Source organism: Salvia splendens, chromosome 5, assembly GCF_004379255.2.
Source record: "Salvia splendens isolate huo1 chromosome 5, SspV2, whole genome shotgun sequence".
In the NCBI taxonomy this organism is placed as follows: Eukaryota; Viridiplantae; Streptophyta; class Magnoliopsida; order Lamiales; family Lamiaceae; genus Salvia; species Salvia splendens.
This window is the reverse complement of record NC_056036.1, coordinates 36,320,342-36,464,520: the sequence shown is the minus strand read 5'-3', so window position 1 is coordinate 36,464,520 and position 144,179 is coordinate 36,320,342. Positions and strand designations below refer to the sequence as shown.

The 144,179-nt window shown below is 37.4% G+C and overlaps 9 protein-coding genes and 4 pseudogenes across 10 annotated transcripts; 9 read left to right on the top strand and 4 right to left on the bottom strand.

Annotated features, from left to right (window-relative positions):
* Positions 1–524, bottom strand: part of LOC121805697 — a 620-nt pseudogene extending 96 nt beyond the window's left edge.
* Positions 525–2,816: 2,292 nt separating this feature from the next.
* LOC121804221 (dicarboxylate transporter 2.1, chloroplastic-like) lies at positions 2,817–5,636 on the top strand. Its single transcript, XM_042203744.1, is given in 7 exon segments — positions 2,817–3,198; positions 3,201–3,361; positions 3,363–3,614; positions 3,998–4,311; positions 4,632–4,899; positions 4,901–5,081; positions 5,259–5,636. Coding segments are annotated over 7 exon segments (1,674 nt in total). The 3' UTR covers positions 5,375–5,636.
* Positions 5,637–8,355: 2,719 nt separating this feature from the next.
* Positions 8,356–11,947, top strand: LOC121805684 (bifunctional riboflavin biosynthesis protein RIBA 1, chloroplastic-like). Its single transcript, XM_042205633.1, has 7 exons — positions 8,356–8,604; positions 8,953–9,334; positions 9,409–9,630; positions 9,921–10,243; positions 10,894–11,023; positions 11,132–11,428; positions 11,504–11,947. Exons 1-7 carry the CDS (start codon positions 8,555–8,557, stop codon positions 11,762–11,764), a joined length of 1,665 nt encoding a protein of 554 aa, XP_042061567.1. The 5' UTR covers positions 8,356–8,554; the 3' UTR covers positions 11,765–11,947.
* A 6,484-nt stretch (positions 11,948–18,431) lies between these two features.
* Positions 18,432–19,884, bottom strand: LOC121805695. 2 transcript variants are annotated; one of them, XM_042205646.1, is made up of 5 exons: positions 19,664–19,884; positions 19,509–19,574; positions 19,089–19,171; positions 18,767–18,970; positions 18,432–18,643 (listed from the first exon to the last, which is right to left on the bottom strand). In XM_042205646.1, exons 1-5 carry the CDS (start codon positions 19,852–19,854, stop codon positions 18,552–18,554), a joined length of 636 nt encoding a protein of 211 aa, XP_042061580.1. In that variant the 5' UTR covers positions 19,855–19,884; the 3' UTR covers positions 18,432–18,551. The 2 variants fall into 2 exon arrangements, with proteins under 2 accessions (XP_042061580.1, XP_042061581.1); XM_042205647.1 differs by having other exon boundaries at positions 19,673–19,884.
* A 25,288-nt stretch (positions 19,885–45,172) lies between these two features.
* LOC121805692 (E3 ubiquitin-protein ligase RING1-like) lies at positions 45,173–46,628 on the top strand. Its single transcript, XM_042205642.1, has one exon. The coding sequence runs from the start codon at positions 45,274–45,276 to the stop codon at positions 46,279–46,281; it is 1,008 nt and encodes a 335-aa protein (XP_042061576.1). The 5' UTR covers positions 45,173–45,273; the 3' UTR covers positions 46,282–46,628.
* A 2,423-nt stretch (positions 46,629–49,051) lies between these two features.
* On the top strand, positions 49,052–51,868 carry LOC121804220 (annotated as a pseudogene).
* A 16,288-nt stretch (positions 51,869–68,156) lies between these two features.
* Positions 68,157–70,482, top strand: LOC121804218 (2-oxoglutarate-dependent dioxygenase 19-like). The gene is made up of 4 exons (XM_042203743.1): positions 68,157–68,438; positions 68,736–68,977; positions 69,634–69,964; positions 70,209–70,482. The coding sequence occupies exons 1-4, from the start codon at positions 68,157–68,159 to the stop codon at positions 70,455–70,457; spliced, it is 1,104 nt and encodes a 367-aa protein (XP_042059677.1). The 3' UTR covers positions 70,458–70,482.
* Positions 70,483–72,167: 1,685 nt separating this feature from the next.
* Positions 72,168–73,401, bottom strand: LOC121804217. Its single transcript, XM_042203742.1, has 2 exons — positions 72,796–73,401; positions 72,168–72,707 (listed from the first exon to the last, which is right to left on the bottom strand). Exons 1-2 carry the CDS (start codon positions 73,399–73,401, stop codon positions 72,168–72,170), a joined length of 1,146 nt encoding a protein of 381 aa, XP_042059676.1.
* Positions 73,402–75,202: 1,801 nt separating this feature from the next.
* LOC121805691 (2-oxoglutarate-dependent dioxygenase 19-like) lies at positions 75,203–77,778 on the top strand. Its single transcript, XM_042205640.1, has 4 exons — positions 75,203–75,537; positions 75,620–75,855; positions 76,626–76,953; positions 77,421–77,778. The coding sequence occupies exons 1-4, from the start codon at positions 75,313–75,315 to the stop codon at positions 77,670–77,672; spliced, it is 1,041 nt and encodes a 346-aa protein (XP_042061574.1). The 5' UTR covers positions 75,203–75,312; the 3' UTR covers positions 77,673–77,778.
* A 1,340-nt stretch (positions 77,779–79,118) lies between these two features.
* On the bottom strand, positions 79,119–79,954 carry LOC121804216 (protein OCTOPUS-like). Its single transcript, XM_042203741.1, has 3 exons — positions 79,736–79,954; positions 79,355–79,678; positions 79,119–79,271 (listed from the first exon to the last, which is right to left on the bottom strand). Exons 1-3 carry the CDS (start codon positions 79,952–79,954, stop codon positions 79,119–79,121), a joined length of 696 nt encoding a protein of 231 aa, XP_042059675.1.
* A 6,654-nt stretch (positions 79,955–86,608) lies between these two features.
* LOC121805689 lies at positions 86,609–88,379 on the top strand (annotated as a pseudogene).
* Positions 88,380–93,777: 5,398 nt separating this feature from the next.
* On the top strand, positions 93,778–101,621 carry LOC121804215 (annotated as a pseudogene).
* Positions 101,622–121,972: 20,351 nt separating this feature from the next.
* LOC121805688 (2-oxoglutarate-dependent dioxygenase 19-like) lies at positions 121,973–123,633 on the top strand. Its single transcript, XM_042205638.1, has 4 exons — positions 121,973–122,260; positions 122,355–122,596; positions 122,855–123,185; positions 123,263–123,633. Exons 1-4 carry the CDS (start codon positions 122,003–122,005, stop codon positions 123,518–123,520), a joined length of 1,089 nt encoding a protein of 362 aa, XP_042061572.1. The 5' UTR covers positions 121,973–122,002; the 3' UTR covers positions 123,521–123,633.
* Positions 123,634–144,179: the final 20,546 nt, after the last annotated feature.

The window sequence follows — 144,179 nt, the reverse complement described above, 5'->3', positions numbered from 1 at the left end:
TAACTACTACCAGGAATTTAACGGTACGATTTCTGGAACCTAGCACGAGCACCACGACCACCGAATTTCTTTGGCTCGCAGCGCCTGGGATCGGCGACGAGAAGCGTCCTGTCGTACCTACCAAGGATGTCCTTAATCTCCTTCTTCGACTGCCTCATCAACGTACTTCTGGTAGAAGGCAACGAGCGCCTTGGCGATGGACTGACGGATGGCGTAGATCTGCGAGGTGTGACCTCCTCCTTTCACGCGGATGCGCATGTCCACTCCGGCGAAGCGGTGGCGGCCGAGGAGGAGTATCGGCTCGAAGGCCTTGTATCGGAGGATCTCCGGCTCTACCAGCTCGATCGGTTTTGCCGTTGATTTGATCAAACCACGGCCACGCTTGCAGTGAGTCACCGCCACTGCGGTTTTCTTGCGACCAAAGCACTGAACTGATTCCTTTGCGATGGGTGCCGCCATGACTGCTGTAGTTCTCTCTTCGTCTCTCTGCGGCTGCTACTGAATGGCTAAACAAATGAACCCTAGATGAGTTTTTAATAAAAAAAGGGAAAACTGAAACTATGTTATTATTTGGATTGGGCCTTTGCAGTTTGGGATTGGGCCTCACGGCCGTAGTAACGATTTATCGAACGAAGCAGCGTTTGGTAGGTACAGAATTGAATTTAAAATACTTGTAGTGCTGCTCTCCTCTATGAGTCAAGCCGTGGCGTGTGGTTTTGCTTCAACAAAATGAAGAGTTAATGCCTATTTATAAGCAAATACTCCCTCCATCCTACAAAAGATGTCACACTTGTGGGACGGCCACAAGATTTTAGGAGGTTTTTGATTCGTGTGTTAAATTGAGAAAAAAAATATAATTTTTATATTCATGTGAGAGAACTTTTTCCAAAAATAAAAATGTGACATCTTTTATAGGACAAACTAAAAAGAAAGTGTGACATCCTATCATGGGACGGATTGGAAGTACCACTTAAACTTTATATAGACTCAGTACGAATACATTTAAGGAATACATTTAAGGGCTTGCCAACAGTTAAATCAATCAAGTGACTTCAAATATTGCAATCAACCATCAACTATAATAGTTGCAACCCTTAAATGTGTTCAGAAGTCTACTCTAAAGTCTTCAAGTGGTTGGCTAAATTTGCTTATAAATAGACATCAACTTTCCATTTTGACACACCAAGGGCCACACTCCCAATCAAATTAATAGCTCATCGTCCACTTATATTTTCTCTCCATTCTCTACTTCTTATTTTGAGTTTTATTATCCTCGTAGAGAATTTGTCATAAGGCTACTTATCTTGTTAGTCCGGAGATAATATTTTGTACTCCCGTCAATATTATAGTGGAATTTTTGCCTCTCTCACCGATGGTTTTTTACCTCTATTTACGGAGGATTTTTCCACCTAAATATTTTGGTATCATTTTTACTATCGTTATTTAAAAAAAATTCTTTTGGTTGAATTTATCATGCTTCCGCTGTACCCCTACACTATTATTTAGATTAATTTAGCTTATAACAAAGACCAAAATTCATAATTTAAGACTAATTTTATGTAATACTGCTTCTTTCTTTACATTTGAACAAGGGTAAGTTCACCATTAAGCTCTTCAAGGTTCCTTCATTTAGTTCGTGGAGCCGCACAGCACATAGCTAGAAAGTTAGAGAGCCCATATTATATGCATATACATAGTTGGTTGATTATCATTGCCCTATGTATCATCATTGCTTTTTCTTCAATAGAAGTTCATGACCTTGTGAATTCTATGATCATATTTACATAATCGAACATGGAGTTGTCTGATTACGTGTGGAAGGAAGTTGTTACAATAATTGATAATCAAATAGTAACTAATTTTGCATTGAATAAGGTCTTGCTAAAAAATGCAAGAATGTAACTTTCGAACTAAGGAATCTTTCAAATCTTCATAATACCTTCAAATCTTCGACTTTCATTGATAAAAGTTGGAGATGAATTATTCATCTTGATCTATTATAATACTCCTATAAACAAAGATATATTAAATTTGAGTAATCAATTTGAATTAAAGATGATATTTGTATCATTATTTTAGGCTATTCCTCATATTCATTGTTATAACAATAAATATATTGGAATTTTGATAGGCCATTAATTTCTCAATTTTGTCTGATTGTCTTTGGCAGTGGTAAGCCATTAATGACAGATGACGGAAGAATGAGCAAAAGTGGAACTTAGAAGCTGGTATTAGGGAACCATATACAAAGGTATGGAATGAAAATTAGAAGAAGATTAATGAAATGTGGGGCTTGAAATAAAAAAAATCTAAAATGTACTATTTTAATTAAAAATTACAATCTGCCGGGCCAACCCGCTAATACGCCAACCCTAATGAGCTAACCCATTTAGCTAGCCCGTTTTTGTATTCGGGTTGTTAAATTAGAGTCCTAACCCACTAATCTTTATGAGGCTATTCGTACTGGCTTACGGATTTCGGATTAGATTGACAAGGGGTGGGTTTGAGTGTAGATCGCCTTAGTTATTTTTCTTACAATTACATAATGTTAAAATATTTTTACTATGTTATTAAAAATCAAATGTTACCGAGAAATATGGCAGATTTAGCAATTTCAGTGTTGTTAGATTTCATCTCATAGAATAACAGACACATAAAGCAGCTGCTTCATCAATTCCCTCGCACTCTGTGGTCTTCTGCCTTCGTAGATTCCGCCACTCTCTCCCTCCTTCCTTCTCTCCATCACACACAGAGAGAGACGCAATCTCAGCACTCACCCATCTTCATCTCAATTCTCTCTCTCTCTCCCTCTCGCGATGGAGAGCATGGCCATCTACTCTTCATCCTCCACCACAACCGCCACTTCCTTCTCCCGCTTCTCCCTCCCCCGCCCTCCGCCCCTCCGCCCATCTCCGCCCCCCTCAAATCTACCCCCCAAACTCCCCTTCATCCACACCCCCCACCCATTCCCCCCCTTTTCCACCCCATTCACAAAACCATTCCCAGAAGACTCTCCATCTTCTCCGGCTCCGCCGCCGCCGCCGCCGAATCGACACCCCGCATCTCCTCCTCTACAAGGCGCCAAACTCATCCCCTTAATAATCTCAGTCGCAATCGGTGTCGTCGTCCGCTTCTTCGTCCCCAAACCCCCCGAAGTGACCCCTCAGGCATGGCAACTGCTCTCAATTTTCCTCTCCACATCGCCGGCCTCGTCCTCAGCCCCCTACCCGTCGGCGCTTGGGCCTTCATCGGCCTCACCGCCTCAATTCTCACCAAAACACTCACCTTCACCTCCGCCTTCTCCGCCTTCACTAATGAGGTCATTTGGCTCATTGTCATCTCCTTCTTCTTCGCCCGCGGCTTTCGTCAAGACCGGATTGGGCGACCGGATTGCCACTTATTTCGTGAAATGGTTGGGGAAGAGTACTCTCGGATTGTCTTACGGCTTGACGCTTAGTGAAGCGCTGATTGCGCCGGCAATGCCTAGCACCACCGCCAGAGCCGGAGGCGTGTTCTTGCCCATCATTAAGTCGCTCTCCTTGTCGGCCGGGAGTAATCCCGGAGACCCCTCCAAGAAGAAGCTTGGATCATATTTAGTGCAATCACAGCTTCAGGTTTGTTTCTGCCATTTTCATCATTAGTTATTGTTTTATGTTTGTTTAAGAATTGGAATTCCTCAATTGGGTGGATAAGAACCATGTTCATATTGTAACTGCATTTAATCAATTGTTTGTGATTCTGTCATTAGTCCTATAAGAATGCTGCTTATTGTATTACTGCATTTCCTCATTTTGGCTATTTGCTAATGAAACTACTGAATTATATTCGAACCGAGTGAGAAAAATGGTAGTTATACTTCTTCCCAATTAGTGAAAATAAATCATATAATCTTGTGTAAGATATGAGTATCTGTGTTCCACACCGGAAATATTATTTTTGATAGTGTCCCTTACTTGTGTCCCAGTTACTCATGCATTCCTCTTTTGTTGTGTGACAGTCTGCTGGTAACTCTAGTGGTCTTTTCCTAACTGCTGCAGCTCAAAATCTGCTGTGTCTCAAACTCGCTGAGGAGCTAGGGGTTGTAATTTCGAGTCCATGGGTTTCTTGGTTCAAGGCAGCAAGTTTGCCTGCATTTATCTCTCTTTTGGCTACACCGTTCATCTTGTATAAGCTTTATCCTCCTGAAATCAAGGATACACCTGACGCCCCTGCAATGGCTGCAAAGAGATTGGAGCTTATGGGACCTGTCACGAAAAATGAATTGGTCATGATCGGTACAATGCTTCTTGCAGTTTCTTTGTGGATTTTCGGGTATGTATTACTTTCTTTTAGTCATGATTGGTACAATACTGATTCATTACTGTTATAGAGACATCTTCTGTTGGAATATGAAATCTGTATGTCACTAGACTGTATAAACTTTTCATTGATTCCATGCCAGAGTTGAGTCCCATAACATAATATATGCTTCAATTACCGTGGCCTCCTTCGAGAGTGCCAATTTTCTGTATTTGCATTGTTTGAAACTGATTACTCAGTACACGTACTTTAATGTGTTCCTTAGACTGAATTTTGTGGTTTCGTTCCCTGTTAACCATAGATTGTGATATGAGATTATGATATTCATGCAGAGACGCACTTGGCATTGCAAGTGTTGTTGCTGCAATGCTTGGTCTTTCGATCCTCTTGTTACTGGGAGTGCTTGATTGGAATGACTGCTTAAGTGAGAAATCAGCATGGGACACTTTGGCATGGTTTGCAGTTCTGGTGGGCATGGCTGGCCAATTGACAAATCTTGGCATCGTGAGCTGGATGTCTACTTGCGTAGCCAAAGCACTGCAGTCATTGTCGTTGAGTTGGCCTGCTGCTTTTGGCGTGCTTCAAGCTGCGTACTTTCTGTATCCATTACTTATTTGCAAGTCAAACTGGCCATGTCGGAGCGCTGTACTCTGCATTTCTTGCCATGCATTTGGCATCCGGAGTTCCAGGCGTTCTAGCAGCACTGGCTCTAGCTTACAATACCAATCTATTTGGTGCTTTGACACATTACAGCAGTGGTCAAGCTGCTGTTTATTTCGGAGGTACAGCTACTCTTCTCTTTCACGAGTTTTGCGTCGTCTCACTCAGAATTCTACCTTTTCCCCTTTCTAAATTTTATGCACAGATGAGATAATTGCTTGTAGCTCTCATTCTGGAGTGGTGTTGCTTGTTCTTAGATATTTTGACTTGACTAGCGTTTCTGCACCTTGTGTAAACAGCCGGTTATGTGGATCTTCCGGATGTGTTCAAGTACGGGTTCATCATGGCCCTTGTTAACGCGGTGATCTGGGGAGTCGTCGGGGGATTTTGGTGGAAGTTCTTGGGGCTCTATTGATTTGATCAGACATTGGTGTAAGCAAGTTTTTGGTATCTGATCCATGCTCTGATGGAACCTGAGAAAGTTTCAGCTGACAACTTAGGTTTGATCTCTTTCTTAGGCTTTGTCTAAACTCAAAAAGGAAATATTTATTTCTTCGAACAAACATGAAATGCATGGAGTTGATGAGCAAAAAAGAAGAGAAAAAAGAGCTCTTCTGGTTTCCTTTTTCTTTTTTTTGTTTTGTCAATGTAAAGTACTATCATGCAAGGTCTCACAATTTGCGGTTTTCAACCTAGAAGGAAATCGAATAGTGAATTAGGGTCCATTCTCTTTCGTTGCAAATTTATCATAAAAAAGGTGGGAGAAAAGAATATATTAATCATTATTACGGAGATAGATGAAGGCATTGGAACAATACTTTATCATTATTGTTACCCAATTAATTCAAATGATTCATTTTGTACCTGAATGTATGCGAAAATAGAAATTATCGCTATTACTATTACCATTACCGATCATAGCTTATCAATTCAAATAAAACAACTTGAAATCATTTAACTATAATTATATAATCTAAATTCTAAATTACATAAAGCTCTACTGCATCTTATACTACTTCTAAAGTTAAATGGGATTTGTGACTTTTGGCTACTTCTAAATTCTATCGCATCTTATACTACTACAATCTAAAATAAAGATATGCACGATGCATCGCAAAATTAGTAATTCTAAATTACATAAAATTGAATTGTAAGAATATTATCTATTTAGATAAATGAAACTCTGTACTTAATATCGAACAATGTTAAAACTCTTAAATCTTGTCTCACATCGACTTGGTGATGATTGTAGACTCATCTATATAAGTATAGATAATCCTCCCCCTTACAAGGCCTTTTAAGGGAGTGAGAGATCAATTTCTAATAAACAGTAATTAGAGATAATCTTCTTTATTACTCCCTCTGCTCCTTGTTAGTTAATAGAGATAGTTCTTTTGGACATAGAGTTTAAAAATAATGTATCTTTGGATTTTACATGGTTTTAGAGGGTAGTTTTACTTGTTTTGATCATATATTGTGTACTTTGAGACATGGTTATAGCTACTTCTCTATGATTTTGGTATTTTGACCATTTTGTGAAGAATGTATAGAAAAATGTACAAAATATGTGGATGTGCAGCAGCTTTGGTTCGAGACAGTTTTTCTGGAGATTTTGAAGTCTAATCAGTCCATATTGCATACCATTTCTCTTCGTCTTCAAAAGAGCTTCGCTTGGATATCTTAAACGTCTCAATCGGAGTTCGGTAAAAAAAAGTTATGGCTGTTTTACATAGACTGCGCGGAGCAGTGACATAGCTGGCGATCCGCCTGGTTCGCGTGCAAACGAACCTGGCGACCCGCCAGTAAAGCACAGGAAAAACGCCGTAGGTAGCTGGCTACTCGCCAGCTTTGACGCACAACGAACCTGGCGACCCGCCAGGTTCGACCGACAGTTTATTTCGCGCCCAAAGTCAACCCTAGGTATATATATATCTAGGGAACGCCTCCTACATCATTACACACACCTCCTACCCCAAAAATTTCAGTTTCCCACCTAGAAAGAAGAGAAGAACGAGCAGAGGACGAGTATTCATCGCAAGATTGAAGACCAGGCCTCCAATCCGCCCAATCTAATTCTAGGAGTTCATATTTTAGTTTATTTTTGTTCAAACAATGTTTTATAATATTGCTTTGACTTTTGTGATGAACATGAGTAGCTAAATCCTCCTTGGAGTTCTACGTGGGAGATACAATTATTCTTATGTTTAATTGATTTTCTTTTTCTATGACTTGACTCATATGGTTATTTTGACTTCTCTTGTGCTTATACATTTATTTGACCGATCACCTTATAAATGCATGTGGATTTTACTACAATACTCCGGAGATGAATATTTTAATTTGAAAGAAGAGAAGTTGACGTCTTTGCCAATATAATCGAGAGATTTGAGCCTTTGAATGAAACTAAGTATCTTAGGAGCTTTTAGGAGTTGTTGCCTTAGTTCTAAGAAGGACACTTCGGTTCCAGGTAACAATCTACAAATTGTATGATTCGGGAGAAGATATAGTTTTACTTTAGTGATAGCTTAATAACACTTGAGACTCTTTGTTGGCATAGTTTGGAAATTAGTTGAGCATATGATAGTTGCTATCGATCCCGTAGGATTATACCTTTCTCATCCTTGATCTACATATATTACCTTTTATTTGCTTTTAGCTCTCTAAGTTGTTTCCAATTGTTTCAGTTATTGTTTTTACTTTGCTTTCAAGTAACTTTAGAAAATCAAAACCTTCTGATTATTCCAGATACTCCCTTCGTCCGTGAGTAGGAGTCTCATTTTTTTTCGGCACGAGTTTTAAGAAATGTTAGGAAAAGTGGGTGGAATAAAGTTAGTGGAATAGAGGTCCCACTTGTGTATATTAGGTTTAAATGATATGTGAATGGAATGAGTTGATGGAATGTGAGGCCTCTTTACCATTTATGGTAATTATAAACCGGGACTCCTATTTGCGGACGGATCAAAATGGAAAAATGAGACTCCTATTCGCGGACGGATGGAGTAGTAGTTAAGATTGGTTCGTGGTACTTAGGTTAACACTCATTGTCTCCGTGGATACGATACACTTGCTTACTGTTTGCTACATTAGCCCCGTACACTTACGGGTATACTTGTGTTAAAAATAAGTTGAGTCAATCTTAGAACTTTATAAAATATAAAATATTCTGTTAATGTATTTTATAACTTTATAAAATAGAAAAATGATTCTATAAAAAAAATTGAGGGAGTACTGCATGCAATAACAAGAAGAAAAGAATAGCTATTATATCACCGGAAACATATTTCCAAAATCCTAAGTCGAAACATTTGATTAGCACACGGGGATGATTAACAAAAGAAGTACTACAATCCAAAAATAAAGTCTAATTCTTTGTCTTTTTATTTCTTTCTTCTAAGAAAAGTAGGTTTGTAGCCGGTATATATCAGCCACCGCCTCTCAGCCAAACTAGTGAAATCACCTTAATCCAGCTCTATCCAACTTGATTCCATCAACAGATCAGAATCTGCCTGATCCACACGCATACGCGGAATTCGTTCAGTCTTATTCTACATATTTATCAACTTCTTGGGAACCCTTTCAACCGTAGACGAAAACAATGGCTTCCATTAATTTTTCTTGCACATCGACTTCGCTTTCTCGCTCTGGGTTAGTGTTTCTCTGTATTCCGGTGCCGTTTATGCACTTAGTCTTTCTTTATGGATTAATTTCATCTGGATTCCTCTTTCTTCTGCTTCTTTTTTTGCTGCGTTGCATTCTTTGTGTTTTTAATTCATCCAATTGAATTGAATTGAATAGAAACCCGCACCGTCTCTTCTCTTCACTGTATTTATCGGCTTCTTAGATTTTTGGACTTTGTATGGTGATCATCATATTTGACAGAAGCAGAATCATATGTTGCCTTTGTTTGCTGTGACAGAAGATGTGCATCTGTCCAAGTTTTCCCCCTTATTAAGATTTTTTGGGCTAACTTTTATTTTCTGGGGATTTTAACAGTTCCAGACTGTTCAATGGTCAGCTACGAGGAAATATTCAGTATGTGAATGGTCATGGTGTAGAAGTCTTGAAACAGCCCAATGCCAAATTTGACAGTTTTAGAGTCAAGGCCAGTGGGAAAATTAGGTCAGCGCTGTTCTCATCAGAAAATGGTAATGTTCCACAATCGGCAGGTTCGGATGTTGCAAGTAATGCTCTCATCAGTGATTTATCTGGTGGAGTTGAGATACAATCTGATTCCGTAGCATTAGGAGCACTTGCAGCTGATATGGCTCCTACAGCTAGTGGGTTTCCTCTTGAAAGTGATGAATTTGACTTGGACATGCCATCAGAAGGTTTCTCTAGTATTCCTGAGGCTATTAAAGACATCCGTGAAGGAAAGGTTAGATTTTTGGATAGATCTTGTTATTGGTGGATGTGGATTTAGTAGTTTCTTACCGATGATTGGCAATGCAGATGGTTGTGGTCGTCGATGATGAAGACAGAGAGAACGAAGGAGATCTTATAATGGCTGCATCGAAAGTTACCCCAGAGGCTATGGCATTCTTTGTGAAGTACGGAACTGGAATAGTTTGTGTGAGCATGAAGGAGGAAGACTTGGAGAGGCTGCAGCTTCCCTTGATGGTAAATCACAAGGAAAACGAGGAGAAGCTCTGTACTGCATTCACTGTTTCAGTTGTAAGTTGTTTCTCTGTCATAATGTGATTGTAGCGTGTCCTACTTCTTCTTGTTTGCTTCTGTATTTACCCATTTCACTTGCTTAATATGCGATTCTTTCCAATATAAGTTTTTGGAGGCAGTGTATATGTGAAATTGTTGCTGCATTATAGGTTCATGTTTAATGTGTACAGTGTACACACACGTTTCTGTAACATTCAGAGACGGACACATGATATCTCAAAGCTTCTGTTTGATAAGATACTAGAGAAGATGTGTCCGAGATAGCATAAATAACTCTACTTTTGTAGGATGCAAAACATGGTACCACTACTGGTGTCTCAGCACGTGACCGTGCAACCACAATACTGGCTCTTGCATCAAAAGATTCAAAGCCTGAGGATTTCAATCGCCCAGGACACATATTTCCACTGAAGTACAGGGAGGGAGGTGTCCTAAAGAGAGCAGGACACACAGAAGCAGCTGTTGACCTTGCTATGTTAGCTGGGTCTGACCCTGCAGGAGTTTTATGTGAGATTGTAGATGATGATGGCTCCATGGCTCGATTACCTAGGCTGATGCAATTTGTACAGCAAGAGAACTTGAAAATCATATCCATTGCTGATTTGATAAGGTACTTGAAAAGCTTCTTTTCATAATTTTATGGTGCCCTTATGGCCTTATTTCTAAGTGAACCTAGTTTATCTTCACTAAACTTAAAGGGATGAATTAAGAGGATTATGATGATGTTGTTCTTCATATCTTTATTCATATTAGAACAGTGGCAGTATTACAATGCTATCTATTCATTTAGCTCAGCATTTCTTTGGTCTTATACTATCAAGGATTCAATAGAGATATTGCGACTTAATGTCTGACTCACTTGTTTGCAGTATTATGCAAACTGCGAAACTCATTAAATAAAAATGATTTCGAGATATCTTCTATTTCTCTCTGGGTAGGGTTCATCTATGTACTGCTTCTTTGGAGTTTGCAATTTGATTTTGACATTTTATTAGATCCTTAATACATTAAATTGACTTCCTCTCAAACGAAATGATGCAATCAGAACTAGAATACAGGCTATGATTCTGCTTAATTCTTCTTGTGATTGTATCTAGTAGACTGTATTTGTAGCCAACCATTGATAAATTGGGATATGGTTTAATTTTATTGAGCCAACATTGCTATTAATTCCCTCTCATTTCCATGCATCTGGTTATCTGAGTGGATAATTATTTTTTGAAGCTTTACTAAGAAGGCCCGACACTCTGTATTTTGCAGATATAGGAGAAAGAGGGATAGGTTAGTGGAGCGTGCTTCCGCTGCTCGTATACCAACTATGTGGGGTCCATTTACTGCCCATTGTTACAGGTCCGTTATAGATGGGATTGAACACATTGCAATGGTTAAGGTTAGTGCGATACAATACTTTGACGACATAATGCATATTTTCAGTCACAACACCACCCTGCTTTAAGCTTTATTCTTTTAGAATGTCACAATGTCATTATTACAACAGGGTGAAATTGGTGATGGTCAAGACATTCTTGTTAGAGTGCACTCAGAATGTCTTACTGGCGATATATTCGGTTCAGCCAGATGTGACTGTGGAAACCAGCTGTCACTTGCAATGCAACAGATTGAGGCAGCTGGGAGGGGTGTTCTAGTTTACCTCCGTGGTCATGAGGGGAGGGGAATTGGTTTAGGCCACAAACTCCGAGCTTACAATTTGCAAGATGCTGGGCGTGACACTGTGGAGGCAAACGAGGAGTTGGGTTTGCCTGTTGATTCAAGGGAGTACGGAATTGGTGCACAGGTAATGTCTTATTAAACATCATGCAGTACGAAATTGTTGCACAGTTGATGTCTCATTAGACATACTTATGTGCAGATACTGAGATATCTTGGGGTTAGAACTATGAAGCTGATGACAAACAATCCTGCAAAGTACATCGGGCTCAAGGGTTATGGTTTGGCTGTTGCAGGCAGGGTTCCCCTCGTGACCCCAATCACCAAGGATAACGAGAGATATATAGAGACAAAACGTGCCAAAATGGGCCACGATTATGGTCTAGACGCCAATGGCAATCCAGCGCTCATCAGCAACAAGAATGGACGAACAAGTGGTGAAACCGCAGCTGCATCAGACTAATAGTTGAAGAGATGCACCATCTGATGTTCTCCCTAAAGAGAAATTCTTGACCATCATTCTTTATTTTTTTTTTGCTTGGTTGTACACTACCTTATAAGTGGATGTATAATAGATATTAGCAAATGCAATATATACACCTAATAATAACAACTAGATTCGATTTCTTGTGCACACAAAATCTTATACATGGCCACCATCTCTATTTGCTCTTGATGTGTTACCGACTAAATATTCATCTAACATTTGATTAAAACTTACAAAATCAATTCAATACCTCTAACCTAAAATTTCCAAAATTTCTTTTTCCGAAATAAATGTGTGAGCCTTGAAGATCCTCAACAAGCTCAGCTTCATAATTCTATCTGCTACTATTTTTCTTTGTTATGCTGATCAAAAGTTAGTATCTGTTTTTCTGTTCTTTGTTGTGGTGATAAAAAAATAAAAAAAAGTTATATAAGCATATCAGCTATTAATACTATAAGCATATCAGCTATTAATACTTATCTTATTAAGTTTCAATTGTTATTCCCCTTCGATAGATTAATTTGATATCGATGGATTTGAAATAAAAAAATGATAAAATTTCTATTTTTATTCTCCCTCGAGGGATTATGAATCGGCATATTTACAACTTTTTAGGGAATCTGAATTTGGAAACAACGAGTATATATGGTGGTTGGGTCGAATTAAATTCCTTGGTGGATCTTACAATTTACAAGCTGTTGTTACGTGTCATTTATTTATGGCAAAAGTTTGTGTGTATTTGGATACGATTAATCTTGATTAAATTCATTAAAGGTTACCAATTATTAAAAGTATGAGTTTATTAATCTACAAATAAAGTTTATTTGAAATAAGACGAATTTAATTATGACAAATGCATCGTGCTTCTAAATTATTCGAATGTGCCTCTTCATTTATCTATATTCATTCCACAAATTTACATTTGAAATATTCTTGTAGGACCTTTTTTAGATGGATCAAATATTATAGCAAAGACTGATAATTTCTATTATACCATAGTTCCAATCACACTCTGCCCAAATTGAATATTGGTGCAGAAATGCATAGCAAATTCAAATTGCGAAAGAACTAAAAATCGAATAAAAATGCAGATCACAACAAAACAACATGCAAACCGAGTCACATAATCAAAAGAATTGAGCAAAAGAGCTGAATAGAAGAGGTTTAGTCTCGAATCATTATCGCCTCAATATGATCGGTGCAAATCAAATTCAACCAACAACAAATCGAATCAAACTATACTTAAATCAAACTATAGTGTAGAAAGTAGAAACCTTAACCATCATGGCCTTATTGATTAACTAGTACTCTCTTCGTCCATTAATAGATATCACACTTTCCTTTTTAGTTTGTACCACAAAAGATGTCACATTTTATTTTCTGAAAAAAAACTTTCTCTCACATTAATATAAATATATTATTTTCTCTCTCCACCTAACACACAAAATAATACTCCATCTGTCTCATTAAATATGCAATATTTGGGAATCGGCACGGGTTTTATGTAGTATTGTTTTGTAAGTTAATGAAGAGATAGTAAAGTAAAAGAGATGAAAAATTAGAGATAGAGATGTTTCCATTTTAGTAAACGTTTCATTTTTAATGGGACAATAAAAAAAGAAAAACGTTTCATTTTTAATGGGACAGATGGAGTATTTTCTAAAATCTCGTGTCATTCCCCGAGTATGCCGTCTATTATGAGCGGAGGGAGTAATTAATTAGTTTTTATTTGTTCACAATTAACTCTTGATTAAACCTTAATCAGAGTTTAATTAAACATTAATTGAATATTTGATGTACCACCCCGCGGCAAATGCAATAAATAAGTGTAATATTATCTATGCAATAAAAACTGTGAAACAAAACTTTTGCACCTAAACAATTTCCATCTTAATGAATTGTAGAAAAAAAATTCTTCATCCGTCTAAAATCATTACTTTTGATTTTTTATTTTAATTTATCTACAAAGATTAATCATGTTTTATTTTTGGTAATTTTTCTTATAAACAAAGAGGCCTTATTTTTATACAAAAGTATTTCAATCATTTTACTCTATTTCTCCCACTTAAATAATTTTGCATTAAAAGTTTTAAAATTATTGTTAATAGACAGAGTGAGTATATTTTCTCCCTTCAACAACAACTAGTACTTCAATTTTGCTAGGCGTACTTTGCATTTTACTTCCCTAAAAATAATCATTTTTGCTGTTTTGATCCACCCTAAAAAGTAAGTTCATACTCTCTCCGTCCCCAAAGAGTATGAACATTAGTTCGGCATGAGTTTTAATGCATAATTGGAAAAGTAAAAGAGAGGTAGAAAGAAAAAGTTTTAAAAGTATTGTTAGTGGAGAATGATTCCTACCTCATTAGAGAAAAATGAATTTCAAAATTAGAAAATTCATAATTTTTAGCCACGTACTAAAAAGGAACTAGTTAATACATTTCAGGCACAAAGAAAGAGGGAGAGGGAGTAGTATATTTTATTTTTAAAAATTTTCATTACACATTACACATTTTCATTATCTAACTTTTTCTCTCATATTTTTGATTTCATATTAAATCTGTGTTATATATATGTAATTATAAGTGTATAAGTAATAAATCCTTCCCTATAGAGTAAATAAACGCGTAGGTTTTATGTTGTTTTTATTTGTTTTAAATTAAATTCACATGCGTTTTTACACTTGTAATTTTGGAAAAAGTTTGATAAGAGCATCTCCAATGGCGGAGTCAGCGTAGGCACGCCGATTTTTCGCGGACGCCGGTGTTGACGTCGAACCTACGCCGATTCTTGGACTGAAGCCGATTCTGACGCCGACTCTCACGGCGCCATTGTAGGCCCCGAATCGGCGTCAGAATTTTATTTTTTTAAAAATTTTTTCGAAACACTATATATACGCGCTTTGGACGTCATTTTCATTCGCACCACTTGTATTAACGAGTACTCTCTCTATCTTAATTTCTGTACAAGATCAACAACGAGAAATGGAGAACAACTACGAAGGTATTCCAGTGACGACCGGGTATCAGACTCCCCTCGACTCCAGGGGGAGGGTCTCAGGCTCCCCCGGCTCCCGTGGGAGGTGGTTGGCCTCCGATGACCGAGTACTACAACATGTACCCGTGGCAGCAGATGATGCCACCGATGGTCGCCGGGAGTAGCGGCGGCGTTCGGGGCGACGGAGGCGGCGGCGGCGACGACGAAGGGTTGGGCGAGGACGACGGCGATGAGTGATTTTTTATGTATTTTTTTGTACTTTGTAATTTTTGTATTTTTTTAAAATTAATGTACTTTTTTATAAATTATTGTACTTTTTTATAAATTTTAATATTATTATTCAATTTTCCTGTATTTGTCTCGTAAATTAAATTCCGTATGTTGCTACGATTGTAAATTAAATTATATAATTGTTATTAGTGATGTGGATAGGCTATAGGAGGGCTATTGCATGTCCAGTTGCATGTCCAGATGATGTGGCAGGAAGATTTTAGTGCAAATGATGTGGCAGTGAGAAGGCTATGGGAGTGCTATTGCATGTCCAGAACCATTGAAGATGCTCTAAATTTCCAAAAACACAGTCGAGACGTTTCACTTCATATCTGCACCGTCAAACATTAGCTGTCAACACAAAAGCAACCATCAACGGTCACTTCCATCACAGAACAGAACCGCCAAACCCAAATCTCCACTATAAATAAAGCATCCATACCTCGTATTTCCATCACATCCCAAAATCTCATTTCTCTCTAATTAACATTTTTTCTCATCCAAAAATTTCAACACCAGCAATGGCGGTTACCAAAGTTTTATCCACGGTCATGTTTTCATTCCTGCTAGGCTTCGCCTTGGCGCAGTCCCTTTCCAGCGCACCGTCGCCTTCCAAATCCAGCGCTCCATCGCCGTCCGAAATTGTTAAATCGCCTAGCCCCGCCCCTACGATTTTCACGGCTCCTCCTCCTCCTCCGAAGGCATCGTCGCCTTCTCCTTCTCCAGCGGTAATCTTCTCACCGCCAGCTCCTCCGCCATCAACCACCTCTCCCTCGCCATCATTCACCTTGTCTCCATCCGATGGTGGCGCTCCAGCGCCCTCAAAAAATGGTGCCGTACTCAACGGAGCAGGATTCGCAGCCGCTGCAGTTGGTTTCTTCGCCCTCATTTTGGTTGTTTGAGCTCTCCCATTTTACCCTAATTTTATTATGTTTTTTTATATTCTTTTGTTCGATTTTATCGTTAAAATGTTGTGCGCTATTAGTTATTGATTCATGTGTTTATGATGATAAATTATTATATTTCATTTTTTTTGAAGATCTACTTTCTCTTGTTCAATTTTGTGTGTACCTCTATTTATATGAGTTTTGTTGATATTACAATTTAAAATCTATGATAAGATAAATTACATATATAAAATCGATATTAAAGCTATTCGGGTAATAGCACATCCTAAGATTTCATGCTTCCTTTATTAATTATTTGATCCTTTAAAATTTGGTTTGGCGGTGGAAATTTGAAATACTTTTCATACTCTTTTGTGTTTCTTTTATACTCGAAGGGGAAACATTTTTATGATTAAATTGATACATCTATATCTGTAACTTACCACATCAACACGTTTTTGTGTGAAAATCAAAGATTAAATAGACAGATTAAATGGACAGATAATAAAAATAAGAAACAGATAAAAGAAAATCAGATAAAAAAATAATTTTTTTGTCAAATTAAGTTGACTTAAACTAATTTGGGATTCCCCAAATAAAATTTCATATGCAAAGTTAGATTTATAGGTATTTTGTATTTAAAATAAATTATTTTATTATATTATATATTTATTGCTTTTGCAATTAAGTATTTTGAATAAGATTAATTTTTTCAAATAAAAATTTGGAGATTTTTGAAATAACTAACTTTTTCATTGGATATTGTAATTATATTCATATAAATTTTGAAATCATGTGTGAATTTATCATAAATAATTTTTAAGCCAATCCATTTTTAACGTTATGTTTAAACAGTGTTTTAAAAACCGTTTGAACCGGCTGGTTCGACCGGTCCGACCGCGAACCGGTAGGTAGTCCGGTCCGGTTTACCTATTTAGACCAGTGTGAGGTTGAGCCACCGAAAACCGTTTGAACCGGCCGGTTGGACCGGTCTCACCGGAAACCGGAAACCGGTTTTTGCTTTTGTGTTCAAAATTTTTAAAACTTGTTGTTGCAAAGGCTTGAACTCATGACCTCCACTCCAATTAACAAGAGCTTAACAACTCCACCACAAGCCCCACATGGAAAAATAAGAACATTAAACAATGTTATACATAGAATATTAATATTTTTATTTAAACCAACTAATAATTTATTTATTTTATATTTTTTATGTAATTATTTATTATGATACATATAATTATCATCCTCTAAATTTTATCTATACTTTCCTAGTTACTATATTATTACTATAACGCTTATTACTATCGTTATATTATACTCCCTCCGTCCCATGTTACTTGCACTGTTGCTTTTCGGCTCATCACAAACTTCTTACACTATTTATAGTTTAAGTTAGAATTAATGCATTCAATTAATATGTTAGTTTTAGTTAAGAGCTCCTTTATTAAGTGATGTCTCATTATACTTAAAATTCTAATTTAATTACACTAAAAAATCAATCCCAAATTTATGGCCTAAAATGAAAAGTGCGAACAACATGGGACGGAGGGAGTAAGATTCAATTTTTTTCAATATATTTATTTATTATAGTTTATTATTTACTAAATATATATTTTTATAGCATATATTAAATATATATTTAATTTATGTAGCCTAACTATTGATATTAAAGTATTCTTTTGTTTAAACTAACTAATAATTTGTATTCGATTATTCCACCACATATATTTTTTTTGAATTAACATAAATTTGGTTTATTTTTATATGTAAAATATTTAATCTTTATTCACACTAACTGACAATTTGTATATTTTATTATATTCACTAAATTTTAATGTTTTATATTTATATATATTCTAATTATTTGTAAGATTGAATGTTTTTGTGATACATTATTGATCATATTTTATTATTTATTATATTGGACACTATATTTTACATTATAAATTGAATTATACATATTTTTAACAGTAAAACGGTTCGACCAGTGATTAAACCGGCCCGACCGGTTGAACCATGAACAAGTAGCTTCACCGGTTTGCTTACCGGTCCGGTTTTTAAAACATTGTGTTTAAATGAACTTGTAATGTTCGATTTAAAATTTTAGATGCATTTACATATATCTATGTACATTTATTTTCCCCTGGCTTCAATTTTACTTCTCCAAATGTGGTTTGCCCAGAAAAGTGTAATATTGATTCTTGTGACTTAATTGATGAGTAGTATTAATACCGCACCTTGTCTTTTGAAGACACCCCACCCTATTCACTTAATTTGAGTTTTGAAAATTTGGACTACACTTAATAATTAAGATTCTAATTTGCATTTATAGCAAATTACGAACCTTCAATTTTCTGGGTCACCGAAATCCGTCTTGACATTCTCCATTTAATGAGATATGCTATGATGAACTCTATAGGAGTTTATTTAAAAAAAAAAGAAAAAAAGATATGGTATGATGAACATACACTTTTGATTTCAATTTCTTCACACTACAATAAAATACACTTTTTTATTTCAATTTCTTCAGGCTACAATAAAAATAAAATAAAATAAAAATAAAAATTGTAGGCTTTAAATTTTACAATTTTGGATTTTGTTCTCGACTAACTTTTTGTGTGCTTCCCATGAATAATCTTGTCAACAATTGGTTCAACAATGCTCTCCAGCTCTTCTATATCTTGTTTCACATCACTAACTTGTCTCCGATACAAAAAAAATGCTTAAGAAAGTAGTACTACTGCTACTACTACTACAAGTACAAGTTAAGTAGAAATAAAATAGCATAAAAATAAATTAAATAAATATAAGTATATAACAACCTTATTGATTATGTTCTTAATTTGTTGAGCATCTTGGGCAGCTACTCTGGAGACATGGTCCAATGCTTGAGCTGCTTCCTTGAGCTTACTATTATCTGGCAATTGATTTGCCACTTCTTCCAACGCCTTATCTGCGGTGGTCGCCTCCTTTTCCACCACCTCCGCTACCACCTCCACCTCCTCCACAACTCTCGCCACCTTTCCTGATCATATACATGCAATATTCAATCAATTACAACACTTCAAGATTAGGTCGGCGTTCGAGTCACCATGGTCGTAACGTAAACGAAAACCATTTACGGATCTCCAGAGGTATGTTACCTTCCAACATCAGCAAGTTATCCCATTTGGTCTTCCAAAATGGTAGCAAAAATGTCACTACATATCCCAGAAGCCATTTCACCCTTCACAAATTCAAGTGAAGTAATATTTATGGACAAATTTTAAAATAAGTTATCCTAAAACTATATCCAAATTTTGATCTCGTGATATAACCGTTTAATTCGAGTCTAAGATATTACCATTATATCTTTTAAACCAAAATTTTGTTCACACTTTATTTAGGCTCAATTAATGGACTTATGATTAATTAGGGCGTGATTCCTATCCTATTTAAATAATTTTATTTTCTTATATTCTGTATTTGAAAATCATCTAGTGAAAATCAAGGTTTGACATGTCTCTACTAACTAGGTATAAACAATGGAATGGAGTAAGAGTTTGTTTGAAAAGATATTGTACCAATTTGAGAAGCCAACCCTGGGCTGATCCGGCAATTGCGTTCTCTCTCCACTTTGATTCTTCTCCCTTGAACAAATTAATCCAATTTATTTTTCAGTAAATAAATGAAGCAATCACAAAAATAAGAAGTACTAATAATTCAAGCACAAACTAACGTTCCCAACTTGGAGCTGCTGCTTATCAACCTAAGCCCCTGATCAAGAGAACCACCACCACCTCCCACCTTATAAGGCGGAAGATCGCTGTGGCGCATAGGGTGGCTCCGCCATGAGCCACCCGATACGGCTCTATAGTGGCAGACAAAAGTGGCCAGCGCCTTGAGCTTGTACGAGGATGATGCAGCCATGCTGAACAAGACTCAATTAAAACTACAGATGTACAATTGCTAAAATGTGAAAGCATGCATTTGTAAGATACTTAATTTATTATAACATGCAATAAGAAATTTGATAAGCAAGCTTGATGATGCTAATGTGACTAAACACTTGCCAATTACGACAAGCAAAAAAATACTACAAAGATTCTTAGACGCCAAGAAATGACGTGGCCGAATTTGATTGGTTATTCTTGAAGCAAAATAATGTGTTTTAATTAGAAAGAAAGATAAATATTTAGATCAGCCACATGTTCCTTGCAAGTATATATTGCGCGTTTCTGGCTTTTTCCCTCTTTTAAAGTAATGAATTTCGTGGAGATTATACGTGAGTCTTTTCATCATGCTTTCGTTGCGAGATAATTTGGGAAATAAAATTGTGGAAGCAACTCAATCTCAAACTAATTTGGATGATTCTTCTGGCTAGACTTCCTAATTTTTATTTGTTGGATGTTAAAGGGAATCATGAGACGATCCAAGAGAAATATTTAAAATACTCCGGACATGTCCATAAAAATAGGTCTAAATAAATGCGACACAAGTTTTATAAAAGTGGTTATAATGTATTGTGAGTTGAGAAAGTAACTACATACTAGTATATTTGTTAGAAATATAAAATTCTCGAGCTATGTATATACGGTACTCTAACTTGTACTTCTCTCTGTTCCATAGTAATAGAGTCATTTTTCATTTTGGTACGTTCCATATATAGTAGTGGAGTTAATTCTCATTTTAGTAAAAGTCAACACTTTTATTCTCACTTACTTTACTCTCTTACTTTATTCTCTCTTTATCTCTCTACCTTTTTCATTTCTTACTTTATTCCCCCTTTACTAAACTCACTTAACACAAATTTTTTAAAATCGTATGCCGGAAATAAACATCTCCACTACAATGGAACGAATGGAGTACTAATATAATTGAATGAGAAAGAAAAATAGTGAATAAAATAGAAATTACAATGAAAGTAATAAAATAAACCGAAATAAGTCTAGTCGGCGAAATCCCTTTTTTTTTGCAAAACAAATTATGTCTCATCTAGTGCTCTTGGATTGACGTATTGTCCCCAAAGATAATATGACTTCCTTCTAACGTGTAGAAACACTTCAAACCTGCTAGACACTAATGAACTTGACGAAGTTTCGAAAATTGGACTAACAAGCCTGATTTTCCTTTAGGGACAAAAAGGCATGATTGCCCGGATAAGCATAACGTTTTTTTAAGAAAACATCAAGTGACATCGTTATGAGATTTTTATTAGAGTATCCACAATAAGGAGGATGATGAGGTTCGTTTCATGCATGTGTTCTATGGTAAAACTACATCAAATTCTGTAAACTAACAGCCATTTTTTAGCCAGGTGTGTGTGAAATCCGCCATTTTCAGAGAACTGAGTTGATCAACTGGGCGGATGAGTGGATCAGGAGAAGGAGCCAAATTGCTGCGCGAACGGATCAAGTTGGAAAAAATTACATGCTGCGGGAGCACCAATTCGAAGACTGATGTGCTGTACAAGAAAAACCCCCAAGAGAAAAGGGCAGAACAGACTTTTCAGAGATCAAATGCCCTAGGGATCCAGACCTCACGCCTTCCTATAAATGGACATAGAGAAGGAGGAGCTTCGAACGGTGACGCCCATTAGTCTTCAGCTCTCTTCTAAGCTGGAAGTGGGAGTTCTCAACGCTTCATCATCCTGTTTTCATCATACACACACTTGGTCTTGTTCTAGTTTAGTTTAGCTGGTAGTTTGGTGGTGGTTTCCTGCGTTTTTAATCGTTCTGTTCTTGCTATTCCACTTCGAGAAGAAGTGATGAAACAATTTCCTATTTTCGTAGTTTATTTCCAGTTTACCTTTGATGTTATTGACTTTAGATGTTTTTGATTTAGTAAATTTGAAGTTATGTTTCGTTTTCAGTTGATGTGCTCTGTTTTCCATGCATGATGTTTCTGATCTGTTTTCGGTTCCTTTTTTCTGTCGCATGTCTAAGCTCAAAAATGTTTTGTTTTGTTTTGATTTGGTCAGATCTGATGTTTTATGTTTGAGAGTTTTTAGGATGTTTAGATCTAGCAGTTTATGTTTCGTGTCTGCATGATTATGGGTTAGTCTTCTTGTTTACGTAGTTGTATCTTAGATTTTAGAAGTAGTTCCAAGTTTGCACGTTGTTATGATATTTTATTTTTCATAGCTTTTCAGATCTGTTCTTTGTTCTGTTTTCCATGTTGATTTGGTGAAGAAGATGAAGTTGTTAAAAAGTTTTTACTTTATTATACGCTTTGCTGGGGACTGACAGTCCCCCGTTTATTCTGTTTGTCCATTTATGGAAAGTCCAGTCGAGTTGATCAAGTAGATTAGTTAAGCTTTTATGAGTTGATCAGTTTAGTAGTTTAATTTTTCTTAAGTCAAGTAGTTAACTTAACCCACCCCTAGAAAGTGTGGCCGCATCTATTCCCAAGTCATGTCAAGCAAACAAATGTCAAACGCCTCATCTCTGTGGGATCGATCCTTATTTCCCTATACTAGTTAATAGTATTGTGGGTTAAGGTTTTGAAAACACACTTTTTAGATTATCGGTTCATCTCACTCAAGTCGAATCTAAGTCGAGTTGATCAGCCTGATCTTCCAGTGGATCCACTCACCGGCATTTTGCAGGTAGAAGGCACACATAAGCCGGCTGGATCAGTTTGATGATTTAACTTGAGCAAGCCACAACGATACCAAAAATGATGAGAAGAACATAGATTGAAAAGAGCGAGTTTCAGAGGACACTTTGGTGGACAAGTCACTTTTTTTTCCATAGCCACAAAAAAAGTGTCCACAGCAATAGTGGACACTCCCAAGCCATTTTTTTTATCAATTGTTTATATATTTTAATTCAATTAGAATTAAAATTATCGAACTGAAAATTACTAAAAAAATACATAATTTAATTAAAAAAAATTAAAACCAATGACCAAACTTGTTTATTAGCTTTTTAAATAGTACTAAATGGGTTAAACTAAATAATTTTAATTGGAGTAATTTGACCAAATTAATCAAAACCCATTTAAAAAGGCCCAATGCAATTCATATAAGCCCGATGCAATTGACCAAATTAATCATTTTAATTGGAGTCATCTTCTTCGTCGCAAGTATCTTCTTCCTCGCAGCTTCAGATCTGATCTGCATTTTTTCTTCTTCTTGCTTATTTACCGATGCAATTTTACTCTTTCTTCTTCTTCTCTCTTCTCAAAACACCACAAAAATTAAGTAATTAAATCCGAAAATGCAAAAAAAATAAAAAAAAAAGCTTCCGGAGCGCCGCGGCGCACGGCTCCTGCAATAGACCGCCGCGGGCACCGCCGCACCTCTCCACGCCACGTCGCGGGCAGGCCGACTAGTCGTCCGCCGCCCCCCGCCTCTTGTCAGCCGCCCCCCCGCCGTTTTTCAAGTGTCCTCCACTATAGGGAGGCGCGGCGCCGCTGCGGAGTCGGCGGCCGCCGTGTCTTCCCTATTGTGGTTACTCTTACACTTACGTTGAGAAATTACAATGTAATCCTCTTTATAGTACTATAACACCGTTCTACTCTCAACTGCTGATGTCTATACCTTTCCACCCAGTGATTTGTCCTTATAATTATATTCAGAATCCGTCATTAAAAAAAGTTCTTATGCTATGGGTAGTTTTAATAGTGATTAATATATGTTAGAGAAAATGATCAACAAAATATTTAGTAGAAATGATCAACAAAATATTTAGTAGAAATGATAAACAAATTGATATGTAGAATGAGGCTAATTTATAGCTATGTCATTAGATGCAATCTAAGATTCATAAGTAAGACTAATTTTTATGTGTTATGACATTAGGTGAAGCATTAGATCCGATTATTACTTAATAATAATAATAATAATAATAATAATAATTTTAAAAGATAGGTATATCTACTTACTTACCTACGTACAATTAATATATGTTTCTCCTATACTATCAATTGGCCTGAGTTCGACTCATCTAGATTAGAGTGTGTTAATATTTATAAGCATAGTTGTTAATAATAATCTTATTTTTTAAAAGGTTAGAATTTTCTACCTAAAAATAAAAATTCTCTAAAAACAATTTCGTCTATTACTTAAAAGTTGTTTTTAGAGCATCCACAATAGGGCGGACGATCGGACGTTTAGAGCATCCACAATGGGGCGGACGGTAGCGCGCCCGATCGTCCGCCACTGACGAAGCGCGGACGATAGGGCATCGTCCGCCCACTATGGGCGATGCGGACGATGCAACACGTTTTAGTTTTTTTTTTAAATTCGAAAATTTTGTTTATATAAATACCCCATCCTCAGATTTCATTTGTAACTTTTCGATTCACTTTTCAACTCTTACGCTATAAAATGGATTCCGGTGGATACTCAAGTCCTGGTTGCCCGATATTTGGAGATGGCGCACGGTGGCCGGGTACACAACCTGGCTAATATCGGTCGTTCAACGACAACACGCAGTACGACCCCGACTTTAGTACGGATTCGTACGGTCTCTCTGACATGGAGCCGTCTCCAACTCGCCCTGCCGCCCCTTCCCGTCGCGCCGCCGCCGCCCCCTCCGCCGACGAGCCCTCGGCCGCCGCTGCTGCCCTCACCAAAAGTAAGCGGACCAAGTAAACATGCCCACGGTTCACGAACCGGCGGTTCCGGTTCGGAACCGCTGGTTCCGGTTCGGTCGTCTTCGGAACCGGAACCGAACCGTGAGGCTATTTCACGGTTCCGGTTCCGGTTCGGAACCGCCGGTTTTCCGGCGGTTTTGGCGGTTCCAGTTTTCGAACCGGCGGAACCGCCGGTTCAATTTTTTTTTTTTTTTTTTTAAAAAAATTTTGAAATTTGGCTTTATACAATAAATCGAAACAAGACAATGCATAATTCAAGCACAAATAAGACGAATAAGGAGAAAATGAAATAAATTTTATTGATTTTGAGTTGTAACGGACAACGATACATCACAATTTACAATACATAAGTATACAATACAACAACATACAACAATATAATATAATTTACAAGTGTCGTCGCCTCGTGGGACTCGGAAGGTAAATAAAAAAAACATGAAATGGGGGGGAAAAAGGAAAAATTGAAAAGGGCTTGGGATCAACTTAAACTTTCAAAGTTAAACTTTTCAAATTTAAGTTGAGTTGCCTACGTATCCACAATTTTATTGAGGAATCAAAGCCCACGTAGTTCTCTTACCTTAGGATCAACCATTTTTTCTTGCAAAATGTTGCCCATTTTCTAAGCAAACACATATCAGCACGCCATATACACATTGCTGCATTTCTAATAGGGGCAATTTGATCTTCCAAAGCAATCAATGCATCTCGAACACACATAGTCAGAATATTATTCAAGCATGGAAAAAATTAGCACTAATAGATAGTTTGTTCTGATTTTTTCCATGATAGATGCTTGAATAATGTTCTGACTATGTGTGTTCGAGATGCATTGATTGCTTTGGAAGATCAAATTGCCCCTATTAGAAATGCAGCAATGTGTATATGGCGTGCTGATACGTGTTTGCTTAGAAAATGGGCAACATTTTGCAAGAAAAAATGGTTGATCCTAAGGTAAATTGTACTTGAAGATCATTAAAATATATTCCCCATTTGATAAATATCTTATTGGTGAAAAAGTGGGTGTCTTTGAGGCAGATGGTACTGGAACACAAATTTATATATGGAATCTGGATGATACTTCAAGATCATATATAAATTTGTGTTCCAGTACCATTTGCCCCAAAGATATCCACTTTTTCACCAATAAGATACATATCAAATGGAGAATATATTTTAATGATACATTACAATTACAAATAAAAAAACACGAAATGGGGGGGGGGGAAATTGAAAAGGGCTTGAGCTCAACTTAAACTTTCGAAGTTAAACTTTTCAAATTTAAGTTGAGGTGCCTACGTATCCACAATTTTATTGAGGAATCAAAGCCCACGTAGTTCTCTTACCTTGCTTACCTTTTTGGTCGGCTGTGCTCGCCGTTCACCGCCCCCCGTCGACTCATTGCTAATGTTGAGTGCTCTCGCTTCTGACCTCGTCATCGCCATCGGAAGAAAATTCTTCACCATCACTCTCTACACGGAAGTCGAAATCCGGCTCTTGTGCTCTCATGTCCGCCTTTGCCCAATCGTCAAGTAACATAGTGGCTTCCATGTTCTTGGCGGAGAGATTGCTCCTTTTGTCGTCTAGGACACAACCGCCGACACTAAAAGCTTGTTCAAACGGCGACGGTGGAAGCGGGAACGGCGAATATCTCCTTAGCCATGATGGAGAGTATCGGAAACTCTTTGTCATGTGTTCCCCACCAATTAAGGACGTCAATTTGTTGAGTAGGAGGACATGCATCTTGAAAAATAGAGCGCGATTCCAAATATATATCTAATTCACTAGTCGCTCTAGTCCTATTGGTTGTAGTACCGTATAGATCTTGCAATTGTGATACTACGTCGGGATCAATCATGATATTGGTAAAATCCCCTCCACCAAAATCAAATGTAGACGGACTAGGAGGAGCACGTACCTGGTGAGGCGGTGTTATACCGCATTTCATATTCCGCGTAGAGAGAACGAAGTGCACTATCTAACCTTAGTTTGATTTCATCAACATCCGTAATACTTAGTTCGAAGCATTCTCCTCTTGTCAAGCCCATTTCGCGGAGTTGAGAAAAATCCAAAGCGTGCAAACAACCATAGTACATGTCTAAAATTTTATAAACACCATGCAACTTCCACTTTGGATCCAAGCATTTTGCAATCAAAAACACATTTGGAATACGTGAAAAATATTTTAAACCATTTTTCAACCATGTAAAACAAAATAGCCTTCAACTCAATGAATTGAGTATTTTTCACACAAGTTTTAAAACCAATTGCCACATACATGCAATGCTCCAAAACGCGCACAGAAGTAGGATAATAAACTCCGGATAACTCAACAGTGACATTTTTGAAAGCGCGGAATAATCGAAATAAATCCATGCTGTGGTCCCAACAAGCGGGTATCAAAATCAAATCAGAAGGAACATGAGGACAACTTCTAAAAAAATCACATAAATACTCAATGTGGTTCAAAGTCGACTCCAACATATCATATTGTCGAGTTCCAACGAGTTGAAACATCCAAACGAAAGTTGGTGTACCTGCATTGCTTACCATGACAATATCTCTTCCAAGCTCTACCAATAGGAGCTTTGTTATGAATCAACTTCACAGCAGTTCTAATAGGATCAACATACTTTTGCCACAAATCGATCGCATCTTGAACACACACATTCAAAATATGGGCAATACATCGCACATGAAAATATTTACCATCAATAACAGGAGAACATGCACTGATTAGTTCATCTATGCTAGCAGTGTTAGCGCTAGCATTGTCAAACCAATAGAAAAAATTTTATTGATCAATTGAAATTCATTCAAAACTTGAATGATCAATTGAGCAATTGCTTGTGCAGTGTGTGGTGCGGGAAAATTCCCGAAATGCAATCAAACGTTTGTTTAAAGTCCAACTGTGATCAACGAAATGCACAGTGATGCCCATATACGAATTTTACAAAAACAATCAGTCCACACATCAGAACAAATAGAAACTTTATGCCCTAAGTTAATAATAAACGTACCTATTGCGCCTTCTTTTCCATGCATTGTCGAACAACGGCCCGAGTCATTGAAGTTCGACTCAATTTTTTTGCATGCGGCATTATAAACTTGCCGCATACTCGACTCAAAAGCAGCGTTATCAAAAGCATTGAATGGAAGATGTTTCATAACGGCAAATCTAGACATCACATTAAGAGCATTTTTGTGATCATATTTCAAAGAGTATTGGCTACACGTACCTGATGTTTGGGATGAACCCGTCCCACTACCGGTCCCCGACTCCATGTTGAAAGTTGAGTTGAGTTTGGGTTGGAGCGATACCAAACTCGACCGGATGCGCTTTCTCCACCCCTTCGGAATGTGTATTACGTTTTCTCGCAATAGTTGCAATAACACATTATAAGTGGTTAGGATCGGTACTATCTTGTACCTTCTTGAAGTGTTGTCATATCTCACCATGAGGTATGGAGGTTAAAGACTTTCAGCTGGCTAGGAGGTTGAGGAGGACGAGGTTGTCCACGACCTACGCCGACCGTCCTTGGTGGTGGTGGGGGTGGCATTTTCTTGAACCGCTTCTACCCGCTTCTAACCTTCTAACCTCCCTCCCCCTCCTCCTCACGTCGGTCATCAATCATCATCGTCTTCATCAACATTCACAGGGTTGGACTTTGTTGGGAATAGGCAACACGCGACCGGGAGCAACCACTACCGGTAGCCAACATAAGCATCGCCTTGGTATTGGGAGCGAGGAGAGAGCAATAGCATGTGCCACATCTTGCTCTTCTCGAGCCTACAAATAATATTTGTATTGTAATTACAAAATAAAAATTATGAACAATAATGTAAATGTAATTCAAAAATTAATTAAATTAGTAGATAATAATATTAACCTGCCACTCATCCATGTTCATTTGAGAAATTTCATCAATAACGGATCTCCGAGATGGCCTCTTTGGCCTTTCCCTTATCCCTTATCAACACGACCTTCTCGGGATGAGACAATATGTCTAAATGTAGAAGTAGAAATGTAGAAATATGGACTAAGATTTTTTTTTGTTTTAAGCAATTGAGAAAGGAAGACAACTTATAGATAGAACTACGGGAACAAGTATAAGTGTATAACAATGCGTAATAAGAGTAGCAATTGCGTAATTAAATGGAAGCACAATAGCACATATGAGAAATTGGAGACAAAGAGAGAGAATTGAGAGATTGAAGAGAGAAACTCTTATTAACACAAGAGTGGGGTGAATGTAAATGAGGATAGAGGGGGTATTTATAGATAAAAATGGGGGGAAAATGGAAGAATTTCGAATTTGAAATTTGAAAAAAAAAAAAATCCAATTTTTGCAAAAACCAGCGGTTTTGGCGGAAAACCGCCGGAACCGCTGGTTTTCCGGCCAAAACCGCCGGTTCCCGGTCCGGAACCGCCGGTTCAGTCAACGAAAACCGTCTGCAAAAGCTGCGTCATGTCGCCTCGTTTCTCGCGCCGCATCCGGAAGCCCTGAACCGGCGGTTAACCGCCGTTAATGGCCGGTTAACCGCCGGAACCGGCCGGTTTTTCAGCTGAAAAGCTGCCGCCGGTTCCCCCATCAAAATGCCTCGAAATTAGTACCCGAACCGGCGGTTTCGGCCGGTTAACCACCGGTTCCGAACCGTCCGGAACCGCCGGTTCGGTCACGGTTCCGGTTCGAAATATCTTGAACCGAACCGGACCGTAGTAGTCCGGTCCGGTTTTACCTATTAGACCAGGTGAGGTTGATCCACCGAAACCGTTGAAAAACCGGCCGTTGGTACCGTTCTCTTCGCGCCGGAACCAAACCGGAAACCGGTTTTTTTGCTTTTTGTTTTCAATAATTTTTAAACTTGTTAGTGCAAAGCTTAACTCATGACCTCGCACTCCAATTCACAATAGCTTAACAACTCCACCCAAAGCCCAACATTGGAAAAATAGAGAACATTAAACAATGTTATACATCTAATCTTAATATTTTTTTATTTAAACCCACGAATAATTTAATTTATTTGATTTTTTTTAATGTACTTATTTATTATGATACATATACTTATCATCCTCTAAATTGATCTATACTTTCCTAGTTACTATATTATTACTATAACGCTTATTACTATCGTTATATTTATACTCCCTCCCCTCCCATGTTACTTGCACTGTTGCTTTTCGGCTCATCACAAACTTCTTACACTATTTATAGTTTAAGTTAGAATCATGCATTCATTAATATGTTATAGTTTTAGTTAAGAGCCCTTTATTAAGTATGTCTCATTATACTTAAAATTCTAATTTAATGACACTAAAAAATCAATCCCAATTTATGGCCTAAAATGAAAAGTGGCGAACAACATGGGACGGAGGGAGTAAGATTCAATTTTTTTCAATATATTTATTTATTATAGTTTATATTACTAAATATATATTTTTATAGCATATATTAATATATATTTAATTTATGTAGCCTAACTATTGATATTAAAGTATTCTTTTGTTTAAACTAACTAATAATTTGTATTCGATTATTCCACCACAGTATATTTTTTTGAATTAACCATAAATTTGGTTTATTTTTATATGTAAAATATTTAATCTTTATTTCACACTAACTGACAATTTGGTATATTTTATTATATTCACTAAATTTTAATGTTTATATTTATATATATTCTAATTATTTGTAAGATTGAATGTTTTTGTGATACATTATTGATCATATTTTATTATTATTATATTGGAACACTATATTTTACATTATAAATTGAATTATACATATTTTTATAACAGTAAAAACGGTTCGACCAGTGATTAAACCGGCCCGACCGGTTGAACCATGAACAAGTAGCTTCACCGGTTTGCTTACCGGTCCGGTTTTTAAAACATTGTGTTTAAATGAACTTGTAATGTTCGATTTAAAATTTTAGATGCATTTACATATATCTATGTACATTTATTTTCCCCTGGCTTCAATTTTACTTCTCCAAATGTGGTTTGCCCAGAAAGTGTAATATTGATTCTTGTGACTTAATTGATGAGTAGTATTAATACCGCACCTTGTCTTTTGAAGACACCCACCCTATTCACTTAATTTGAGTTTTGAAAATTTGGACTACACTTAATAATTAAGATTCTAATTTGCATTTATAGCAAATTACGAACCTTCAATTTTCTGGGTCACCGAAATCCGTCTTGACATTCTCCATTTAATGAGATATGCTATGATGAACTCTATAGGAGTTTATTTTAAAAAAAAAGAAAAAAAGATATGGTATGATGAACATACACTTTTGATTTCAATTTCTTCACACTACAATAAAATACACTTTTTTATTTCAATTTCTTCAGGCTACAATAAAATAAAATAAAATAAAAATAAAAATTGTAGGCTTTAAATTTTACAATTTTGGATTTTGTTCTCGACTAATTTTTGTGTGCTTCCCATGAATAATCTTGTCAACAATTGGTTCAACAATGCTCTCCAGCTCTTCTATATCTTGTTTCACATCACTAACCTGTCTCCGATACAAAAAAAATGCTTAAGAAAGTAGTACTACTGCTACTACTACTACAAGTACAAGTTAAGTAGAAATAAATAGCATAAAATAAATTAAATAAATATAAGTATATAACAACCTTATTGATTATGTTCTTAATTTGTTGAGGCATCTTGGGCAGCTACTCTGGAGACATGGTCCAATGCTTGAAGGCTGCTTCCTTGAGCTTACTATTATCTGGCAATTGATTTGCCACTTCTTCCAACGCCTTATCTGCGGTGGTCGCCTCCTTTTCCACCACCTCCGCTACCACCTCCACCTCCTCCACACAACTCTCGCCACCTTTCCTGATCATATACATGCAATATTCAATCAATTACAACACTTCAAGATTAGGTCGGCGTTCGAGTCACCATGGTCGTAACGTAAACGAAAACCATTTACGGATCTCCAGAGGTATGTTACCTTCCAACATCAGCAAGTTATCCCATTTGGTCTTCCAAAATGGTAGCAAAAATGTCACTACATATCCCAGAAGCCATTTCACCCTTCACAAATTCAAGTGAAGTAATATTTATGGACAAATTTTAAAATAAGTTATCCTAAAACTATATCCAAATTTTGATCTCGTGATATAACCGTTTAATTCGAGTCTAAGATATTACCATTATATCTTTTAAACCAAAATTTTGTTCACACTTTATTTAGGCTCAATTAATGGACTTATGATTAATTAGGGCGTGATTCCTATCCTATTTAAATAATTTTATTTTCTTATATTCTGTATTTGAAAATCATCTAGTGAAAATCAAGGTTTGACATGTCTCCTACTAACTAGGTATAAACAATGGAATGGAGTAGAGGTTTGTTTGAAAAGATATTGTACCAATTTGAGAAGCCAACCCTGGGCTGATCCGGCAATTTGCGTTCTCTCTCCACTTTGATTCTTCTCCCTTGAACAAATTAATCCAATTTATTTTTCAGTAATAAATGAAGCAATCACAAAAATAAGAAGTACTAATAATTCAAGCACAACTAACGTTCCCAACTTGGAGCTGCTGCTTATCAACCTAAGCCCCTGATCAAGAGAACCACCACCACCTCCCACCTTATAAGGCGGAAGATCGATTGTGGCGCATAGGGTGGCTCCGCATGAGCCACCCGATACGGCTCTATAGTGGCAGACAAAAGTGGCCAGCGCCTTGAGCTTGTACGAGGATGATGCAGGCCCATGCTGAACAAGACTCAATTAAAACTACAGATGTACAATTGCTAAAATGAGAAAGCTTGCATTGGTAAGATACTTAATTTATTATAACATGCAATAAGAAAGTTTGATAAGCAAGCTTGATGATGCTAATGTGACTAAACACTTGCCAATTACGACAAGCAAAAAAATACTACAAAGATTCTTAGACGCCAAGAAATGACGTGGCCGAATTGATTGGGTTATTCTTGAAGCAAAATAATGTGTTTTAATTAGAAGAAAGATAAATATTTAGATCAGCCACATGTTCCTTGCAAGTATATATTGCGCGTTTCTTCTGGCTTTTCCTCTTTTAAAGTAATGAATTTCGTGGAGATTATACGTGAGTCTTTTCATCATGCTTTCGTTGCGAGATAATTTGGGAAATAAAATTGTGAAGCAACTCAATCTCAAACTAATTTGGATGATTCTTCTGGCTAGACTTCCTAATTTTTATTTGTGGATGTTAAAGGGAATCATGAGACGATCCAAGAGAAATATTTAAAATACTCCGGACATGTCCATAAAATAGGTCTAAATAAATGCGACACAAGTTTTATAAAAGTGGTTATAATGTATTGTGAGTTGAGAAAGTAACTACATACTAGTATATTTGTTAGAAATATAAAATTCTTCGAGCTATGTATATACGGTACTCTAACTTGTACTTCTCTCTGTTCCATAGTAATGGAGTCATTTTGCCATTTTGATACGTTCTATAATAGTAGAGTCATTTCCTTTTTTAGTAAAAGTCAACACATTTCTTCTCACTTACTTTATTCTCACTTACTTTACTCTCACTTACTTTATTCTCTCTTCACCTCTCTACATTTTTTCCTTTTCTACTTTATTCTTCATTTACTTAACTCACTTAACACAATTTTTTCTTAATATCCGTGCCAAAAAGAAATGTCTCCACTACAATGGAACGAATGGAGTACTAATATAATTGAATGAGAAAGAAAAATAGTGAATAAAATAGAAATTACAATGAAAGTAATAAAATAACCGAAATAAGTCTAGTCGGCGAAATCCCTTTTTTTTTGCAAAACAAATTATGTCTCATCTAGTGCTCTTGGATTGACGTATTGTCCCCAAAGATAATATGACTTCCTTCTAATGTGTAGAAACACTTCAAACCTGCTAGACACTAATGAACTTGACGAAGTTTCGAAAATTGGACTAACAAGCCTGATTTTCCTTTAGGGACAAAAAGGCATGATTGCCCGGATAAGCATAACGTTTTTTTAAGAAAACATCAAGTGACATCGTTATGAGATTTTTATTAGAGTATCCACAATAAGGAGGATGATGAGGTTCGTTTCATGCATGTGTTCTATGGTAAAACTACATCAAATTCTGTAAACTAACAGCCATTTTTTAGCCAGGTGTGTGTGAAATCCGCCATTTTCAGAGAACTGAGTTGATCAACTGGGCGGATGAGTGGATCAGGAGAAGGAGCCAAATTGCTGCGCGAACGGATCAAGTTGGAAAAAATTACATGCTGCGGGAGCACCAATTCGAAGACTGATGTGCTGTACAAGAAAAACCCCCAAGAGAAAAGGGCAGAACAGACTTTTCAGAGATCAAATGCCCTAGGGATCCAGACCTCACGCCTTCCTATAAATGGACATAGAGAAGGAGGAGCTTCGAACGGTGACGCCCATTAGTCTTCAGCTCTCTTCTAAGCTGGAAGTGGGAGTTCTCAACGCTTCATCATCCTGTTTTCATCATACACACACTTGGTCTTGTTCTAGTTTAGTTTAGCTGGTAGTTTGGTGGTGGTTTCCTGCGTTTTTAATCGTTCTGTTCTTGCTATTCCACTTCGAGAAGAAGTGATGAAACAATTTCCTATTTTCGTAGTTTATTTCCAGTTTACCTTTGATGTTATTGACTTTAGATGTTTTTGATTTAGTAAATTTGAAGTTATGTTTCGTTTTCAGTTGATGTGTTCTGTTTTCCATGCATGATGTTTCTGATCTGTTTTCGGTTCCTTTTTCTGTCGCATGTCTAAGCTCAAAAATGTTTTGTTTGTTTTGATTTGGTCAGATCTGATGTTTTATGTTTGAGAGTTTTTAGGATGTTTAGATCTAGCAGTTTATGTTTCGTGTCTGCATGATTATGGGTTAGTCTTCTTGTTTACGTAGTTGTATCTTAGATTTTAGAAGTAGTTCCAAGTTTGCACTTTGTTATGATATTTTTTTTTTCATAGCTTTTCAGATCTGTTCTTTGTTCTGTTTTCCATGTTGATTTGGTGAAGAAGATGAAGTTGTTAAAAGTTTTTACTTTATTATACACTTTGCTAGGGACTGACAGTCCCCCGTTTATTCTGTTTGTCCATTTATGGAAAGTCCAGTCGAGTTGATCAAGTAGATTAGTTAAGCTTTTATGAGTTGATCAGTTTAGTAGTTTAATTTTTCTTAAGTCAAGTAGTTAACTTAACCCACCCCTAGAAAGTGTGGCCGCATCTATTCCCAAGTCATGTCAAGCAAACAAATGTCAAACGCCTCATCTCTGTGGGATCGATCCTTATTTCCCTATACTAGTTAATAGTATTGTGGGTTAAGGTTTTGAAAACACACTTTTTAGATTATCGGTTCATCTCACTCAAGTCGAATCTAAGTCGAGTTGATCAGCCTGATCTTCCAGTGGATCCACTCACCGGCATTTTGCAGGTAGAAGGCACACATAAGCCGGCTGGATCAGTTTGATGATTTAACTTGAGCAAGCCACAACGATACCAAAAATGATGAGAAGAACATAGATTGAAAAGAGCGAGTTTCAGAGAACACTTTGGTGGACAAGTCACTTTTTTTTCCATAGCCACAAAAAAAGTGTCCACAGCAATAGTGGACACTCCCAAGCCATTTTTTTATCAATTGTTTATATATTTTAATTCAATTAGAATTAAAATTATCGAACTGAAAATTACTAAAAAAATACATAATTTAATTAAAAAAAATTAAAACCAATGACCAAACTTGTTTATTAGCTTTTTAAATAGTACTAAATGGGTTAAACTAAATAATTTTAATTGGAGTAATTTGACCAAATTAATCAAAACCCATTTAAAAAAGCCCAATGCAATTCATGTAAGCCCAATGCAATTGACCAAATTAATCATTTTAATTGAAGTCATCTTCTTCGTCGCAAGTATCTTCTTCCTCGCAGCTTCAGATCTGATCTACATTTTTTCTTCTTCTTGCTTATTTACCGATGCAATTTTACTCATTCTTCTTCTTCTCTCTTCTCAAAACACCACAAAAATTAAGTAATTAAATCCGAAAATGCAAAAAAATAAAAAAAAAAAGCTTCCGGAGCGCCGCGGCGCACGGCTCCTGCAATAGACCGCCGCGGGCACCGCCGCACCTCTCCACGCCACGTCGCGGGCAGGCCGACTAGTCGTCCGCCGCCCCCCGCCTCTTGTCAGCCGCCCCCCCGCCGTTTTTCAAGTGTCCTCCACTATAGGGAGGCGCGGCGCCGCTGCGGAGTCGGCGGCCGCCGTGTCTTCCCTATTGTGGTTACTCTTACACTTACGTTGAGAAATTACAATGTAATCCTCTTTATAGTACTATAACACCGTTCTACTCTCAACTGCTGATGTCTATACCTTTCCACCCAGTGATTTGTCCTTATAATTATATTCAGAATCCGTCATTAAAAAAAGTTCTTATGCTATGGGTAGTTTTAATAGTGATTAATATATGTTAGAGAAAATGATCAACAAAATATTTAGTAGAAATGATCAAACAAAATATTTAGTAGAAATGATAAACAAATTGATATGTAGAATGAGGCTAATTTATAGCTATGTCATTAGATGCAATCTAAGATTCTTAAGTAAGACTAATTTTTATGTGTTATGACATTAGGTGAAGCATTAGATCCTATTATTACTTAATAATAATAATAATAATAATTTTAAAAGATAGGTATATCTACTTACTTACCTACGTACAATTAATATATGTTTCTCCTATACTATCAATTGGCCTGAGTTCGACTCATCTAGATTAGAGTGTGTTAATATTTATAAGCATAGTTGTTAATAATAATCTTATTTTTTAAAAGGTTAGAATTTTCTACCTAAAAATAAAAATTCTCTAAAAACAATTTCGTCTATTACTTAAAAGTTGTTTTTAGAGCATCCACAATAGGGCGGACGATCGGACGTTTAGAGCATCCACAATGGGGCGGACGGTAGCGCGCCCGATCGTCCGCCACTGACGAAGCGCGGACAATAGGGCATCGTCCGCCCACTGTGGGCGACGCGGATGATGCAACACGTTTTAGTTTTTTTTTAAATTCGAAAATTTTGTTTATATAAATACCCCATCCTCAGATTTCATTTGTAACTTTTCGATTCACTTTTCAACTCTTACGCTATAAAATGGATTCCGGTGGATACTCAAGTCCTGGTTGCCCGATATTTGGAGATGGCGCACGGTGGCCGGGTACACAACCTGGCTAATATCGGTCGTTCAACGACAACACGCAGTACGACCCCGACTTTAGTACAGATTCGTACGGTCTCTCTGACATGGAGCCGTCTCCAACTCGCCCTGCCACCCCTTCCCGTCGCGCCGCCGCCGCCCCCCTCCGCCGACGTGCCCTCGGCCGCCGCTGCCGCCCTCACCAAAGTAAGCGGACCAAGTAAACATGCCCACGGTTCACGAACCGGCGGTTCCGGTTCGGAACCGCTGGTTCCGGTTCGGTCGTCTTCGGAACCGGAACCGAACCGTGAGGCTATTTCACGGTTCCGGTTCCGGTTCGGAACCGCCGGTTTTCCGGCGGTTTTGGCGGTTCCAGTTTTCGAACCGGCGGAACCGCCGGTTCAATTTTTTTTTTTTTTTTTTTTAAAAAAATTTTGAAATTTGGCTTTATACAATAAATCGAAACAAGACAATGCATAATTCAAGCACAAATAAGACGAATAAGGAGAAAATGAAATAAATTTTATTGATTTTGAGTTGTAACGGACAACGATACATTACAATTTACAATACATAAGTATACAATACAACAACATACAACAATATAATATAATTTACAAGTGTCGTCGCCTCGTGGGACTCGGAAGGTAAATAAAAAAACATGAAATGGGGGGGAAAAAGGAAAAAATTGAAAAGGGCTTGGGATCAACTTAAACTTTCAAAGTTAAACTTTTCAAATTTAAGTTGAGTTGCCTACGTATCCACAATTTTATTGAGGAATCAAAGCCCACGTAGTTCTCTTACCTTAGGATCAACCATTTTTTCTTGCAAAATGTTGCCCATTTCTAAGCAAACACATATCAGCACGCCATATACACATTGCTGCATTTCTAATAGGGGCAATTTGATCTTCCAAAGCAATCAATGCATCTCGAACACACATAGTCAGAATATTATTCAAGCATGGAAAAAATTAGCACTAATAGATAGTTTGTTCTGATTTTTTCCATGATAGATGCTTGAATAATGTTCTGACTATGTGTGTTCGAGATGCATTGATTGCTTTGGAAGATCAAATTGCCCCTATTAGAAATGCAGCAATGTGTATATGGCGTGCTGATACGTGTTTGCTTAGAAAATGGGCAACATTTTGCAAGAAAAAATGGTTGATCCTAAGGTAAATTGTACTTGAAGATCATTAAAATATATTCCCCATTTGATAAATATCTTATTGGTGAAAAAGTGGGTGTCTTTGAGGCAGATGGTACTGGAACACAAATTTATATATGGAATCTGGATGATACTTCAAGATCATATATAAATTTGTGTTCCAGTACCATTTGCCCCAAAGATATCCACTTTTCACCAATAAGATACATATCAAATGGAGAATATATTTTAATGATACATTACAATTACAAATAAAAAAACATGAAATGGGGGGGGGGGGAAATTGAAAGGGGCTTGAGCTCAACTTAAACTTTCGAAGTTAAACTTTTCAAATTTAAGTTGAGGTGCCTACGTATCCACAATTTTATTGAGGAATCAAAGCCCACGTAGTTCTCTTACCTTGCTTACCTTTTTGGTCGGCTGTGCTCGCCGTTCACCGCCCCCCGTCGACTCATTGCTAATGTTGAGTGCTCTCGCTTCTGACCTCGTCATCGCCATCGGAAGAAAATTCTTCACCATCACTCTCTACACGGAAGTCGAAATCCGGCTCTTGTGCTCTCATGTCCGCCTTTGCCCAATCGTCAAGTAACATAGTGGCTTCCATGTTCTTGGCGGAGAGATTGCTCCTTCTGTCGTCTAGGACACAACCGCCGACACTAAAAGCTTGTTCAACGGCGACGGTGGAAGCGGGAACGGCGAATATCTCCTTAGCCATGATGGAGAGTATCGGAAACTCTTTGTCATGTGTTCCCCACCAATTAAGGACGTCAATTTGTTGAGTAGGAGGACATGCATCTTGAAAAATAGAGCGCGATTCCAAATATATATCTAATTCACTAGTCGCTCTAGTCCTATTGGTTGTAGTACCGTATAGATCTTGCAATTGTGATACTACGTCGGGATCAATCATGATATTGGTAAAATCCCCTCCACCAAAATCAAATGTAGACGGACTAGGAGGAGCACGTACCTGGTGAGCGGTGTTATACCGCATTTCATATTCCGCGTAGAGAGAACGAAGTGCACTATCTAACCTTAGTTTGATTTCATCAACATCCGTAATACTTAGTTCGAAGCATTCTCCTCTTGTCAAGCCCATTTCGCGGAGTTGAGAAAAATCCAAAGCGTGCAAACAACCATAGTACATGTCTAAAATTTTATAAACACCATGCAACTTCCACTTTGGATCCAAGCATTTTGCAATCAAAAACACATTTGGAATACGTGAAAAATATTTTAACCATTTTTCAACCATGTAAAACAAAATAGCCTTCAACTCAATGAATTGAGTATTTTTCACACAAGTTTTAAAACCAATTGCCACATACATGCAATGCTCCAAAACGCGCACAGAAGTAGGATAATAAACACCGGATAACTCAACAGTGACATTTTTGAAAGCGCGGAATAATCGAAATAAATCCATGTTGTGGTCCCAACAAGCGGGTATCAAAATCAAATCAGAAGGAACATGAGGACAACTTCTAAAAAAATCACATAAATACTCAATGTGGTTCAAAGTCGACTCCAACATATCATATGTCGAGTTCCAACGAGTTGAAACATCCAAACGAAAGTTGGTGTACCTGCATTGCTTACCATGACAATATCTCTTCCAAGCTCTACCAATAGGAGCTTTGTTATGAATCAACTTCACAGCAGTTCTAATAGGATCAACATACTTTTGCCACAAATCGATCGCATCTTGAACACACAAATTCAAAATATGGGCAATACATCGCACATGAAAATATTTACCATCAATAACAGGAGAACATGCACTGATTAGTTCATCTATGCTAGCAGTGTTAGCGCTAGCATTGTCAAAACCAATAGAAAAAATTTTATTGATCAATTGAAATTCATTCAAAACTTGAATGATCAATTGAGCAATTGCTTGTGCAGTGTGTGGTGCGGGAAATTCCCGAAATGCAATCAAACGTTTGTTTAAAGTCCAACTGTGATCAACGAAATGCACAGTGATGCCCATATACGAATTTTTACAAAAACAATCAGTCCACACATCAGAACAAATAGAAACTTTATGCCCTAAGTTAATAATAAACGTACCTAATTGCGCCTTCTTTTCCATGCATTGTCGAACAACGGCCCGAGTCATTGAAGTTCGACTCAATTTTTTTGCAGCGGCATTATAAACTTGCCGCATACTCGACTCAAAAGCATCGTTATCAAAAGCATTGAATGGAAGATGTTTCATAACGGCAAATCTAGACATCACATTAAGAGCATTTTTGTGATCATATTTCAAAAGAGTATTGCTACACGTACCTGATGTTTGGGATGAACCCGTCCCACTACCGGTCCCGACTCCATGTTGAAAGTTGAGTTGAGTTTGGGTTGGAGCGATACCAAACTCGACCGGATGCGCTTTCTCCACCCCTTCGGAATGTGTATACGTTTTCGCAATAGTTGCAATACACATTATAAGTGTTAGGATCGTTACTATCTTGTACCTTCTTGAAGTGTTTCACCATGATGTTGGAGGTTAAAGACCTTTCAGCTGGTCTAGGAGGTTGAGGAGGACGAGGTTGTCCACGACCACGCCGACTCCTTGGTGGTGGTGGGGGTGGCATTTCTTGAACCTCTTCTACCTCCTCCCCCTCCTCCTCGTCGTCATCATCATCATCGTCTTCATCAACATTCACAGGGGTTGGACTTTGTTGGGAATAGGCACCGCGACCGGGAGCACCACTACCGGTACCAACATAAGCATCGCCTTGGTATTGAGAGCGAGAGAGAGCAATAGCATGTGCCACATCTTGCTCTTCTCGAGCCTACAAAATAATATTTGTATTGTAATTACAAATAAAATTATGAACAATAATGTAATGTAATTCAAAATTAATTAAATTAGTAGATAATAAATATTAACCTGCCACTCATCCATGTTCATTTGAGAAATTTCATCAATAACGGATCTCCGAGATGGCCTCTTGGCCTTTCCCTTTCCCTTATCAACACGACCTTCTCGGGATGAAGACATATTGCTATGTAGAAGTAGAAATGTAGAAATATGGAATAATATTTTTTTTTGTTTTAGCAATTGAGAAAGGAAGACAACTTATAGATAGAACTACGGGAACAAGTATAAGTGTATAACAATGCGTAATAAGAGTAGCACTTGCGTAATTAAATGGAAGCACAATAGCACATATGAGAAATTGGAGACAAAGAGAGAGAATTGAGAGATTGAAGAGAGAAACTCTTATTAACACAAGAGTGGGGTGAATGTAAATGAGGATAGAGGGGGTATTTATAGATAAAAATGGGGGGAAAATGGAAGAATTTCGAATTTGAAATTTGAAAAAAAAAAAAAATCCAATTTTTGCAAAAACCAGCGGTTTTTGGCGGAAAACCGCCGGAACCGCTGGTTTTCCGGCCAAAAACCGCCGGTTCCCGGTCCGGAACCGCCGGTTCAGTCAACGAAACCGTCTGCAAAAGCTGCGTCATGTCGCCTCGTTTCTCGCGCCGCATCCGGAAGCCCTGAACCGGCGGTTAACCGCCGGTTAATGGCCGGTTAACCGCCGGAACCGGCCGGTTTTTCAGCTGAAAAGCTGCCGCCGGTTCCCCCATCAAAATGCCTCGAAATTAGTACCCGAACCGGCGGTTCGGCCGGTTAACCACCGGTTCCGAACCGTCCGGAACCGCCGGTTCGGTCACGGTTCCGGTTCGAAATATCTTGAACCGGAACCGGACCGCAACCCGAATTCCGACGGTTCCGGTTCGGGAAAAAGGCCACGGTTCCGGTTCGGAACCGGAACCGGCGGTTCCGGTTCGGCGGTTAACCGCCGGAACCGGAACCGGTGGGCATGTTTAGGACCAAGCACCGCCCGTACAAGTTGCCACCTCCGACAACGAATGATGAGTACGCCCCCGGCCGTACGAACTACCAGACGGATGAAACCCTCGTCTTGGCGAGGTGTTGGGTGGATATATCGGAGGACCCAATATTCACGAACAACCAAAAGCAGCTCGCGTACTGAGAGCGTATCGCCGAGCGCTACAATGAGGCGAAGCCACCGAGCGCGTACAAGTGCCAAAGGGAGTGATAAGTCGCATTCTAGACCATGGTTACTGGTCAGTATACGTGCATAATTGGATTATATCTGCAAAACAATTGCTAAAGTGTGCAGGGAAAGGGTTCCAGTCAGAAGGAAGGGTTTCAGATAACTCAGGTGAAAAGAGCGCCAGAAGGGTGCAATACTGATTAGGATGTATGCCAGAAAAGGCTCGAGATGGAGAAGAAGGATTGCTGGGAATGATCTACCACAAACAAGGGAAAAAGAGTCATTTCACGAAGAGAGTCTACCCTAAAAATCAAGGGCAGACCTCCCTATAAAAGGAAGCCACTTGGGGAGAAAAAGAGAGCATCAAAAGGATCAACACATTCACACTTAGTTATAGTATTCTCTCTCGGTAGATCAGTTCCTTCAGCATAATCCAAGATCTTCTCATTCCTCGCCACATCCATGGTCACCTGAAGTTCCACCGGAGATTCGCCTTCCACCGTTCCAGCTAGTTCATTTCGTAGTTATAGCAGCTTCATCGCCCGGAGTGGCAAAACAATCTTTATTCGCTTTCTAGTTAATGTTTACTTGTTTTCCCTTTCGTTGGATCTGTTGCATAACTTAGTTATAGTTTATCTTTTGAAGTATTTCGTCGAGATCCAAACGCTTTATGCAATGAAGTTGTTTTTATGCATCTCTTTCGGGTTGAATATGTTTCATTCTGCCTAGGTAGCTTAGATCTAGTATTTTGTGGTTGTTTCTAAGTGTTGAAGCATGATTTCATTTAGAGTTGCTCGATCTGTGATTGTTAGTTCAGTTGCTGTTTAGATCTAATTCCCGAAGTGTTTAAGTGCGAAATCTGAGTTTACGTTATTCTGCCACCTTGCATGTCGTCCAGTATGTGTAGTTCTCGATTTCACTTGTTTAATCTTCCTATTTTAGTGTGTTAAATCTTAGATCTGGATTGTGAAGTTGTTAATCTGAAAAATGTTATTAATGGAATCTGAGTTTGTTTGATTTTGTTCATGTTTGTTGGAGAAGACAACATCCACATTCAAGTTTGTGACCACTTTGCTTTTTAGTTACTTTTTGCTTTTGTCCTTTGCTTTTTATGTTGGTACCCTATAGATCTGACATAGTAGCCACCTAACTGTCTCTTATTCTCTGATATTCCGTTTAGCCTATTATAGTAACCATCTACTTTCCACATGTCCCTGAAACACCTTGTCCCCCACTCTCACGTACACAGTCACATGTCGTTCACTTTCACACCACCCAGTCAGTAGAGTGTACCCTTTAATTCTTGTCTAGGTAGAATCTCAACCCAAGCTTGGTAGCTAACCAAACCCTTCCAGAATATAACCACAATTACCCAAATGCATCGACCCTTACCTCCACTATACTAATCAGTAGAAGTGGGTTGAGGAATTTCTTTGATAGCCAGGTTCAGACTTAACTGGGGTTTCTATCCTGATCAGTAGGATACACCTTTGCTTTACACAACACCTGCACACCTGCATTGCTTCATCAGGGAGCAGCTCCGCAAGCACTGGGATCAGCTGAAGAAGCAAGTCAACCTGTTCGTGGCGGAGTACGAGAAGTGCTCGAGGGATCAGGGAAGCGGCGGGAGCTTGAGTGACATGCGCGATATAGCGCTGTTGTCGTACCAGTCCATGTACGGCGACTTCAAGCATTTCAGCATCTGGGCGTTCTTGAGGGATAAGCACAAGTTCCAAGGCTGGATTCTGCACACCGGTGCGACAAAGAGGACGAAGACCACCGACACTGGTGGTTACACGACCAGCGAAAGCGGAACTCGTCCGGTGGACCTCAACCGGACGTGCACGGAGGAATAGAGTTCCGGCACACCGATGTCCTCCCGGCGGCGTCCCATAGGCGGCAAGGCTGTGAAGAACAAGGGGAAGACGAAGGCGACATCCTCCTCGGCCGCCGCCCCCATCGCCGATCCCAACCCCTGCGACAATTGCCTACTCAGATTTGGCAACGACCTCGATGGCGCGGAAGTTGTTGGATACGCACAACGCCCTTATGAAGTGTACGGATCCGACCAGAGCCGAATACCTCCAGAGGTTGATCGATGAGTTGCGCTGGAAGTTGAGACTTTTGTAGAATAGTCAATTTTTTTATTTATAACCATTGTAACTTTTTTTTAATCAATGTATTATTTGCCGTTTCTATTTAATCGTTGTGTTTTTTAATTAGTTTGCATTTATATATTTGAAAACATTTAAATTAATTAACAAAACAATAGTAAAACCTATAGGCGCGCCCTAGGGCGATCCACTGCAGGTGGAAGGGCAGGAGGATAAAATGCTGACGTGGCGGTGCATAGGACGGGTTTTACGGCGCCCCTTAGGGTGCCCCACTGTGAATATGCCCTTATTGCTCGTAGGATAGTAGGTGACATGTATATATAGAAGATTTCGATTAGACTTTATAAAACAATTATCTAAATCACATATGGTCCATTTCCACTATGGTGAGTGTAAAGAATTGTGATTTCGCCAAATGGCTGTACTTGAAGATTATTATTATTTTTTGGTAAGAAAAGCGGGTAGAGCCCGATTACACATTAACGATCATAAGAAACACCTAATCTATCATGCATTAAAAAAATACTAACACCCGAAGGAGGGGACTCTAAAACATGGACACCTTTATGAAAGTTATATGCGTAATCTCAGATAAGTAAGCTGCCAAATTTCCTTCCCATCGCATATTATAATGCTAAACATTTTTGGATAAAGGGGTATTAGCCGGTGTTGGATATTATAATGCTAGATAATTTACCCCGCTAATTTTATTTTTTGAATTACTTAATTAGTTTTGTATGGAGTAGTATTTATCCAAAAGTACGATTACGTATGAAAACTAATCATTCAAGTTCGTTTCTAGGTGGTATGAAAAAAAAAAAAAAAAGTTCGTTTCTAGGTGACCAACTAGATTTGCTTACACGCATGCTCTGTCTCACAATCTTTCCCACTAAAATAATTTCATTCAAATCTATATTATCATTTATAACACAAATTTTAGATTTTTAATCTCCCATTATTTTAGACTAATCAATCAAAACTAAAATATTCCAAAATTATGATTCTAATTATGTCTTATAAAAATATTACGTATTATACTCTTCAGAGACTAGGCTTATTGCACAAATAATTTAGAGACCATTAAAAAGTTATTAAAAAAAAACGTAATCGGGACAAATAAAATCGGGTCGACTATATCTCCTTTAAACCACAGAGTGAAGTCAACACAACAGCAAGAGAATCAACGCTGCAATAATCCTCTATCTCTCTATGAATTCCTTGGCTATGATTCTCTCTCTCTAATAATCCCATCTATGGTGATGGCCTTCCTTCACAGGAAACTGCTGGATGAATGGTTTTGCCAAACCTTTTGTGTTGACCCTGAGAATATCAACGCCTGCCAGGATAGCTGCAAACAATCACCCCTTCAATCCCCACCTCCGCCTCCGCCGCCGCCCCTCATCGCTCCACACAAACCCCCGCTCTCCCCCGCCCTCACCGCCTCCCTCGTCGTCCTCTCCACCGCCTTCTTCCTCTTCACCTGCTACACCATCTACAAATTCTACACCGCCTACACCAACTCTCCGCCGCGGCGGCGGCAGAGCGATCCCGAAGAAGACGGCGGCGGCGGCGGAGATTTTGTCGATGAAGAAGACGTGGTTGACCACCCCATCTGGTACATCCGCACGATCGGGCTGCAGCAGTCGGTGATCAACGCGATCACGATCGTGAAATACAAGAGAGCCGACGGCCTCGTGGAGGGAACCGACTGCGCCGTCTGTCTCAGCGAGTTTCAGGAGGATGAGACGCTCCGATTGCTCCCAAAGTGCAGCCACGCCTTCCACATCCCCTGCATCGACACGTGGCTCGCCTCCCACACCAATTGCCCCATGTGTCGGGCCGGAATCGTCTCCAGCCACGACCCGATCGCTCATCAATCAGGCCGGGCCGAGGAAGCGCTAGATGTTTCAAACGAAATCGAGGGCGATGGGGCGGCCCGGTCTCAAATTGGGATCGAATTGGGGGAAACCGTTGAAGAAGGGGCGTGCAAAATTGAGTTGGGCGGGGCGCAGCCGGTTAGAAGGTCGGTGTCGATGGACTCTTTGTCGGCGTCGATGATCAGCGCCGCTGTTGCTAACGCATTTCCGCGGCAGTGTGATAAGAATTTAAAAGCGAAGGCTGGAGAAGTGGGGATCCGGACGGGATCGTCGTCGTCGGTGAAGAGGTCGGCTTCGTGTAATGCCAAAGTGTTTCTGTCGAGGTACAGCAGTAGCCGGAGATGGGAAGTTTTGAGAAGAGAGAGAGGTGTAGTTGAAGAGTAGGCCTCTCTTTACAAATGTAAGTACTCCACTCTTGGCAAAAATAATTCTCTCCTCATCCCTCCTACTTTTTTCACCATCAATTTAACGCACTATTCTTAAACTCCGTGCCGAAAAAAATATCTCTGTTAAGAACGAAGGGAGTAAAAGTTTTGGATTTTATTTTGTCATTTAAAATGGATTACATCGTTTGTTTATATCGTCTTAATGCTCTGTTTATTTAGATTCTGATTGAGATTTTTACATTTGATATACCAAGATTGAAAATGTCGTGGCTATGATACGTTTTGACTAGGTTTATCTTAATTTTATTTTGCGTTTGGTAGTGAATAAAATTGTGAGTTATCCTATTTATTTATGTTTTTGATAGTTAAATAAAATTGTAAGTTCTTTGGTACCATAAGGCCATCTCCAACCATTTACACCAAACTTAAATCCATTTTTGAGTATATGTTAAATTAAAAAGATTTTTGAGTATATGTTACATTAAAAAGTAGTTTTACTCAAATAATTTACACCAAATTCAAAATTTACACAATTTTTAAGTTTTTGTCTCACAAAATTTGTGCAGTAACACCATATTTAGTGTTATTTCAAAAAAACATTAAAAATGAGTTTGAGTTTGGTGTATGATAAGAGAAGATTTTTACACAAAAACTCATTTTTGGGTATAGTTGGAGATGGTCTAAATCACACATAAAAAAATAGTTATGATAATTTAAAGAGGGAACATTTGCCTAAGTAAATAAATAGAAACATTCAAACATGATAACCCATTTATCTCTACATAGCTACTGATATCATGTAAAGCATACCCAAGGGAAATACTTGGACGACAACAGCACATCTATCTAAAACCATCAAGTAGAGGAATGACTTACACCCAATCTGCTCTGCTCTGCTCTGCCTCAAACATGAGTAGGTCGAGTGGAATTTCTTGAAATTGTGCGGCAAGTTGTTGGTCTTCAAGAGACAGGCCCATAGAAAAAAAAGGCTTGATAGAAGCATTTCCAGTTCTAAATTCAGTATCAATGGTCAAATTAACTTCTCCAGAATAGAACTCATGGATCAAATTACTTCTCAAAATATGATTCAGAATTTTACTAATCACTTCTCATGATATTTTTTTCCAAGAATTGCAAACATCAAAGCTATATACTCACTCCTCCGTCCACCATTTAAAGAGTCATTTTGACTTCCTGTCGGGTTTTAAAAAAATGTTTGACTTCGTGAAAAAAATGAAGGAAAACAATTAGTGGAATGTGAGTCCCAATTTTAATACTCTTGTTTTATAATGGATTGTGAGTGAAAATAAGTTAGTGGAATGTGAGGTTTGCTAACCAAAAGACAGAATAAAGTAAATGATTCTTTAAATTGTGAACATCCCAAAATGACAAAATGGTTCTTTAAGTTGTGGATTCACTCTTATAATTTATGTTAAATTAGATGAGAAATAATTAAATATACTCCATCCGTCCATAATTTAAAGTCCCACTTTGACTGGTTTTAACAAATGTGAAGGAAAATCCGTGAAAAAAATTAATTGAATGTGGATCCCACTTTTATATACTTCCTCTGTCCTAAAGTACGTTATTTGAGTCACTTATTTTTTGCACTCATTTTGAAAAAATTATATAAATTGATAAATTGTTAAAACGGAGAGAGAGTAATGTAAGAGAGAGAATTCTCTATATTATTCTCTCTTTTAATTTACAAGTTCTCCACTTTAATTATTTATTACTCCATCATTTTTCCATAACGATTGCAAAAAAGAAATGCCTCAAGTAACTTGGAACTAAAGTAGTTTTAGTTTTATATTCCATCCGTCCCATTACATGTGACACATTTCTTTTGGGCACAAGTTTTTTGATAGTGATATTTAGTGGTTAAATGAAGAGAGAATAAAGTAGGAGTGAGAAAATATGAGTGTAATGAGTTAATAGAAAGTGTAGTCCATTATTCAAAAATGGAATAAAGCAAGTGTGGACATTATTTCGTGGGCGGACCGAAATGATAAATATGAACATTATTCATGGATGGAGGGAGTATTAATAGTTGCTGGCCTTATTTATACAGGTCCTAAAACTGGATTTGAAAAGTGGATCAATTGAAATCAGCTTTTACCAATGAGCCCTAGCCAAGTCCATTTCTTTTCACAGATGGGCCGGGCTTAGATCTTCACATGCATACCGAGTCTGGGTCATGCTCGGTTGGATTGGCTCGGCCCAATTAAAATTTCATCCCAGAGCCAGAGTCAACAGATATGTTCTATAACCAATGTACAACTCTACGAGATTCTATCTTAAACCGTGACAGAAATATATGAGCCCATAACTTATCTTCTAGCTAGTTTTGTAATTACACCTTGTTTGTTTTCATTTGCCAAGATATCAGTCAGATGCTTCCCACCTCACTGTATTATTAAAGTGAACACACGAGTTTGAGACCTTGTTTGTTTTCATTTGCCAAGATATTAATCAGATCCTTCCCCCCTCACTGTATTATTAAAGTGAACACACGAGTTTAATTGAGAGTTGAGACAGTTGCTGAAAAACAGTAAATCAAGTAGGCAACTACCATGACAATTGACAAATAGACAATAACTCCAAATGATAAAAAAATAGTAATTTAATGATAGTATAGTAGCCAAACTTGACCCGTATTTAATATATTGTCGCAATCATCCAACTTGCATAAACGACATGTTAGTTGTATGCATCTTAGTTGCTTACTATAAAAAGACATAAAAATATGTGTGCATGGATAAACCAAAATGGCACCAACAGTCACAAGCGTGAGACATCTAGCAAATCTTAGCTCTATCCCTTCCAACTACGCCCATAATGCCGAAACCAAAGCCTAGGATGCCGGTGATTCAATCCCGGTCGTCGATCTCTCGCTTCTCGCCACCGGCAACGCTGAAGCCATCCGTGATCTAGACAAAGCCTGCCGGGAGTGGGGCTTCTTCATGATAGTAAATCATGGCTAACCACTGGAGCTGGTGGACGGTGTGCTGGAGGCCACGCGCGAATTCTTCGACCTCCCGGAGGAGGAAAAGCCGGAATTCCAGCCTAAAGACGTGCTGACTCCGGTGAGGTACGGCACGGGCTTCAACACTGAGAAAGAGGACGTCTTCTGCTGGTGAGATTTCTTGAAGGTGTTTGTTCATCCCCAATTCAATTGTCCCAACAAACCCGAATCTCTCAGGTCAGTTTAAATTAAACCTTCTTGTTTTAGTTAATCATAAGTGTAACATTATACTCTATCTATCCACTATTTTAAAGAGTCATTTTCAGTTGTCCACAATTTATAAAACCATTTACAGTACTTTATTCCATTTTTAGTATGCAGACCATATATTTCACTAACTTTTTACACTCACAACTAATTATAAAACTAATTCTACTAAAAATGAATTCACGTTCCACTCGCTTTCAACATTTACTTTTGTTCAAAAAATAACCAATTTTTTAAAATCCGTGACGAGTCAAAAAAGCTCTTTAAATGATTGACAGAGGGACCAGTAAAACACATTTTAATAGCATTAAATGCTAAGCAAATAAGTCCAAATATCAAATGCAAGTATAATCAAGGAGTATCTTTTTTTAAAAAAATTATGAAATTAATAGTGTCGTTTTAATTATAGAGAGCAGTTAGTAGAATATTGCGAGAGATGTCGGGAGATGTTGAGAGCTTTGCTGAGGGCGGTGTCGAGGAGCCTAGGGCTTGAAGAAGGCGAGCCGGAGGCGGCGCTAGGCATGGCCTCGACTCTGCAGATTTTCATCGCGAATTTGTATCCGCGGTATCCGGATGCTGGCGCAGCGATGGGGATGCCGGCGCATTCCGACCACGGCCTCTTCACGCTTCTCGTAGAGAACGGTGTAGGCGGGCTGCAGATACAGCACGATGGAAGGTGGATTAATGTTAAAGCTCGCCCCGGATCTATCTTGGTTAAAATAAAAGTTACTCCATATAGTATCAAGAGTTTAAAATAAAAGTTACTCCATATAGTATCAAGGTAAAAATAAAATATAAATAGGTAAAATTAGAATTTCACAACATCATCGTCAGAACTCCGGGAAATATTGTGGACTTCAATTTGGGCTTATTATTAATCATCTGGGCTGATTTAATTGGTTGGCCCGTTCTATATATTGGTGACCCAATTTGGGTTGACCCAACACTTAAATGGGACGCTCCGATGGCTGCCACGTGGCCATCTCACACGGATCATGGACGTGGACCGTTGGATCTAGGATGTTTTTTGGGAGAGTTAAACTCTCAATATCCCTTCTCGGTGCCTCATTCTGTTCAATGCTCTCTCTCTCTACATGCTTCGTCTCCGGCTTCTCTCTAGAACTTTTCTCTCTCTCTCTCTCACAGAAATGTCCTCCGATCTTCTTCTCCGGTGACTCTCTTCTCTGTTTTAGTGAGAACTGAGTGTTCATCTCTCAACTCCTGTGTTGATTCGGAGATTTCCTTTGGTTTCGAACAGTTGAGTTCGAATCTGGTTGTTTGGCTGAAGATCTTCGTTTGATTTCTTAGATCCGTGAGATTCTGTTGTTCTTGAAGCCTTGTGGTTGTGGTTGTGAGACAGTTGACGTATGAGGTGGCTACTGTGTTGTAGTAATCGGAGTATCCCTAGGGTTTGGGGTCCGATTGTTTCACTGTGCTCCCTTGAGACTTGTTGGTAAAGATTGAGGAGGTCCTTGGCCCTGTGCAGTCGTGTGTGCGACCTGAGCCATATCCTAAATCTTCTGTCTCATTTTGTTCTTGTATTCTTTTCGATTTAGATCCGAAAGGATCATTTGTCTTGTGTTACTAATCTGTGTGCTTAAGTGTGCAGGAGGTTTTCACAGAGTGTAGCTTGCTATATCTGGTTGGTTCCAGATCCGATATAGGCTAGAGTTTCTCTGTAATCTTGTACTTAGTCACAAATTGTTCTAGTTGTAACACATCTATTGTAATTGACTTGTTCCTTGCTGAGATTAGTCATTCAAGTGTTAATCCAATAACAAAGAGGTCCCGGTAATTGGTAAATCCCGAGTGATCTAATCCCTACAAACTCTATAATTGAAAATTAGGCCCATGGCCAGCTGCAGCAGGTGGTTATGAATTAATTTATCTGAATAGCAATTGTTTTGTCTTTATTATAAATCATATGCGTCAGCGTCACTGCGTTGTGTATTTATATATATATTCAGATATTCAGCAATGGGATATACAAGAGCGTGTTGCACCGGGCTGTTGTGAACGGTGAGAAGACGAGGATCTCGGTGGCGATGGCGAACGGGCCGTCACGAGATGTGGTGGTTGAATCTCGAGGATGCGCGCGACCGGCGTATTGATAGGGACATGATATTCTATTTTATTCCGGAAGGGAGCTGATATTCTCTCCGTATATTTTATTTAGTTTATTTATGCTTTACTATTAGTTAGTTGTTATGATTTTATTTACTTTGTATACTGGTTAGGATTTGATTTGCTTTTGATTTACTTTCCTAGTTTATAGGAGATTTTTTTGTACCACACATATTATAAATATGTGTGGAGTCTTTTATTATTATCAAACAGAATGAAATTAAATTATTAATCTCGTTCTCTCCTTCGGTTTTCCCTCTAGGAGAAACCGCCAATCTACGCTATTTTCCTCCCTTTGTGCTCTCTTTTCATATAATAAATTCAATAGGAATTAATTTCATATCAATTCCTATCAAATTGGTGTTTTTATTATGTTCTCATCCTCCTATTGATTTCTACCACCATGTCCGTCTTGCTGTCAAACTCTCCTCCAGACTCTCTTCCTCGGTTTTCTGGTGTTAACCCCGTGAGGTGGATTTTGGATATTCAGGAATATTTTGACTATCACTTGTTCTCTGATGTTGATCTATGTTTTTTGTGAGGTTGTTTTTTGACCATCCAGCATCTGTATGACTCCATGAGTATCGACACTTGAATCCTAATTGCTCATGGCAAGAATTTCTGGATGTTGTTTATCATTACTTTGATGAGGATGTCATTTACTTCGCCGAGACGAATAAACTTCTCAACAAAATTATGGAAGCGGTTGCATATCTAGCAAAAAAAGAGGTCACATCTGATTCTATCATCGAGCCCGTTGCAAAAATGACGATGAGCCAACAACAAATGTCGAGTCTGATCCCTTCATTGAAGAGACGATAAAAAATGATGACGAATTGGCCCAAGCGTTAGACGAGGCAATGAATTTGGTGGAAACCAAATTTCCTCCAAATTCTCATAGCCTAAAAATTAATGTTGTCGTCATTGGTTATGTCAGTGAAGTTGCTAAAGAGATCTCATGCCCAAAGATGATTGCTAAAGAGATCTCATGCCCAAAGATGATTTCTCCATCACTTGTTGCGGACCCAAAGGATACAATTTTATTTGCAGATGAAGATTCAAAGAAAGACATCGACAATGAGATGGAAGATTATTTTGCTGACTTCCACCTTGATGGCAAGGTGGTTTTCAACGGTGGGAGAGTTGATAGGAACATGATATTCTATTTTATTCCGGAAGGGAGCTCATATTCTCTCCGTATATTTATTTAGTTTATTTATGTTTTAGTATTATTTAGTTGTTATGATTTTATGTACTTTCTATAGTGGTTAGGATTTGATTTGCTTTTGATTTACTTTCCTAGTTTATAGGAGATCTTTTTGTACCACACATATTATAAATATGTGTGGAGTTTTTTATTATTATCAAGTAGAATGAAGAATTAAATTATTAATCTCGTTCTCTCCTTCGGTTCTTCCTCTTGGAGAAACCGTCAATCTACGCTATTTTCCTCCCTTTGTGCTCTCTTTTCATATAATATATTTAATAGGAATCTCATATTAATTCCTATCACGTGCTCCGGTCAAGTACGGGGATTATATACTAGCACAACAGAGTAACCAGCTCAATGGGAAATCCATTCTCAAAAGTTTTAGTATTGAAGATTAGTGATAATCAATTTCCCTTGAGGCTCATCCAAAATCTGAAAATTTTAACTAATAAACCGTTACTATGTTTTCTTACTGTCTCTGAATTGGATTATTTACTCAAATTGGATAGATAGGAGCAATAGCAGTCCTATAACTCAGTCCATCTTCATTTTTCCTTTGCTTCATCAAGTATTTTATTTTTAAGCCCAATTACTTGCAATAGTGCTCTAAATTATGCCCTTTAAATCCACATATCCCTATTTTCACCACTATTTTTACTTAAAAAATTTGTTTTAACAAATTAAATAAAATGGAAAAATAAAATAGATATAAGAACACAATATGAAAAAACTACAACGAGAAATAAACTAAAAAAGGTACAACGAGAACAAACTAAAAAATGTACAAATAAGCTTCAACGGTTACGTGACCAAATTTCTTCAATCATATCTATGCATGAAGAACGTGATTGAAGCTAGCCGATAAACCCCGATTTTGGGGTTCATGGGCTACACCGGGGCTAGGTCCAACTTCCTATTCGTCCCAATTGGTGATTCCTCCACCTTCATCCTCAATTATCATGTTATGCATGATGAGGCATGTATACATGACATTAGCGATACAAGATGAAGAAAAGCGTCAAGCCTTTTACTATGCGCGATTGCAGCACACCAAATGCCCATTCGACATCCTTCTGCACAGCCTGCTGGCTTTGAGCAAATAAAGCTCTCCTCTCATCCGTTGGGAAAGTGATTAACTTCGGAAATGCTGGCCACTTCAAGTATATGTCATCAGCCAAGTTGTACCCCTTACGATACGGTTGGCTATTGACAGTGAAGTCGATGGTCGGGCCTCTACCATGGCATAGTTCAACTTTCGTTGAAGAGAGGCGATGAGTTCAAGACATTGATTTCATTGTTTGACCTGGCCACACCAAAGTAAGCACGTCATATCTAAAGTCTTTGGTTTGATTGGGATTATGCAGCGGAAGAGTGCAGAAACACACGGATCCTTAAGGATTTATTTAGGGATTAAGTGATTAAACCAATTTTCTAGCAATTTATGACGGTCAGACCGTCCCACAACAAACGGATCCTTAAGGACCTATTTAGGCGATTAAGTGATTAAATCAATTTTCATACAATTTATGACGGTCAGGCCATCCCATAGCTCCTTGATGTTGCGTACTGAAAGACGTCATTAACAAGATCAACTTCGGTGTTGTTAATGATCTAGTTGAAGACGCAAATACTAATTATAATTATCATTATTGAAATATAATTTATGTAACGGTACTCTTTCGAAATGAATGGGTGATACTATACGCCCTGATTAAATACTGAAATCCTCAATTATATAAACCATTTAATTAGATGCTAATTAGTGATTTAACACTAATTAATAGTTTAAGTAAGTTCAAAGTCTTAATTAATAGCTACTCGCCTACTCTTGTTGTCGTCGCCTATATATATACACGTAGGATCACTAGCGAAGCCATAACTTTAACATTGGGGGCCCACATTATTGTTAGTAGTTGTGTATATTTTTGATATTGTCGTTCCGCTATAGAAAAGTGGCGACATACATTGTAGGTGCTATAAAAAAGAGATGAATGATGAGAGATATAATTACAACATGATCTAGATACTAAATATGTAATGGAAAATATAATTACAGTGTCATCAAAATTGTGTAGTTTATTTTTTTATTATAAATTTAATTTTTATATGAATTTACGGAAACAACGAAAGTTAAATTGGGAATAAAATACAGAATTTTCCCCTATTAAAATTAAAAAATATATTAAAATAACAAAAGTAAACAAAATAAAGTAGTAAAAAAGTATGAATAGAATAGAGAATTATTTAATGGTAAAATAGAAAATTCAAAGCCATGGTAAAATAGAAAATTCCTAATGTGGCTTCTAGATTAAGCTACTAGTTATGACCACATCTGATGTTTGATGAAGTAATTACTAGTAGTATATAATTTACTAGTAGTATATAATTTCTTTCTACAATAGTTCAGAGCTTGTTCTAGATTTTATAAAATTCAAAGTCCCCTATGGCCACATCCCCCACCCCTCCTCTAACGTGTTTCCACAATATCACAGTAGTATTTTTAATATTTTAACAATATTTATTACTGTAAAATAAAAATGTATCCTCAATCGGCGGCCGGTCAAAGTGATACCAACCAATGTTTTCTATGTAAGATACACTGTTGCAGTAACAATTTCGTTGAAGACGGCAGTCTTCAGTTTTTACATCTCTACTTTATTAGAAAAATGAGATATATCCAGGGTTAGTAAAATATTCATACCCGTTTATTTTATTTTAAAATAGACCATTAATTCATTAACAATATTGTACTTTTATATGCAACGACTAAAATATATCTAGGTTTTATATTTATCCAAACTAAGAACAGGCTGAAGAGGAAGTGACCTAAATATTGGTGAGAAATGGACATCGTTTCCAATCTGTCGATCATGAAGCTTTTATGTGTACATTTAATTATTTGGTTATATTCTCAATGAAATACTTCCTCCGCGAGTATTAATGTTCCATTCGTAAATATTTATTTTATTTATCTTTTATTAATTTTAATAAATAAACCTTATATTTAACTGACTTTTTACTTATATTTTATTAAAACTTAATACTTATATAAAAAAAGAATCACAATGCATTAATTTTTTCTACCACATTCCTTTACGTTTCTTAAATTTAATCCGAATCAAAGTAATATAATAACAAATGGAGAAAGTATTACACTGTTATTATTGGACTTATTGTAGTCCTTTTTTCTTTTTTCTCACGTAAAATCAAAAGACACACTAGTCTTACCCAATAAGAATGCGTATATATTGTATCCAAAATTCTTCGAGTATTTATTTAGATTTCGCACACGCACACGCACAAATATATATACCCCCGGCCATCCTTTTAGGGGTGAGAAAAAAATATCGAAATATCGGCCTTATCTTATAAAAAAACAACTGAAAATATCAAATTTTTGGTATACCTCGACAAACAGAATTATCTGGACAACATACATTTTCGTTGCCAATGGACAACCTTGGAGAATTTTAAAGATAAAAGAGATCTAATTAAGAGCATAAAAAACGCACACCCCTCTCATGCACGCGATGGTGCACGTGCAGCTCACGCGGCTATATTGGTCAATCACGTACTTGGCCTACTTTGACAAAAAATTGAGAGAGTAAGAAAGATTTTAGTGCTAGCTTAGAGATAAAGCTTTTAAATAACTACTATAAAGGGAAAACACTGTAAAAAGTGGAGGTGAAGAGAAAATTTTAGTGCATGCATGAGTTGTTGATAACCTAAAGTCCGAGGTCTTTCTTCTTTTGTGCTAAGAGAGTAATGGAATTCCAATTTAATGAAGGAGAATAGATTCATTCTAATTGAGGGAGTGACGCATAATGATTGTGCGTCGTTCTTAATGAAACGCATAACCATTATGCGTCGTTAAGTAATGACGCATAAGGATTATGCGTCGCTTAACGACGCATAAGGGTTGTGCGTCGCTCATGAACGACGCACATTGGTTATGCGTCGTTAAGGCGGCTTTTATCTGCCTCCAGTCACACGCAGATCACAGAACGCACCTTCATACACTTTCAATTCCTCTATCTCGGCGATTTCCGGCGTTTTCTGGCAATTTCCGGCGATTTCTCCATAAGATCCGGTAATTTGTTCATCAATTTAGCTACATTCATCATTATTCATGTTTATTGTGCTTTCATTTGTTAGTTTTACCCAATTTATACAAATTAGGGCTTGTAGGAAAATGTCCATAATTGTCGTTGGTTTATATGTTTTTGATGCAGAAATCATGCAAGTATTTGTGAGTTTGTATTGGGGTAGTAGAGTAGTTCAACTACCACATATGGGTATTGGTTATGACCCACCTCGTGCGAGGAGCTCCATTATATTAAATTCATGTGTTTCCTATTATGAGTTGGTAGCAATGATTTGTGATGCGATGGGAATAGATATGAACCAACACACAATTGAATTATTATGGAGACAATGTATAGTCTATGGTTCCGGTATGAGTTATACATGTTCTGTGATTCGCAATGATGATAGTGTAATGTTTATGTTCAACAATGCTCAAAATTCAAGTGGGTGTATTGAATTATTTGTTGAGTATTCACCTGTGAGGAGTGAAGAAATCCCACCAGTTGTTGATTATGGTATTGGAGCATCTACGAGGTTTGAACAAATGAGTTTTGAGTGTGGTATTGGATCATCTGCGAGGGTGGACCAAATGAATGAGCAGAGAGATGTTGTAGATGTTGTAGATGTTGCTGATGTTGGTGTTGGATTGAATGATGAGGTAGATGATGCAGATGATCTTGATGAGCCAAGGCCACTATCCGAGACAGAGCCAGACCCCGATCTCAGTGATGGTGATGGTGCTGATGATGTCGGTGCTAGTTCTGATGATGAGATAGTACCATGTAAACCTGTTATGCAAGGTGAACAACCACTTCCGGAATACAATCCTAATGGGTTTAGATTCTTTCGTGAATTACCAAGTCGTCCTTCTGGAGTATCAGATGATGTGGGAGGTAATGAACACAGCCTTTTGTATTGGAATGAGAATGAGCCGCATCGGATTATGTTGGGAACAAAATTTGATTCCAAGCTACACGTGAAAACTGCTATAACTATGTGGAGTTTATGGAATGAAAAACAGTTTAAGGTTGTCGAGAGCAAATTAAGAAGGTGGCATGCTGTATGCAAATTTCCAGCAGGAACGACAGTCACAGGGGCAGGCATCATCAGCACCACCGACGCTGAAAAGGCGAGGGAATGTAAGTGGGAGGTTTCAGTTACACAAAGGTCGCATGACGATATGTGGGAAGTTAGGAAGTGGAAGAATCGACATACCTGTATAGGCCATCGTGCTAATAGAGATCATGCTAACTTTTCAGCCCCAATGATAGCTCTGTTGATTCGACATCATGTGCGACAATGTGCCGATTTCAAGGTCTTCTCAATAATAGCTGATATTCAAGACAGATTTGGTGTGTTAATCAGTTATAAGAAGGCGTGGTATGCAAAGAGAAAGGCTATAGAGTTTGTATACGGTGGATGGGAGGAGTCGTTTAGGCAGTTGCCAAGCTACATGTTTGAACTCCAGTCATAGAATATGGGCACAATTGTTGAGTGGAAGCATAACGATCTGTTGAGTCAGAGGCGTACAATGGTGTTCAACTATGTTTTCTGGGCATTTGGGCCTGCAATACATGCGTTCCAGAAGGCCGCACCGGTGTTAACAGTGGACGGGACTCACCTTCGAGGAAGATTTAAAGGTAAGTTGCTTGTTGCTTGTGGTTTTGATGCTAACAAGACATGCTTGCCTATTGCATATGCTGTGGTGGATGAAGAAACCAATGACAGTTGGTCGTGGTTTTTGGATCATGTCAGAACTCATGTAGTGAAATACGAGAGGGAGGTGTGCATTATATCAGATAGGCATAAAGGAATCTTGAATGCAATGGAGTCTGAAATCATGACAAGGGCCCCGCAGATACACCACAAATTTTGTTTGCTTCATGTGAGTGCAAATGTGTTGAAGAAGCACAATGGCCCCAATGTGAAGGCCATTATATGGAAGTTGGGGGTCAGTTCTCAGGAACATAAATTTGCCAGAAGACGTCTAGCACTACATGATGTAAACAGTGGTGCGGTTCGAATGCTCAATAGGATTACAAAAGAATGTTGGTCACTGTGCTACGATAGTGGACTTAGGTGGGGGGTGGCCACAACAAACATGTCGGAGTGCTACAATAACGTCTTGAGGGGTGTGAGAGAGTTGCCGATTAGAGCGTTGGTTGATTTGACATTTTGGAGGACGGTAAAATGGTGGGCGGAGAAGAAGACAACAATAGAACACACCGAAGGTGAATTAACCCCATGGGCGAGGGACAGACTTGCTAAGAATGACTCAAAGGGGCGAAAACATTACATCACTGTCATTGACCGAGATCTAGGGAAGTACCATGTCCGAACTCGAGGAAGAATCGTACAAGGAGTGTCAAAGGGCAACAATGTTCAAATAGTCAGGTATTTGGAATCGAGTTGCAGTTGTGGTAAGTGGCAGATGTGGAGAATCCCTTGTTCGCATGCTTGTGCGGTTGCTAGAGACAGAGGTCATGTTATGATTGACCTCATAGATGAGAAGTACTACCTAGGTACATGGAGATCACAGTACTATAGTGAAGTTTCATTTGATGCACCAAGACATGAAGAGTATTGGGTTGCACCTTCATGGAAATTGTGCATCACCCCTCAGCAGTTGATTCCTAGAACGCGTGGCCGAGTTAGAAGAAGGAGGATACTTAATCAAATGGATGTCCAGGAGGAGGATGAACCGAGAGCTCCCCGTCGTTGCAGAAATTGCGGGATAGAGGGGCATGACCGAAGAAATTGCTCAGCCGGTGCCGTTCAGTAAAGTCATGGTAGCCATTTGCATCTGAACTTGTGTATTTGAGATGTTATGTATGTATCAACATTTGTGAGATGTTGTCGACATTTATGATGTGTTTTATTATGTCTAGACTAAAAATTTTGTAACATTATGTGTTTCAAAAAGCCACACACAACCCGGAAAAAATGTTCAAAAATGTGAATTCAGTGCAGAAACGAAATTCACTTGGTGACGCATAAGCATTATGCGTCACCAATAAACGACGCATAACACTTATGCGTTACCAAGTAACGACGCATAAGAGTTATGCGTCACCAAATAGAGACGCATAATAGTTATGCGTCACAAAAGCAATTTCGTTCAGCACTGTTTAGTCCAGAAACTTCGCCCGGTCGGGCGATTTACGTGCCTAAAACGCCCGATCGGGCGATTTTATGTTTCAAAATTTTATATTTGTTTCATAATACGGTTTATATTTGGTATTCGTTTATATTTGTAACCGAATTTTATATCAAAATCATACACACCTCCAAAGAATGAATCACATGACGCGCGTGCTCCCCATTGCGAGGGCTCAATGCTTGCACCACTCAACTGAGACCATCCTGGGGGATCGTACTCCGGACTCAAGGGCTCTGGTACCGCATACTCAGGTTGCGGTTGCTGCTGCTGCGCCAACCTATGTTGTCGTGTAATCCCGTGCCCACCCGTCCGGACACCCGGCAGTCCATGACGAAGAGAAGTTGGTGGGCGTGGCGGCACGACCACATTTTGCCGTTGAGAAGATGGATACTCCATCGCATCAGTAACTCCGTGCCACCTATACATAATATTAATGTCAAAAGTTATCAACAAAACACATAATTATGTGAGTTAATTTAAACAAAAACATTACTTGGCTCCGCACGGGGTATACGGCGTGTGCATAGGCGATATCAAGAAGGCTGGCCTCAATGTAGGCATTCTTTCCCAGGCCCACAGCTGCAAGAGAACCATAGGTCCACCGACATCTCTTCTCTGTCTGCCTACAGAAGGCTCGCACAAATAATGATACAGGTATGCTAACGCAGCACTACCCCAACTGATATTAGCCACATCTTCCGGATCGTCTAAGGCATTTAACCACATAAAGGGGACCTTGCACCCTGTGGTGTCCGGTAAAATAAGCCCCCCTAACAGGATCAGAGCATGTATGCGTGCTCTTTGAATGTATGCATACACAGGCAGCCCATCACCCAACGGCATCGTCGCTTGGTGGATCAGAGACGTCATCAACAAACCACCGTGCTTCGTTTCGGTTTCTGAGTCAGGTATCCATCCCAACAAATCTCTACACTTGCTGGACCAATCTTCAAATCCAACAGGGTAGTCACGGCCAGTGAAAGCACGACCGTCTGCTCTCAAACCCCACAGGCTTTGCACATCCTGTAAGGTAACAGTAACTTCCCCAACTGGAAGGTGGAAACAGTGTGTCTCAGGCCTCCAGCGCTCGATCAAGGCAGTTATTAGCTCATTGTCCATCCTCATCGGTCTTCCACATTCAACCACGCCTCTGAACCCCCATACACCTAGCCAATACATCACATTTTCATGTATAGGCAATGCCCACACCTTACTCTCCGTCCTACGACTTCTCAACACATTTGTTGTGCCATTCGCCAACAACGAGCTTGAAATGTGTTCGCTCTGATGAAACAGTAGTGATGGATCCTCAGGTCCATAGCATAACTGTTGTTCGGAACTTGCAGATGCCATCTACTTCAAAACATTCACCCATGCTTCAAATTTTTTTCATAACAACTCAACAATCAACAAGCTAACTAAATTGCAACTTAGGGGCACAATATATGCATAAAATCGCCCACCAAAAGGGGCACAATTACAAAAACTTAATCAATTGCTTCTACCCATTCAATTATATGCATATGAAATACCCAAATTACGGAAAATCGACCAACAAATCCAACAATTTCATCATAAACGCTAATTTTGCTAAATTAAATCCATATGAAATACACAAATTACGGAAAGTCGTCCAAAAATTCCATCAATTTCATCATAACCCATAATTTCATCATAATCGCTACTTATATGCAACAAAACAACAAAAATATACCAAAAATCCATCAATTTAATAAAAAACCCTACTTTTACTAAATAACGGAAAACCTGCCCAAATTAAACATTAAAGGATGTATTTAGCCAAATTGAAGAACAATTACCGAAAAATGGTTGCAAAATGGTGGTAATTCGCCGGATTTTGCTCGGATTCGTCGGAAATCGCCTACCTCGCCTGCTTCGCCTCTTTCGTCGCGTTTCTGCCTGATTCTGCCTTCTGCCCGTTTTAAAACTCAACTAACGACGCATAAGTATTATGCGTCGATAACTAAAGACGCATAAGAGTTATGCGTCGCTATTAAACGACGCATAAGTATTATGCGTCTCTAATAAACGACGCATAAGTGTTATGCGTCTCTAATAAACGACGCACAATGGTTATGCGTCATTTGTTGAGAAAACCGGGTAATTTTCTCTCAAATAGTGAAATGAACCGATTCAGTAATTTCAGAGTTAACCCAATGGGGTCTACTCGATAAAATTACTTCTCCAAATAAATTCTTTGGAAAGACTGGCGAGGACACTGTCCCTCTTAAATACCAGATTCCTAACAGAACTTATCAGTCGGTGTATTTATCACAATATAAAAACACCCAAAAGAACCATACAAAACACTACTACCAAACCCGCAAATAATATTGAATACAATACTACTACAGAAAAATAAACCCAGAAATAAATGCGGAACAAAATAAATAATAAAGAAAGAACACACCCGAAACTTTGATAACGGAGTTCGGCCAAATTGCCTACGTCTCCGAGCACCCTCTGCAGAGCCCGCTTATATTTAAACGGAGAAGAGATTACAAATTTGGGATGTCTTACAAAATGGGGGGTGAGTTCCTTTTATAAGGCAACTTACCCCCAACCTATTCCTAACCCACCGATGTGGGATAAAAAAATTTGTCAAATTTCAATAAATCTCCACCTTGACAAAATTTCAAATCCCACCGAACACAAATCTTCTCCACCCATATAGACGCTCGCGGTGCTTTCATATTGGCGCAGTCAAGCGCCAACTCCAAATCGCACAATATTAACCAAGTCCAAACAATGTTCAAACTTGGCTCTCGTCACCACCTTGGTCAACATATCTGCAGGATTCTCCAAAGTTGGAACCTTTCGGATGACAATTTCCTCTTCTTCGAGAATTTCCCGCACAAAATGATAGCGAACATCAATGTGCTTCGTCCTTGCATGAAAGACCTGATTCTTTGCTAAATGAATAGCACTCTGGCTGTCAGAATATACTTCAAGTTGTTTCTGACCAACACCTAATTCTTTCAGCAACCCATGAAGCCAAATTGCCTCCTTCACAGCTTCAGTAATGGCCATGTACTCTGCCTCTGTCGTAGACAAAGCTACCGTTGACTGCAAGGTAGACTTCCAACTAACTGGCGCACTCGCTAAAGTGAACAAATAGCCAGTAGTAGATCTTCGCTTATCCAAATCGCCAGCATAGTCGGAATCACAATATCCAACTGCAAAATGACCAAGTGATTTATCCTGCTCAAACAACAAACCAATATCTACAGTATCTTTGATATACCGCAGAATCCATTTCACAGCTTGCCAATGACCCTTGCCTGGATCATGCATGTATCTGCTCACAGTACCAACGGCCTGTGAAATGTCTGGTCTTGTACACACCATTGCATACATCAAGCTTCCAACTGCGTTAGCATAGGGAACTTTCGCCATATATCCTCGCTCATCTTCCGTATTTGGAGATAACTGAGAACTAAGTTTCAAATGAGGAGCAAGCGGGGTACTTACAGTTTTGGAATCATCACTTATACCAAAACGTTGTAGTACTTTGGTCAAATACTGCTTCTGTGTCAGCCAAAGCTTACCTCCTTCTCTATCCCTTGTAATCTCCATGCCGAGAATCTTCTTGGCTTCCCCCAAATCCTTCATCTCAAACTCTTTACTCAACTGAGTCTTCAATCTGTCAATTTCAACTTGGCTCTTTGATGCTATCAGCATATCATCAACGTATAAGAGTAGGTAGATGTAGGAACCATCTTGAAGTCTGCGCAAATACACACAGTGGTCGTATTTGCTTCTTGTGTACATCTGATCCTTCATAAACTTGTCAAATCGTTTGTACCACTGTCTTGAAGACTGCTTCAATCCGTACAATGATTTGTTCAACTTGCAAACCCAATTTTCTTTACCAGCAACCTTGAATCCCTCCGGTTGGGTCATATAGATTTCCTCCTTCAGATCACCGTGTAAAAACGCGGTCTTCACATCAAGTTGAGCTAGCTCCAAATTCAACTGCGCTACCAAAGCCAACAAAATTCTAATTGAGGAATGTTTTACAACAGGAGAAAATACCTCATTGTAATCAACTCCCTCCTTCTGGGCGTAGCCTTTAGCTACCAATCTTGCTTTGTAGCGAACATCATCTCTGTCAGGAAATCCCTCTTTCTTTGCAAACACCCATTTACATCCAATTGCCTTCCTGCCTTTCGGCAATGGCATCAGCTTCCACGTCTTGTTCTTCTGAAGAGATTGCATCTCTTCTTCCAAAGCACCTTTCCAACTATCGCTTTCTGAACTTTCAATAGCTTTCGAAAAGATACATGGAACGTCATCAACAACTGGAAGCGCATATGCTACCATATCCGCAAATCGAGCAGGTTTCTTATTTTCCCGCCTCGTTCGCCTGACTGCAATTGGCTCTGATTGCTGCGAAGGTTCTTGGGGTGGAACCTCTTCATCATCTGACTCTACTTCTTCCATAGGAGAGTCATTTGTGGTGTTCGTAGTTGGGATCACAACTGCTTCTTCGAACTCCACCTGCTTCGGTGTATACTCCACCTGCTGCGAAGTATCACCACTATTTGGATTTACCTTATTCAACATGGAAGATTCATCAAAGGTAACATCCCTACTTACAATCGTCTTCTTAGAATTCAAACACCATAACCGATATCCTTTAACACCAGCACTGAAACCCATAAACAAAGCCTTCTTTGCACGTGGATCCAACTTTGATTCAGTCACATGATAATATGCAATAGAACCAAAAATACGCAAAGAATCATAATCAGTTGCAGGTTTACCGGACCATACCTCTAAAGGAGTCTTGCCATCAATGGCAGAACATGGCAAACGATTGACAATGTGTTGTGCGTATGTGATGGCCTCAGCCCAAAATGTCCTGTCTAGCCCAGCATTAGACAGCATACAACGAACTTTCTCCACTAGTGTTCGATTCATACGCTCTGACACTCCATTCTGCTGTGGTGTATTTCTCACTGTGAAGTGCCGAACTATGCCACACTCCTGGCATGCATCTTGGAAAGGATCACTCTTGTATTCTCCACCGTTGTCTGATCGGAGAACCTTGATCTTCTTCCCCATCTGATTTTCAACTTGAGCTTTCCATTTCAGAAAAATCCCAAGGACTTCATTTTTGCTCTTCATAGTGTACACCCAAACTCTCCTGGAAAAATCATCAACAAAAGTGACAAAATAGTGTCTACCTCCAAGTGACGGAGTCTTGGCAGGTCCCCACACATCTGAGTGCACGTAATCCAGAATTCCCTTCGTATTATGGATTGCAGTGCCAAATTTCACTCTTCGTTGTTTTCCCAGAACACAATGCTCGCAAAACTCTAATTTGCAAGACTTTGAACCTTTCAATAATCCTTGCTTGACGAGAATTTGCAATGATCTCTCACCAGCATGTCCCAATCGCAAATGCCAAAGCTTCGTCGCATCTGCATCCTTCTTGTTACTCGAAGTTGCAGTTGCTACTGTCCCAACAACTGTACTACCTTGATAGTAATACAAATTGTTCTTCCTCACGCCTTTCAACATCACCAATGCTCCTGAAGTTGCTTTAAGAATTCCATCTCGCATCATCACAACTAGGCCTTTAGATTCTAAGGCCCCCAATGAGATGAGATTCTTCTTCAATTGGGGCACGTACCGCACATCCTTCAAAATTCTGGTGGATCCATCCTGATTCCGTAGCTTGATTGAGCCTATCCCGGCTGTCTTACATGGACTGTCGTTTCCCATGTAAACAAGTCCGCCATTGAGTTCTTCAAAATCAAAGAACCACTCCCTGATGGGACACATATGATAGGTACAACCTGAATCCAATATCCACTCTTCTGGATGCGATGTTGAAGGTGAAACCGTCAAAGAACAATCTGACTCAGCATCATTTTTGCATTCAGCAACATTTGCATCTTGCGGAGCCTTTTCTTTCTTCTTCAACTTTGGGCAGTCTTTCTTCCAATGTCCTTTCTCATAACAGAAAGCACACTCATCTTTGGCAACTCGCCTTTTCGATTTGGACCTTCCTCTTCTCTCCTTTGATCGGCCTTGTTGACGACCTCTTGCCACTAATGCTTCATCTGTAACTGCTTTGCCTTTCATTTTATCTGCCTTTCGCAATTCATGACTATACAAAGCAGAACATACAGTATCTAAAGACACATTCTCTTTACCATGGAGTAATGTGGTCTCCAGATGTTCAAATTCATCAGGTAGAGACGACAACAACATCAATGCCAGATCCTCATCCTCAAATTTCACATCTAAATTTAGCAGGTCTGCTACTAATTGGTTAAACAAAGTAATGTGTTCATTCATAGTGGTACCTGGTCGGTATTCAAATCGGAACAACCTTTTCTTCATAAGGAGCTTATTCTGACCACTCTTCTTCAGAAATTTATCCTCCAGTGTCTTCCACAATCTATGTGCAGAAGTCTCACTCTTGACAGCATACTTCTGCTCCCTGGACAGACACGACCGAATTGTTCCACAAGCTAACCGATTTATGGTACTCCAATCTTTATCATCTATATCTTCTGGTTTATTTTCTTCAATGGCAATGTCAAGACCCTGATGGAAAAGAGAGTCTAGAACCTCCCCCTGCCACATACCAAAATGGCCAGTACCGTCAAATATCTCCACCGTCAATTTCATGTTTGACAGTGGAAACCTCGACCACGATGACGAAGAACTAGCCTTGACTTCTTGATCATTACCCGCCATTACTGACTCAAAATAAAGTATTCAATATTACAAACAAACAGAACCAAGGACGAACCTTTGGCTCTGATACCACTTGTTGAGAAAACCGGGTAATTTTCTCTCAAATAGTGAAATGAACCGATTCAGTAATTTCAGAGTTAACCCAATGGGGTCTACTCGATAAAATTACTTCTCCAAATAAATTCTTTGGAAAGACTGGCGAGGACACTGTCCCTCTTAAATACCAGATTCCTAACAGAACTTATCAGTCGGTGTATTTATCACAATATAAAAACACCCAAAAGAACCATACAAAACACTACTACCAAACCCGCAAATAATATTGAATACAATACTACTACAGAAAAATAAACCCAGAAATAAATGCGGAACAAAATATATAATAAAGAAAGAACACACCCGAAACTTTGATAACGGAGTTCGGCCAAACTGCCTACGTCTCCGAGCACCCTCTGCAGAGCCCGCTTATATTTAAACGGAGAAGAGATTACAAATTTGGGATGTCTTACAAAATGGGGGGTGAGTTCCTTTTATAAGGCAACTTACCCCCAACCTATTCCTAACCCACCGATGTGGGATAAAAAAATTTGTCAAATTTCAATATCATTAACTAACGACGCACAATGATTATGCGTCGTTTAATAGCGACGCATAAGGATTATGCGTCTTTTTGTTAGTGACGCATAAGAGTTATGCGTCACTCCCTGAGGCGGAATACGACTAATGCTCTTCATTAAAATGGAATTCCATTAAAATCCTTTACCAAAAAAAGAATTGATCCCCTAAAGTCCTGAAAAGAACAATAAGTTAACTACATTCAGATAAGAGGACAAATATATATAGAAAAAGTCTCATTCGTCTCCGTTCCGAAATTTCTAATTCAATATATACTTAGAATATAATTTCTTCCACTTTATTCCCCTTTGGTATTAGAGAACGTCATCAATTACATGCATATCAAACTGCCCGGCCAGCCACATTCCTTGAAAACACTTCTTATCTATACAATATATATTGCCTCTAGCACAATGATTTTGACTCATATATGCGTATATGTTATTTTCTGTGGTTACGTTCAACTAAAAACTTTACCGTATATCGACCATGACTCTTTCTACTGGATTTTTCAGTTAAATACAACAGTTAAACTTGATTAAATTCAACAAAATTACAAGCTTTTCATTGTTGAAATTCGCATACAATGAATGCAATTAGCCACCCTCTTTCTATATATATGTTAATTAACTTAGGATTAATGAACTACCTACCTACTATAAGCTGAGATTAATCGATTAATCAATTTAGCAAACCCTAAACTTCAAAAACATGGCACCAGCTGCAGTTTCTACAAACTCCTCAGCTGATGATACTCGTCGCCATCAGCCCTTTGAGTTCAACGAATCGGTCCAATCCTTGGTAGATGCTTCCGACAATCTAGAAGCTCTCCCGACCAAATATAACCTCGGAGACACCAACGACACTAGGGCTTCGAGCTGTGAGTCACTCCCCGTCATTGATTACTCTGCCCTCACCTCCTCCGATCCCCATCAACGCTCCAAAGCCATCGCTGAACTTGCGGAAGCATGCGCAGATTGGGGTTTTTTTGTCGTAAGTAAATCTCACTTTTTTTTGGTAACTGCAACATTAAATTTGAACCAATGATAGACTCAAACCTACGACCAGCTTGGCCTTGTTGACAAATGAAACAATCAAATATCTCGCATCAGTGTAAGAGCGAACTTGAACCAATTGGTTTTAAGATGGAATCAGATGGAATTCAATTATTGTATCAATGGAGCTAGTCCAACTCAATCAGAAAAATGTCTAACCCTGATTTTAAAAATTGGAACTTAATTTAAGAAGTTCTATAAGACATGCATTAACCAATATCGTTTGTGAGTGCAGCTGGTGAATCATGGGGTACCGAAGGAGTTGATTGAATCAATGTTTGCAACGGTGAGAGAATTTTTCAGGTTGCCGGACGACGAGAAAAAGCAGTACGAGGCGAAAAGCACTTCGTCTCCAATCGCCTGTGGAAATTTCAACTTGAAGAGTACTTCCAATGAAACCTTCACTTTGTGGAGAGATTTCCTCAAGCTCTACGTGCACCCCGATTTCCACTGCCCCACCAAACCCCAACCCTTAAGGTACCTCACAAACTTTCATCTTTCCTTCTAATATTGTGATGCATGGCTTGTTAATATATATCTAGAGAGTTGACATAAAATAAAAACCTAAACTATGTACAAATTACAAGCTTAGCAATGCCATGCATTGAATCTATAAAATAACTGCAATACACCTATAACTAATGAAGAGTATTATTGGTTCAATATATACGGAGTATAAAATATACTCCCTTTGTCCCATAAAAATAGAAACTTTAGGGATGACTCAGATTTTAATGCGTAGCTGGTAAAGTATGATAGAACAAAAAAGTGATAAATGTATCATTAGTGGAGAATGCGGCTCACCTTATTAGAGATAAAGACTTTCCATGAATGGATGTGAACTATTTTTATGACGGACAAAAATAGAAATAATGTCTATTTTTAAGGAACATAATAGAGTATATAAGAAGCATCATGTACTATTAGATAATTCTCATTTGATCCACTTCACATATAATATATTTACTCCTTTAAGTCTATATTGAGATATTTACACGTGAGTTATATTGAAAATGTGAAGTAAAAAGATATCAATTCAAATGCCAAATATGTCACTAATTAATTTTAGGATGAAATCTCATTTTGGTTAATCTGGTTGATCCATTTTTAACCAACTTGTTGTTGGCATGCAGGGAAATTCTGGCTGAATACACTGAAAGAACCCGGAAAATGGCACGAGAACTGGTGGGAGCAGTAGCAGAATCCATGGAGCTCGACCGTCAGTACGTGGAGGAAGCTTTGGAGCTGGATTCAAGTTTTCAAAAATTTGGAGGAAATTTCTATCCACCATGCCCTCAGCCAGATCAAACAATAGGGCTGCCACCACATAACGATCCGGGCCTCTTTACGATATTGCTCATCCACAACGGACTAGCTGGCTTACAGATCGAGCGACAATCCCACTGGTTTGAAGTCAATCCTCCCCCCAATTCTATGATTGTCAATGTTGGTGACCACCTTGAGGTAACTACCTAGCTTGACAACGTCAAAATTAATAAAGTTACTACATGAAAATATAATTACATATATTTTTTACCCCTCAATCTAGATACCGGATATCATTTGTTATTAATTTATTTTTCAAAAAGTAAATGTTTTGGACCAAATTCGTATTTTGGTCATATGTTTAGAATTAAAATTGATCTTTACTCTTGAATTTATAAGAACGTACTAATATTGATATAAGTACATTGTTTAATTGGGGCAGATATTTAGCAACGGGAGATGCAAGAGCTCGCGGCACAGAGCTGTGGTGAACAAGGAAAGGGAGAGGCTGTCGATCGCGGTGGGGAACGGTCCCGGGAAAGATGTTGTGGTGGGGCCGGCGGCACTGCTGGTGGAAAGGGACGGCGGCGCTTTGTATCGGTCAATGAAGTATCAAGAATATGTGGAGTCTCAGCTCAGCCGCACTTTCAATGGCATATCAATTCTCGATGAGCAAAGGATATCGACTTAATTAATAAATTATGGACGAGGTCAAGATGGATGACATGTGTGTAATAAAATTGTGTGTGTGTGTGTGTGTGTGTGTTTTCTATTGAGAAGATTGGTGCATTATATATTTATGTGTAGCTTACCATTGTTATTTATGTTTGAAAATTGTTTCTTTTTTTGAGAGGAAGATATAATGTTGTCTTTTCAAAATTCGTAATTAAATAATTTATTTATATTTTTATTATATTGGAATATCTCGTATACAACTGTTGCCGGTAAGTTTTGCAAACATGATGAGCGGCAATAATGTCACTAATAATATTAAAGCAATTATTTTAAAGCAAATTTAAAATATATATGTATAATTATACACAAATGAGAATGTTAATTACTCCATTTCACAAGACCAAATGTGAGTTTTTAAAATATTCCTATACAAATATGGTGACAGTCATGTGGTAGTAGATTTAAGTAACTAGATTATTTTTACTTCATTTTAGTTATGCGATACAAAAGTTTAATTTATTAACTAGTAATTAGTTGTGTAAATTACTTTCTCTCTTCTGAAATATAGTGAAACATTATATATAGTACTATAATTTTTTAAATTTAAACTATTCTTTCACAAAACATAGTATAAAATTAAATTTAATTCTAATGAGATCATATTTGCACACGTTCATGTAAAAACATTTGCAACTATTGTATTACTACTATAAAATAGATGATATAGAATTAATGATAAAAATATCAATGTTTAATAGACTACATATGAGTTGAAGGGTGAAATAAGGAGACAATATATATAGCACTTAGTTAAATTTAATCATTTTCTCTCTCCTATATTTTTTTTCAAAACTTAAATTCATGTAATTCTTTTGATTTTAGTTAAAGGTATTTTTTATGAGGAATCTAACAACTTCTTACATGCATGTGTGCAGCTCGAGATATTTGACTTATGTTCAAAAATCACTCCCAACATTAATGTACGTTATAAGAGTTTTTTTGTGCCACACATCATATACATTGTACTATATCAGTCTATGTTACACTTAATATCAATATATGTATTGATGATTTTGTTCCCTAACTCCAGGATATATCAGAACTACTTTAGTTTAACTTAGACAATTATACTATTTTTATATTAAAATAATTAAAATTGATATCAATAAATTATCGCGATTAATGAATGTCTTTAGACTAAAAAATCTAAAAAATAGTAGTAATATTTATTCTTAGTTTTTATTTTGAAAATTGTTATTAGTTTTTATTTTTAAAAAATGTTATTAAAAATGTTAATTATGTAGTACTCCTAACTTATAAACTTAGTAGAGAACAAGTTTAAGATAAATATGGACCCAATTCAGCAGTCAAAAAAACCCTATAGACAACATGATCAAACAAAAATATCACAGAAGTGAAAAACAATACTCATACAAAATGACACATGTTCATTTAAATATTAAAACTAAAATAAAAGTTCTGAAAATAGTGACAGACCGATTCTAGACCATTTATTTTAAAATAAAGATGATAAGAGTAGTCCAAAATTTGTACAGATACTATATTGGAAAATTCTAGGTGACATGACTGCATCAAACTTTACGAGACCACAATAAAATATCATACTAGTGATGGAACTAGAAAATTGAACAAGCCAAGACTGAAATTAAAAAAATATATACATATACTAAAATATTTAATTTTACATGTAATGTCTATTCAACTTTTAAGACACACTAGATGATAACTGTTTTCGACGATTCTTCATGTCTTGAAATCGCCGCAGAATAGTCTCATTTCCAATTTTTTTAAAAATTCCCCTCTCAATGTGTACCACCATGATATCATTCATCCATTCGTCTCCCATTCTATTGCGCAAATCTGTCTTAATAAGTTTCATGGAAAAAAATACTCTCTCGACAGAAGCTGTTACAACCGGGAGGATCAGTGTCAACTCAATCAAACGGTACACCAATGGGAAAGCTTTATCTCTTGAGGTAGAAACCAAAATCTTTGCTAAATTTCCCAAATCTTCAATGTTGGAGAACTCAACTTTATCAACTATATCATTGATATAAGTTTTAAGTTGATATGGAAGAGACATGCATTCAATAGATGAGAAGTCAGCCGGACAAAGTTCTGCAAGACGAACCGACTTGTCCACATTGAAGCTAGCAAATGAGTTTTGGCAATTCATGCAAGTAAGCAATTCTATGTTTATTTCCGGAAAACGATTCTCCATCTCTTGAGTAAGTAAATCAAGAACCTAATAATACAAAAAATTAAACTTAAGTATTTAATTATAAATGATAATTAATTGCAATCATAATTGAGAAATAAAATGTGAAGCTTACTTGACAGTAAATCTCTAGTTTGTAATGATGATAATTAGTAACGCGCCCATCCCGCTTCATACGCACACGATGATTGATGGCATCATTCATACTAATGACGTCAATGGAGTTAGCCACACAAAACTCTTCGACTTGTCCCAAGAATTCATTCCACCCATTCTCTCTCAAATCTCGCAAAGTCCTTTTGGTGGTATCAATCAAAGATGTAGCTTGAACAATATTTTGATCCCCAAATTGTAGAATTGTTGACAAATCATTCGTTGTCCCAAGCAACTCTATCATCAAGTGTAAAATAAAAACAAAGTCATAGCTCACCATCCTCATGACCAATGTTTTTGATATACCTCTATTATCAGGATTAGAACCATCTTCAAGCACATTTTCAAGCACTTCAATTATCGACAACCACTTGCTTTTTAAACGAAGCAAAGTAGTGAAGTGTGACCCCCATCGAGTGTCGCCTGGTCGCTTTAAACACGTCTCTTGATTTAAACCTCTTCCACTTTTAATTTCTCCACTTTCTATACCTTCGACAAGTTTTTCATGCTCAAGCTGCCGTAGCTTGTCTTTTCTTTTACAAGATGATCCACATGTGGTGACAATCATAGTAACAATGGTAAAAAAATCACTTACAGCACCATGTCCTTTTGTAACATTTACCACTACTAATTGAAGCTGATGGGCAAAACAATGAACATGTGTGCTATTAACTGAACCCTCATGTTCAACACTTTGTCTTTGATTTTTAAATCCTTCAAAAAGTATTCTGACCTGATCATATGTGTTATAAACTGAACCCTCATGTTCTCTAAAAATAGCAAGAGCCTTTTTTCCAATTTTTACACCCCGCGCTCACAAATGCATCATTGCCAAACCGATTGTCATTAATAGGCCTAAAAAGATAACAACAAAAACAAAATGCTGCATATACTCCAACCAAGCATGTCTTTCAAACCATTTACATTGGAAACTCCATTTTTCCTTACCAAATGAGCTTTTCTTAAAGACATGGCCTTTTGGTTGGAAAGGTCCCTTCGAGATGTATTCTCTTCGAATGCGGTCCCTATCTTGGACTTCATACTCAACAATAGGTCTCCGCTTTCCCGGGTCACGATCTATGTTTTTCCGCACTAGATTCAACACATGCAACATTAATTCTCTCTTGGTTCATGATCGGATTCGGAATTGAAATACTACTATCATTTGGAGCACTTGTAGTTGTTCAATCGTTCCTTGCTCTTTTAGAAAAATACCAATGCATAGCTACAATCAATAAGAATAAGATTTCTTAGTGTTATATAATATATATTTCATACAATAATAAAGATACAATGATACTATTTGCACAAATCATAATATAAATAATTTTTTCCTAATTCTTCTAACCTACTGCAATCTGGATTATGTAGACAAATTGAACTTAAAAGCATTGAGGTAAAAAAATATTATATAGAAACATCAAACGTGTCAACATGAGACTACTACTACAAAGTTTAATTATATTTTAGGCAAATAAAACATTAAACATGAGAATTGAAAATTGAATCTTGAAATCTGAAATGAGATGAGCTGCTGCACTAAGCCACTGCCACTAAGCCCTAAATTTCATACCAAGTCTATATACATCGCCCGTTGATCATCAAATGATCAATTCTTACCTGAAATTCTGAATCTCGAAAAGCACGGCTGAACGAAACCGCTAAACGGCTGAAGAACTCTAGCAGCGACGTCAAGCTGCTGCGTGTTGTCCTCTGAGATGAGAATATTTGGGCCAATTGACTAATTGAGTAAGGGCTTGGGCTAGGGCTGATATTATCACTACTTAGTTTATTAAGTTAAAAGTCCAAAAGAAAAAGAGGCACAAAAGAAAAAGGTAGCCCAAAAGGTAAAATAAGTAGCCCAAAAGGTAAAATAAGTAGCCCAAAACTAATAACCCACGTCTTCTTCTTCTTCTTCTTCTTCTTCTTCTTCTTCTTCTTCTTCTTCTTCTTCTTCTTCTTCTTCTTCCCCAATCCCCAATTTCAATTTTAGGATTTACAGGCGAGAGACGGAGTCAGGGCTCGCTCCGCGGCGCCGGGGCGGAAATCGGTCGGAGCACGGCGGTATAAGGGTGATTTGAGGTCTGGTGCCGGGTAAGCCCCCGCAGGCGCGGGGGCTTGGCACTGTGTGGTTCCGTCACTGCTACTAGCATTAATAGAATGTTCTCCCTCGATCCATCAAAGAGCCATTTTGATATTTTGAATTGTTTATAATTTATAAAATTATTTTATTTATTTCATTTTTAGTATACGAACCCCGATTATATCGATTTGTTATATTTATAATCTAATACTATAAAATTAATATTTTAAATGGATTTCACATTTCACTCATTTTCTCTATTTCATTTTTTTCACGGAGTTAAACAATTTCTTAAAACTCGTGTCAAGTCAAAAGAACTCTTTAAACGGTGGGCGGAGGGATAGTTGTGTACAAACTCTCTCTTTGTAGTTCTATCCATCTCTCTACAGCTGAAAGATGGCAGCAGCGCGAAGCATTAGTTGCGTGAAACATCTTGCAGAATCACCTAATCTCTCTTCTATCCCAACCAATTACATCTACCACACCGATCCTGCTGAAACTGAAGTCGAAGCTTCAATTCCGGTTATCGATTTTTCGCTTCTCACCTCTCACAACCCTCTTCACAAGGCCAAAGCCATCCACGATCTCGACCAAGCTTGTCAAGATTGGGGCTTCTTCATCGTAATTAATTCATCATATACTATAAATTAATTTGTTTCTTCTTTATAATGGTTTTTTCATTTGTATACTATTTTGGGTGTAGCTGGTAAATCACGGCATGCCGGAAGAGTTGAGGCAGGGCGTGCTTGAAGCTGCGGCTGAATTTTTCAATCTGCCGGAAGCGGAGAAACCGGAATTCGAACCCGAAAATGTATTGAGCCCGATTAGGTATGGCACCAGCTTTAATGCTGCAACTGACAACGTCTTTTGCTGGAGGGATTTTTTGAAGGTTTTTGTGCATCCTCACTTCACCTCTCCTCACAAACCCCAATCTCTAAGGTAAATTAATTACTACCAAATTATTTACTACCACTACTATCTTTTCTTTGGGAATGATTTAATAGTTCTAATTTACTATAAGATTTAAAACTAAACCAATTTAACCAACTGTTTCGATTTAACTATGCATCATTAATGAAATATATATTCCACAATAATAATAATAATAATAATAATAATAATAATAATAATAATATATGAGGTGGGTCCAATATTGAAGGTAATATTGACGATTATAATTAAGTGGTTTGTGTGTTCATAATTACTAAAATAGAATAGGACACTAGGTTGACGGGTCTAATTAAATGTGCATAATTACATTAATTTTTTCCTTAACTTTGTTTAGTGCCATTTATTTATCAGTAAAGAAGGAAATGTAACAATAATAAGAATTGGATCACACTAGAAGAAAAGAAAGCGACTAGTGCCGCCTACACTTAATGATTTTATTTTTTGGTGTTTGGATAGTAACATCGACAGCATCTGGTTATGTTTGTCGGGAATATTTTGAAGTGGGGCAAAGAAGATAATGCACAAAATAACATGGACACGCTATGTTGATTGACCTATTTTGTACACTAATGAATATTTATATAACAACTACTCATCTATATACATTTGGTTGGATAATGCCTATCAAATTTATAATAAGTATACCATACCATGAAAAATAATTTTGAAGGCACGAAAACAATGAAATTAAAGAAAAGGTTATACTCCGTACTTCTTTATTAAAATTTATTGTTCTTGTACATAAAATGCATATGTAGACAATTGCTACCGGAATATTGTGAACGAAGCCGCGATGTGGTATCGAAATTGTCGAAAGCTATATCACAAAGCCTAGGGTTGGAGGAAACGGAAATGGAGACGGAGTTGGAATTGAGGTCATCGTTACAAATTTTCGTCGCAAATTACTACCCACGCTGCCCTAATCCAGAGGCGGCAATGGGGATCCTACCACATTCCGACCACGGTCTTTTCACACTTCTCATACAAAACGACGTCGGTGGCCTTCAGATTCAGCATCACCAAAGATGGTTTAATGTAAACCCTCCTCCCAACTCCATACTAGTCAACACCGGCGATCATCTTGAGGTACGTACAATCTAATCTTATTAGGGGGTGTTCGGTTGGCAAGATTAAATCTCATAATTAAATATGTATCATGTTTGGTTCATAAGATTGAACCCTTCAACTTAATCCTAGATGGATAGTCTCATGATAATTAGTCATAGCCTCCCCCTCCAACTAAAATAAACCCACAACTTAATCCTAGATGGATAGTCTCATGATATTAATCATGGCAACCGAACGCCACCTTATAAGATTCAGTTAGCGTGTTCTTTTTTAATTTGTTGTAAATTTATCATAAGAAAAGAAAGGGAAAAATAATCACATCAACGTCTTATTATAATTTTATCTTAAATTAAAGTAGACTGAAAAATAAGAAGATATATAGCTCGATTTTTTTCCATCCCACTAGTGAAAAATTATCATTCCTACAAATGAGTGATATTCCATCAAAATTAGTTACAACTCATTAATTAAGCGTATTTATATAGATATTTAGCAATGGAAAGTACAAGAGCGTATTGCACAGGGCCGTTGTGAACGATAAAACGGCGAGGATTTCCATTGCAATGGCAAACGGGCCGTCTCTAGACGCAGTCGTAGCCCCTGCTCGTCGGCTTGTGGAAGGCGAAGGCGTGGTGGCGGCCTATGCTGCGATGAAATATAAGGATTATCTATTGGAACAACAGAGTGGCCAGCTTGATGGGAAAACTATGTTGAAACGAGTTCGGATTCAAGACTAGTAAACTTCTAGAAGCTTCTGGAAATATCATGCTATTTTTTTTCCTCGTTGATCATTCTATGAATGGTATATCATCAAATAAATCAAGATTGTGAGGATCAGCTTAATAGTGTTTAACTTTACATTTTTTTTTTGATAACTTTACATTTTTTAACTTCGTTAAGGTAAGGAAAATTAGTAGTAGTACTAGTTTATATGCCGAGGCCTTTTCGTAATGAAACAAATTAATTAATGTTTCTCACAGCCCAATCCCATGAGCCCAATAACTAACTATATACATAGGTCTTCAAGGAAATTCGTTTCTGGCCAGGCCTAGCCCGGCCCAAACGACTGAATGCAATTATTCCTAAAAGGCTAATTCCAATTTTGGTCTCTTACATTTATCCTAAAATTCTTTTTGATCTCATACATTAAGTTAGTGACCTTTTGATCACTAACATATTGTTTTGGTACATTTTGGTCACAAACTTAATGTATGAGACCCGAAAAGAATTTTATGGAAAATGTACGAGACTAAAATTGGACTGTAGTCCTAAATTATAATTAAGTTATTAAATTGACCAAACAGTTTGACTGTTAATTTCAGAAAATGGTTATTTTGGACCAAAACAATATGGTTGGGACCAAAAGGTACAAAAATAATATGTTAGGGACAAAAAAATCACAAACTTAATGTATGAGACCAAAAAGAATTTTAGAGCAAATGTAAGGGACCAAAATTAGACTTTAATCTTCCTAAAATATAATTATAAATACATTTTCATATATAATTACACATTCATATGTCATGAAAATAACTACACCTTTACAAATCACAAAAACGTTACAACCTTAAATGTCACTAAATTTTAATTTTATGACTACTCTTTTACATTTGCGTCACGTACAATAACTATCCACCCATAAATTTTGAAAACTATAGTTAGTGATACACTGATATTTATAAATTATAGACTAAAGTCTCAATTTGGTCCTTAACATATTGCATTTTTTTTATTTTGGTCCAAAACATTATCTTTTGAATTATTCGGTCCCTCACATTTGAAATCGGATCACATTTGGTCCATTTTGGACGGTTCCGTCAAATTTTTGACGGTTTTAATTACCGGGTCACTAATCCGTCACCAACTGGGATAAACTGATCCGTCATTAATCCGTCACAAATTCGTCACTAATCCGTCACTACGTACACATGCATAAAATTAGTATTTGTAAAGTATATAAATATAGGTATTTACTTTATTAGACTTTATAATTAAATGAAAGTGTATGTAATTGTGTACTTATAGAAAAAGAGCCAAATTTTATTAGGCTATATATAGAAACATGTAAATACGTGTCCGTCGATTTTCAACAATAAAATGTAGAAGTACTACTTTTTGGTACCACTTAATATATTACTCCCTCCGTCCCCAATTAAGAGTCACTCTTTGACCGGGCGCGGGTTTTAAGGAAGTATTTGAAGGTGTGGTGTAATAAATGGAGTTAGGTAGTGCAATGTGGGATTGTTTTCCTTCTTCATCTTCTGCTTTCGCCGCCACTTGTGCCATTTCTTGCTGAAAACAGAGGCCGCCACCCAAAACCCGCCTCCGTCGAGCTCCTCTTCTCTTGGTTGTGGAGATCAATATGCTTCTTTATATTCTTCACATTACTCTCTTCTTCAACTATTTTTCCTTCATTTACCTCGAATTCAACTTCGTTTCTTGAATTCTCCAAATGGGATTCTTCAATTTCATCAATTTCTACATTTTCTGGGTCACGGAAATCGTCGTCGTTCTCGGTCTCCTTGAAAACGGGCCTCTCCGCCGCTAAAGATCCGATTTTTTTGCCGTTTGCGGGATTTTGGCCGGAGGAGGCGCCGCCGTCGTCGAGGGAGAAGAGAGACCAGAGAGTGTTTCTCCCTCTAACATCGTAAGATTTCCTCTGAGGCTCGAAGAATTGGCTCAAAGCTTCGTTATTGGACGTCGAGAATGACTTTGTGCGGCGGAGCTCGGGGAAAAATGAAGTCTTCGAGGGCTTCTGAGGTGGGAAGAAGCTGCTGCTGCTGGTGGCGGCGGGTTTCGCAGCGGAGGAGGAGGAGGAGAAGAGGGCTTTCATGGCGGCGGAGACAGATGAGGGGGTGTTGGAGGAGGAGTTGCCGTCGAGAGTGGTGAGGCGCTCGCAGAGGCAGATGGGGCAGAAGCCGGTGAAGTTCTCGGTAGGGTGGCGGTCGCAGCTGAAAGAGGATCGCGGTGGCTGCGGCGGCGGCGGCGCTGTTGGGTCTACGGAACTGGGCTGATTCATAACCGTTGGAAGCATGTGTCCCCGCCAATTAACAACATTGCGCTCCGCAATGTGAAGCTTTCTTCATCGGTGACTCTGTGTGTGTGAAAGAGAGAGAGAAATTGAGGAGACAGGAATTAAGAGTGTCCACTATAATGTGGACACTCCAATAGCCCCGCCCCAAAATTTGTCCATAGCCCCAAATTTTTTGTCCACAGCCCCAAAATTTTATTTCCGCCACTATGGTGGACACTTCTAGTAGCCCCCAAATTTTATAATCAATTTTCATTTTAACATTGTTTTTTATTTCAATCAAGTAGAATTAAAATCACCGCTGTGTAAATAATAAAAACCGAGATAATTGGGACCGAATACTCATTGTATTGAAAAGGGTAAAATTGTACAACGAATATTTAAAATACAATACAAATACAAATAAAATACAAATAAAAACTCCGCCACCGTCTACTCGGTGTCGGAGTCGGCTTCCTCGTCTTCTTCTCCGCCTCTCTCGCTGCTGCCGGTTGTCTTTGCCCCAGTTGCCTCATCAGCCAACCCTAGACGCCGCTGAAGCCGAGTTATGAGCTTCAAGTATATATTCTTGATAAACGGGTCAGTCTCCGCTCCGTATTTGCCGCAGACTTCCTGCAGTTGTTGCATCAACTGCGTATCGAGGTTCTCCCTCAAGACCTCGGCAGGACCAGGAACCATCGGCGGTGGGATTGGGGCGGGCTGGGTGAAACGCGATCCAGACGGCGCCGACGATAGGCGGGAGGCACTTCTAGCCCATCTGGCGCTGCGGATAGAGGCCTATTGTCCCGGGGGCCGTCCTCGCCTAGTGTTTATAGGGGCGGGCTCTTCGACTCGCTCGTCGCTCTGCTCGCACGAGTGCGAGCCGCTTCTACTGCTGTAGTCCCTGGCAAGGTTGTGTCTTGTACGCTTCGGCGTAGGAGCTCCACTGACCTCTTGCACGCAGATGGCCTTGAATTTCGGATAATACGTGAGGACTTGATACTCCTCCCACATTGTGAACTTCGGCCAGCCCTCCGTGTTGTATTGGCCCATTGACAGGGCCCTCACGTCTGCTTAGCTTCGGCCACTCTCAGCGTGCATAAGGTTGTTCTGGTATATGCACGCGAACCGCTTGGTAGGCGGGAGAATCCGAGACCACTTTTTGCGGATCTGTTCTGGGTCGCGCTCTCGAGCGCCCCACGGCTTGAACTCGTCGTACGCCATCAGGACGCACCTCCAAAAGCTCCCATCGGTCTAATTGGTGCCCACTATGGGGTCCGATGTGATGGCATCCCAAGCCCTCGCCACGACAATGGACTCTGCTTTCGTGTAGAGCTTGCCCCGTTTGTTCTCCGAGCCACGGCCACTGCCGACGCCGCTTCTCTAGCCACCGCCGCTGCCGACGCCACTGCCCGAGCCGCCACCGACGCTTCCTGATCCACCGCCACCGCCACCGCGTCCGCCGCTCCTTCATCCCCCGCCCCCTGCGCTGCTTCGGGTCGGAATGGGCGTTTCCACCCGTGCAACCGGCGTATCCGGGACGTCGAAACTGAGCAGCCCCATCATGGTATCCAGTGCGTCTTGATCTGCTTCGGTGTAAGGAGAGTGACTGGATGGGAAAGGGGACTCCGGATGTGGCTGGTTAAGCCCGTCGAGGTTGGGTCTGTAATCTCCAAACGCCGACCGACTCAGATTCCGCTGAAAAGGTGGGGGCGTTGGAGAAGACCTCCACGATTGAGATGGATGAAGGTTTGGACTCGATGCCCACGGCGGGGGGGTTTGACTCCAACTCCACGGCTGGGACGGAGACCTGCCATAGCCTGACGGCTGAGAAGGATGGCCGCCATATCCCGACGGCTGAGTACGATAGCCGCCATATCCCTGTGAAGGATTGCCGCCATTGCCCGATTTCTGCAAGTCGGGTGATTCATCGTCTCCACTATGCATTTTTAGATATTGAAAGTGTAGATAGTGAATGAAGGGAGAGTGTGTGAAAATGGTGAAAATGGGGGGTGGGGGAGTGGTATTTATAGAGTGATTTTTGAAAAAAAAAAGAAAATTTTGAGGACCGCCGGTGCGCCTATAGGCGCGGCAAAAGGCCGCCCGGAGCGTCCTCGCCCAGGTTTCGCCGAATGCCGGTCCGCCCCAAAATTTTCGTCCGCCCCGGGGCGGACGTCGCCTACACTATGGTTCGCCCCACGCTCGCCCCAACCCGCGGCTATCCATAGTGGATACCCTAAAGAAGACGAAGGGAAGGAGAAATGTTTTTTACTTATCTTTCTTTTTAATGTAAATAATGACATTTTTTTTTGCAAAAATTTTGCCAACAATGAGGGTAATTTTGATGTCCAAATATGATAAGTAGGAAGAGTGACTCTTAATGGGGGACGGACCGAAATGGAAAAGAGTGACTCTTAATCGGGGACGGAGGGATTATTTAATTATGATTATTCTAATAGTACATTCATGCCTCAATTTCCTCCTAATTTATGTAACTTACACGTAAATGACTAAAATGATAATTAGTGACGGATTAGTGACTAATCAGTTTCTCCCTGTTAGTGACAGATTTGTGACCCGGTAATTAAAACCGTCAAAAATTTGATGGAACCGTCCAAAATGGACCAAATGTGATCCGATTTCAAATGTGAGGGACCGAATAATTCAAAAGTTAATGTTTTGGACCAAAATAAAAAAAAACGCAATATGTTAAGGACCAAATTGGGAATTTAGTCTAAATTATAAGTCTCACAATACTTTAAAATATTATGCTGGTTTATATTATAGTTTAGAGTTTAGGGTTTAGGGAAAAGACGCCGGTACTAGCGATTCGTTATTCAACCTGACAACTACGAGACGAAAAAGACGCCGGTACTAGCGATTCGTGCCCCATTTACTAGCATTAATTACATTTATTTAATATTAATTATGATATTTAACCTTTGATATTTACGTAATTAGCCCCATTTACTAACATTAATTATAACTATTTACATATTAATTTAATAATTAACCTATGATTATGTAATTAGACCCATGTACTAGCATTAATTATAATTATTTAAATATAATTATGATAATTAACTTTTTATTATGTAATTAAGTGTTAATTAAAGTAACTAATTACTGGTTATCAGCCCTCATGAGAGAAATACCAAGCTTGCTCACTATAAATACATTGTTCTTGTTTCTTAGTGTTCTCATCATTCTTTTGATTCATTATCTGAACAGGAAATTAGAAAACGGAAAAAAGTGGAAAACTTTTGAAGTTAGATTTTCAAAAAAGAACATTTTTCTAAAGAAGAATTATAAAAAGAAAGGTTAATTAATTCGAACATTGCACGATTCCGCAAAATTGGTCAAGTATCCTTCATCTAGATGCAAATTTATATATGGAGTAGTAAATGAACTATCCTTCATCTAGATGCAAAGTTGGTCAAGTTGATCAACCAAACTATGATAATATAGGCAGGAACATACTGAAATTTGATTATGGGTTTTGAAGTCTTCGTAGCATTTAGTTGAAAATCTTGCTTTTCGATTTGAACGACGTGCCAAAAAAATTGGAACACTACGAATTTTTTAGGACAAAAATGTAGGTGAACTATAAATTATACTCCCTCTGTCCCAGTTTAAGAGTCATGTTTTGTCATTTCCGTCCGTCCCAATTTAAGAGTCACATTTAGAATTTATCATATTTGGACATAAAATTTAACCTCATTGTTGATGAAATTTACATTCAAATGCCATTACTTTTATAAAAATAAAACAAAACAAAATTCTAAACATACAAAAAGTCAAAAGGGTCCCACTTTTCACTATCACACTTCAATTATTACACACTCCAACAACCACTACCGCACTTCAATTATTACACACTCCAACAATTTCTTAAAATTCGTGCCCTAACTAAATTGCACTCCTAAATTGGGATGGAGGGAGTAGTCAATTCCAAGAAGAGTATTGTTCTTTTTGTAAAATACTAAGAGTAAACCTCATTTAAAATTTAAATCCTAACTGGCTTTAAAACAAATTCCCACACTTCAATAAATATTTAAAAAATTTAAACCATTATTTTTGAAAAAAATTATCAAACGACACTGTTTTTTATGGACACAAAAATTAAGACCCAATTACTTGCGTTGAATTTTTTTTAAAAAAATACTCATTCCGTCCTACAATAAGAGTCACATTTTGTCATTTGGGTTCGTTTCACAATAAGAGTCACATTTCACTTTTACCATAGATGGTAAGTATGCCCAAAATTCCACTAACTCACTTCACTCACATTTTATTATAAAATCAATATTAAAAAGAGGGTCGCAAAAGACAACGTTTCAAAATTAAGGACAAATTAACTTAATTTTTTGTTTTTTAAGGACGCTTTCATTCGCGTCCTATAATTTAAGTTTAAGCACCAACAATAAGAATACTTTTTGAAGCGTTGGTGGTATATTTAGAAACACAAACTAACATCCATAATTATATTAAATACTATGTCTTTAATGGTTTTTTTATTGAGGGACTTTTTCAACATCTAAACCATTGGAGGTTGTTTAGTTTGTTTGATATAATATAAAAAAATGAAGTTGTATATGTTTTATAATTATTTTTTGAATTCATAAGTAATTTTTTCCTTAATAAAACTAAATAAATCCTTAATATAATTGCTCAGATGTAATGTTACTTTCAAGTATTAGGCATCATTTGGTGAGCATATCTTGTTTCTAATAAAAATAATAATATTATAATTTCGACTAGTTAATTTATCTTAATTTTGTATTTGGTAGCTAAAATAATTTTATATTAATGGTGTTTTGTTAGTAGGAATGTGGTGCAGGAATACATCCAAATGACAGAGGGAGTAATATATGTTCAGAGATATACTTTGGGCAACATATACCATGTTGAATAATGTGATTGAGATCCAAATAAAATTGTCAACCTTTTAAAATTTATGATAGAACTGTCAGTGTAAGAATAACAAAAGTGCAAATATAATTTTCAACAACAAAAATTCTGTAAATTGACAAAACTTAAATGAAATTAGGACTGTGGATGTGATATCCCATTTTAAAATTTGGTTATAATACCATAATTAACTACTGTAATTATTAGACATGCAATTATGTGATTATAATTGTGGTGTCTCTCGTGGGGTTGTGTTGTCTAGATTAGTTCTCCTTTTCTCTTATTGATTTTGGATTTGGTGTTTTTGTGTTTGAGCTTTTGGATAGCATTTTGGTTAATATTGTTTTGGTTGTTTTTCATGTTTTTTATTTGATGTTTTGGCAGTCGAACTTTAGCTCAACGCAGCTGCAAGCTGGAGCATTTGTTGTTTCATTAGGAAAAGAGTAAAAGTCAATTTTGGTCCAAAATATTTATTTTTTAAAAAACAGGTCCATAACAAATAAAATCCTTGTCGGAGTGATCATTTTTGGACAGTTCCGTCAAAAAACTAACGGTCAACACTAATTGCACAGTAGCATTACCGTTATATTTTTTATGGAACCGTAAAAAAAGGACCATTCTAAGAAAGATTTTATTTGTTATAGACCTGTTTTTCAAAAAGTTAATGTTTTGGACAAAATTCGTATTTTAGTCATATGTTTAAGACCAAAATTAATTAATCTTTGAAAAAATGTACTCCTCACTCTTTATTTTCAGAAACATTTGTTAAATGAAACATCTTAAACGATTCTATTATTTAAAACAAAAAAGTTACAAATATAACCTTAAAAAATCATTATGTAATTAAGTTTTTATCATATATATATATACTTTCCTATCCCTGAAAAATATGAACTATTTCCGTTTTAGTCCGTCTTTTAAATTATGAACTTTCTAAATTAGTTCAACTAAGTATTAGAAATAATGTGAATCCAATTATATACTAACACTACTTCCATTTTCTTTTCTCTTTCTCTATTTTAATGTATTAATTGTGTATTAAAACATATGCTCCTTCAAAAGTTCATATTTGTAAGGGGCGAATGGAGTAGTATGCATAATCAATTTCCTGTGCTAGTACCAATCTATTAAAATATTATATTTCCTTCGTACCAAAAAGTAGTAATTTCATTTTGCTATTTTAATTCGTTTCACAAAATTAATCAAATTCACCGTTTTTAGAAATCTTTTCACTATACATTACACTAATAATAAAGTGGATCCATTAATACTCCATCTGTCCCTTGGTAAGTGATTCACATTCTATTTTGGGACGTCCGAAGATAACTGAATCATTTTCTTTTTTGGCATTCTCTCTCTACCATGTTTCATCTTTTACTTTATTCACTCTCCAATTTACTAATAAAACTTAATTTTCTTAAATTTCATGCCGGAAAAAATGTCTCTTGTAGCAAGGAACGGACGGAGTAGTATTTTAATTATTTTTCTCATTTTTTTTATTTCATCAACTTCATATTAAATCTATATTATATCAAAAGTCTCCATTTATAGGAAACGGAAAAAATATTTAATTTTCTATATTGGACGGCTTGGAAACGAAGACCGAGATACAACTTAATTCCATTAATATGAGTTGAAAAATATATACTGCATTGTCTGATTTATGTACTACCCAATTACATCTTGACATGTGTTGACTAGCTAGCTCATTAGCTCTCTATATATAGTTACTTCACGTCCAACACTTGAGCATAATAGAAGCGAAGAGAGAAATGGCATCTGAGTGTGATTCATTTAAGCCCTTTGAATTTGATTCCACTCTGAAATTATTATCAGATTCTTCCACTTTGAAAGCCGTCCCTTCCAAATTCAACCTCACCAATGACCGCACCGCATTCACTTCTGATTCACTCCCCACCATCGATTTCTCAGCCCTTGTTGGCTGCGATCCTCATCAACGCTCCAAAGCTGTCCACCACCTCGCCACAGCATGTCAGGATTGGGGTTTCTTCATTGTAAGATTGATACTATTACTTAAATATTATTGTTGATTTCTTCGTAGTAACACCAATATATTGGTGTGTGTTATAATGCTAACTTTTCTTAAATTGATAACTTACTAACTCATCAACGCAGTGTATTAAAAATATCGTCACGATCACATTACAATGTCAACACAAATTTGGGTTGACATTTTAAATATCAATATCAACACAGTGTATTAAAATATCAACAAAGTTTATGTTGATATTTCAATACACTGCGTTGATGAGTTAGCAACAGATCACACATTTATATAGATTCTAACTTTAGCGCATGCGTGTACCGTGCAGCTTGTGAATCATGGGGTGCCAGAGAGATTGATGAGTGAAATGTTTAGGGAAATGGTAGAATTTTTCAGTTTGGCTGATTCGGAGAAGAAGCAGTATGAAGCCAAGAGTGCTTCAGATCCAATCAAATGTGGAAATTTCAACGTCGCCAACACTTCAAACCAAAGCTTTACATTATGGAGGGAATACCTGAAGCTCTACGTCCATCCCGACTTCCATTGTCCTCACCAACCTCAACTCTTGAGGTAAACAATAAAGTGGTAAAAATATAGTTAATGAAAATGAGACTCACCTTATCAAAGAGAAAAGGTTATCGAAAATAAATAGTGACTAATTTTGGTGGATCTCGAAAAATAGAAAAATGAAAGTTTGGAATTTATATTAATGGTGTTATATATGTTGGTAGGGATGTGGTGCAGGAATACACCCAAATGATAAGAGTATTAACTAGGAAGCTAATCGAAGCTGTATGCGAAGCCCTAGAACTGAATCAACGTCGTTACGTGGATGAAATATTGAAGATGGAATCGAGTTTCAATTGTTTGCGACAAATTACTATCCGCGTTGCCCTCAGCCGGATCAAGCCATCGGCATTCCGCCGCATACGGATCATGGTTTGTTCACTTTTCTCATACATAACGGCGTCGCCGGTCTTCAAATTGAGCACGACGGAAAGTGGTTCAACGCTGATTCTCCTAAGAATTCTATTTTGGTCAATGCAGCTGACCAACTTGAGGTATAATTAAATATATCACTCAATTCTTCATTGAAAATTTTCATTAGGCAATTCACATTGTTTTTGTATGTATAGATATTCACCAATGGAAGGTGCAAGAGTGTGAAACATAGAGCGGTGGTGAATGAGGAGAAAGATAGAATCTCGATCGTGGTGGCGAATGGTCCCTCAGGGGAGGCGGTGATCGGACCGGCGGCTGCGCTGGTGGAGAAAGATGGGCGAGCAAAGTATCGTGCAATGAAGTATGAAGAGTATGTGGAGTCGCAGCTCACCAAATCACGTATCGGTGGGAAATCCATTTTGGAACAACAAATCATTTTCCCTGCCAATTAAATTATAATACTCCATGATTCGTCCAATAATTTCAGTTTAATGTTGATCTATATCACCATTATACTCGACTTCTGTTTTGTACTTGAGTTGATTATATATGATATATGTCTTTTCATTAATATCATATCCTTTGAGTGGTCAATGGTTTTATTATTCTGATATTCGCGGGATAATTACACTATACATATAATACAAAATGTTTCACATATGTTTCAATTTGATACAAAAACTTTTAGTTAGCATGCATGAATCATACAAAATCATCCAACATATCATTAGTAAAAGAAATAGAACTTACCTTCAAGAAGATGAACAGACAATTACCTAGCTTTTCTCTAATGATCGCCCCAAAAAAATCAGATAACTTCTCTCTCTGGAAAACTGGTAAACAAATGTTTTGAAACTAGCATTCAATGATTTTTGCATAAAATTTTCTCCGCTTTCAATAATTGGTAACTAGTGCATGGGGATAAATTTTGTGGTTGGTTCAAGTGTTTTATACTTCTGAATGTTTATTAATTGTGGAATTTTGATTCATAGTTTTGATTGAAGAGTTCCAAAGTTTAAGAATATTTCAACTCAAAATTTTGGCTTTTTGTTTATTTTGTAGACTTCAAAAATCCAAGTGCAGCTGGTTAAATAACTACAAGTTTGATTGTTTATTGCTGGTTTTTAAGATTGGGTTTCAAAGTCTTCTCATGAAGGAGCTGTGATCACATTAATATATATTGCATATTAATCAAGTATTGTGATACATAGATGTATTAATGGAGCTTTGAACATTAAAATATATTGGAGTGTGGTGATACATATCTTAATGGAGCTTTGAACATTTAAGAATTTCACAGAAATGTATAATTTTAAACTCTTATGAAACTATTGTATGATTCATATTAATCTAAAATTTTTGTAGCATTTTAAAACATTGATAAAATATTTTATATGTATGACGTAATTATCCCGATATTAGCTGACAGAGGTTAAGTCCAATGACATTATTCATTTTTTTTGTTCTATAACAAACCGCAGAGTGAAGTGGCCAATATATATCTATTTTCTTTGGCATAAACAGACTAATTAAGAAAAATAGCTACCAAAATGAATGTATATTAAAGTGTCTAATTTGAATATTGCAAAGTTTTAAAATAGCTATTTGGTTATATTTTAATTTTTCAAACAGGAGTAATAACTTGAACTGTCAATAAAGTTCCGATTTACATTAAAAGTAGGAGTGGTAACAATTGAGGTCCCATGTCCATTCTTTCAAACCAGAAATTTGATAGTCTATCAACTGATAGCTCAATAATCTCACCTGCTAGGCTGCTTAAAAGTAGGACTGTAGGAGTAGTAACAATTGTGGTCCCATGTCCATTATTTCAAACCAGAAATTTGATAAGTCGTAGTTAGAGTGTCGAAGTCGTAGTTAGATTGTCGACTGTAAGGCGGACCACTTCAATAGCCCCGCCCTTTTTTTGTCCACAACCCCAGTTTTTTTTTCAGCACCCAAAAAAAAAGGTTTCCGTCACTATAGGCGGACACTTCCAATAGCCTCAATTTTTTTTTCGTTTATTTTAATTCAATTATAATGAAAATTATCGGACTATAAGCAATTAGAAAAAAACGGCTATAAGTGAAGAAATTAAAATTAAACACTACATTTTCGTCGTATTAAAGTATTGGAAAAATTATACAATGAAATATTAATCTATTGAACATCACGATGGTGTTCACACTGCGCCGCCACCTCCCCTACGTGCCCAAACTTCTTCAATCAAATCGGCCTGGAGTGCGGTATGTGCTGTGCTCCTGCGCATATTAGTGAAACGTTGGAGCAAATATTCAGTGAAACGTTGAATCAAAGAATTCCACGTCTCGTTCCACAAATCGTCCATTTTAAATACCAATGGAATCCACAAATTTTAGTGAGAGAAAGTATGAATGAAGAATTGGAATGGTGTAAAAATAATGAGTGAAATGTGGTGTATTTATAGGTAAATTAAATTGAATTTAAAAAAACAAAAAATAAAAATCGTACGCCCCGCCGCAAACCGCCCCCATTATAGGCCGGCGCGTCCTCGCACATTTATTGGCGGAAGGCCTTCCGCCCCTTTTTTTTGTCCGCTTCGGGGCGGACGTCCCGCCCACTATAGACTGCCCTGCCTTCGCCCCCGCCGGGTCGGCCGGCACGCCTATACTATAGTGGACACTCTTAGATTTTTATTTCAGTTAAAATAGGAAAAAAAAGTATGGTTGAATTGAAGGGGTTGGCAGCGGAAGCGTAAGTTTCTAACGGATCACATAAAACTGATCTATTTAGCAGATTACTTAGATAAACTCTATTCGCGCAATTATCACATGTATCATGCTCATAACTTGAATTCTAAACATGCTTTAGCACAAATAATCCCTAAAACATGCTTGCTACGGAGTTAGCCAATTTACCTCGTTGATTCACTTAAGAATCGAAGATGGCTTGCGTCTTCTCCACGTGAAGATCTTGAGTACTCGACCTCGGATCTTCTGACTGGTGTCCCGGACTGTAAACTGATATTTGTGTGGGCAAATCTCACCAGTGTACTAGGACTTAAATAAAGAAGACAGAATTCTGCTCACGGAAGGAGAGCAAATTTCGTTTCTCTCTCTAGGATGAGGGGGACGAAAATTTTGTGTATGCACAAGTGTGTTTTCTGTCTCTTTTATTCTCCTATTTATATTAAGTCACATATTGGGCTCAGTCAGGGATCTAAGGAAGAATTTGGATATGGCCTCACCTAATTAGCTTTTTACTAATTAAATTGAACCTACAATTTAATACAAGTTTATATTGGAATATTACAAGCAGTCACTACAGAAGTAATATTGCATTGTCTTTCCAAATCCGAAATTACAAGTATTTCGGGTTTCCTTTTTGTGTGTGTAATTTATTTCCCGCGCTTAAGACAGAAACATCCATTAGTTAATCAATGTCTGCTATGGACTTAATTAATTAACATATTTTAATCTCCAAGAGTGTACTTAGTAAGAAAATCTTATTTATTATTCATAGAGTAATCAAACTCCAACTAGCTAGGTTCCGAATAGTAAAACCTTGTTTCGATCTCCTCTTGTGGATGTTATCAAACGAGACTCACCTCGCGCACGATTCAACATAATAGCAATCCTAGCACCGCTTGATATTGATCGCCACTACCCAATATACCAGGATCGTTGGGTGACGAAAAACCCGCACCTATTGGTAAGTCAAAGTAGTAGATACTCAATATCGTATGCTCAATGCTAACATACATTGGTTAAGAAATAAGGCTTAGAAATAAAGACTCGTCTTGCTGTTTAGATCCAATTCAGTGTTATACCACACCAACGTCATCTTTTTTCAATAAGGCTTAGAAATAATCACATTGCAACCTTTCACGATAGGTAGTCTAGGCCTATCTAAGTTGTGAAATTCTTATTTTTCTTTGTTTAGAACTGACCGTGTTACCTTAAATTGGACGACGCCCACAACCGGTGTACTAAAACAAAGACTTAGACTTTGTTACGTTTGTTTATACATTTAAATATGCAATAAACACCCATTAAATGTAAAACGTAACAACATTATGACAAAAATAATCTGTTGCATTCATTGGAAAATAATAATTAGAGTTTTACAGTATTCAATCACTCGAATGATGATTTCTAGTATACAAACCCTAACATGAATTTCATAACTCTCATATTTTTTTCGGAATTCGACTAATCTCTAATCCTGTTTGATCGGATTTGTGGATTATAAGACCGAAAATCTCCCAGCGGGTGGCGGGGTTTGAACCTGTGACCTCAAGGTCACCACAGCTCCGTGTTGCCAAAAAATAGATAAAATTGTAAATGACACAGATTGGTAAAGTTAGAGAGAGGGAAGAAAATGTAGTGGAAATAGTGTTAGTGGATTGTGAGGTCCATATTTAAAATGATGTGTAAGGTTTGTATTTGTTTAAAATTTTTCATATTAAGAATTGATCTAATTTTGGTGGACGACCCAAAATGGAAAAATTAGTCTATTTTTTATGGATAAATGTAGTATAAAATTCATAGTTCCTGACATTATATACTCTCTCTGTCTTATAATAGATGTCACACTTTCCTTTTTAGTTTGTCCCACAAAAAATATGACATTTCCTATTTTGGAAAAAGTTCTTTCTCACATTAATATAAATATACAAATTTCTCTCTCCACCTAACACCCAAAACAACAACACCTAAAATCACTTGCCATTCTCCAACTATGCCATTTATTATGGGACGGAGGGAATAATTTATAATTCTGATTTTTGTAGTGCCATAAAGTCTTAAACATTTATATAACTAGTACTCCCTCCATTCGCGAATAGGAGTCCCATTTTTCTATTTTGGTTCGTCCGCGAATAGGAGTCCCGTTTTTCTATTTTGGTTCATCAAGCTAAACAGAAATGAAAAAACTGATCAAGCTGAATAGACATGAAAAAACTGATCAAGTTGAACTAAAACCAGAAACTAAGTCGATGAATCCTCTTTTTGCAAGACAAGATATACTCTAGTAGTGCTCTCTTTTCCACCTTGGAGGAAATGGACCCGACCAGTGGTCCGTTGAGATGAAGTCAGTGGCCTCCGATCAATTCGGCGATCGATTAGAAGCCAACGTTCCATCTCGAAATTTGTGCCTACATAGAAGTTACTATAGGTGATTTCCGGCATGGGTCCACGGTCCACCGAGTTCCGACCGACATTTAACTTCTTACAAAGAAGCATGATATCAGCAACATTGTGTGGTATGCATATTTCAACAATGTTGTATTCGCTGAATACAAAGGTCAGAGAGATGAAACCAAGAATCATCAACTATGCACCTGTAATGATCGTCTTTTTTGTACCTTTGAAATTTTAAGATGTCTTGAATTAAGTGAAACAGTAGTGTGATGTTCTTACTTTTGTGATTTCTTTGTTAAAATATTTAAGTGTGATTTCTTTGTTAAAATATTTAAGTACATTGTTTTTGCGTGTGAAAGGCTTTGTGTTAAATCATACCTCGTCGTGGATCGTAATATCTCTATTGAAGTATTAATATCTTTATATGCTCGAACGAATAAAACTAAATTGATCTTTAAGTGCTTGGAAGAACACCAAGACACTATTTAATTCTTTGTACTAGTTCGAGTTCGTAATATGGAAGTTACAAATTTTAATCCGATAATCTTTATGATTAAAGATTATTTAATCAACTCATTTCCGTGGAGCATAATAAGTTAATATTTTTACAAGGTAGGCCAATTGAATAAAAAATATTAAAGCCCAATTAATTTGGGTACAAGTTTTGAGCATAGACAAATTAACTTCAAATTTCAAATATTGGGCTTGTTACAAAAAAAAAGAGACTAAATTAATTCTTGAAGCGAATTTTTTTTTTCAACATCAGAAATCGATTTTGTTCTACTCCTCTTCACGCCAATCTGCGTTCAAATTTTGGTCAATCAACAATGAATTGGCAATCAATCACTCCAAAAAACATGGTTACACGTTAATCCCCTGTCCAAAATCCTCCTCAGCCGCCACACTCGTACTCAATTCACAAACTAAAATTGTAATAAGATTCATCCATCTTGAAAGCCATCCCTTCCAAATTCAACTTCCCCAATGACCGCACGGCTTTCACTACTGATTCAATCCCCATCATCGATTTCTCAGCCATTGTTGGCGGCGATCCTCATCATTTTCTTCATCGCCACAGCATGTCAGGATTGGAGTTTCTTCATCGTAAGATTGATACTATATAATACTTCCTCCGTCTCACCATAAACTACTCATATTCCATTTTGAAACTCACCCAAAATGAGTGTTTTATTTTGTTGGCAAAATGTAAAACAATTCCTATCTCTGATTTTATTATATCTCCACTTAATTAACTTAAACATCATTTTTTAAATTTTGTGCCAAATGAAACGTCTCACCTGTAGTGGGACGGAAAGAGTAATATTGTTGTTTCTGGTTTACTAAATAATTACCACTAATTTTTCAAACGACTGTGTTTCTATGTGAATCATGGGGTGCCAGAGAGATTGATAGAGTGAAATGTTTAGGGAAATGATAGAATTTTTCAAATTGCCTGATTCGGAGAAGAAGCAATATGAAGGCAAGTAGTGTTGCCCACGGTTCGGAACCGGACGGTTCCAGTTCGGAACTGCCGGTTCCGGTTTGGTCGAAGGCGGAACCGGAACCGGACCGTGAGGCTATTTCACGGTTCCGGTTCCGGTTCTGGTTCCGGTTCGGAACCGCCGGTTTTTCCTGCGGTTTAGGCGGTTCCGGTTCGGAACCGGCGGTTTCGCGGTTCGATTTTTTTTTTTTTTAATTTGAAATTTGGATTTATACAACAATTTGGAACAAGAGTACAAGACAATGTATAATTCAAATAGAAATACGACGAATAAGGAGAAAATGATATCAATTTTATTGAGTTTGAGTTGTAACGGACAACGATACATTACAATTTACAATACATATACATCTACAACTACAACTACAAGTATACAACATACAACAATGTAATATAATTTACAAGTGTCGTCGGACTCGTGAACGTAAATAAAAAAACATGAAATGGGGGGGAAAAAAATTGAAAAGGGGCTTGAGCTCAACTTAAACTTTCAAAGTTAAACTTTTCAAATTTAAGTTGAGTTGCCTACGTATCCACAATTTTATTGAGGAATCAAAGCCCACGTAGTTCTCTTACCTTGCTCGCCGTTCACCGCCCCCCGTCATTGCTATTGTTGAGTGCTCTCGCTTCTGACCTCGTCATCGCCATCAGAGGAAAATTCTTCACCATCACTCTCTACACGGAAGTCGAAATCCGGCTCTTGTGCTCTCATGTCCACCTTTGCCCAATCATCAAGTAGCATAGTGGCTTACATGTTCTTGGCGGAGAGATTGCTCCTTTTGTCGTCTAGGACACAACCGACGACACTAAAAGCTTGCTCAACGGCGACGGTGGAAGCGGGAACGGCGAAAATCTCCTTAGGCATGATGGATAGTATCGGAAACTCTTTGTCATGTGTTCCCCACCAATTAAGGACGTCAATTTGTTGAGTAGGAGGACCTGCATCTTGAAAAATAGAGCGCGATTCCAAATATATATCTAACTCACTAGTCGCTCTAGTCCTATTGGTTGTAGTACCGTATAGATCTTGCAATTGTGATACTACGTCTGGGTCAATCATGACATTGCTAAACTCCCCGCCACCAAAATCAAATGTGGAAGGACTAGGAGGAGCACGTACCTGGTGAGCGGTGTTATAGCGCATTTCATATTCCGCATAGAGAGCACGAAGTGCACTATCTAACCTTAGTTTGATTTCATCAACATCCGGAATACTTAGTTCGAAGCATTCTCCTCTTGTCAAGCCCATTTTGCGGAGTTGAGAAAAATCCAAATTGTGCAAACAACCATAGTACATGTCTAAAATTTTATAAACGCCATGCAACTTCCACTTTGGATCCAAGCATTTTGCAATCAAAAACATATTTGGAATACGGGCAAAATATTTTAACCACTTTTCAACCATATAAAACAAAATTGCCCTCAAGTCAATGAATTGAGTATTTTTCACACATGTTTTAAAACCAATTGCCACATACATGCAATGCTCCAAAACGCGCACAGAAGTAGGATAATAAACACCGGATAACTCAACAGTGGCATTTTTGAAAGCGCGGAATAATCGAAACAAATCCATGCTGTAGTCCCAACAAGCGGGTATCAAAACCAAATCAGAAGGAACATGCGAGCAAGTTCTAAAAAATCACATAAATATTCAATGTGGTTCAAGGTCGACTCCAACATATCGTACGTCGAGTTCCAACGAGTTGAAACATCCAAACGAAAATTGGTGTACCTGCATTGCTTACTATGACAATATCCCTTCCAAGCTCTACCAATAGGAGCTTTGTTATGAATCAACTTCACAGCAGTTCTAATAGGATCAACATACTTTTGCCACAAATCGATCGCATCTTGAACACACAAATTCAAAATATGGGCAATACATCGCATATGAAAATATTTGCCATCAATAACAGGAGAACATGCACTGATTAGTTCATCTATGCTAGCAGTGTTAGCGCTAGCATTGTCAAAACCAATGGAAAAAATTTTATTGATCAATTGAAATTCATTCAAAACTTGAATGATCAATTGAGCAATTGCTTGTGCAGTGTGTGGTGCGGGAAATTCCCGAAATGCAATCAAACGTTTGTTTAAAGTCCAACTGTGATCAACGAAATGCACAGTGATGCCCATATACGAATTTTTGCAAAAACAATCAGTCCACACATCAGAACAAATAGAAACTTTATGCCCTAAGTTAATAATAAACGTACCTAATTGCGCCTTCTTTTCCATGCATTGTCGAACAACGGCTCGAGTCATTGAAGTTCGACTCAATTTTCTTGCAGCGGCATTATAAACTTGCCGCATACTCGACTCAAAAGCATCGTTATCAAAAGCATTGAATGGAAAATATTTCATAACGGCAAATCTAGACATCACATTAAGAGCATTTTTGTGATCATATTTCAAAAGAGTATTGCTACACATACCTGATGTTTGAGATGAACCCGTCCCACTCCCGGTCCCGACTCCATGTTGAAAGTTGAGTTGAGTTTGGGTTGGAGCGATACCAAACTCGACCGGATGCGCTTTCTCCATGTGACGGGTAAATGTACCGTATCCTCCATCCCTTCGGAATGTGTATACGTTTTCGCAATAATTGCAATACACATTATAAGTGTCAGGATCGTTACTATCTTGTACCTTCTTGAAATATTTCGCCATGATGTTTGAGGTTAAAGACCTTTCAGCTGGTCTAGGAGGTTGAGGAGGGTGTCCACGACCACGACTACGACCACGGCGACTCCTTGGTGGTGGTGGGGGTGGCATTTCTTGAACCTCTTCTACCTCCTCCCCCTCCTCGTCGTCATCATCATCATCGTTGTCTTCATCAACATTCACAGGGGTTGGAATTTGTTGAGAATAGGCACCGCAACCGGGAGCACCACTACCGGTACCAACATAAGCATCGCCTTGGGATTGAGAGCGAGAGAGAGCAATAGCATGTGCCACATCTTGCTCTTCTCGAGTCTACAAAATAATATTTGTATTGTAAATTTCAAATAAAATTATGAACAATAATGTAATGTAATTCAAAATTAATTAAATTAGTAGATAATAAATATTAACCTGCCACGCATCCATGTTCATTTGAGAAATTTCATCAATAACGGATCTCCGAGATGGCCTCTTGGACTTTCCCTTTCCCTTATCAACACGACCTTCTCGGGATGAAGACATATTGCTATGTAGAAATGTAGAAATATGGAATAATATATTTTTTTTGTTTTAGCAATTGAGAAAGAAAGACAACTTATAGAACTACGGGAACAAGTATAAGTGTATAACAATGCGTAATAAGAGTAGCACTTGCATAATTAAATGGAAGCACAATAGCACAAATGAGAAATTGGAGACAAAGAGAGAGAATTGAGAGGTTGAAGAGAGAAACTCTTATTAACACAAGAGTGGGGTGAATGTAAATGAGGATAGAGGGGAGTATTTATAGATAAAAATGGGGGGGGGGGGAATGGAAGAATTCGAATTTGAAATTTGAAAAAAAAAAATTTGAATTTTCGGAAAAACCGGCGGTTTTGGCGGAAAATCGCCGGAACCGCCAGTTTCCGGGCAAAACCGCCGGTTCCAGGGACAAAACCGTCTGCAAAAGCTGCGCCTTGTCTCCTCGTGTCTCGCGCCGCCACCGGAAACCACTGAACCGGCGGTTAACCGCCGGTTTTCACGGTTAACCGCCGGTTAACCGCTAAAAAAACCGCCGAAACCGGCCAGTTTTGCAGCTGAAAAGCTACCGCCGTCGGCCCCATCCCCGATGCCTTGATATACGCACCTGAACCGGCGGTTCCGCGGTTAACCGGCGGTTCTGAACCGTCCCGAACCGCCGGTTCAGTGACGGTTCCGGTTCGAAATATCTTGAACCTGAACCGGACCGCGACCCGAATTGCGACGGTTTTGGTTCGGGAAAATTGCCACGGTTCCGGTTCGGAACCGGTGGGCATCTCTAATGCCAAGAGTGCCTCAGATCCGATCAAATGTGGAAATTTCAACGTCTCCAACACTTCAAACCAAAGCTTTACATTATGGAGGGAACACCTTAAGCTCTATGTCCATCCCAACTTCCATTGTCCTAACCAACCTCAACTCTTGAGGTATATATATTTCACCCTAAACCTTTACGACAAATTACTGTACACATAATGGATGATAGTACAAGCTTTGATACAATATTAATACAGCCAAAAGGAAGATGATAGAAAAGCTGGATGATATATTATTCCCTTCGTCCCATAAGAATATATATTCTTTTCTTTTAATCTGTCCCACAAGAATATGCACTTCCCAATTTTGGAAACTCTTTTCTCTCTGACCAATTCACCATTAACAATACTTTAATTAATATTTCTCTCTATCTCTCTTGCTTTACCATTTTTGCATTAAAACCTGTGCCGAACCCAAAATTCATATTCTTTGGGCACGGAGGGGGTATTCCTGAAAAATACTCCATTCATCCCATAAAAATATGTGCACTTTCCATTTTCGTCCGTTTCACAAAAATATGTGCATTCCATTTTTGGAAAGTTATATTAATTTAATAAGGTAGGTCTATCAATCCACTAACTCTACTTTAACTATCATTCTCCTCATTTCTCTTACTTTACCATACCATTTTCCTCATCTCTTTTACTTTAGAGCATCCACTATAGGCTCAAAGGGGGCGGACGGAAAATCGGGGCGAGGAGGGGGCGGTCTATAGTGGACCGGACGTCCGCCCCGGGGCGGACAGAAAAAAGGGGGGCGGGGCTGGGGCGGTAGAGGCTTCAGCGACTAGGGAGCGAGGACGGGGCGATGGTGGTGGCGGCGGGGCGAGTCCGGGGCGATGGCGGGCGATCCTATAGTGGGGCGACGGGCGATGGGCGTCACCACATTTGAAATATATATTTTTTTATTTCGAAAATCACCCTATAAATACTACTCCTCCACCATCTATTTTTACACACTTTCACACCCTTCATTTTCACACACTTTCCCTTCATTCACTATCTACACTTTCACTCTAAAAAAATGCACGGTCGAGACGACGAATTCCCCGGCTAGCACCAATCGGGATATGGCGGCAATCCTTCCCAGCCGTCGGGATATGGCGGTTATCCTTCTCAGCCGTCGGGATATGGCGGCTCTCCGTCCCAGTCATGGAGTTTTTATTTGTATTTTATTTTGATGTTCGTTGTATAATTTTACCTTTGCCAATACAACGAATATTCAGTCTCAATTACCTCGTTTTATAATTATTTCAATTCAGCCGATTTAAAAACGAAACGAAAAAATTAAAATGAAAATTGGTTATTAAATTTCGGGGCTATTGGAAGTGTCCGCCTATAGTGTGGCAGTGGAGGAAAAAATTGGGGCTATGGACAAAAAATTGGGGCTGTGGACAAAAAAAAGGGGGCGGGGCTATTAGGGAAGGCCTCCTATAGTAGATGCTCTTATCAATTTTGTCTTAATTCCCGTGTCACGTCCATTGTACATATTTTTATGGGACAGAGGGAGTATGACATATAGAGATAGAAAACTTATCAAAAATAAATACTCCATGAACTAATTTGGGTAGACGACTAGAAATGGAAAAGGTGGTATGATGGTACTCCCTCCTGCCATGATTTATAGTTCCATTTTGCTATTTTGGATTGTCTATGATTTAAAAGCTCATTTATTTCATTTCATTTCATTTCATTTCATTTCAGATAAGTGGACCAATCATTCAACTAAATAGTCACATTTTGTCATTTTGGATGTCCATGAAAAATAGTCTTATTTCAAAAATGAAAACTTTTTCTTCCACTTTACCTACTTTTTTTTCATTTTCTATTACTTTTACTCTTATTTCTCATATTTTACCTACTTTTTCTCATCATCTCTCCTACTTTACCAATTTATCATTAAAACTCGTACTGTCCCAAATGAGACTTTTTTTTATGAATGGAGGGAGTATATAAAAGTGTAATCCACATTCCACTATCTTAATTTTCTATTTTTCGTTACAAAGTCAAACAATTTCGTAAAATCCGTGTCTAGTCAAAATGGGGTGAACCGAGGGAGTATAACACATCCAAATAGAGACAAATGGCGTATTTGTCCAAATATAAAATTGGTTAAATATTGTGAAATTTTGGAAATCATATTAATGGTGTTATATATGTTGATAGGGATGTGGTGCAGAAATACACCCAAATGATAAGAGTATTAGCTAGGAAGCTAATCGAAGCCCCTAGAACTGAAGCAACGTTGTTACGTGGATGAAATATTGAAGATGGAGTCGAGTTTTCAATTACTTGCGACAAATTACTATCCACGATGCCCTCAGCCGGATCAAGCCATCGGCCTTCCGCCGCACACAGATGGAGTCTCTTCAAATTGAGCACGACGGAAAGTGGTTCAATGTCGATTCTCCAAAGAATTCTATTTATGTTAATGTAGCTGACCAACTTGAGGTATAATTAAATTAAATACTTCCTCCAGTGGCGGACGCAGAAATAATTATCGATAGGGGCTGAGACTTCTAAATTTTATTTTGATGTATATTTTTGAGTAATTTAAATTATTTGTAGGGGCTTTTATATTATAACTTACACTAAATTTGACTAAAATTTTAAAAAAATTAATAGAAAAAATTAAAAAAAAATATTTCATTGAGGGCTTAAGCCCCACCCCCTTACACCTTGGGTCCGCCCATGACTTCCTCCATTCCGCGGTAGTTGGGTCATTTCATTTTCTGCACTCGTTTTGAAAAAATAATAATAAATAGTTAAAAATGAAGATAAAGTAAAGTAAGTGACAAAATAAGGTAAATAAGAGTCTTATCTACATTATTATGTCTCTTACTTTACCTTTTCTCCACTTTAACTATTTATTATCATTTTTCCAAAACGAGTGCAGAAAATGAAATGACTCAACTACCGCAAAACGGAGGGAGTTGTAGGACTACTCAATTAATATGATTCTAATTATGTGTTTGTTTTGTTTGTATAGATATTCATCAACGAGGGGTGTAAGAGTTTGAAACACAGAGCGGTGTTGAATGAAGAGAGAGATAGAATCTCGATTGTGCTGGCGGAGAAAGATGGGGGGCCAAAGTTTTATGCAATGAAGTACGAAGAGTACATGGAGTCGCAACTCACCAAATCATGTATCGATGGAAAATCCAGGTTGGAAAAACAGATGATATTAGCTGCCAATTAAATTATACTCCTCCTTATACAAAAGATGCCACACTTATAGAATAATATAGAATTTTAGAAGATTTAAATGAAGGAAGAAGATATAATAGGAAAGTGAGACATGATCTTTTATAAGACGAAGGGAGTATAACTGCATACAGAAAAAATTATTTGATAAAGGATAGCACAATCATAAGGGTGTAAGAAGAGGAGCGGTGAATAGGGGAAACAAGATCAAACATCAAATGTAATTGTAAATTTTATGAAAGTTGACCGAAAATACTTAGAATATGATATATTCAATCATGAAGACTCACGTAAGAGAATATTATTTTGTAAGTTAATGAAAAGATAATAAAGTAAGAGACATAAAAAAGTAGAGATAATGTTATTACCTTTATATTTAATAGTGTTAGTGTTTGTATGCTAGAAATCACCTTTCGAGTGATTGAATACTGTAAAACTCTAATTATTATTTTCCAATGAATGCAACAGATTATTTTTGTCATAATGTTGTTATATTTTACATTTAATGGATGTTTATTGCATATTTAAATCTATAAGCAAACGTAACAAAGTCTAAGTTTTTATTTTAGTAGACCGGTTGTGGGCGTCGTCCAATTTAAGGTAACACGGTCAGTTCTGAACAAAGAAAAATAAGAATTTCACAACCTAGATAGGCCTAGACTACCCATCGTGAAAGGTTGCAATGTCAGTCCGATTATTTCTAAGCCTTATTGAAATAAGATGACGCTGGTGTGGTATAGCACTGAATTGGATTTAAACAGCAAGACGAGTCTTTATGCTATCTACTGAAAGACGAGGTCTTGATAATTAATTTCTTAATCAATGTACGTTAGCATTGAGCATACGATATTCAGTATTTACTACTTTGAATTACCAATAGGTGCGGGTTTTTCGTCACCCAACGATCCTGGTATATTGGGTAGTGGCGATCAATATCTAGCGATGCTAGGATTGCTATTTTGTTGAATCGTGCGCGAGGTGAGTCTCGTTTGATAACATCCACAGGAGGAGCTCGAAACAAGGTTTTATTATTCGGAACCTAGCTAGTTGGAGTTTGATTACTCTATGAATAATAAATAAGAGTTTCTTGCTAAGTCCACTCTTGGAGATTAAAATATGTTAATTAATTAAGTTCATAGCAGACATTAATTAATTAATGGATGTTTCTATCTTAAGCACGGGAAATAAATTACACATATAAAAAGGAAACCCGGAATACTTGTAATTTCAGATTTGGAAAGGCAGTGCAATATTACTTCTGTAGTGGCTACTTGTAATATTCCAATATAAGCTTATATTAAATTGTGGGTTCAATTTAATTAGTAAAATGCTAATTGTGTGAGGTCATATCCAAATTCTTCCTTAGATCCCTGACTGGGCACAATGTGTGACTTAATATAAATAGGAGAATAAAGGAGACAGAAAATACACTTGTGCACATACACAACTTTCGCCCCCCTCATCCTAGAGAGAGAAACGAAATTTGTTCTCCTTCCGTGAGCAGGATTCTGTCTTCTTTATTCAAGTCCTAGTATTCTGGTGAGATTTTCCCACACAAATATCAATTTACAGTCTGGGAAACTAGTCAGAAGATCCGAGGTCGAGCTCTCAAGATCTTCACGTGGAGAAGACGCAAGCCATCTTCGATTCTTAAGTGAATCAACAAGGAAAATTGGCTAACTCCGTAGCAAGCATGCTTTAGGGATTATTTGTGCTAAAGCATGATTAAAATTCAAGTGATGAGCATGATACATGTGATAATTATGCGAATAGAGTTTATCTAAGTAATCTGCTAAATAGATCAGTTTTATGTGATCCGTTAGAAACGCACGCTTCTGCTACCAACCCCTTCAAATAAGACAATCTAAGAAGGAAAATTTTTAATTTTTAATGGGACAAAATGATACTTCAATAGAGATATCACAACTCACAACGAGGTATGATTCTACACAAAGCCTTTCACGCAAAAACAACACACTTAAATATTTTAACATATAAATAAAAAAAGTAAGAACATCACACGACTGTTTCACTTACTTCAGGACATCTCAAATTTCAAAGGTACGAAAAAGACTGGTATTAGTTCGTACAAATTTCAAGATATCGGAGTCATAAGTTATAAAAGATAAAGGCTCTTTGAAATGCACAGCGAAACAAATGAAGCCATGCACATCAGTGAGTCTTTTGATTTTTAAAATTTCCATATGTTACACTTAACTCTATCATTTAATTGTTCAACATGCGTATTTAGAAATATATGTGGGACTAAGTATAAAGGTATTAGTGAATATATGCCAAAGATGGAGTAACAAAAGTTTTGAAAATATTGTCAAATTTTAAACTCTATCATTTTATTGTTCAACATGCGTATTTAGAAATATATGTGGGACTGAGTATAAAGGTATTAGTGAATATATGCCAAAAGATGGAGTAATAAAAGTTTTGAAAATATTGTCAAATTTTAAATTAATTAATTATAAATCAATTTTTAATGTAAAATAATAATTAAAAATTTGATTATAAATATTGTATATTTTCAACTACATCTGATACACACTGGACATGAAACTAAGTGTTTTACTATTTCTTTTTGTTAGGCAAAACACATTCCTAACTCTTTATACTTTGATTGTTTATTTCAATAGGTCCTTGTATAATTTTTTCATTTTACCAAGTTCCTATACTTTTATATTTGATATATTCCAATCCTTATTTAACGGAACTGTTAACTATTCTGTTATAAAATAACACATCATATATCAATTATTTAAATATATTTCACATAATATCCTAGTTGGAAAAAAACATAGAGATAAAAAAGGAAACTTGATAAAGAAATTCAGATTGAATTTTTTAGATTTATATCACTACAACCAAACAATCAGTAATATTCAAACTACTCTACCTTCAACTAACCTACAATTATCAATCTTCTTCAATGATTTTTAGCTCATATAATCAAACAAAAAATTTCTTCTTCTCTCTGCGTGTTGAAGACAAGCAAGAACAATGCCCCAAAAATTATACACACAAGATAAGGAGGAGACTTGCTAGAAGCTCAATATTTCTTTCATTTTGTTGTGCCATTTTTGGTTTCTGAAAAATAGAAGATGAGGAAGGAGCCTTGTAATTGCAGAATTGCGAAGAATTGATTGCAGATTGCAATCAAAATGCAACCAATGAGAATGTACTCAACGTGTTCGACGAAATTTCTAAATGAGATTTGGGATACTGTTCTTGCTTCAAAACAGTTGTTCCTACTTCTAAATGAGATTGGAGGCGTCATTCCAGATTCAACTACTAAAAGTTCAAATATATGAAAGCATTCCAATAGGTTTGATCCTTTAAACTTTTCTCTTAATATAGTTATTAACAAGTATTCCAATATGTTTGATTCAACTACTAGAATGTTTAGTTCATTGACAAGTTCATTGATTCCAATAAGTATGATTCAACTACTAGAATGTTTAGTTCATTGACAAGTATTAGCAATGATATAAGAAATCTACAGGCTAAACCTTCTTTTCTTCTCCCCACTTGCAACTTGAACAATTTTACTAACAAGATATACTGCAATAATTCAATAATCTCATCAATCAATCCATAAACAATGATAAAAGTTGATTTTCCTCTCATAAGAAACTAAGTGGTTATACACATGTTACATTCAAAATCTTACTCTAAAAATAGATGATGATCAAGCAATTAATTCCCAAGAAATGAAAATACCACATATAATCTGCTATCATTAGAATGAAAATTCATTTATCTTCAGTAGGAATAGGAAAAAAAAGAGATTCATATAATTCTTTAAGAAAAAATCAAACTTACTAAGTGCAAAAGCAATAAATTTCGTTTAATAATGGAAACAATTGTCTTATCTATTATTTATAAACTTAATTCAAGATACACATCATTTCCTCTGCTTTGCTTGAGTTGTAAATGTGGTTATTTTGCGTTGTGCCGCAACCTGCAGTTGTCTTGTTGTCATCGATGTATTTCCTTTCCATTTTAAACATGAAGTTGCCTGGTTCTTGCTGCCTCGAACATCTTTATTTGCATCTTCAGATGATCGTGAAAACATTGTTTCTTGATGTGTCTTCACATATTTATTAGACCTTATTCCTGGCTGATCAAAGCAAACCAACAATGTAATTATTTTGAAATATTGAGCATGAGGTAACTTAAATTGAATATAAATAGTAATATAATGCTTACATAAAGAATTGTTTGACCAGTATTCTCATTGATATATAATCCATAACCAGTTGAATGATTTGTCGAACCTTTCGTCATCCTTGATTTTGTGGCTCTGCTTCTTTTACCTAGTTGGACTGAGCCATTATGCCTTTCTGATGATTGCACATCCCTCATTTCACTTCTGCTTTGAGAGAGTGACTTATTTGTTGCATATTGCTCTAGACTTCTAACATTATCTTCTTCGGGCTACATTAAAATTAACAAGAAAAGCATTGTTAAGAAACCACAATTTTATGAGAGCACTTTTTTGTAAAAAGGGCTAAGTAATAGTAACATATTCATCTTTTGAGGACATCTTTTAGTATTATGTCCAGGCTGCTTATATATTTTGCAAGTCATGATTCTTCCTTTTCTGGATAGTTTGTCTGCCTTCTGAATCTCATTTTTATCTTTATTTCTTATAACTTTAGGCCTCCCTGGTAACTTCCTGTGAGCCGGTGGTGCAATTTCTTCTTTACCAGTTTCAGTCCACAAGATCTTTCCTCTCACAGGTTGTATCATGAACTGATAGGCCTTCAAATATGTAGATTCTGCATACCAATGAGCAACGAAATTTTATGGCTCCAACTCTTCACTGTGCAGGACACAAACTGCATGTTGGCATGGGATACCGGTAAGTTCCCACTCTCTACATGTACAACTTGACGACTTTAAATTAACGATATGCCTGTTATCTTAGCCATATACATTAGAAACCTCATATCCTTCATCTCCATTTCAAATCATTTGCCACTTAAATGAGAGCTCTTTGTTTCTTTATAATTTTTACATAGGTCTTGGTCCAACAGCACATATCCAAGTTGAACAAAACTTCCTTTTAGTGTATAATCTTCTCATTACTTGAACTCTTATATCTTCAAACATAGAAATAATTGGCTTACACCTTGCATCTAGACATCTAGTATCCAACCATTGAATGTTTCAGCCATATTTTTATCCACGGAATCGCACTTTGGAGTTGTCCTAAAGTATGCTTTTGAAAAGGATTCAACATTGTATCGCATAAAATCTTCCAAAATCCCATTTCCCAATAGATTCATTTCTCTTAACTTTGACTTTAAATCATTTTCAAAAGTACTCCTAGCACACGTCCAAAATGCGCTCTCTCTCTCTCTTCATGATGCACTTTTTATTAGCGCTTAATAAACCTGCAAGTATACAGAGTATATATAGTATAGCTAAAGATCAGTACCGGATATCAATCACAAGGGAAACAATCATAGATTGGATACCTTCTACTAAGCTTCTTCTATTATTTGGAAAACCGAAAGATTTTGGGAAATTTTGAAAATAAAAACAAGTAAAAGCAAGTAAACAACTAATTGCAAGTAATTCACAGAGATAAAATATAGAGATAAGAGAATTCCAGGGATGTGCGTTCACAGTTATGGTTATATGAATTCCAACTACAATACCCTAGCACAGTTAATACTTCGATAGAACGAGTCACTTAAGTTATGCTCATGCGATACAAACGTAAATTACTAACACTAGGGGCGTCAATCCTAGATCCATAACTCCTTAAAGCTCCTAAGACCCTTGAAAAGTCCTCACTCTCAATTAACAATGTCGTTTTAAGGGAAACTAATTGTAGTGTCTACTAAGTGGATCTAACTCGCCAACCTCCTCTCACGATTATGTAGCAAGTTATATTAAATCATTACAAAATGTGTCACTCAAACGTGAAGCATTATCCAATTACTTAGGGAAGAAACGAAGTAAAAACAAAATGGATATTAAATAGAAAATGAAATTATATAACCAAAGTCGTACTAACACATCCGTAGAATCCTATGAGTTTAGTTACACATGATAGAATAAGCTAAAAACATAGTTTGTAGGGAAAACAAAGTGAACATAAGACCTAAAACAATTAAAACCCAAAGGTTGAATCCTTGTAGCCTTGATCTTCTCTTGATTCCTTCTTCAAACCCTTGCACTATGAAGTACTCTCAAATTTATGCTCTGAAATTATTTAGCAAAAAAAGATCCTTTGTGAAGAGGTTTGAGTGGGTATTTATAGCCTCCAATTCGTGTACCATGAATATGGTAAATCTTGGAGAGAAAATAGGTCAAAATCGTGCGCCGCGCATTTCCAGCGGGTCGCTGCATGATGGTCCGTAGCTACTGGAACTTTTGGAGCGGTCGTTGCGCACACCTCAGCGGTCGTTGGGCGTGGTCTTCCTTTTCAGCACAACTTTCCTGGAGCGGACCGCTTCAGGTTCAGCGGTCGGTGGCGGCCAGCGGTCGCTGGCCGCTGGTTGTGATGCAGCGGATCGCTGGGCGTCTCAGATGCTCCAGATTTCCAACTTCGACTTTTGGCTATCTTTTTAGGCTCCAATGTGCACATTTCTCACAAAACACGTCAAAATACCAAAATAGATCAAATATGCAAAATATGAACATGAATTGTCATTTTGACATTAAAAAAAACAAATAATGGTCTTAAAACAGTGCAAAATCCGAGCGTATCAATTCCCCCAAACTTACGCTTTTGTTTATCCTCGAACAAAACATAGAAGACACAAAAATTGACGCACGGATTGCACAAGGACTAGACGTCGTAATAATTGCCTCATAAGATGGAAGAATAGATTAAGCATGAATTAACGCAATCAAATCAAGGATAGAATTGTTTGTATACAATATATTCTATAATCCACTTTTAACCCAAGGCGAGAAGAAGTAATTTTATCGCATTGATATTTGCTTGTGCGTTTATAAGATGTTTCTCAAACATTTAAATGTATAAGAAGCAAACAAGTCTAATCTTCTGCATAGTAGATTGGTCGTGAATGACGTTCATAGAAGGTGACGCAGTCGGTTCTTTGTAGAAGAGAAATAGAATTTCACAATCTAGATAGGCTTCGGCTACTTATCGTGAAGGGTTGCAGTGTCAGTCCGCATGTTTCCTTACCTTAGAAAATAAACGACACTGGTGTGGTATTGCACTGAAGGATCTAACAGTTGAGATAAGTCTTTCTTGCTATTTACTGAAAGACGAGGTCTCGGTGATTGCTATTTCTTAATCATTGTTGATATTACATTGAGCATACGACATTGATTATGCACTACTTTGATTTATCAAAAGGTGCGGATTTTTCGCAATCCAAGAATCCTGATATCTTGGGTAGTGGTGATCAATGTCTAGAGGTGCTGGTATTGTTATTGCAATTAATCGTGTGCTGGGTGAGTCCAGTTTGATAATATCCTCAAGAGGTGTTTTAAAAGGTTTTATTATTTAGAAAATCGGCCGGATGGAATTTATTCTAGAATGATAAATAAAGATTTTGAAGTAGACAATTCTTGAAAAAAGATATTAATTAATTAAAGTCAAATAGCAGACTTAAATTAATTAATGGATATTTATATCTTAAACATGAGAAATAATTAATTAAAGAGGTAAAGCCCGGATTACTCTTAATTTAGGATTGGACGTGTAGTCAATATTATTATATTATAGTGGATGATAATAATATTCTGTTGGACTTATATTAAATTGGGGCTCAATTTAATTAGTAAAAATTCAACAGGTTTGGCCTAAATCCAACCTCCATGGATCTCTAATCTGGCTCATCATAACTCTATATAAAAGGAGATTAATAGTAATTTAATCAATAATTTTCGTGCTCCCCTTGGGGAGTGGACGGAAAAATCAGTTTTAACAAAACTGATATTTTGTCTTCTTTCTAATGAAGCTCTTTTCGATTCTGACAAGCATTGCCTACCGAAAGGTCATTATCTGAGTTGTCCAGCGCCTTTGTCCTAGCGGCAAGGAGCTTAGACATTATTGCATGAGGTGCCGAGTTCGAGCCCTCTTAATATCAGTTGTAATTTCCTCCTATCTATAGTGTATGAGTTTATTTGTAATTTCCTCCCTTATATAGGAGTTAATTTTTTATTTTTTTTAAAAGGTCATTATCTGAGTTCGGGATACAAATTAGAAGGTTCGTGGTTGAATATGAAGATCATCACGTGGAGAAGGCGCAAACAATCGTCGATTCTTTGGAGAATCAGATCGGTAATTCTAAACAGTAGGAATTCATGAATTAGGTTTAAATTTCTTAAGCATGAATTTATGTGCGTTCTTGTATGCAATTGATTGTTTAACATGTAGTTAATTGATCTCATAATCAGTCAAATAGATCTTTATGCATGATTTATTTGTGAATGCATGACTTCCGTTGTGCTAGGGGCACCAAACATATTAATGTAAGGCTGCACTTTATTAGAGATGAGGTGGAGAGTGGCAGGGTGAAGGTGATCAAGATAGATACAGCCCAGAACCCTGCTGATAAGCTCACTAAGCCTTTGAGCAAGGAAAAGTTCGATTACTGCAACAGACTTGTGAGTTTGTATGCAATAGATTTCTGAGTGTTGCTATATTAGCCAAGATAGGAGATTGTTATGGTGAGTAGCTGAATAGCAATGCATGTGCATGGGAGATTACGGTGGAGGATACCACATCTAATCAAGGAGTTCAAAAGTTAGTTGAATAACTAGCCGTTGGAATCCCTCCGGCCCTGTAAATTTGTCGCTTATTTCCATTGAAAATTTATCTCTTATTTTCATTTTCGTAGGTTCCTAAAAATTTGTCATCTTTTACTTTTATCATTTTTTGTAGTAGACCTCACATTCTACTAACTCATTTCCACTCATATTTTATTATAAACTATTATATAAAAGTATGATCCATATTTCACAACTTTTTAAACTCATTCTAAAATTTATACTTGATCAAATGGTGACAAATTATAAGATCGGAGGAGTATTTTATTCTCTTCTGCATTAAATAGACATAAATCGGCCGCGAAAAGGAAGTCAATTTTGAGCGGCCAATAGATTATTTTAAATAACATAATTTTTTTGTCTTTTTTTTGATAGAAACTAGAGTTAACACGCAAAGGTTTTGTTTTTTGAGCTATAAAATAAAGAGACAGTTTAACATATTGATCGAGTAATAAAAAAATTTGTTAAGAAAATATTGCCCAAAAAATATAATCAGATACAATTATGACACCTTTGATGGGTAACTATTATAAGTCACAGAAATAATACTTTCTTATGTTTCTTTCTTATATGTGTTTTAATTTTCTACTTAGAAACATTTTTTTATTAATTGTCTCACTTCCTTTTCATTATTTTTTAATAATGAATCTTACATTCCACTAACTTACTCTCTCATATTTTATTATAAAACTCAATTTTACTCACTCACATTTCACTATTACTTTTCAACCCTTTCCTCTATTTAAAAAAAAATCTGCAATGTGACACATAATTAATAGGGAACAGAGGAGGTAACAAATCACAAACTTTAATAATATTGGGATTGTATTAATTTCGTCAGTAACGAAATTAACTCGAAATTTTTTCACGCAAGATTCAGCGAATATATCTCGTTGTCATTAAAACTATACCACCTTTGTATACAAAAAAATTAAAAATAGTACTCCGTACTAGTTTTTTTCCATGTTGATTCATCTATCAAAATTAGTAATATCAATTTATAAGAATTTTTCTTATAGTGACCCTCAAATTATGAATTAGAGAGTATGAATTGACACTAATTGTTTTCTAGGTATTTATTTATTTGTTTGTTTGTTTTAAGTGTTTTCTAGGTACAACTAGTTGAAAGTGAAGCATTGTCCTTAGTCGTCAAATCACAAATACCATCACTTTATCTTTGTTACTTAATTAATTGCTTTGTTATTTGATTGCTATGTTTAAAAGCTAACAATTAATGTATGCGGTTTTGTATAGGGGTGGGTAGGTACGGTATACCTTACCGAAACCACCATACCGTATACCTTACCGTAAATTCGGTATCTGAAAAAATCATACATTTACCTTATCAAAATTATTGGTATGCCAAACTTCGGTATACCTTATTTCCGGTATGACCAATTTCCATACCTATGTCTTACCTCATTTTCGATATACCGTACCAAAGTTCTGTATACCTTGCGGTATACCATACTTTCAACATCAATGAAAATAAATAATTTGAGTTTTTAGAATATTATTTATATTTTATAATTAAAAAATATATATATTAAATATATTTTATTCATAATTATATTTATATTTCAAAATAAAATTTATTATTTAAAAATATATAAAATATATTTTATATATAATTATATTTATATTTTATGGTATATACCTTAATTTACGGTATATACCGAATTTCGGTATAAAGCGGTATACCGCGGTATATGAAAATTCATACCGTTACCTTACCGAAATCTTTCGGTAAGGTATCATACCGTATCGAAAATCACGGTACACCAACAATTCGGTATTTTTTATATTTTTTCGTTATGATAAGGCCGGTATTTCGGTATTTCGATATGTTTCCCGAGCCCTAGTTTTGTCATGCATGGAATTTAATGATTTTTTTTCCGATGCAACTTTAAGATGCAAACTTTAATAGACTAGACAATAGTTTTGTCATGGAATTTAATGTTTTTTCCGATGAAACCTAATAGACTAGATAAATCGAAGATATTAAAATCCTTTGAACAATTATTACGAAAAGAAAGGTTGGTTTAGACTTTAGAGTCTTAACACATTGTCCATTTTACTCCCTCTCCCTCCCTCCGTTCGCCGTTAGGAGTCTTATTTATGGACGGCATGAGTTTTAAGAAATGTTAAGAAAAGTGAGTGGAAAAAAGTTAGTGGAATAGGGGTCTCACTTGTATATATTAGTTTTAAATGAAATGTGAGTGGAATGAGTTAGTGGAACGTGAGACCCTCTTACCATTTATGATAAAAGTAAAAGAAAATTTCTATTCGCGAACGGACTAAAATAGAAAAACGGGATGCCTATTTACAGACGGGAGAGTATATACTAGTAGCACGCCACTAGTACTTATTATAATACAAACAGATTTCACGGGTTGGTAGATTTCATGTCCCATTAAATATAATATTCCGTCAATTGATTTCTAAATTAGAAAACGTGTACATGTGGCGGAGTAGTGAAACCCTACTACCCGAGATGCCCTCTCTTGTAGAGAGACTGATCAATTGTTAACTCATCATTTAATTGCTAATTATAACTAATTTAAGACCATAGGATTTTAGAAAACTTGTGGTCTACAATTTGCCACGTGTAATTTTCATTTTTATTAATTAAATCGAAAAAGATAAAAAACTATCAAATTAGGGTTTCGGATGAAAATGTCAATATAGTGTTTCGAAAATATCAATACAATGCTTTGAAAATGTCAACACAATGCTTTGAGGATATTAGCACATTGCTTATATTGACATTCTACATGTATTATATTAACATATTTTATATATCATGTTGACATTTGTTGTTGTACGAAAAAATTGAAAATTTTCAAAAAAAATTCAAAAATATTGACATCGGAACATATGCAAGTGAGATCTCGTTAGAATCCTCATGAAATTATCATTAATTTGATATATGTTGTGGGAAAAAATAATTTAAATCGAGAAATTTATATATGTTTTAAAATTATGGGATATTTTTCAAAAATTAGTTATTACTAATTTGTTGTAAACTGACCTTAATACCCTTATTGACTCTTTTTTTTTATCGTATTGACATTTCGAGGCTGATGATCTCAAGACCCTTAATTTGAATATCTAAACCCGGCACAGGGGTCTCATCGACCTCTAGCAACCATTCAAAACCGATGCCGGCAATATAGGCAGAAAACCTCTCCTTCATCTCTATCTTCTCCAAGGATGGCTGGTGCAACATCTTCCCTGCCTTTAACTTCTTCTGAGGGGTCACCCTTTGATGCACCTCCTTCTTCATTTTAGGATCATCGAATTCCAACATCTGTTGGCGAAGAGCTGGGGTCAACACCACATGCTGAGGAGAGTAGGCGGTGGAGGGAGAGGTTACAGGCCTTCCTTGTTGTCTTCTGGACGTTCGGGTCCAACGCAACTCCTGTCCCGTCGAATTACTGCCCTCATCTCCGGGCCGTGGGGAAACGGGTGCGGAAGCATCTGCAACGGCGACCTCTGTGTTAGCGGGGTGGCTTCTCTTGGGAGCAGGGAGAACACTTTCCTTCCCCTTCCTCTTTCTCTTCCTCGTCAGGCTGCCCTCGGTAGCCTTTCTCTCCTCTCCAGCCTCCTGGATCTGAGGTTCTTCTAGTTCTTCTTCATCCACCAGCCTCATGCTGTGCGTTGCCTCTGCACCACCGTTCCCTCCTCACCCTGTGTTTTCAGGTTTTCAGCTACCTCCAGGAGTCGGTCCGTTGTCATACGCCACGTCTGACGGTGTAGCGGCTCCTCCTTCTCCTTTTCTGTTCCCTCATATTCGAACAACGGGTGGAACTCCTCCACCTCTCCATCGTTAATGTCGCCGCCCCCAGTCAAATGCGGCTCACGGACCGAAGCGGAGCCGCCACCGCTTGTTGGCGACGAAATACCGAAATACTTCCCATAATCCTCCCCCAATCTTTCCCTGTCAGAGGTAGATTCGCTGTGTTGCATTGGCTGGACGGGGGACTCAGGTGAGGGTGATATAGGAGAGCTAGGAAGGGGGTTGTAGGTGATGTAGGGGAGCTAGGAAGAGGGGATAGGGGTAAAGTCTGGATGGGGGATGTGGTTTTGGGAAGAGATGGCGGCGAAGGTTGGATAGTAGATGGTGGAGGTGATGTAGGAGGGCTAGGTGGGGTCTTTGGTTTAGAGGATGAAGCCGGGTTTTTAGACCGGGAAATCCCAAGTCTAGCTTTGAGTTCGGCGTATGCTGCTGCATCGCCCAATTCGCGGGGTATACTTCGAAGGATTTTGTCAAGGTGCCGTAGAGTCTCCTTATCTACCTCGGGCCGTGGAGTGGCGGTGGTTGGCGTAGAAGGGTTAGGATTTCCTTGATGAACTTGGGATGAAGTTTCTTGGTCGCCTCCGTCGGCGCCGACACTGGAGGATGATGAAGGAGTGGGAATCTGCTCTATCAACATATTTGCTAGTAGTGGTGATGAGTGCTGGTGAAGAAAATGTTCTAGGTGAGGGTTCGAAATTTGGAGTGGTGTGGGGAGAGTAAAAGGAATGCACTGTAGTCGCTTTTAGGTAAAAGTGAAACACGGCTCTGAGATCTGCCTATTATATTGGTATCACGACTATTGAGATCTCTGCGACTGTTCATGTACGGGCGCGCCTTTTCAGAGTGTCAACTGGCTTAGCTTCTCTGATACGCTTTCTCCTTCTCCCTGGGACGTTCCTGCATTGCGACAGTTGGCGCAGCCTGACACCTCTCTAATGACTGCATATGTCCTATCACCACCCGTTCCTGATCAATTAAATCACTGTGGCCATTGGTTAGCCTTCGTTGCACTGATCAAGTGGTAAGTTAAATCCAGATGCAAACTATATAATTCCACTTGATCAATTTCTTGCCTCTACTCCCGACTTTTAATTTTCTAAGACATAAAAAAACTAACTCTTCAAGAAATATTTACACTAACTATAAGGATATGACCGAGTTCCCCTAGGACGTCACTTGATCAGTTTAATAGTTTTAGAATTTGTTGCTTGATCAAGCAGACTACAAAGGAGTACCCGATCACTCCCTCTACCTGGTCACTGGTTAAGATTGGGCAGGGCTAGTGGAACTTCTTCCACCAAGCCTGCTTTAGTTTGTCTCTGTAGGGTTCAACCCGATGACTCTTTCCTATGAAGGAGAGCAAATTGGGGGAGTATCCTTTGTGTATGTTTGCCTCCAGTGTGCATGTCGCCATGGTGGCATTAGGGTTCGCCTATTCTGATTTCCGCTTCCTGGATATCAGTTCGATTCGACACTGGGATGGTAGCTCCTCCTGTTCACCGATGGGCTCTTTCTTCCTTGAAGAGAGGTTGGTCACTCCTTTCTCCACCGTGGCTGGATGTATGCACCGTTTTGGGTTCATCTCCATCAGGTCTGCTGTCTTCCACCTGATTACCTCTTGACGCAGCCCTAGCTCTTCAATCAGTTGCCCTCTTTGTTCTTGCAGATTTGGTTTGACTGGCTTGTGATACGTCTGATCGAACAAGTCTTTGAAGGTAACAGATGATCCAGGTAAGGGCAGTAGTTACCTTGTAGGCGCGGAGTTCTCCTTCAGCTTTCTTCTTAACGGGCCAGCTTGGTTAGGTTGTTTTTCGACTCTTCCTGATTGAGTGATCTCTTATGTCTTTGCTGGTCGTGTTGGTTTGCAGAAATCCGTCATTGTTTCTTCAATGTCCTGATCATCCATTTCCCCGATCATTGTCGCTTCGAGCCAGTCAGCTGCTTCCTTTTTAAGCTTTTCATTATTAGTGGAATTAGAGGGTGGTTTAATGAGGAGTTCCTTTTTCAAACACTCTTGCTCCAAAGGTCTAACAATATCTATTGATTGTATGTTCTCGTTGTCCTGTAGCTTCCTTGCAGCTTCATTAATGTCGACTGTAAGTCGCTCTCCATTAAACTCCAGATTCATCGTCCCATGGCAGACATCTATGACTGTGTTGGCGGTGGATAAGAAGGGTCTTCCCAAGAGGATTCCAATGGGCTCATCCGCTCCCGGGTCTGTCGTCTTTATGACGAAGAAGTCGGCGGGGTACATGAATTTGTTCACTTTGACAATTTCATCTTCCAGAACGCCTTCGGGGTAGATGCAAGACCCGTCTGCTAGCTGTATCTATATCAGTTTTGATAAGCTTAGCATCTTCCAGCTTTTCGTATAGAGTACGGCATAATATTGATGGAAGCCCCTAGGTCGCACATTGTTTGCTCCATTAGAACGTCTCTGATGGAGATTGGAAGCGTAAACACCCCTGGGTCAACTTTCTTGGGTGGAAGATCTCTAGGTTGGATTACACCGATCTCATTTTCTGCTTCAACCATCCTCCCCATCTCGGCAACCTGTTCACGGGTGCTAGACTCTTCTTCTTTTACGACTTGATTAAAGGCGATGGGCTCAAAACTTCCGTTATGATTGAGTCTAGGTGCTGGAAAATTTGCAGATGAACTTTGACAAACTGTTTCCGATTTCAGAGAGACTGTATTGACAATCTCTCGTCCTGTAGGTTGCTGCACTGTGGTCGGAAGCTCTCCTTCATTCCCTCTCAGCTCGCCCAAAGACATGGCTACCTGAGATAACTGCTTTGTAAGCATCTCGAGTGCAGCCCTCTGCTCTTTCTGAGTCTCTTGTATTTCTCGCATTGCATCTTGGGGCTGATGCAGATCATCACATCTCCTGGACCTTCAAATTGTTGTTTGTTAAATCTCTGATTAAATCGACCTCTTCCATAGCCTTGCTGATAGTAACCGTAAGGTCCACACTGCTCTGGCTGGTTCTGGAGGGGATGATTCTGTTGGTTCCCTCTTTGGTACTACGGGACATAGTTCACAAGTTGATTATTTGACTGTCTTCCCTAGTTGCTAAACTGAGGGCCTTGGTGTTGGTACCCTCATTCTCCTTCCTGTTGTCGACTTGACCAGTTAGACTGTCCTCCACTTGACCAGTTCCCTTGAGGTCCATTTGACCATCCTGCCTGACCTCCCTGCATTCTGTTCCCTCCAGTGTTTGGCCTTTCCTGGATTTGAGCTGGCCAGTTGGGCTGCCCTCCAGAAGATTGCGATGGTTGGCTCTGATTCTGATCAGCCCACCTGAAATTTGGGTGATCCCTCCATGGAGCATCTCTCTGCTTCCCCTGGATCCAGTTGCCATTTGCGTTCCAGTGGCCCACGACATTTACTTGGGCCTGCGGTTCTCCCTCAGGAGGGAACTCGCAATAGTAGTAATGATGCTCTTCTGGTGGGGACGGTTGCGGCACATACTGCATTTTTTTTTGTGCAGGTGGTGGAGATGGCCTGGCTTTCTCTACTGCCTCTAGCAGTTTCTTTTCCATCTGCTCAAATTGAGCCTCCAATTTTTCCTCATTACGCACCTCTTCTACGTGCACTGCCCCTCTCCTATACTGCCCTTGGGATGTCTCATACGACCGCTTTGCCCCAATAAGCCTCTCCAGGATATTTTTAGCTTGGCTAAATGCGGTTTTCGAGAAGTCTCCTTGAGCTGCGAGGTTGAGGTCGTTCTTGCTATCCACAGTGAGTCCACCATGCTTCCCCGGCAACGACGCCATTTTGGAAGGCTTCGAGAGGGGCGCGAATTCGGACCAAGTTATATTGAAAATAACTGAACCGATTGGATCAGTTAGCAAATGTCGTTGCCACTTGATCGATTCAAACTCGCTCTCGCTCGTTTCCTACCAATGTAATTTGTAAACTCCCAATTTTGCACTACTTTAACAGTAAAGTGGCAAGTTCGGGGTCGATCCCATAGAGAAGTTGGTGTGTCGAGAGTGTGTGTAGTGAACAGGGGGTTGGTTGCTGCCACGCTTTAACTTGGGAGTTTTTAACTACTGTTTTTACTCTAGGCAGAATTAAACTTGCTAACTTGATCAAGGTAAATTTAACTACTGGGTCAAGTGAATTGCAGGTGAAAACGTAACAGTAAATGCGAGGATGAAAACGTAATAACTTTGATTAAACTAAACTGAGAACAGTACAACGTGAAATTGAAACTATCCTAATACTTCGGAAAATAAGAAAGCAAGTAAAACCGAGAAGAATCTCGACGGGTAATTTAGGAATATGCCGACAGATAACAAGTATTCCGCAGCGCTTCTTTAATTCCTCTTTCTAACTGCGCATTACTTTATCTAAGCTAAGCTATTATAGAGAACTGGACTAAGCTAGAGAACTGGACTAAGCTAGAGAACTAAAATAAGCTAAACTAGGCGGAAAGTAAAAGATCGGATTCTCTTTCTTGTGATGGTGCACCCTCTATTTATAAGCTCGATTCGGCCTCTAGCTGGATAACGATCTTGACAGAGAATATTCACTCATGCTGAGAATGAGCGACTCATTGATTGCTACGTGCCCTTCTTCTAGAATGACGACGCTTTTGAGTAACAGATTCATGACTCAGCTCCGTTCTTGCGTCTCATAAGCTAGCACGTGTCCCCTTCTAGAACATCGTCCTTAATAACAGAATGGTGCGCCACATCCAGCTCATTTCCTCACGTGTTATTCTTTTAGAAGCCAGCGGTCCCCGCCTAACTGCTTGATCACTCCCCCTTGATCAACTCCCCCGATTCTTGGCCTTTTATCGCCTTTTGTACTTGCTTGATCAGTTCGGCCTTGCTGCCTTGGTCAAGCGGCATTCCTGCACATTTAACACTTGTTTTGCGCGATAAACCGATCAACCAGCGTACATTTTACCCTAAACCGATGCATGAAATGAGCCTTATCATACATATTCAATCAATCAACATTATTCTTCTATCCACTCCCACCTACTTCTATTCTATATATACTTCACTTACAACTCCATTTCCTAGTATGGAAAGTATACATCTTAAGTGGGATAAACTAGAAAAGAGGTAGACATCTAGTGTGGTATGAGGGAGTACCAATCTTCAATAAGTAATCATATAGTTGGTGTTTCAACTAAAATTAGAAGACATAAATGAAAGTGTCATAATAAGCAAAAGACTAAGTTAATTTTTCTTTAGTTTAAGAACATTTTTTTGCGTTCTAAATTATTACTCCAACGCTTTTCGTCTCAATTTTTGTGTCAATAATTTTTTTTTTTGCGGTGGTAGTTGTACGCCGGTAAATTAAATACACGCACTGGTATGAATAAAACATACAGTTTTTAATTATCATTTGGCTCGTGCAAATAATGTAACGCAATCCCACAAATCACGGAATGATCCTGATCTAAAAGTTTGCTACGTTTGCCTCTCTAAATTTCAACACCAAAAATTATTTTTTGTCTCTTTCCAAATCTGACATATCAACACTATTAATCACACATAATTAATCACACATAATCGACAAAATGTGGTAGTCAATTATGAGTTTATGACCGCCCAAGAGATTAATTAAATAACATAGTTCTTCCGTCCTATAAGAATATGCAATCTTTCATTTTTAGTTCGTCCCACAAGAATATATATTTACAATTTTGGAAATCATTTTCTTTCTAATGAGGTGAGACTCATTTTCCACTAATAATTATTTAATTACTTTTCTCCATGCATCTCTCTTACTTTATCAATTTTGTATTAAAACTCGTGTCAAACCAAAGTGTATATTCTTTAGGAACGGAAGAACTAATTTTTTTGTCTTATTTCATAAAACTAAAGTTAACTCGCAAAGGTTCTATTTTTTTAAATATAAAATAAGATAGACAGTGTATAACATATTGATCGAGTAATAAAATTTTTTAAGAAACTATTACCCAAAAAATTTAATCAAATACAATGACACCTTGTGATGGGTAAGTATAAGTTACAAAAATAATACTCCATTTGTCCTATAATAAGAGTCACACTTTATTTTTTATCATAATTGATAAGTAGGTTCCACATTCCACTAATTTACTTCATCCATATATTTTTATAAGACCAACATAAAAAAGTGGATCTCATATTCCATTAACTTAATATTCCACTAACTTTTTTACAGTCTTACACATTGTATCCTCTATGTTCCATTAGGGTTGTTACATTTCTTTTTTCACACTCATTTTGTATGAATAATACTCTCTCTATTTCCTCATAGTTGAGTCATTTTTCCATTTGGTAAGTTGACTTATAGTTGAGTCATTTCTAGATATAGTACTAAATAGTTGAAGTGGAGAGAGAGAAAATAATGTAATGAAGACTATTCTCTACAATATGCTTTCTCTTACCTAACTCTCTCTCCATTTTAACTATTTATTACTCCCTCCGTCCCAACTAATTAGAGTCGTATTCCTTTTTGGGATGTCGCAACCAAGTTGAGTCATTTTTTTTTACTAAAAACAAAACATCCAATTAATTTTACTTTATTTCATCACCTATTTTACTCTCTTTTTTATCTTTCCTGCCTTATTCATCTCTTTTACTTTTCAACACTATTTCTTAATATTCATGCCCAAAATTTTTCATTCAATCTAGCTGGGACGCAAGAAATATATTTTTTTTCAAAATAAGTATATAAATGAATTGTACCAACTAATGAAACATAGAGACTACATTTTATATACTTAGTAGCACGCCACTAGGGTATATTATAATACAAACAGATTTCGTGTGTTGGTAGCACGCACGCCACTAGGGCATAATTACATACTCCCTCCGTCCCATGCTACTCGCACTTTTCATTTTAGGCCGTAAATTTGGGATTGATTTTTTTGTGTAATTAAAAAAGAATTTTAGGTGTAATGAGACATCATTTAATAAAAGAGCTCTTAACTTAAACTAACATATTAATTAAATGCATTAATTCTAACTTAAATTATAAATAGTGTAAGGACTTTGTGACGAGCCGAAAAGTAAACGTGCGAGTAGCACGGGACGGAGGGAGTATTATAATAGATTTCATGTCCTATAATAATATTCCGTCAATTGATTTCCAATTTACATATTATAATAGATTTCATGTCCTATAATAATATTCCGTCAATTGATTTCCAATTTATAAGGGCAAGAGCATCTCCACGAATGAAGGTAAATAAAAAAGGCATATCATCTATATACCTCCTCAAAAAGTAAAATATATCCTTCCAAAAAGAAACATACTCCAAAAGAAAAAGGTATATAGAAAGGTAAATGATTTTTAAACATAAAATAATAGTAAAAAATACATTAAAAAACATAAAGTGTGATACCTTCTCCCTTGGAGAATGATTTTTCATGAAAAAAATGTTATAAAATTTTACCTCTCCATTGATGGAGAGGTAAAGATACATCTTCAAAATGGGAAGAGGTATAATACCTTCTCAAATACCTCTCCCCTTGGAGAATGATTTTTCATTATAAAAAGATAAATATGATGAGTATATAACTTTACCTCTCCATTTATCTTATTTACCTCTCCCCTTAGGGATGCGCTAACGAAACAAACGTGGGAACACGTGGCGGAGAAGTGAAAGCCCCATACCTGAAATGCTCTCTCTTGCATAATTGCATTGCTTTGCAAAGTGATACATATTCAACCAATCAACATTATTGTTCTATTCACTCCTACTTCTATATATACTTCACTTACAACTTCCTTTTTCAAACGCACTTTCTGTTTCCCATAACCTAACAAAAGAAAAAAGAGAAGAAAGGTAACTAGCAATGGCATCAAGAGTTGCAGGTTCTGATTCATTTAAGCACTTCGAATTCGATGCCACTCTTAAACACTTATCAGATTCTTCTTCTTCTTCTCTAAAATCCGTCCCTTCCAAATTCAACTTCACCAACGAGCGCACTGCTTTCACTTCCGACTCCCTCCCTATCATCGATTTCTCAGCCCTCGTCGCCGGAGATCCTCATCAACGCTCCAAGGCTGTCCACGATCTCGCCACAGCATGTCGGGATTGGGGTTTCTTCATCGTACGATCAATTCTATAACTACATAGTTACATACTTATATACATAGCATTATTAATTAGATGCTGTTTATTAATATAAATTATGTGTTTGGCAGCTTGTGAATCACGGTGTACCCGAGAGCTTGATGGAATCAATGTTTAAAGCAGTGAAAGAGTTCTTCAATTTGGCTGATTCGGAGAAGAAGCAGTACGAAGCCAAGAGTGCTTCAGATCCCATCAAATGTGGGAATTTCAACGTTGCCAATACTTCAAACCAGAGCTTCACTTTATGGAGAGATTACCTTAAGCTCTATGTGCATCCCACTTTCCACTGCCCCCACAAACCCCAACTCTTGAGGTATAATTATCACATTTCATGTACATTTTTATTAATGTCATAGCAGTATTAAATATTAAGGTGGTGTTCGATTTCTTAGATAAAATATTACCAAGATATAATCTAGGATTGGGTTGTGAGATTATTTTTAGTTGTAGTGAGTTAGCTATGACTAATTATCCATCTAGGATTGAGCTGCGAGGTTAAATCTCATGAACCAAACATACTACATATTTAATCCCGAGATACAATCACCCCCTAATGGTGTTATGTTTGTAGGGATGTGGTGCAGGAATACACCCAAATAACGAGGAAATTAGCATTAGAGCTAGTCGAAGCAGTATGCGAAGCCCTAGAATTGAATCAACGTCGTTACGTGGATGAAATATTGAAGATGGAATCTAGTTTTCAAATGTTTGTGACCAATTATTATCCACGTTGCCCTCAGCCGGACCAAGCCATCGGCATTCCCCAGCATACAGATCCAGGTATGTTCACATTTCTCGTACACAACGGTGTCGCCGGTCTCCAAATCGAGCACGATGGCAAGTGGTTCAACGCCGACTCTCCTCAGAATTCTATTTTGGTCAATGCAGCTGACCAACTTGAGGTATAATTAGCTATAAACTTGTAGTATATGAGTATAATTAAGTAAAACTAACAGCGTATAATTAACCGCGCGGACAGATATTCACCAATGGAAGGTGTAAGAGCGTGAAACACAGAGCAGTAGTGAATGAGGAGAAAGATAGAATCTCGATCGTGGTAGCGAATGGTCCCTCAGGGGAGGCGGTGATCGGACCGGCGGAGGCGCTGGTGGAGAAAGATGGGGGAGCAAAGTACTATGCAATGAAGTATGAAGAGTACGTGGAGTCGCAGCTCACCAAATCGCGCTTCGATGGGAAATCCCTTTTGGAACAGCAGATCATATTCTCTACCAATTAAATTATTGAGTTAGGTTGTACTCCCTCCGTCCAATAAAAGATGTCACACTTGTGGGATGACACGCAATTTTAGGAAGTTTTATTTTGTGTGTTAAATGGAAAGAGAAAATATGATTTTTATATTTATGTGAGAGAGAGCTTTTTCCAAAAATGGAAATGTGTTATCTTTTGTGGGATAAACTAAAAAGGAAAGTGTGACATCTATTATGGGACGGAGGGAGTACTATTTTTTCAGTTTATCTCTATAATGTGTACTGTGTCTTTCATTAATAACTCAAATAATAATATACACTATTTCTTTTTCTAATTTTGGAAACTATTTTCTCAGTATGATTATTCTCCACTAACAATACTTCAGTTACTTTTTCTTTCTACCTCTCTCTTATTTTACCAATTATATGCATTAAATCATGTTCAACCAAGCGTGGGAGTAGATGCCTTCAGACACTTCAAAGTCAGAGATAAGTTCCTACAACCATAATCAAACCAATTAGGACAGACAGCTCAAATACTTGGATCATACGTTATAGAGAGGTAGTATACAAATTTTCGGCCGGGGGTTTATTAGGACCATATATCTCACAAAACTTGCGACAAGAACTTAATAAGTACTACTATAAAATTGTAATTGAACCATTAGTTTGCGGATGATAGGCCATGTTGTACTATAGAACAATCGGATTTGGAACTCCTGCTGTTGTGGAATACACTGCAGAGGTGCTGTGGCACTCCCTCTAACAATTTATTCATAAACTGTAACATTAAATTATTAATTTTTTTTATAAAATACTCCCTTTGTCCCATTAAATATCATGAAACATTTGTTTTTCGGCACAAGATTTCACGTGGTGCTATTTTTTGAGTTAATAAAGAGAGAAAAAAAAAAGTAGAGATGATTATTTCTATTTTGAAAAACGTTCCATTTTTAATGTGACAATCGAATCAAAACGGAAAATGTTTCCTTTTTAATAGGACGGTAAAAGCATTAGGATATTATAAGAGAGGGTCCAAATCCCAATCAATTGTTGTATGCATTTAGAAACGCTGTAGTTGATACATCAACTTCAAGCAGTCAACGTTATCTTAAGTCTACATGCGTGGAGTATTAAGAAAACAAGATATTCTAGATACGTACATATTATATGTATTCAAAATTATTAATTTAGCCCACTTCCAGGTACAATGTATGCAAAGAGATCGTTACATTTGATCTGTCATATATTTTAAATATTTAATCTATGCACAGCAATGGCAAATTAATTAGTCTTCCCTTACCTCACATTGCCGAAAAACAACCAAAGGGAAGAAGAAAATGACATCAAATTCAATATTGCTAATGACTACACAGATTTACCATGTGATTGACTCCCTATTCAGTATGGTTGATGAAATCAACAATAATATTATAAATACACCATAAAATGAGGGTTAGTACTTTAAAAATACACACTACTCATACATGGAGAAAACACACTTCACATGCTGGGCCGAAGCTACATGTGGCCCACATTTACTATATATACTCTCTTCGTTCCATAGAAATAGGCCGATTTTTTTTCATCCGTCCCATAATAATAGTTATATTCATTTATGGGCCCCACCATACACTATATTATTTCAACAACTTTTTCTCTTTGACTATTTTACCAATAAGCTAAAAAGTTTTATATTTGAATATATATGTACTTTTTGCATGTAATATTGGACAGATATTTACAAATGGAAGGTTTAAGTCTCTAAAGCATACAACTGTGGTGAGAGAGAGAGAGAGAGAGAGAGAGAGAGAGAGAGAGAGAGAGAGAGAGAGAGAGAGAGAGAGAGAATTTCAATGATTGTAATGAATTGCCCAGCATGGGACGCTATTGTTGGGCTGGCTGCGCCACTGGTCGAAAGGATGGCTCTGCAATTAATCTACCATTCTATGGAGTATAAACACTACATGGAATCGCAACTCACTAAAACTCGTTTCGGTGGTAAATCCTTTTTGAGCAACAAGTCATAATCCAAGACAACTAGATCTTGACTAATTCATGTGACATTCAATAGTAGATTTCCTATATCAATCTGGGAAGATTTATAGACTCGTGTTGTTTGGAATATTTGAAGGAGACAAAAATCATATGTAATCCATCTCTTTGTCTTGAAACGTTGTGATTGCGTTTGTCTTGTTACTTTTAAACTATTTTCTCTTTTTGGGTTGCACACTTGCACGTATTTATATATACGCGGCAAGTATATTTGAGTTTAATGTGACCTAATGAATTTCTCACCAATGAGAGAAAAAATTAATATCTCCTTAATTAATGACCTTCCATGTATTAATCCGTATGAAACAATTTTATATTATTCTAAATTTATAAATATTTTCTTATTTTGGCGGATCATATCATGGTCATGTAGCTTTTCCAATATCAAAGCTTACAATTCAAGAGATTCGGAATTTGTAGGCTAGCTATTCCATGTTTATCCTCGTTTGTTTTATTAGCTTTCCGTTTTATAAATCATTTATTAATATTTTGAAAGTCTCCATTGGCGTGCTATACTGCACGTTATATCAACCAGTATCCACACTCATGCGATGCACGACTCGATTTAATTTCATCACAATGAATTCACATTTTGACTCAATTACTTGAAATCAAATACAATTACATTATTAAAAAATTTAAAATTACAAATATTTAAAACAATTTAAATATACAATCCCAAAAATATAAATAAAGAAATTTTATATATACAAATTTAAGTACATTTATCACTACCAATTGATTAAAACCCCAATTACTAAATTAATAAAATTGAAATTATAAAATTCCAACCCCATTCTCTAACTTTGTATGTGGAGTACTAAAATGTAACTTGAAAGGATCCGTTAAGATAATGTAGTCTTGTGCCAAAATTGTTGAAATTGGAATACAAAGTTTCTAAATTATTGATGAATGAAAACATAAAATAAAAATGTAACATGATTTTAATACTGAATTATTGATTGATCGGCAATTAATGAGATCAATGGATCTCAAATTGGCCAATTCATTTTTTTATTTATGAGGTTGATGAGATTAATGGTCATTTAGAAAAATGAGACCAATTAATAGTTAAATTATTAATTGATTGACAAATAATGAGATAAATGGGAATATCAAATTGGCAATTCATTCTTAATTTATGGGATTGGTGAATTAATGGGCCATTTAATAGTCTAAACTATTCAATAAAATAATTAAACCAACAAAATGTACACCAAGAATTTAAAATTATTAGGTTAAACACAATTGGCCAACATAATAGCCCGCCTCATTTTGTCTCTCCCATCCCAAACCTCCACCTCCACCTCCATTTTTATCTCTCTCAAGCCCTGATTTCATCTATCACTTTGTTCTGCGCCGCTGCACAATAACAGACGTCATCTTGCCGGCTTGCATCACCTCTTCTTCCCACAGAGAGCATCTCTCATCGGAGGCTCAGCGGACTTCACAGTGCTGCACCTCTTTCTCTTTCTCTTTCCTCAGCCTAGTTCGTCTGAAAACATACATTCCAAGACATGATGAAGAAAACAAAGATAAAGATTTCTGTAAATAGCAAGAGCTTTGAATACAGCTGTTTCATTAATTGATTCATCAAATGCAAAATCTAGAGCATCATTTCTGGCCTTCACTATAAGTCATATCTCAATTCTTTAATGATTTTGATAATGAAATCTATTTCTAGATTTGTATTAATTCAATCACAATATTTATACTATATATTGGAGATAAAATCACCAACCTCCATCCATACTTTCTTTGTTTGATGTAGAGGTTGAAATCCACTAATTGATGTTAGTCCTTTCTTTGACTGGATCTTTCAATTGATTTTATCCCCTCTTTGACCTCAAGCTTTTAATGATTGTTTTTGATATATAAAGAATCAAAAATCTTTATATAGTGAATATATACATGTGTATATACCATGACTTTTTTGTGTATATAATGTATTGGATTGTGTTACTAATGAATGAGAGCACACATGTATTTATAGGTGTTGCATGGCTCTTCACGAAAAGTGGTGTAACTTCGTATCTATCATGCCATGCACTAACCGCAATTGATACGTCGATTCATCCATAATAACCACCATACGGTTACACTTTCTGTATTACACAAATACATGTACATCAACTGCCTCTCAAATATGTCGGTTGATTAATGAAATCAGTTTACTAATAAACTAATTTCCACCGTCACACCCTTACATACATAAACTTTAATATTTAAATATATGTGTAACAATTTTACACGTCCAATACATGTATTTACATGCATGTCAGCCCACACATATTTATATACACAATTAATTATATATATATATATAGGCATTTGATCAAAACAAAAATGGCCTTAAACCATGAATTGCAGACGGTTTTATGTCCATTGGATTAGATAATCTAATCTTTAGATTAGATTAATTAACGGCCAGATTTTAATGGGAACATATTATTATTTTAATTATTTATAATCTAAAAAGGTTAATTAAGTAAATTGTAGTATGTCGTTAGTTATAGTATTTCCTATAATTTTGCTCTGTCATCTCTCCACTAACTGCTCTTTATCGTAGTTTATTAGCCCATAATTTCTTCTCCTTCAATCTTTCGTCGAATTTGCATACCCTATTCCAATTAATGTAGTTCTGCTTAGTTTGGTCATACTAAGCATTTAATACGTCATATGATTATAATATAATCATTTAAATGAACACTTCAGGGTCAAAATATGCGCTAATCGAAGTCATAATAACATATACATAAGTTTGGTCATAATAAGCATTTAATTCGTCTTATGCTTATAATATAAATATTTAATTGATCACTGTTGGGTCATAATACTGCTACAACCGAAGTCATAATAACATATAGCTAAGTTTGGTCATAACAAGCATTTAATTAGTAATACGTTTATAATATACATAATTTAACCATTAAATACATACCAACTATACGCTAATCAACGTTATAATAACATATAGATATGTTTGGTCATAATAAGTATTTAATACGTCATATGTTTATAATATAAATATTTATATGCACAATTCAGGGTCAAAATATGCGCTAATCTAAGTCATAATAACATATAGATAAGTTTGGTCATAATAAGCATTTAATTCGTCTTACGCGTATAATATAAATATTTAAATGATCACTGTTGGGTCATAATATGCGCCAACCGAAGTCATAATAACATAGGTGAAGTATCTGACGAATCTTCGCTCGAACAAAGAGTGGTTGGAGTTTTTAATTGTTGTGCCTATTCAGAATTTCCAGAAGAGTTGTGTGATTTAGTGATTAGGATTTTTTGGGGTGAGGTAGATATGTTGGGGGAGAGACGAATTGAATAGGCGGGAACCGAACAATCAGGCTACTGGCGTGTGGAGTAATGCTCCCATGATTTCCGCGAAGAAAAAATGGAACGTTTGTTTTTATTTTTTTGGTGCCCATTTTACCCTTTTATGCCTCAATTCATTCTTATTATGACCTAACAATATGGTTGTCAAGACTAAATCGTGGCCGCCCATAATCAGATCCTACGTTTCAGATTTGGTCTGTATTTTTGTACTTAAGGGCGTTTTTTGATAGATGAATACCCATATATATATATATATATATATATATATATGGAGATGGTCAAAATAAAAATGCATTTAAATCCAGAAATGCAGCCCAAATTTTGGCCTTAGGATTAAATGATCTAATGATATATATATATATATAGGTTAGTGATCAAGGTATAACTAATATTAAGTGTATAACTAGAGAACAAATCTAAGCCACACATCTTAATGGAATAAATATTATTTATTTTAATAATATAAAATAGGCCAAGGGTATTTTTGGAAATTACATTATAAAATTTAAATCTGCGATCAAATTACGCAGTTTTCATTCTCTCCTTCCAAATATGCGATCCTTTCTTTCTCCTTCAAAATTGAGAATCGAATCACATGCCACGTCGTCTGCAATTTGAAATCGTCCGATTATGGAGCTGAAACGTCTTCGATCAGAATGCTGAAATTGAAAACAAATTGGACGAAAATCATGGAACTAAATAATTTGGAACTAAAAATGCTGAAACTGAATACAAATTTGATGCAATTGGGATCAAAATTGTCTACAACTAAAGACGGAATCGATGAAACTATGGAATAATACCAACATTACCAGATTTGGATTGAAAAAGTGAGAACCAATTATCGACAATTGAGATTCTCATGAATAAGTTGGCAAAAATTAATGGTGGAATTCTCCAATATAAGCTGCAGATTTGGAAGAAAATGGGTTGAATATCATTGGAAAATCATCCATACATCACTATTAGCATGATTTTACTTCATTCTTGTTTACAAAACGCATCACTCTTAGCATGATTACTTCACTCTTGTTTACAAAACACATCACTCTTAACATGATTTTACTTCACTCTTGTTTACAAAACACATCACTCTTATTATGACTTTACTTCACTATTGTTTACAAAACACGTCACTCTTAGCATGATTTTACTTCACTCTTGTTTACAAAACACATCACTCTTATTATGATTTTACTTCACTATTGTTTACAAAATACGTCACTCTTAGCATGATTTTACTTCACTGTTGTTTACAAAACACGTCACTCTTAGCATGATTTTACTTCACTGTTGTTTACAAAACACATCACTCTTAGCATGATTTTACTTCACTCTTGTTTACAAAACACATCACTCTTAGCATGATTTTACTTCACTCTTGTTTACAAAATATATCACTCTTAGCATTATTTTACTTCACTGTTGTTTCAAAACACATCACTCTTAGCATTATTTTACTTCACTGTTGTTTACAAAGCACATCACTCTTAGCATGATTTTACTTCAGTCTTGTTTACAAAACACATCACTCTTAGCATGATTTTACTTCACTCTTGTTTACAAAACACATCACTCTTATTATGATTTTACTTCACTCTTGTTTACAAAACACATCACTCTTATTATGATTTTACTTCACTCTTGTTTACAAAACACATCACTCTTATTATGATTTTACTTCACTGTTGTTTACAAAACACGTCACTCTTAGCATGATTTTACTTCACTATTGTTTACAAAACACGTCACTCTTAGCATGATTTTACTTCACTCTTGTTTACAAAACACATCACTCTTAGCATGGTTTTACTTCACTCTTGTTTACAAAACACACCACTCTAAGCATGATTTTACTTCACTCTTGTTTACAAAACACACCACTCTTAACATGATTTTACTTCACTCTTGTTTACAAAACACATCACTCTAATTATGATTTTACTTCACTCTTGTTTACAAAACACATCACTCTTAGCATATGTTATATACAAAACACATCCCAAATTAGATAACTACTGACCCATAACACCCCACCCCTATTACACGTATACTCCCATTCCAAAACCCACTTTTCCACTCCAAAATATTTTTTAATAAAAGAAAACAAATTCAAAGGGAAACACAACTTTCACTCCCAAAACTTCCGTCGGCTGCTCTATCTCTCTCTACTGTGTTTTCCAAAAATTTTGTAGTTACTAATAAAACAAGCTCCCAATTCACTTCTCTCTCTCGATTTTTCGCACCAGAAAATGAAAACTCCAAATTAAAGAGTAAACCCCAAAACACATCACACTTTATTTTATGGTCAACAAAGCATCGACTGCCCGAAAATCCAGATACGGATCGTCCGATTCCTTCGCCCAACAGCATGCTCCCCTACACCTCCTCCGGCGAGTTTTAATTTTCCAGAACAGAGAAGAAGAAACCGCAGTTGTTTTCAAATGAAATCAATTTGGCGACCTAACCTGATTTTGGTATCAAGCTTTTACAAAATTACCATAATACCCCAACCTTGTTATTATGGAGTAAATTTGTGATTGAGGGAACTAATTTCTCCTTAAATTAGAAAATTACATGTATTAATACTAGCCCTTGATTTTCTTCATCTTGTGGCTATGATTTGTTCTCTAGTTATAGGTTTAAGGGGCTCTTTCCATAGATCACTACTCTATATATATATATATATATATATATATATATATATATATATATATATATATATATAGTAGTGATCTAGGGCAAGTGCCCATTAAATACATAACTAGAGAACAAATCTCAGCCACACATCTTAATACTCAAATTAAACTTATGGCTTAGTTATTTTTACATGATTGTCGATGCAGAAAGTCGCTGCGAGCAGAGACCGCTCAAACTCCACTTCCACGCGTTGGCGCCGTCATCCTCGGTGCCATTTCTGAATTGAGTTTGCGAGGATCTTCCCTCGCTTCATATTTGGGCGATTCCACTTTCATGTGGACTGATTCAGCCTCCTTGAATTTGTTGAAGAAATCCTTTGAGATCGGGTCCTGATCGGCGCTGAAGGATTCGATCTTATTCTGAATCGGCTGATCACGATCAGGAGCGTGAAGAAGTTGATTGGTAGTAGTTTCGACAAATTGAGGAGACGGCTGGGAGATGAAGTAGTTCATGTAGACAACCAAGTAAATCTGCTTCCCAGCCTCGTCACTGATCTCGAGGTAGTCCTCGTCGGAGAGGAGCTCCCACTCATCATCAACATCCATTCAACTACGTCGAACAGAATTCAACAATTGTTTTGAAGTGATTCTGATTGTGATTTTGATATAGAAATAGCAGTAGAAGGCATTGGGGAATTTGAATTTGGTTTGGTAATTGCTTCTTCTAAGAGATGAATGGTGAAATTTTTATCTCATTTTTTATTTAGCATATTTAAAGTGTAATTTTTATTAAGAGTGATGTGTTTTGTAAACAAGAGTGAAGTAAAATCATGCTAAGAGTGATGTGTTTTGTAAACAAGAGTGAAGTAAAATCATAATAAGAGTGATGTGTTTTGTAAACAAGAGTGAAGTAAAATCATGCTAAGAGTGATGTGTTTCGTAAACAAGAGTGAAGTAAAATCATGCTAAGAGTGATGTGTTTTGTAAACAAGAGTGAAGTAAAATCATGCTAAGAGTGATGTTATTTGTAAACAAGAGTGAAGTAAAATCATAATAAGAGTGATGTGTTTTGTAAACAAGAGTGAAATAAAATCAGAATAAGAGTGATATGTTTTGTAAACAAGAGTGAAGTAAAATGGAGTATCAGAAAGAGATTAATGGATTATGATCACGTAAAATTAAGACAACCATCACACGATTGAGCGAAAAGATAACCAAAATTAGTAATAAAGTTGTATATAAAAATTTCAACTTTCAAATCTGTTACACAAAAACAAATTAATAAAGGATAAAAGCAAATGTATAGATAATAGATCTCTAGTGATGGAAGATGTTGTAGCTGTGAAGCGGCACTTTGACATAGGCAGCCAGAGAATATCAAAGTATAAAGGCAACTTCCCGATGGCGAAGAGCACGACCGGTAACATCACCGCTGCGTATATAGGCACCGCCGCTATCCTCAGTATGAAAGTATGCCCCGCGCAGAACGACAGCAGCATCGCCGCTATGCCTGAGAACAGACAACTCATCCCCATCAGCAGCTTCCTCGGCAGCTCTTGCTTGAAATCGCGCTCCTCGAATTGGGAAGTGATGATCGCGAGGAAGAAAACGAGGGCCGCATTTATTTTACATTATTAAAATAAATAATATTTGTTCCATTTATTTGTGTGGCTGAGATTTGTTCTCTAGTTATACTTTTAAAATTAGTTATATCTTGATCACTACTCTATATATATATATATATATATATATATATATATATATATATATATATATACACATGATCCTTTTCGTATAATATATATACACCTATATATATTATAATATCATAATTTAGAGGTAAGAGATAAGGGTTATCAATACCCCCGATTCTAATTCTTTAATCGAAACTGATCCATCACGGTATCGTCTTTTATATTAGAATCTAACATTTAATATAAACTTAATCCTTAATATTAAACCAATAGATACATAGGTCACATAAGAATATAAATATTCCTACATTCTCTCACTTGACCTTTGTGTCGCCTTGATGGTTTAATTACCATGATGGGCACTTTTATATTAAGTTCAAAAATCCTTTAAATACCATATAAAATTAGAACTGATTGAATCATGGCGGGCACACATCATTAAACGACATGATTCCTTCCATGTATCACAAATCGATTCCAACTTTATATTTTATCTTTTCATTGAGAAGAACCTTAATTCTCAATCATCATATGCTATCAAAAAACCATAAGTGTATGCACGTACTTTAATGATAACATATTCAATAAAACAGAAACACAATTTTATTGAATTCCAAGTGTCTTACACTTTATGAGCAAAATATAATTCGCATAGCAAGGCTTTCTCTATAATATCCATATGTTTTTCATGGCCAATAAGCATTTGGGTGATAATCCTTTATTTAACGGATACGCTCCAATTATATTGTCCTAATATGCTCAGTGGGCACTTCATGTTTCTGTACTTCTTCATTTACCGAAAACTACTTCAACGTCATGCGTTTCACCTTTCAAGTACTTATCTTTCTTTTAGAAGAAGATTTTTGTGAAACATACCGTAAATTCTTAGCGGCTTGGCTATAATGTTAACAATCCCAAGTCCCATGATTATGTTTCGCAATAACTTTTCACGAACTCTCTCTAAATTCAACATCTCAAAGCGCAAAGAAGCAGAAGAAAGATTATGTGTGTCTACCGGTTGCCAAATTTTGCCGAAATGTGCTCCATTAGATCATCTTGGAGTTGGGCGTGGGCGGTAGAGTCACGTGTCCTTGCCCGAATAGACAACCGTTCTTGTAAAGACGGATGCACTCTACTGCGTGGCGGACTACTAGCGGTAGAGCTTCCGGGGCTTCAGGGTCGAACCAATTTCCCGCATCGGGTCCTTCGTCTTGGACAATAATGTTGTGCAAGATTATGCACGTATACATGATGTCGACCATGCTCTCCATAAACCACGTAGAAGCCGGGGCTTTGGTAATGTTGAAGCGCGCTTGGAGAACCCCGAACGCCCTCTCCACATCCTTGCGCGCAACCTCCTGCTTCTGCTCAAAAATAGCCTGCTTTGCGTTCACAGGCATGCTGCACGTCTTCACGAAGGTTGGCCACTTCGGGTAGATGTCGTCGGCAAGATAGTACCCCATTTTATACTACCGGTTGTTAGCGGTGAAGTTGATGGCCAGCGCTTTACCATCCAAAACTCCGGCGAAGAGGTCAGATTGGTGGAGCACGTTTACGTCGTTATTCGATCCGGGGACCCCGAAGTACTCATGCCAGATCCATAGCCAGTAGTCGGCAACGGCCTCGAGTATAACGGTGGGGTGGGTGTCTTTGTGGCCGCTCGTGTACGACCCCCTCCACGCCACCGGACAATTCTTCCATTGCCAGTGCATGCAATCGGCACTGCCAAGCATCCCGGGGAATCCGTGCACTTCTTCGTGAAGGCGGAGCAGAAACTGGTAATCTATCGTGTTTGGCTTCTGGAGAAATTTGTCGGTGAAGGCTGCCCGGACGCCTTTGCAGAATTGGATCAAGCACATTCTCCCAGTGCTTTCTCCAATATGGAGGTATTCGTCGAACACATCCATCGTTTGTCAAGTCGCAAGCTGACGGATTGCTGCAGTACAATTCTACAGCGTCGTGTGGCTGGGACGGCCGACGGCGTCGAACCTTTCTTAGAAGAACTCTTCTCGGGCTGCCAATGTGTTTGCGATGTGGAGAAATAGCGGTCGCCGCATGCGGAAACGGCGATGGAAGTAGGTAACTCCCCATACCGGGTTATCGCAGAAGTAGTCGCGTACTAACCTTGCGGCGGCTTCCTCCCGGTTATGATGGATGTAAGTCCGGGAGCGTCTTTGGGGCGGCGCGGCTTCCTCTGCCTCCCGGCGTAGATCTTCTTCAAGTGATTCTTCCATTATTCGACCCATTTGCTCATATGGATCCATTAGATCGATTAAATTTGGGGGAAGAATAAAAGAGTTGATTTGAGATGAAAATTGGAGTGAAAAGAGAGATGATTTGAGAAGAATATATGTGTGTTTGTGTGTGAAATGAGGATTAAATAGGAGTATTTATAGAGTAAAAAAGTAAAATAAATGGAAAAACGGTCGAAAAACGGTAATATTACCGTTTCGATTTTTTTTTTTTAATTTGAATTTTTTAAAAAATGATTTATTGTGTCAGCGTCACGAAACCCACTCGCAGGCCGGCGAGTGGGCGTCACGCATGACGCCGGAGCGCGTGGCGAGACGTCTCGCCATCCGTCTCGGCGGGCTGGGGACGAGACGGGACGCTGCAACGCGTCCCGCGCCCGTCTCGTCATGGCGGAACGGGATTCGAGCCACCCGCGTAACGCGTTGCGGGTGGCCTTAGCCTAACTCGTCCAAATTCCAAACTATTTATGCAAGGGTTTTTGGAGTATGTGTGCAGAAATATCATGTTCTTAACTTTCGAAATTTCTCGTTTCATTTTTCATTCCTTTTTCCTTTTTTTCAAGAATATATTTTGGATGAAATCGCTATTAATTTAAAAGAATAAAGGAGCCTCCTTTTTCAGAATCCAATGATAGGAATTTCAGAATCCAATGATAGGAATCCAATAACACTACTCACTCTATACTCTATACTTTATACTTTTATCCATCTCAACACTCAAACCAATTATTTTAGATTAGAGCTAAAAACATGATTAAAAATGAAAAGGGCGTCATGGGTTTCTTATTAATTTCACAATGGGACTTCCTAGAAATAAAAAACAAATACGTAATTAGGGGTAAGATATTAGATTGATTGTGTAATTGATAGTAATAGACATAAATTGGTTTACTTACCTTATGTAAATCAGGGCAAACCCTCTATATTATGAGGCAGCCTCCAAACGTGAAATACAACACAGAAAAATTCCAATCATATCTTCCATCGTTTCTTCCCTCTCCCGGCTATCACCATGCTAATAGGACTTGCTTCCACAAGAATCATAGTATATGGTATCCACGTATAATACTCCCTCCGTCCCATAGAAATAAGGTCATGTGGTATCAACATGAATTTTAATGCATAATTGGTAAAGTAAGATAAAAGAAGAAAAAATAATGAAAATGTGTTGTGGATAGTGGGACCCATAAATAATAAAATAAAAGTAAGGGAAAAAGTAACACTATTTGTATGAGACAGACGAAAAAAGAAATATGACATATTTCTATGAGACGGAGGGAGTATACCATCACATTTTTTCTATAATAAAACTTCATATTTTATCATCTTATTTTACTCATATTAGTAAACTAATACTCCCTCCATACCATAAATATTTGAGCAATGGATATGGTACGAGAATTAAGACAAACTTAGTAAAGTAAGAGAGATGAGAAGAATGGTATGGTAAAGTAAGAGAGAGTAGGAGAATGATAGTTAAAATAGTGTTAGTGGATAGTGGAACCTACATTATTAAAATGATACAATTTTTCAAAAATGTAATGCACATATTCTTGTAGGACAGTCGTAAATTAAAAATGTACATAGTTTTATGGGACGGAGGGAGTACAATGTAAAAGTAAGATTTACTTTTACTAAAGCTTTACTCACTTTCCCTTACATTGTATAAAAATCTGTACCGAGTCAATATGGAAGTAATCCTTTTGTTCCACTCTAAGTAAAACATCTCTAATTCGGCACGAGATTTCATGTAGTGTTGTTTTGGGAGTAAAGTAGAGAAAATAAATTAAGAGAAAGGGAAAAAGTAGAGAGGTGATGTTTCTATATTTAGCAATATGTCAATTCGAGTGGGACATTCTAAAAAGAAAAATGTGTCACATAGAGTGGAACGAAGGGAGTATTACTTTTTGTTAACACTATAAATACATACAAGTATACAGAGTAGGAAGAGTATAACTAAAGGTCAGTACCGGGAGATCGAACACGATGAATATAATTGCAACTGGCTATCATGTACTAAGTGTCATATACTATCTAGAGAAATAAGAGTTTTGGGTTTAAAATAAATAAAACAAATAAACAACTAATTGCAAATAAATCACAAAGATAAAGAAAAGAGAGATAAGAGAATTCCAGGGATGTGCGTTCACAGTTATGGTTATACAAATTCCAAGTACAACACCCTAGCACAATTTTTACTTCGATAGAACGAGTCACATAAGTTTTGCCCATGCGGCACAAGCGCAGATTACTAACACTAGGGGCGTCAATCCTAGATCCGTAACTCCCAAAAGCTCCTAAGACCCTTATAAAGTCCTCAATCTCAATTAATAATATCGTTTTAAGGAAAGCTAATTGTAGTGTCTACTAAGTGGACCTAACTCGCCAACCTCCTCTCACGATTATGTAGCAAGTTATGTTAAATCATCACCGAATGTGTCACTCAAACGTGAGGTATTATCCAACAACTTAGGGAAGAAACGAAGTAAAAATAAAACGGATATTAAATAGCAAAACGGAATTGTATAACCAAAATCGTTGCTAACACATCCCTAAAATCCTATGAGTTTAGTTACACATGATAGAATAAGCTAAAAACATAGATTGTAGGGAAGTCATAAAGAAAAAAAGAACTAAAGCAAATAAAATCCAAAGGTAGAATCCTTGTAACCTTGATCTTCTCTTGATTCCTTCTTCAACCCCTTGCACTATTAAATACTCTCAAATTTAAGCTCTGGAATTATTTGACAAAAAGAAGATCTAGATGAAGGATTAGGGTCGGAAAATGGAGGAGGAGCCATGAAGGCTCCCCTTCTGGGGCTATGAATTGGTGAATATAATGAATTAGGTTATGCGATATATATAGGTTTGAAAAGGATTTAAATTTGGTAAAATATTTCCTCCAAGCAATAGTAAATATGGAATTTTCGTGCCCCATAGGCTAAGGAAAATATTTGGATTCACAAGCTAATGTCTTCTTTCCTTCTTTGAATTTCCGCCTAAAATTCTGCACTTGACAGCTTTGCGCGACTTTGGTAGAACAGCCATAACCTTCTCCACACAACTCTGATTGAGATGATCAAGGTACCAATGCGAAGCTCTTTCAACGAAGAAGATAATGGTATGTAGAACTCCCTGATCGGACTTCGAAATCGTCAGAAAAATTAGTTTGAATAGAGGCTGTCGTGCGCCGCATTTTCCCAGCGGGCAGTTGCACCTTGGCCAGCGGTCGCTGCAGGTTGATCCTTAGCCTCTGCCTCTCGGATAGCGGTCGCTACACACACCCCAGCGATCGTTGGGCGTGTTCTTCATTTCAGCACATCATTTTTCGGAGCGGACCGCTACTGGCCCAGCGGTCGCTATATGGGTTGCAGAAAATGAAATGACTCAATTACCGCAGAACGGAGGGAGTAGCAGGACTACTCAATTAATATGATTCTAATTATGTGTTTGTTTTGTTTTTATAGATATTCATCAACGGGAGGTGTAAAATACAGAGCGGTGTTGAATAAAGAGAGAGATAGAATCTCGATTGTGCTGGCGGAGAAAGCTGGGGGGCCAAAGTATTATGCAATGAAGTACGAAGAGTACGTGGAGTCGCTACTCACCAAATCACTTATCGATGGAAATCCAGGTTGGAAAAACAGATGATATTAGCTGCCAATTAAATTATACTCCTTATACAAAAGATGTCACACTTATGGAATAATATAGAATTTTAGAAGATTTAAATGAAGGAAGAAGATATAATAGGAAAGTGAGACATGATCTTTAACAAGACGAAGAGAGTATAACTACTCACAGAAAAAATTATTTGATAAAGGATAGCACAATCACAAGGGTGTAAGAAGAGGAGGGGTGAATAGGGAAACAAGATCAAACATCGAATGTAATTGTAAATTTTATGAAAGTTGACTGAAAATACTTAGAATATGATATATTCAATCATGAAGACTCAAGTAAGAGAGTATTATTTTGTAAGTTAATGAAAAGATAGTAAAGTAAGAGACATAAAAAAGTAGAGATAGTGTTATTACCATTTTAAGAAATATTTTTTATTTAATAAGACAATCCAAAAAAGAAAAATTTTTAATTTTAACGGGACAAAGTGATACTTCGATAGAGATATCACAACCCATAACGAGGTATGATTCTACACAAAGCCTTTCATGCAAAAACAATACACTTATATATTTTAACAAATAAATCAAAAAAGTAAGAACATCAAACGACTGTTTCACTTACTTCAAAGGTACGAAAAAGGCGGGCCGTAGTTCAAAGGTACGAAAAAAAGCGGGCTTTAGTTCGTATAAATTTCAAGATATCAGAGTCATAAGACAAAGGCTCTTTGAAATGCACATTGAAACAAATGAAGCCATGCACATCCATGAGTCTTTTGATTTTTAAAATTTCCGTCTATCGTCAACACTTAACTCTATGATTTTATTATTTAACCTGCGTATTTAGAAATACATGTGGGATTGAGTATATAGGTATTAGTGAATATATGCCAAAAGATGGAGTAATAAAAGTTTTGAAAATATTGTCAAATTTTAAATTAATTAGTTATAAATTAATTTTTAATGTAAAATAATAATTAAAAAATTAATTATAAATATTGTATATTTTCAACTACACCTGCTACACACTGGAAATGAAATTAATTGTTTTACTATTTCTTTTTGTTACAAGTAATCATTTGTCATGGTCGCACACTACAACAAAGAAATTATTAAATATATTTTTTAATGTAATTAAAGAGATCAATTTGTACTTTTAATTGAACTATTATCTTGGTCTAATTCAAGATATCCATAATTTCAAAGGGCATGGAGTTTTAGAAAAAATATTTATTGTAATAAAGTAGAGATATGCAAAATAGTTGAGTGTTTTAATGAGAAGAAATGAGAGGTGAATTTATTTCTAAATATGGAAATTGACATCTTAAGTGAGATAAATTAAAAAAGAAATGTGAATATCTTAAGAGCGTCCACTATAACGTGGACGCGGCTATAGCCGCGAGCGGGGCGAAAGCGGGGCGGAAGCGGGGCTGCTTATAGTGGGAAGGGTGTCCGCGCGGGGGTGGACGCGGCGGGTGATGGGAGGGGCGGCGGACGCGGAATCGCCGGGTGCGGGGCGAGGACGCGGCTGAGGGTGGCTGGAGAGAGAAGGAGTGGGGCTATAGCCGCGGCTGTCTATTGCTATAGCCGCGCCTGACGCGGCGGCGCGACGGTTCGATTCGGGGTGCGGCGGTGGGAGGGGGCTGTCCGCCCCCTATAGTGGATACCCTAAGTGAGACGGAGGGAATACCAATCTTCAAAAAGTGATTATATTGTTGGTGTCTCAACTACAATGAGATGAAGCAAAGAAAGCGTCCTAATAAATAAAAATTTAAGTTAATTTATTTTTAATTTAAGAACATTTGTGTTGCATTTTAAATTGGTGTTACTTTTTAAAAAATTTCTAACGCATGTCGTCTCAATTTTTGTGTCGATAACCATTCGTGTTTTTTGCGGTGGTAGCTGTACGCGGGTAGATTAAATTATACACGCTTCTGGTTTGAATAAAACATAATTTTTAATTAACCTTTAACTAGTGCAAATAATGTAACACAATCACGCAAATCGTGGGATGATCATGTTCTAAAAGTTTGCTACGTGTGCCTCTCAAACTTTCAACACCAAAAATAATTTTTTGTGTCTCTTTCCCGAGAAAGACAGTCAACTAAGAGCGCTCAAGAGATTAAATAAAACAAATTATCATATTTTTTGACAGAAACTTAATTAGTTCACTCGCAAAGGTTCTGTTTTTTGAACACTTTAACATTATTTAATTTTTAAGAAACTACTCTACTACCCAAAAATATCATTAAACACAGTCATGATCCCTTGTGATGGGTAATTATTATAAGTGTCACATTATAAAATCATATCACAAAATTTGATGATATTGGGAGTGTATTATACAATATCCGTTTATGAAAAATAATTTAATTTTACATTTTGATTCACCTATCAAGATTATTCTCTATCTACTTAAGGTAAGTTTGTCTTCATTTATATTAAGTCTTATATTATGAAATAGAAAATATGTAATGGGCTAATGGCACTAGTTTTCTAGGTATAACTAGTTAATTGAAAGTGAAGCGTTGTGCTTCGTCGTCAAATTCAAAATACCATCACTTTATTGTTCTAACTTAATTGCTTTGCCTATTTGATGTATGGATGGATAGTTTTGTCATGGAACTTAACGACTTTTTTTAATGGCAAACCTTAATATAAAATAAACTAGACGCTAGCTAGATAAATCGAAGATATTAAATTATTTTAAATCCTTTAAATAAACTAGGCACTAGCTAGATAAGTCGAAGATATTAAATTATTTAAACTATCTTTTATATAGTTGTGATCAATGTCGAACCAATTTTAAAGACCGAACTAGAGACCAAATCTGGGCCATTAGATCTAGCTTTTTTGATGAGATGTGCTGCTGTGTAAATTTTTCGGTCTTCATTACAAGCCCATTTTACTTCATTGTATATGTTTATTACTTCATTCCGTACGTAATACCTTGAAACTACAACATGTTTTTACTTTCTTCATGTAGGTTTTGAAATGATTCAACATATGTTTCATTTGAATTCATTGACCTGAGTTTTTACTTTATTTACATAAAAAATGCAATTTATTCAAGTGCGTTTATTACTTCATTCAGAAACATTATTACTTCATTGGATAATGTTTTTACTTCATTCCAGTAGGACTTCAAATGCTTCTACACATACTTCATTCTAATAATTTATTACATCATTCCATGTGTTTATTACACCATATCAGCGTTGTGGCGGTGGTGATAGATATTGTAGAGAGAAAGAACGGCACGCGACGGCAAAACCGCATTTACGTACTGGAATGAAGTAATAATCCTACTGGAATGAAGTAAAAACCTACTGGAATGAAGTTAAATCTTCGTAACATGTTAGTATGACTTATTTACCTTCGGATGAATTAAAATAGGCTCGTAATGAAGGCGGAAATAATTTATAAATTTGTGTCTCTCATCCATAAAAAACTAGATCTAAAAACCCTAATTTGGTATGGTTCGGTGGTTCGGTCTTTAAGAGTGGATTTGTGAATAATGAGACTCTATATAATTGCAATAAATCATTTGTTCTAGCTGTAAGAGCATCCGCAGCGGTGCTCTTAGGGACAGACGGCGTCCGTGCCGCTGGCGCGACGGAACCCTGCTTGCCGTTGTGCTCTTGCCGCTGGCAGGGCGCTGCTCGATGCATCGAGCACGTCCGTGCCGCTGAGCAGCTGACGTGGCGACTCCTGATTGGCTAACGACAATGTCGTTGGCAATTTCGATTTTTCTTTTTTTAAAAAAATCTAATTTTTAAAAAAATCCAAATTAAATAAAAAAATTCCCACTTCCCAATAAATTATATCCGTTTTCTCCCTACTTTTAATTTTTTTTTTCAAATTTTCCCCCCAAAATTCACATTTTCATCTAAATACCCCATTTCCACACAAAAAATTTCCCGCTACACTACACAATTCTCATCTAATTCTCTCGTAAATTCTCAATCTTTCACTCTTACAAAAAAAATGTCCGGCTCCGGCGGTCACCCCTCCGACTCTCGTGGTTGGAACCACGAATGGTTCGTCTCACACCATTCCCTAGCCCAAAAACGCAATTCTCTGCCCCTCCTCAAACCCAAGGTTCTCAAACCCAAGGTTCTCAAATTCCAGGTGGCTACCGGCCTTACCCAGTGGACGACCAAGATGCCCCCGGTGGGCGATACGGGTGGGCACCCGAACCCGAATCGGGAGGGAGCGACGGCACTCAAACTCCTCCTACTCCTGCTCCTCGTGGTGTTCGAGTTCAGGTCGTGGCAGTGACACTCATGTCCGCACCCTGTACACTCCGGGGGAGATGGATCAGTTATTCAAAGTCTATTTGGCAATCTCTGAAGATCCGGAGGTTGGCAAGAACCAAAGCGGGGATAGATTTTGGTGGCGCGTATCTCGTCAGTACAATGAAAATCGACCGGATGGAACCATCGAGCGCAATGAGAGTATGGTGCGCAATGTCATCTTCAGAGCCAACGAAGAAATCCAAAAGTTCCAGGTGTATTACCTCCAGGAAGAGCAGTTGGCGGGGAGCGACAGGAGCGAGCTCGACATCATCAGTGCCACCATGGCGACCTACCAATCCCAACATTACAAACCATTCAAGTACCTCAGCTCTTGGCAGGAGGTGCGTGTGCATCCGAAGTATAAGGGAGGCGTATCATCCTCCTCCAGTACCTCCAGCAAACAGTCGAGGTCGATATCTCTATCCGACGCCGACGAGGATGAGGTAGCTAGCCAGCTTGCCGGAGCTAACTTGAGTAGCCCCAACGCCGACCCGAGCAGGTCCCAACGCTGGCCGCAAGAAAGGAAACAGGCGACGGCCAACCGCTGTCGCGCCGCTCCCTTTGTGCCACCCCAACCCCCCACCAACTCGTTGTGGACTCTCTTGGCTCAACTGAATATGGCCGAGACGTCTCACATGTCTCCCGAGCAACGTGAAACGCATCGGGCAATGATACGAGGTCTCTTACAAACATTGGGGATAGGGCCATAGAACTAGTCTTCTATAGGGGTATTATTTGCCTTTAATTATGTAATTTTTAATTTGTAGGATTTT

What these genes read in the sequence shown, in the direction of transcription:
- LOC121805684 (XM_042205633.1), top strand. Translation starts at nt 8,555, where the DNA reads ATGGCTTCCATTAATTTTTCTTGCACATCGACTTCGCTTTCTCGCTCT. An exon ending in ACTTCGCTTTCTCGCTCTGG is followed by an intron (nt 8,605 to 8,952) that starts GTTAGTGTTTCT and finishes GGATTTTAACAG; the next exon opens with TTCCAGACTGTTCAATGGTC. An exon ending in TCCATTGCTGATTTGATAAG is followed by an intron (nt 10,244 to 10,893) that starts GTACTTGAAAAG and finishes TGTATTTTGCAG; the next exon opens with ATATAGGAGAAAGAGGGATA.
- LOC121805695 (XM_042205646.1), bottom strand. Translation starts at nt 19,854, where the DNA reads ATGGCTGCATCATCCTCGTACAAGCTCAAGGCGCTGGCCACTTTTGTC. An exon ending in TAACTTGCTGATGTTGGAAG is followed by an intron (nt 18,971 to 19,088) that starts GTAACATACCTC and finishes GTATATGATCAG; the next exon opens with GAAAGGTGGCGAGAGTTGTG. An exon ending in TAAGAACATAATCAATAAGG is followed by an intron (nt 18,644 to 18,766) that starts TTGTTATATACT and finishes ATCGGAGACAAG; the next exon opens with TTAGTGATGTGAAACAAGAT.
- LOC121805692 (XM_042205642.1), top strand. Translation starts at nt 45,274, where the DNA reads ATGGTGATGGCCTTCCTTCACAGGAAACTGCTGGATGAATGGTTTTGC.
- LOC121804218 (XM_042203743.1), top strand. Translation starts at nt 68,157, where the DNA reads ATGGCACCAGCTGCAGTTTCTACAAACTCCTCAGCTGATGATACTCGT. An exon ending in ACCAAACCCCAACCCTTAAG is followed by an intron (nt 68,978 to 69,633) that starts GTACCTCACAAA and finishes GTTGGCATGCAG; the next exon opens with GGAAATTCTGGCTGAATACA. An exon ending in ATGTTGGTGACCACCTTGAG is followed by an intron (nt 69,965 to 70,208) that starts GTAACTACCTAG and finishes TAATTGGGGCAG; the next exon opens with ATATTTAGCAACGGGAGATG.
- LOC121804217 (XM_042203742.1), bottom strand. Translation starts at nt 73,401, where the DNA reads ATGATTGTCACCACATGTGGATCATCTTGTAAAAGAAAAGACAAGCTA. An exon ending in AACTAGAGATTTACTGTCAA is followed by an intron (nt 72,708 to 72,795) that starts GTAAGCTTCACA and finishes TTGTATTATTAG; the next exon opens with GTTCTTGATTTACTTACTCA.
- LOC121805691 (XM_042205640.1), top strand. Translation starts at nt 75,313, where the DNA reads ATGGCAGCAGCGCGAAGCATTAGTTGCGTGAAACATCTTGCAGAATCA. An exon ending in CACAAACCCCAATCTCTAAG is followed by an intron (nt 75,856 to 76,625) that starts GTAAATTAATTA and finishes ATGCATATGTAG; the next exon opens with ACAATTGCTACCGGAATATT. An exon ending in ACACCGGCGATCATCTTGAG is followed by an intron (nt 76,954 to 77,420) that starts GTACGTACAATC and finishes GTATTTATATAG; the next exon opens with ATATTTAGCAATGGAAAGTA.
- LOC121804216 (XM_042203741.1), bottom strand. Translation starts at nt 79,954, where the DNA reads ATGAATCAGCCCAGTTCCGTAGACCCAACAGCGCCGCCGCCGCCGCAG. An exon ending in TCTCCTCCTCCTCCTCCGCT is followed by an intron (nt 79,679 to 79,735) that starts GCGAAACCCGCC and finishes AAGCCCTCGAAG; the next exon opens with ACTTCATTTTTCCCCGAGCT. An exon ending in GAAACGAAGTTGAATTCGAG is followed by an intron (nt 79,272 to 79,354) that starts GTAAATGAAGGA and finishes CCAAGAGAAGAG; the next exon opens with GAGCTCGACGGAGGCGGGTT.
- LOC121805688 (XM_042205638.1), top strand. Translation starts at nt 122,003, where the DNA reads ATGGCATCAAGAGTTGCAGGTTCTGATTCATTTAAGCACTTCGAATTC. An exon ending in GGGATTGGGGTTTCTTCATC is followed by an intron (nt 122,261 to 122,354) that starts GTACGATCAATT and finishes TGTGTTTGGCAG; the next exon opens with CTTGTGAATCACGGTGTACC. An exon ending in ATGCAGCTGACCAACTTGAG is followed by an intron (nt 123,186 to 123,262) that starts GTATAATTAGCT and finishes CCGCGCGGACAG; the next exon opens with ATATTCACCAATGGAAGGTG.